Source organism: Centroberyx gerrardi, chromosome 21 (assembly GCF_048128805.1).
Source record: "Centroberyx gerrardi isolate f3 chromosome 21, fCenGer3.hap1.cur.20231027, whole genome shotgun sequence".
Lineage (NCBI taxonomy): Eukaryota > Metazoa > Chordata > Actinopteri > Beryciformes > Berycidae > Centroberyx > Centroberyx gerrardi.
Genome location: NC_136017.1, coordinates 9,133,740 through 9,267,806, shown reverse-complemented (window position 1 = coordinate 9,267,806; position 134,067 = coordinate 9,133,740). Strand labels below are relative to the sequence as shown.

Below are 134,067 nucleotides of genomic sequence, written 5' to 3'. Positions count from 1 at the left end.
TGGATAAGAGCATCAGATAAATGCCATAAATGTAAAATATTTTACCATCGCGACTTTGACACGGTCAGATTTTGACACCAGCTATCATGCAGCATGAGTCTGGTTTGCTGTTGACCTTCACAATCTGAATCCAGCTTCTGATTTGTTCTTTCTCACCATTTATGCTGCAGAAATAAATGCCACATCGGAGGGAAAAGAACATTTGCCTCTTCTTTTTGGGCAGTTCAGAGACTTGTTGTTAGCAGTGTTTTGTTTTGAGATTAAGTTCAACTTCCTTGTATTGCCACACAGGCCGGTGGAATTAATGAAAAACAACTCATGACAAACTTGAATGCAACAGAGAATGTAATCACAATGGGTCAACAAGGCAATGTGCAACGGTGCTACATATGGATTTTATTACATAGATCATACAGTCAAGTTTATAGAATCACATACATAAACATGAATACACCATTTACTCACCTTACATCAACAAGCACAATGCCCACAGTTTGCTGTGATTGGCTATTTTACAGTGACCATTCATCTCTATTTGATAGTTGTGACAGAAGGGACATGGTGTGTTTTTACTCAACCTGTTTTTAGTGATTTCCTAATTGATTTATGCATTTAACACAGATACTTGATAACATACAATACGGTGTGTTATAAGGAAGAGAAGTATTGGAAGAGGGTTCATGTGTCTTTGCATTCTCTCCCAATCTCCCTCTCTCTGTCACTTTCACTGTCACTCTTTAGTTCGGTCTATGGAAGATTAGTCCATGGGGAGGTGGTGTTGCTATGGATGATTGTGCTCTCTCTCTCTCTCTCTCTCTGTGTCTCTCTCTCTCTCTCTCTCTCTCTGTCTCTCTCTCTCTCTCTCTCTCTCGCTCTCTCAGCACTCTGTACAGCGGGAGAAGAGGGTCTGTCTGTCTGTCTGTATTTAAATGTCAATTGTACCTTTGAGGGCTGTTGTACTGTAAATATTGGTATTGTCACTTGTGTGTGTCGCTGTGTGTGTGTGTGTGTGTAAGTGTGTGTGTGTTGAAGAGTTTTTAAAATGACTTCAGTTACTTTCTACTCTGATTGCAGGATGTTTCATTAAAGAATATGAAGAAGTTTCTCTCTCTCTCTATCTCTTAGTCTGTGTCTCTCTCCCTCTGTCTCTCATCACGTTTCTCTTCTCTCTCTCTCTCTCTCTCTCTCTTTCCCTTTGTTTTACTGTCCAGTATTAACACAGAGGTCGCTCTGTGTGTGTGTGTGTGTGTGTGTGTGTGTGCGTACTGGTAGTTTTCCATGAGGGAAGGTTGTGAAGGCCCCGAGGGAAAGTCTTCACAGAGGGGAGGAGTCAGCAAAGGAATTCTGTGTGTGTGTGTATGTGTGTGTGTGACAACAGGATTATGATAATGAAGAGGAAGAGGGAATGCGGGGAGGCACAGGTGTGTGTGTGGTTATGTGTGTGTGTGTGTGTGTGTAAATGCACCTGCCTATTGGGCAATAACAGCAGTAGAGCGGAAAGCGGAAAACTCCAAAGTACGACGGGGTTGTGTGTGTGTGTGTGTGTGTGTGTGTGTGTGTGTGTGTGTGTGTGTGTGTGTGTTGGAGGGGTGTCAGGAAGTGAAGAGCCATTGCGCAATAACGAAGCCACTCATCTCTCTGCTGCCCAATCTGACAGACCAGCGGAAAGATCCTTCTGTCGCCTCGGCTTCTAACTTTTTTCAACAGCGAAACACACACACACGACTTCATGAAGTTTACACTGAGAGAGACAGAGAGAGAGAGAGAGAGAGAGAGAGAGAGAGAGAGAGAGAGAGAGAGAGGTGCAGACAGATTGGAGACAATGGACTCGTTTGTTCTGAGACGCCGGTGTCCTTCCCAAGGACGACCGGCCATGCCACTACCGTCATGTGAGGCGACTCCTCCTCCTCCTCCTCCTCCTCCTCCTCCTCCTCCTCCTTCTCCTCTATCTGTCCAGCTCCTCCCTCTCCGTCCTCCACTTGTCCCTTTTCCACCACCGTCCCCTCCATCCGGCTTTGTCCCTGCTCCTTCCTCTCCTAGTTTCTCTCCACTTGTTGCCTCTCTCTCTCTCTCTCTCTCTCTCTCTCTCTCTCTCTCTCTCTCTCTCTCTCTTCCCTTTAACTTATAAGAAGTGATGCAGCGGTGAATAAATGCTTGCTGATCATCATAAGGGGAAAAAAAAACAATCCACCAATATTAACAAAAAATCAGTTGTGTTTTCATAAAAGTAGTACAAAAGACCCTCAAAAGACCCCACCTTTAAATAACTTATATAAAGATTTGAAGTGAGTTTAGGTGGGTTTACCCTCCACTATGTCCATGATCCTACTCTATCTCTCTTTCTCTCTTTCCTTTGGTATTTTTCTTCCCTCCCCCAGACTAGATAAAAGTTTTCCATGACTCTCTCTCTCTCTATCTCCCCCCCCCTCTCTCTCCTCCACTCATCCTGTCGCTCCTACACATTATTACTCAGACTCCAGTTCAAAGCTGTTTATTTTATTCAACATAATTCAGTTCAATTCGCTGTAACTCAGTTCAGTTTAATTCAATTGAAACAGAACTTCTCAGACATTTTGTCGACTGTCTGGCCTCTCAGTCTGCCTCTGTCCTCTATCTATCTATCTCTCTCTCTCCCTCTCTTCCCTCCTGCCATCCACTGTAATTGTCATTTTCCACTCGTCTGAAATGTGACCCCTGACTGAATGACCTTTGACCCACATAGCGTGCTGAGGTCCTGCTGCCGTTATGTTCCAGGGGAGTGAAAAGTGCCTTCACATGTTTTCATGCGTAAACTCCAGGCATTTTTTTCAGTTTATATGGCAATTACCAGGAGGGCTTTTATTCTGAAATGTTCCCACATTCATTGACACAGCTATGACTCAAATAACACAAGCATTATATGAACAATGAAAGCTGACAGGGATTGAAGAAGTACTTGAATGTGTCATGTAGCTATTAATGGGCTCTTGCTTTTATGACTTTTATGAAGGTGTTTGTTATTGTTTATTTTATTATACTCTCACCAATAAGCTGGAACCCGAATGCTTTTTTTTATATGCAAAGCAAAGTTTGTCTCAGCAGGTTACAAGCTGAGAAGCGATGGTTGAGATAGTTATTTTATGTGTTTACATTTTATTATTATTCCTATGGATGTTTTCCTATTTACATAAACAATATGTAACATAGCCATTTATCATTCTGTATTTTGTTTTCTGCATTGTATGCGTTTGCTTTGGCAACATGTACTCCGGTATTTCATGCCAATAAAGATAATTTTGAATTGAATATATAGATAGTGATATGTATAGTCTAGTCTCTGCTTTTTTTCCATTAGGTCCCACAAATTCAATAGTTAAAATCTACCAGAATGCCAAGAACGCTGAGTAATTCCAATTACTGAACTGCTTACGCACCACATTTTTGATAAATGTATTACAGCTGTCACAGTTTAGATAATACTCTGTCTCAACATGCCCACTTTCACTGTATTTTCTTTCACCCATTGAAACACACAAGTCATGTTGTGTTGACATTGGGCTTTGTCTAGCTCCGCACTCTGTTGTGACGGCTATGGCTTTGTTAGTGTCAGAGGGAGTGTGTGTGTACACAACACGTTGTACACAGCGCTAAACTGGGGATTTGCAACCACTTTCAGCTTCAGCCAAGCTCTAACTGACTTGTAGTTTGTCTCTAACATAATCCACGTTTAGGACAAGAGTTAGAGTTTGCAGTAGCTGTAACTCACTCTAGGTAAAACCCGTCAGCTGAAAGCCTTAAATGTGGATATTGATTTTGTGATAGTTGTGTATCAGAGTAGAGGGAGGATTGTCACGCCCGGACAATTAAGCAACACCTCCCTCTTATCTTAGAGGCTGAGTTCATGACCCTGAAGAATTTGTGACATTCGGTGGTGATTTCAACACATCGACTCACAGGAGATGCCCGAGTTCTGACCTTTTGACCCCAGTCTGACTCCCACACAAACAGATGAAGTACAGCCTGGATTCATTTTGATACCTGCCATGAAAACTATCCTGCAGGGATGAATATTGAACTAAGTTGATTAATTGATTGTAGTTGAATCGAACCGAACAGATTTAGAACATTTTAGACAGAATTGAAGAAATCTCCAGGAGCGGTCTGACACCCAAGTAGTTGAAGAGACACAGCTTTCATGCTGATTTGGTTCTGCTTAACAACATTTGGAAAGTAGGTTGCGGCGGCTCTTGAGAGCGGCGCCCCGGTGTCCACGGGGCAGCTCTTTCAGCCAGCAGGGCTGAACAGATGCATGTGGGAAGTGCTGGTCGTGGCTCCTGCCGTTGCTAAGCGACTATTGAAAAACCCGTTGGAAGCACGTCGGTCTTTTGCTAAAAGTTGAAATATATTTAACTCGCAGCGCTCAGTGTGCGGAGCGTGAACGACTTGCTACGCTCCCTGTATTGTAGGGATGACGGGGAACTACAACCATGGCCACCTGTCCTGCGGCTGTAACTGTAAAACGGTCTGAGCAAGTGAATTTGCAGGCACTGTTAGAGTATTGAGAGGAATCGGGCACTCAGGTACACTTTTCCTAATAGCCACAGTGTTAAGATTACAACATAAAATAATACAAATTGCAAGTAAGTACTACAAATTCAATCTCACCCCGTTCTGACCCACATAACTTGGTGGCACTGTTCTTTCTTTCGACGCTCTTTGGTTTTTTATCAGATTTCACTCGTTTCTTTTTTCACCAGGGATCCCGACCCAGCATCTTCTCTCTGAACTACTGAAACTCGCTCCCTGCTGGGCTCCCAAATTACCTTCTTCAACCCCTACAACGCACTGAGGATGCTGCAACCCTCCTTGGTTTATCAAAACCCCTTAAATTCTCCCATGTCACCCCTCCATCCCCCCCTGCTATTGGCTCCCTGTGTTTGGTTGTATTGAATTCAAAGCCCTGGTACCTCCAGGTCACGGTCCAGTCCACCCAGCCTTGACTCTCCTTGCTCCCATTCTTACGGTTTGAAATGAAAAGTCACCTCTCCGAGAGTAACTTCACGTCTCTCTCCCCTATACCTTCATCTTCGAGCATCCGATCTTGCTCCTGTCTTGTAAAAGCAAAATAGAGCTTCTCTGGTACATGTAAATGTTCTAGGGACACAGCGTAATGTTGGTCCTGTAGGGAGTGAAGCTTATTCTACTGTTGCGCTCACTGTAAGTCGCTCTGGGTAAGACTGTAAGCTAAACGGCTTGCATTTGAATGTAAACTGAGCATTAGATGAGCTCTCTCATGCTAAATCTCCATTTCTGTCTTTTCCACCTCTTTTAATCCTTTCCTTCTGCACGATTTGTCCATCTTTAGAGAGTTTTGTTTCAACCAGGTTGGCCTGGCGAGAAGTAAATCAGTGTAACATAATTCCTTTCCGCTTAGGTGTGTGTCTGTGTGTGTGTGTGTGTGTGTGTGTGTGTGTGTGTGCATCCATCAGACAACTTGCTTGTGTCTGTACATGTGTGTATATACAGTGTGTGCGCTTGTATGCCTGTGCAAATGTGTGTGTGTGTGTGTGTGTGTGTGTGAGAGAGAGAGAGAGAGCAGAGACAGTAGCTCTTTGTTGCTGTTGCCAGGGTTTTGGATCAGCCAGGCTGGCAGTGCCCACAGAGACTCTCTTTCTTTCTTTTCTTCTCTCATTCACTCTTTCACTTGTTTTCTGTGTCGCTGTCCTCCTCTGCTGAGTATTGCTGGAGAATAAAAATTACAAACATGACATATACGCCATTTAGAAAACGTGACACCTAGTTTTTGGTACTTAAGACATATTGATCAGTGAGCTCGAGGTTACAATGTTTATCTGAAATGTTTTACATTCTCTCCTCCTTTCAGATGGTGTGACAGACTGGGAGGAGGCATCCTGCTTCTCTCTGTTTCACTCCCTCCCTCCCTCTGCTCTTCCATTTCTTTGAGGATAGCTTTAAAGTAAGAATAGAGGTGTGTGTGTGTCCATATGTGTGTGCTCGTGTGTGTGTGTGTGTGTGTGTGTGTGATTAGTAGTCCAGCCACAAAATGGCTTCCTACACAGATAGGCTAAGAATCAGATATACAGAGTTAGCAAATTGACACGAGCCATCGGCCACCAGCCAAAACTTTTTTAATGGCAATTAGAATGAAATATACATACAAATTTGTATGTACACAAATACACAAATTTCACCATAGAAATCACCATAAAAAAACAACTAATTTAGAGTCATTGAATTTAGCTGATTGAATTAAAGACATTTTTAGACTTTTTCAGGACCTGCAGACACATACCAGGAAAGGTCCTGGTCTAGGATTTGTCTCTTAATGAGAGTGTTGACTCTCTGGTTTCCAGGTTGTGGAAACCAGTTCATGTTCATGTTCACAAATGTCCAAGATCATAGGAACAATACATGGGATTTAAGTTTAAGGGTGTTTTCCCGTTTAATTAGATTACAGGTTGAGTTTTGGATGCTCCATCTACAGCTTTGACTGTGGATGAAAATGTTGGCTTCCCACCTCCATGCTGTACTAATACTACTACAATACTAATACTAGTCATACTAATACCAATAATCAGAAGTAGATCTACATTTCTCCCTCTCTCTTTCTGTCTCTCCATCTCTCTTTCTCATTCCTCTAATTGCAGCAGTAATCCGTAGCCAGATTACAGGGATGTGCAGTGTGTGTGTTTGTGGGTGTGCGTGTGTGTGTGTGGTCTGATCTGTACAATGCATGGATCTCTCTGAGATTACTCTATCCCTATCATCATCACCCGGGTTAAAACTGACAAGAATCCAAATCCAATTTACTCTCCGAGCACATTTACTGTTAGCAGGAATCTGATCCGGAAGCTTGTGCAGCAACTAATGGCTTCACTGCTAGTCTGGTTACAAGTTCATCTATCAGCTCTCGTATCTGTTGTGGTTACGATGGCTCTGATTTGAATACTTACACCAAAATATATTTACTGATTGTACTGCAGCTATCCTATATTAGAAAAGTCTAATTCAGAAGCACTGTATGTTCATTTTGAGACGTAGTTGCCATCAGTGACTGGGTTCTGGCTTTCCTTTAATAACCTGCTATCTCTTTAATACAGGTTGGCCTGGTAGGAGCGGGGACTTCTGGCAACTGTTTGAACCTAAAAATAGCAGCGCCTTCCCTCCCTTTCTCTCTCTCTCTCTCTTCCTCCCTGCTGCCCTATGGGACCTGGTTGTCATGTTCCTTCATTTGCATTTATTTCTGACTGATGGTTAACCGTAATTAACCAGGCTGTCTTTTGTTATGGCTTTAACAGGTGGACATAGCGCACCCGAACGTCATTAGTTACTAAATAAGAAAGCGGTCTTCCTCAAAGCTACTGCTATTTTGTAAGAAAAGGCCTTGGGTTGGTTAATAACGTCAGTGGTATTCCATACTGAGTTTCACTTGTCAGTGTTTTCAGCAGGGGAGAGCTCAGTTTGGAATGAACTCTTCATTTGTTTATTTTGGGTGAGCAGTAAGCCCAGAGGATGAATTGTCTTCGCCTTTACCTTTTCCTCGCAGTGGGGGAGCACAGCTGCTAAATACAGATAGGAGACACACTGCCAAATAAATGCAAGGATAGCCAAATAAATAACTGGAGCTTAAAGGGGAATACCTCTCCATTTGAACAATGGAGTGTGTCTTTGCTGTGGCCTAGTGGAGTAATTCTGTCTGCATTGGTCAACGTTGGAAAAAGAGAGAAGGGTTTGTATTAGAGAACATTAACTACTGTCTCCCAGAGCCAGAAACAATACAGACAGTTTCAGCCTCTTAATCTGTCACACTGATGCACAGTCCCATAGAGAAAAGATGGAACATTTTTGAAAAAGCTTTTATGATCCTGTGGGGAAATTGGGTCATTGAAGCCGAGTGTAAAATATAGATAAGAGTAAAACAAATAGAATGTGTTGAAGATGAAGATACATCATCAAGATAACACAGACAACTCCTATGGGCTTGGAAGAATTCCTGCTATGTTGACTGCAGACAGATTTGCACGTTAACAGATGCTTGCACTTTGCAGATTGACAGCATTTATGCAGGGTGTGCAAATGCGCATTGTTGGCTCTGCACAGCATGTACAGGAACGTATGGGCCCCGACGTGCAGATGTGCATTGTTAGCTATTCACATTATCAGATCATATTTGCAGGTTGGAGTAATATGGGCATAGAGATGGGTCCAGAAATACTGTATGTGCCAGCTCTTATACAGAGATATGTGGAGAAATATACAAGTCATGTGCATGAACACAGTAATCCAGAGTATAGCAGCAGAGATGTATGATTTTCTGGGGGTAAAGGCACATTTTCCAGTTTAGAGAAGATGCCACCGTAAAGCTCATTTGAGTGTAAAAGGCAGATGACCTTTCATTCATGGTTTCATTTGCTTTCAGTTGTAAACATCAAAGAAATTCTGACAATTCTACTTCCAAAGAATATACTTGAAGCTCGCCTGATTTTTGGGGGGCATTAGACTCTCTCGGTCGACTCGTCTGACGTTCAGATGAACAAGGTTGTGCTGTTATGTAGGTACATACCGTGCTTATGATGGGGTGGGTTGGAATCTGACTCAGGCATGTCGCCTCCCCTCTGCTGTCTCTCATGTCACTGTATGTTTTATGTACAGTTTATAACCAAAAAATAATCATCTTAAAAAGTTAAATCCACATGTAGGGGCAATGTTACTAGTTTGAAGCTAAGACAAGACTTTTATCCTGTCATCCCCTTCCTCTTCCCTCCTGTCCTGTTTCTCTCCACTGTGTGCTGCTGTCTAGTGTAGCTGTGATAACATAAAAATATAAATAAGAATGAGTTGTTCAGTTAGAGAAATACACTGGCTTAGCAGTCAAAATGTTGCGTTGGCTGCTGGCAAAGACCAAAATATCCTTTTTCCATCTTGTGATCAAAACCAAAGCACAATAGATCTTTGTCTATCCAAACTCCTCTGGAGGAGGAGGAGGAATGACTTTACAATACAAATTTTGGTAACACTTTCTATGACACCCATGTCTATAATGCATTATAAACATACTTATAATGCGTTATAATCTGCTTATAGCACTGTATAATTATAGTTATAAGCACTCATAAATATTCATAATGCTTTATAACAATAATCATAACATTATAAAGCATTTTATAATGACTTATAAGGTCAAGTATCATAATACTTCATACATTTCACAATTTTTTTTTAATTCTAAATTGGATTGAAATTAAATTGGTTTTGCATGTGTGTAGTACAGCCTAACACACTGATTGCCAAACGGGTAAATATTTGATATCCATTGGTGGTTAAATTGCTATCTTCCAATCGGAATTTAAGAGAGGCGGGACTTAGGCGCTGACTGCAAAAACTAGGTAGAGCGCGCAGGGGCGAACATGTGGAAGCAGCAGAGAAAGACTATCCTTCCTGAAAACACCATCATAATATTCCTAACTGGGTTGAGGACATGTTAGACCTGTGTGAATGCTGTTAAGGTAAAGCATGACTTTATTATTTTAAGTGTGGTATTGCAGCTAAATGTTATGGTTTAAACCTAAAGAAATGCTAATCGCGGCTAGCGTTATTAGCATAGCAATAGCTTTGGCCATTTGTTTATGTGAACGAGCTATCAGATAGCCTGTAAGATAATGATGGATTATGATACATTCTTGTGTTGTGTACTTGATTTTTAGCTGGATTTTATGCATATTGGAACTGGACTGTTGTACCGCATAGGGAGAGAAAGGAGCAGGAAATCCTCCGTGGGCCAGGAGTACAACACAACTGTTCAAGCCCTGTTTCCACATGCTCCGGGAGTACAGCGTTTTCCTGTGTTTGGATCCGCCTGCAGTCGGCCTCACTCGCCATTTTCCTGCATCGCCCTCATCAGGTCTACCCCATGGATGTGTTAAACTAGGTCTACCCATCACAAACTCTGTCATCAAGTCATGAGTACTGTCTATGCACTTGCACTGCGTTATTTTTGTTTTTGCCTTGCTAGGAGCAAGTGAAGTGGACGCAATATCATCTTCATCTTAAAGGCCTCTAACGTTAAGCACCCCCAGCAACGACTCAGGCCTGCAACGATTATTTAATTTGGACATTTTTATTTATTTTAGTAGATCTACTATTATTCCAAAGACTGTGTTGTTGAGTGTGTGTGTATCCACAATTGCTGTATTTCATTTTGAGAATAAGCTAAAGAAAGTAAAATTGGTCAGTTAATTTTAAGGCACACACTTTGCCTCTGTGGAATGTAAAAGATTGATATTGGAATATCTGGGTATTTGCTTTGATAATTGGAAGTTGTTTTTTTTTATTTTCTGTTTTTATATTTCACATCTTGCTAGTTGCATAACTAAAGGCAATTGGTTTGCATTTAAAGTATTTTTAATTTATTGTCAAATTGGAGTACTCAATTTCTGTTATGACCTGTTAAATAAATTAATTTTACAACGTTTTGTGTGTTGTTCTTGCATAGATTTAATGATATTTTTTCACTTTACTTAAAGCAAACAATGACCACTTATAGTGACTTATAACCAGCTTGTAATGTATTATATCTGCCTATACTTCAGGAATTTCATTACTTTACTTAAAGCACCCAATGACCACTTAGAGTAACTTATAATCACATTATAATGCATTATAACAGTGATTATAATGCATTATAAAATGATTATAATGTATTACAACTATGAGAATTATAATACACTATGATCCTTGCAAAAAAAATGTCAGTGAGTGACCAGCAATTATGAAGTATTATGATACTTGACCTTGTAAGTCATTATAAAATGCTTTATAATGTGTTATGATTATTGTTCTAAAGCATTATGAATATTTATGAGTGCTTATAAATATAATTATAAAGTGCTATAAGCAGATTATAACGCATTATAAGTATGTTTATAATGCATTATAGACATGGGCGTCATAGAAAGTGTTACCGAAATGTCCTCACGTGGATTCTAGTTTTTGAAGTGCCCAGCGCCACTGAAGTGGTGATAAAAACTAGCTTGACGTCTTAAAATGCCGTGACACAATGCAACCTCACTGTGGTCGTATCTGTCCTTCAGTAAACCACAGGTGCTTCTGAGGAGGTTTATCCCAAAATGAGATATCCAACATCTGAAAAAAGTGACACCTGCTCTTGCAAAATTATGAAAAACATAATATATATAGCACTATCTTAAAGGATAGTAACTTCAGCAATGTTTTTTACAAAATGCAAAGTGTTCACAGACTAAATCCTATTGAATTAGGAGCTTCTGGTAATATATTTTCCCCCAAAATGGATATATAGCATTTTGAACTCATTTAAGATGAACTCATCTTAAATACAACAAGATAAAGATAAATATTTGGACAACAACCTTGATGTTGCTGCATCATTCTCTTATTACATTGGGCGACTGGATGTTTTAATACTGCACTGTATACTGCACTGCCTTATGATTTGGGTCAGCAATAAGAGGGATTTTCAATAAGCAGGGACGCACCGTTCTCAGTAATAAATGGTTAAGACAGCCTGTCATATCAGAGAAGTTACATCTCAGCGAGTTATGTTGGAATGGACATTTATCTGTCTGGCTGGATAGACGGCTGACTGTCTCAGTGCTATGTACCTGTAATTTTGTCTGGCTGGCTGACCCCCCCCCCACCTCTCCCTCTCTCTCTCTCTCTCTCTCTCTCTCTCTCTCTCTCTCTCTCTCTCTCTCTCTCTCCCCTGCTCTCTGTCAATCAGTACTGGACTTCTATTAAATAGTAACAGCTATAAAAACAGAAGAGGTTTTGGATTGATTATTAAACATTTGAAAACGTCACACTCCTCCGGGAGCAAAGTGCAACTTTATATCGTAGTTGCGGACAGTTCAATGGGTAGAGAGTCACGTTCAGTTAGAGGTTACAGAGGGCGAGCTGCAGTACAGTCAAAAATTTACAGTGTCCCCCCACCGTAATGTATGCAAGGCTTTTGGTTTGATTTGTTGTGTGTTGCTTTTATGTTATTTCCTTGGTCCAGTTCCTTTATTTATTTTTTGTATTGATGTTTGTCTTGGTTATTACCATTGTGCCTTGGCTTTATTGTTGTTTTTTAGTTAATAATCCGCAACTTTTTCCTTTCACTCTCTATCGCCAATTGATTTTTCGACTCCCCAGTTCAAAACACTCTGTCTTTCATGGGAAAAATCCTCTGCTGCACAAGGTTTTCGCATTTTACATTCATGGAAGGAGCAACAGAAATGTAATCTAAATATATTATTTATATTATACTGGAATAAATATACAAACTGAGGAGTTAGCAGGAATACTGATATCTCTACTACTACTACCAGTACTACTAATAATTGTAACACTAATGCTAATACTAAAACTAATACACAAAAACTCATCCTGTTACTACTACTAATACTATAGTAATAACACAAATACTAATATTAAAGCTAACATGAATGCTAATGCTAATACTCCTCCTTCTACTACCAATACCAATGCTAATGCTAATCCTCCCCCTCCTCCCCCTACTACCACTAGTACCAAATACTGATACCAACAGACTACAGATACCAATACTAACAGCAGTACAGCCACTGCTCCCTCTAACATTACCACTACCGCAGTACCACTAGTACAGTGACATTCCAAAGGCCATGTTTTACGTGGTTATCTCCCACACTGTTTATGCGTAGCAGAGCGCTGTTTTGGGTTAAACAAGAAACTACGCTGCATTAATTACGGCGCTGTAACCCCCAACAGCGGCGGCAAAAGCCACCGAGAGACATTTAGGCTCAAACCCGGCTCGGTCTGGCTTTTACCGCTGCAGGACTGGCGTCAGCGCAGCGTGGGAGGTCGATTTCCCAGAGACTCCAGCCTCGCAAATGCTTCATTCACAAATGAGCATGTAAACACAAACTTGAAATGTGTGTGTGTGTGTGTGTGTGTGTGTGTGTGTGTGTGTTTGAATAGAAGGTGTGGCCTTTTGCAGATGTGAGGTTAAGAAACAGGTTGTGTGTATTGGATAAACATGGACAGGTTTCTCTTCTACACACACACACACACACACATACCGAAGGGTTTTCTCAACTCTTCTCCCTTTCTCCCTGTCATCACCCTCTTCCCCTCTCCTTCGTCCCCCCTTGAATTGAATTCAAATGAACTGTAATGGATTCAATTTGAATTTCACCGTGTGCTTTCTTGGCACGTCAGACCCTCTACATACTGCCAAAGCAGCGGCAAAATGACTTGCATTCATTATACAACAATTAGAGCAATCCCAGTAGAGATTTACTCCTGTCTCGCTTCCTCTCTCTGTCTCTCTTGCTGTCTGTTTTGTTTTTCCCTCTTCTCCTCATCTTTCTCTGTTGTTTTCACTTTATTCTTTTTCTCCAAACTCCAAATGTTTTCCCCTCTCTACCCCTTCCTCTTTTATAATCTTGCTCCACCCTCCCTTTTCTCTCTCTACCCCCTCTCTCCTCATCTTTGTATCTCCCCCCCCCCCCCCCCCCCCTCTCTCTCCCTCTCTCTGTCTCTGCACAGACTAGTGACCATAAACAGACAGACAGTTTACTACAAACACGCTTCAGCCAACCGCCCATCCAGCGAACAAGGACAACCCTTCCTCCCCAGAGTGTGATTGAACAGGAAGGTTGCACTTCCTGGTTGCATCACGGTCATGTGTTGTCCTTCGGCGCAGCTAAGATGGCTGCCATAGATCAGTGATAACATTGTGACTGAATTGAGCATTGTCTCATGTGCACAATGAGACTCACGGCTTTCTGCGTCTCCTGCACTAATGTTCCCACACTATATAACATTATCAAATATTCTCTGTATATGGAATTCACTTTTTGTGTAGCAGCCTAATGGCCAGTCACAAGTTTCAAACTGAATGGGTTTTCCCACTTTATCTGTTCAAGGGCATTCGGCCCACATTGCTCAACCATTCATTAAAATATCTGTTGATCTTTATTATTTTGCTTTAGTTCTGTTTCAAGCACGTAGGTTTCAGATTTTGGGGGCTATCCTGTTTCCTTTCAATTTGTCTTAAAGTATCAGTTGAACCAATCAGAGAAGTATTTCGGGTCCATTTCCTGTTTGAAGTGAAACCCAGATCTTCTGTGCATGGAGCATGCATGCTTAGGGGTCTTAAACCTTTCCAGCCCACATGGGGACTCAAATGGGAAAGTTCTGTCTCTCGGTCTGGGAGCCATGCTCATTAAAATGAATTACTCCAGTTGCCATGCAGGGACCAGCAGGCAGTACAGGCCCGGGACCCTTCTGAGGTCACACTGCTCTCTGCTGTAGAATGAGAGTCTGCTTCTGTCTCCAGCAATATGAATCCATGATAAACACACAATGATTTAATGTGAAACTTTGTGTATGTTCTGGTTCCCATGGCCACAGCTGCTGTCCTAGAGCTGCGAATGAAAACCAAACTATTGTACTGCACTTTTCCTGGCATACAGTCCTTTATGTTCTACTTTTTGCTTTCATTTCTCTCTCTCTCTCTCTCTCTCTCTCTCTCTGCACTTATAATGAAGCATGATTAGAACTAAAGACATTCCAGTCCTGCTCTTTTGACTTTTCCTGAGGTGGAAATACTTCAGAATCAATTACAAGGTGGTTTTTACAGAGTGTACAGGGTGGGCTGACCTGAGAGAGTGAGAGAGCGAGAGAGAGAGAGAGAGAGAGAGAGAGCTGCAAGCTCAGTGGATTCTTCCCATGCATTCCACACGTTATCTTTGCTATGAGCAACAGTTTTGTCCAATCTCTTTATCCCAAGCCCTCATGGGAAAAAGTCAGTCCCAGTTTTTATCGGCTTTTCGCCTTTTCTTTTTCGATCTTTGTTATGGAAATGACATGTTGAGCTCAAGGCAATCAGTCACCTGCAGAACTGGACTTTCACCTTTTTAACTCTGTCTTTATCTCTCTCTCTGTCTGTGTATCTGTCTCTCTCTCTCTCTCTCTCTCTCTCTCTCGCACTCCATTCACTATTCCACTATCTTGTCTTTTCCCGTTCCTCTCTGTTTGGACTGTAAACTACACACACACACACACACACACTTGGGGGGAGGGTTCGGTTGTCCATACGACCTACCTGCTGCGGGTGAAGGTTGAAGAGCTAAGTGAAGGAGAGGAAGGGAGGGAGGGAGGGAGGGGAGAGGGTAGGAAGAAAGAGGAAGAGGGGGAAAGTGAGTAAAAGTGAGAGGGAGGAGGGGAAGCGACGAGGAGAGCGGAACAGGGAAGTGAGCGAGACGGAGGCTCAGAAACCTTCGGCTCGGCACCTCCCCTCTCTCTCTCTCCCTCCCTCCCTCCCTCTATCCCCTCCCTCCCCTCCCCTCCCCCCTTCTCCCTCCACCACTCACCTGTCCCATTTCAGCCCCTAAGCTCCTCCTCGCAGGGCAGGTGAGCCGGTTTGGGGTATAAAGGTATGCTAATGTGAAGCGACCCATCTGCTCTGCTCCGGGGAGTGAGGAAGACACAGTGAGAGAGAGAGAGACAGAGAGCGAGAGAGAGACAGAGGCAGAGAGAGAGAGAGAGAGAGAGAGTGGGAGAGGCGGAGTAGAAAAGTTGCAATTTAAAAAGACAATTGGATTGACTGTTCTCCCCAGACTTGAACTGCAACCATGGGGCTGGGAGTAAGTATTGGCACTTTCTCCAGTGTTTTGGCTTGGTTCCTAAGGATATTTAGATCGGTATTTAAATCAAGATTAGACTAGTTTTAGTTTAGACCATGTTTTACGTCACAAGTTATTGGTTAAGCATGACAGTTGGGGATTGCCTGTAGTACTTTGTACCTTTATTTCGAAATCTGCTGTGCGAGTATAGCTTTTTTTCTACAGTGTTTGGTGCTTCAGGATTCTTCAAACTGTCAAAGAGGAGATTTTGATGAGTGGCACAAGAATCATTTTCGAGCAGTGACAGCAATGATTACAGTAGTTGTGCAGCTTATCTATAAATCAGAGTTTACAGTCTGTTTTCTGTCTTCACTCGTACAACAAAAGGGGAAGTTTCAGTGTCATCTCCCCACATTACCAAGTGTGCAGTCTTCTCCTGCAGAGGACAAACGGCTTATTTTGTCTCGCTCTCTCCAAACCAGAAAGGGAAAGATGATTACAAGCTGGCGGCGACCTCGGACGATGGAGACAAGAAGGGCAAGAAGGGGAAGAAGGACAAGAAGGATATGGATGAACTGAAAAAAGAAGTGGACCTGGTGAGTACACAAACAAAAAAAATGTCTTTACTGTTTGAATTGGGCAAGTTCAGTCTGACAAGATTTGACTTATCGACTCAAATATTACTTCCTGAACTGGAACTGTGCGTACACATTGCCTCATACTTAATGACAAACTTATTCCGTTACACTCTTGGTCACAGCAATGATAGAGTCACAGCAGGGACAAACAACTTTGACTTCACCGTTAGACACTTTAGAAATAACTGTCTGACCAGCACTTCATAAACACTGCTACTTATATCACTGCATGCACCGTCACATGTCATTAAGCAGCTCACAGTTATTATACTTCACTCCTAACTCCTACTTATCTAAATAGGTTTTCAGCTCTGAGATATTGGGTGAGACACAGTGGAGTCATTGCAGACTCCTCAGTTGTTGTTTATTCGAGGTCCTTTTACCTCATTTACCCCACTGAAGAAAGACTCCATGCTGTAGAAGTAGGTTAGTGACACAAATAGGGTTTGTAGTGTGGTTTCCAGACAAGGGCCTACACATATTAACATGTGCACTATTCTCTCACAGGCCTCTAATTTCCCTGAAATCGTTCCGATCACGCGTAGCTTAATGAGCGGGACAAGGCTGGTAGTTTATTTTCCCTCTGGCGACGATCACTCACAAACTAAAGTCACGTTATTGTGCTCAGACACTTTGGATTGTGCTCAGACACTTTGGAACTGTGAAGTCGGATGTGTGCAAGTTAAGTTGGGTTTGACAGATCCTGGTGGAAGAATGTCAGCAGTCCAGTTTCCGTTGGGATCTTTCTTTCTTGAATCTGGATGTGTAGCTGGCCAAGGTCATTTCACAAAGTCACTGAGGTGCTTTAGGTTCATCTCAAAGTCCAAGAAAAGGGCTAATAAAACTCTTCCACACCATCAACTCTTATCTTTAAATGTACTTTAATGGCGTTTTATACAGAAATAAATCTGTATTAAGTGGATACTTTGACACGTTGAGATCTGCCACTTCAATTCTCCGGGACCAAAAGTTATCTTTCTTTGACAAAACTTGTAAGAAAACAGTAACTACCCTGAAAATGGCTTGCTTTTATTGTTAAAATTCAAAATGCCATAGCTGCAGCTTTAAGTCACTTAAGATATGTACCGGTTAGTGTCCTTCACAAGGTCACTGAGTAAGATTCAGGTCTCATGCTCATCTTAAAGTCCAAATAAAACTTCAGTAACAACTCCATGATTAAATGCACAAATAAGTGTATTTTATATGGAATAACGCAGTATAAAGTTACATTAGATATACACCGGTCGCTGTCTTTCACAAGGTCATCAAGTACGGCTGTCAGCCTCCTGCAGACACCTTGTATATTCCACAAGGTTAACTTTTCAGAAACAGAGAAGTAAGATTTATTTCACAGTTTCAATGCACATGCATGAACGGCGTGGCTTGGTCGTAGTTTTTTTTAAACTTTAACGATGGTTTTCAGGAAACTGGCGACATTGCCTGGCCAATGTCATCCGCAAAGTCACAGAGCGAGGCTGCGGTCTCGTGTTCAGCCCGGCCCATTAGGTAATAAAATCAGGTCTAGGTGACATATTAATGATTATTGTCCCCCATACTACTTAACTATATCTCAAAGTCCTGCCGCCGCTGAAGGACATTCGTATAGCATAGCAACCGTATCATCAGCGTAATTAACAGCGGGCAATGTCTCCCGTGTGTGGAAAACATTATAATGAATCAAAGACCGAGCCAAACTGCTGAAAGTGTATTGTGAGTCTTTCTCAGTTGTTGACTTTTGGAAACACAAACTTTTTGCATGGCACCAATGATCTATTGCACGTGTATTGATGATCTAAAAGGTTCAGAATTTGATCATGGATAAAAATGACAGCATGTTGGTCAGTACTAAGGCAGTAGTAAGAGTATGGGCGGGTTTCTATGTGGCCCGTCTCGTTGACATGTTAATGATTATTGCACCATCGCACAATTTAAAGAGACATCAAAGTCCAGCCAAAGACAAAGGAAACGACTCCCATGGCAACAGCAAGCAGCTGGCGGCTTGTTAAAATGTAACAAAGTCCAAACAAAACCGCCATAATATAGAAACATATTCACTTTGAAGGAGTCGGGGAACAAGGGCGTGAGCATTCCCCTCAAGAAGAATTTCGTAAGCTGTGTTTCAGGAGTGTGTGTCCCTGGCCACATGATTAGAGTGTGTGTCAGCGAGCCTGGGTGTCACAGCCAGAGCCGACATTTCCTCTACACTGCAGAAGAAACTGCTGACTAAACAGTTAAAAAAAAGAACCAGGAGTTGGGGGCATGTGATAGCACATTATGCATGGCACATTTGGCGTGGCACATTTTGCCTGCATCATTATAATGCAAAGTTGTGGTAAGGCAAGCGGCACCTCGCAGTCACACCCAGTTTCTCCACCAACCGCTGGATAGAGAGAACACATCAGGCTCAAGAGACACACTTTATCCTTCGGCGGTCGAACTAAACTCCGAGAATTCAAATATAGTTCAAAGTGGCCAAATTAGTATTACATAATGTCTTTCATACACTCTTTACATACTGTATATTTCAAGCAGTGAAAGATGGAAGTAAAATTTCATGCTAGCACAAAGAAACATGAATCTTTAAGAGGTCAAAGGAGAGAAAATGCGTATTAGTGCATGCTAATAGTACATAATAGTAGGGATGTAAAACTAAGATGTATCATTCATTCATTCATTCATTCATTCATGTCTCTCATCATTTCTCATATGCACCAGCAATGGTTGAGGTGAAAGCTAAAATGTATACTAGTACAATAATATCGCAATTTACAAGGGGAAAAAATCATTTCTTTAACAATTCTATTCTCATAATAGTCCAAAGGAAAGTCATAATATAAAATGTCTCCAATAATACATAGTGCATACAAGCACGAAGGGGCACAAAGTGGCATACTGTCCAAGATCTAACAATTTTATTTAATGGAAAAGTAATTACTGCACATAAAAAATAATCATCTTAATGTATGTCATGGTACGCGATACTGAAAATGGAAAACAAATGCTTGCACACAGGAGTAATGTTCCTTTAGTGGTTTGTTCAGCATCAGTTCAACCACAGCCGGCATTTGTCACATATTTGAGGTCAAAACGTTGCAAAATAAACTACCAAGGAAGCCTGAACCAGCGGGTGGGAGGCTTTACTGTGGATGTATCAGGCATCTACTAAAGATTACACTACCGCCTTGCACAATGGCATAAAATAATGACAGATGATATTGCACCAAATTATGTTGCATGCATACAATTTCCCTACTCATTCTTCCACTGTGGGCGAAAACACAGTGTGGGCACACGAATGCGTCAGCCTCTCCGGTTTGATCATTTGCAGATCCACTTTTATTTTTGCATTTATTTTTTACATGAGATTGCTATTCGACGAGGCTTTGTTTGGGAAGTACACACTCTCTCATCCGAAAAAAAGCACGGTATAAGATCAAATGAGCGATGAGTTGGACGCTTTAGAGACAAATTCATGTTGATGATGACTTTAAAAGCTCAACCGTGAGTCTTAAAGAATCAGGACAGTCAGCTTAACTCTACATGAAATATAAGCAATATATTTTGGAGTAAAGATCAGTTGGGTTGCATTGATTCTGTTCGCTCGTGGCAAAGTGACTGCGTAGATGCGTCTATATGAGCTGCATGGCTTAGCTCTCATGTTTGGCTGAGAGTTTTCAATCTAGTATTACTCGAATGTCTGCTTTGACTTAATCTTAAATCACACTGTATGGACAGGCATCCATAATCCTCATCAGATTTCAGATTTTGCTGCGTCATCCTTCTATTCCCCGTATTCTTTCGGGGGGAAATGACAGGACACATTTTAATCCTCGCAGCCAAAGCAGATAATATCTGCAGTTTCAAAATGACAGGGATTTTGTCTTGTTTTACGCAATGTCTCCAATCTCTAACTCTCTCTCTCTCTCTCTCTCTCTCTCTCTCTCTCCATAGGATGATCACAAGTTAACCTTGGATGAACTTCACAGGAAATACGGAACCGACCTAACCAGGGTGAGTGAGTCTATGCGTACGCAAGTGTGTACGTGTTGGAGTGTGTATCTATCTGCGTCTGAATGTGTGACTGTATATGTTTTCTACCCATTTGTGTGTGTGTGTGTGTGTGTGTGTGTGTGTGTGTAAGGAAGCGTGTCCTCGGACTGAGGCTTGATAGTAAAGTTGTTCTACTGGTTGTCAGTGACAATAACATGGAAGATGATAAACCCAGAGGCTAAGATCTAGGAGTACAAACCGAGGTCACACACACACAAACACACACACACACACACACACACACACACACATTTCTTCATTTATTTATCCACCTATTCAAAATCATAGTGCAAAGCATAGCTTAAGTAGTACAGATGCAGAAGATTTAGCAGTCTGTAAACTGTATATTTACACACACACACACACACACACAGACATACACACACACACACACACACACATACATTCTCACGTGGGTAAACGGAGGCTGACGATTTCAAGGGTCAAGGCCGGTCACACCGTACAAATAGAGGACATACCCACCCACACACACACACACACACACACACACACACACACACACACACACACAGAATTCCATTACACAATACAATACAACCCCACACTGACCAAATGCTTGACTGATGATGATTATCTGTTGAAATCTGATCAGTCTGGGTTTGCCTCCAAAACAAGGACTTCATTCACACAGGAACACCGCTCCTATTTGCCTACCAACGGAAAAAAACTGCTGCTTTTCACTCCTGGTCCTCCTCCAAAGACGTTTCAGAGACGCTTTAGGTTACAGCTCCTTTTTCCCCAGTATTACAGCGTAATAACACTGGAACAACCTGTAAGGCAATACACTGACTGGTTTGGAAAACAAGGATTCATTGATAATGGAAAGAAGCCATTCCTCGGTCTCCTTCTCTCCTGTCAGTGTCGTAGTTTCTGTATCACAACTCACAACATAATTACCGCATACATCATTTACCACACACTGTATTTTTTTTACTGTCTAATTAGACTAAACTGCGGAAGTGCGGAAGCAGTGATTTAAAGATTACTCAGATCTCCGCTCCCGTGTATTTGCCGTCTTCTGTTTTGTCAGCCGAACTTTAATCCTGCACCTCCGGAGGTATCTGTGTGTGTGTGTGTGTGTGTGTGTGTCAGTCTGACTCACCTTTCATCCTGTTTCCCTCCAGTAAACGGGGACAAACTGAGTAGCTTGAGAGGGGGCAGTGAGAGTAGCGGGGCAAACTGGACATACAGGTTTTTCTTGTGTAATTCCTTAGATTACACACACACACACACACACACACACACACATTAGTGCTTACACATGTTTTCACAAGTAATCTTTAGATAGTTTCTGCCTTCAGGTGACATCACTTAACTCTCTCTTCTCTTTAATCTCCCATTTTTCCTTCAACCCCCCAGGCTGTTGCTGTAAAGAAGAATGTGTTTTTAGTCCACATGTTCAGTCAAACCTCCGTCCTAGTTCCTTTTCTCTCTAGTGAAGTGATACATAACTTTTTGGGGAAACCTGTATGGGGCAACTGTGCCTGAAGTGTGTATTGCCAATCTTGATTTATTTCATTTCCTTGTTCGTTCTCCATTGTTTCCTGCTCCTCTGACTGTCGTCCTAATTGCACCTCCTCCTCTCTCCTCCTCCCTCCTCCTCTCTGCAGGGTCTCTCCTCCTCCAGGGCGAAGGAGATCCTGGCCCGGGACGGCCCCAACGCCCTCACCCCTCCCCCCACCACGCCTGAATGGGTCAAGTTTTGTCGACAGGTAAATGCGACTCCTCATCTCTTTGGGATTTTACTGGAACTCATAGTCGGGAGTGTGACATTTTACATGCAAAACATTTTGCTTGTGAGCATTTTTTTGAATATTCAAATTTGGGAAACACAAATTCACTCTACTAAGGCACTTAGAGTCCTGTATAATAAGTTGTAGTCAACTGCAGTGGGTATCTACTGTATGTAGGAGCTACATGTATAGTTTCATTTGATGTCCAGAACACACTGAGACACAAACGCTTTCTGGCCAACTTGACGTGGCAATAAAGACTTGAATCTTGAATTTCTTTCATCTTGTTGTCAGTTGTTTGGTGGTTTCTCCATGCTGCTGTGGATCGGAGCCATCCTCTGCTTCCTGGCTTACGGTATCCAGGCTGCCTCAGAAGACGAACCGGCCAATGATAACGTAAGGAGAACTTTGCTAAATGGAAGAGCTGTCATTTACCTTAAAGCTGGTGAAATTCCCAAAAAGGAAGGACAATAAACAACTTCATTAACTGCCGCTTTAATTTTGTGCTCTGTTATATTTTAGAGACTTGGTCATTAAAAAGACTTTCCTTTTCCTCTCCCTGCAGCTGTACCTGGGCGTTGTGCTCTCTGCTGTCGTCATCATCACCGGCTGTTTCTCCTACTACCAAGAGGCTAAGAGCTCCAAGATCATGGACTCCTTCAAGAACCTGGTCCCACAGGTGAGATTTCCACATATCCCAGTGCTAGTTTGAGGTAATTGTGTGGCTAAAATAATTGGCCTAAATGGGGAAAAAGCATACTGATGGGCGTAAGTTCGTCATCGCTGTTATTCAAATAGCCGACCCTCACCAGATCTTGACAGGAGGTTTCCAGTCTCCAGTGGCTGCTTACAGATCATCATGTTGAAAGCAGTGATCCACAGGGGAACATTTTGTACCGTGCTGAGGGAGCTGTCTCAGCACTGTTGCACTGATTGCACATTTGACTATGGGTTGTTTTGTTTCCTACTGCTGGGAACATTGCCCATCTGTGTAGCCCCAAAACTCGTGGGTGTATCACCAAAATGTGGCAACATCTCCTGTCAAGAGAAACAAAAGAAGAATATTTATCCAACTTTCTGCTGAGTCAACTCTTAGAGCGATGCTGCAAACAAAAGTTACTCATGGTACATCTCAGTCCACAAAAGCAAAACTTACTCAGGAAATGTAACGCCTCTTGAAATGTCAGCTTTATAGCCAAAAATATGTTCAGAAATCACCTTTGAAATATAATCTTGTGTCTTTGGTGTGGTAGCAAGCCCTGGTCATCCGCGACGGTGAGAAGAAGAGCATCAACGCCGAGGAGGTGGTGGTGGGAGACCTGGTGGAGGTGAAAGGAGGAGACAGGATCCCTGCCGATCTGCGTGTCGTCTCTGCTCACGGCTGCAAGGTCCGTACCTCCGAGTCTTCCTTCATCTCTCCTGTCAGACATTCGTACGGACCAGTGGCTCCTGGGCAGCAAGGCCTCTGAAACAGCTTTTGGGTCATCTGGCTTTAAAATAATCCAATAAAACCAAACTTAATGATTGGCTTTAGATGGCAGCTCTTGTAGGGGAGGTGGCCCATTCTGGCCTTGGAAAGGGGAAACGATGATTTCCTCACATACTGACTGTCAGTAAATCACGGTTAAACTTGCTTAACATCCGATGATGTTAAGAATGAACATTACTTCCTTTATGTGAAGTTTACCTTTTGACCTTCTGCCTCCAAAGCCAAAATCACAATGCTTCAGTTCATAGGTTGTCTTGTTTGTTTCTTGGTTTAAATTCCTTTTGACCCAAATGTGTCATCTTCCACACTTCGGTTCTCAATACTGTCCGACATGCCAGTCATTGTTTTTTTTTTTACTTTTCTTTCTTCTTCTCCCTCGGCTGTAAAACCCTGAAGACTTCATGTCATTCTTTCCTCACTGTTCATCTGCAGCGTTTCATTCTCGCTGTGCTTCTCCCCCTCCCCAGGTGGACAACTCCTCTCTGACTGGTGAATCGGAGCCCCAGACTCGTACTCCAGACTTCTCCAACGACAACCCACTGGAGACCAGGAACATCGCTTTCTTCTCCACCAACTGTGTTGAAGGTAGAGAACAAACAGGGAGTGGAAGATAGAGAAATCAATGGCTCTGGGAAGGGGATTACGGGGTCAAGATTGATTTGTGATAAAACTGGATTAGATGAAATTTAACTTTAAAAATAGTGGGAATGGAAGCTTGAATGGATCCCGTAGCCATGCTCAACCTACTGGAGGCTGAAAAAAAGGAATAAATGTCTCTGCTGTGTTATTTTAGCCATGTTACCTACATGGTTGTTGGTAAATATTAGAAAAATTAATCTACTTATACATGGAGTGAGATGAGATAAAATAAGAGGAGATGAGATGAGGTGATGAAGAGTTTTATTGCTGTGTTTCTCACAAATTTTATTAAATCAGGAAATAAATGAGCTCATCAGTTTATAGGTGAACTAATCTGAAGGATCTGTGATTTCCAGTCTGTTATATTTGACCATGTTGTTTATTTGTTGTTTTGTAATTTTTTAGACATTTAAATGTCTGTAAATCTGTTATTTGTATCAACCATTTTGTCATCTTAAATGCTTTTATTTTGTCAGATGTTTTGTGATTTGAAGTCAGTTTTTTTAATCAACTATTTTGTGACTCAAAAAAATCTCTCGCTGTCCTCCAGGTACTGCAAGAGGAATCGTCATCAACACCGGAGACCGTACCGTCATGGGCCGCATCGCCACCCTGGCTTCCAGTCTGGAGGGCGGAAAGACTCCCATCGCCAAGGAGATCGAGCACTTCATCCACATCATCACCGGTGTGGCCGTCTTCCTGGGCGTGTCCTTCTTCGTCCTCTCCCTCATCCTCGGGTACGGCTGGCTGGAGGCCGTCATCTTCCTCATCGGAATCATCGTCGCCAACGTGCCAGAGGGTCTCCTGGCCACCGTCACTGTGAGTTACAGTGTACTTTGTGTCTCGACTGTTTCAACTGAATTTCATATTCTCCTCGTGTTTCTTCTTTAATAGCTTCAACGCTCAGATAAATAAAGGGGGGAGTAATTTTCACTATTCGTACATTTTTATATCATTACTTTGAGTCTAAGAAGCACACATACGAATTTGTTTCATGCAAAAATAGTTCATAAATATTTTTAGTAATTTATTCTCTCGTGTCCCGCTCTCACCTAAAGAGCTACAGGCTGTTTTGGTGGTGTTTCTAGCAGCCCCAAAAACACACTGCTCTGATTGGCTGGCAGTGCCAGAGGGTCCGCCCCCTCCCTGCCCTAAACATAAGATGATTGATTGACTCTAGTATAGTTAGCTTTCAACATAACAATCTGAAAATGTTTTAGTAGCAAAATTTTTTCTAAAGACAACCAATTTTTATTTTTTACAAGAACATTCAAAGTGTACAACCAATGAAAAACATGAAAAACTGTTCATTGGATTTATGATAGTATCATTACGTCACCTTTACAAATTATCATGTCCTCCATTATCCACATTTTCCCATTAGTTAACATGACATGTTGGATATCACTGGAAACCTTGGAGTTTCTGCGTCAATTTATGTTTGGCTGCTGTACTTATCACTTTATAATGCCTGACTTGTGCTGATAGAGATATATATTCAAAGTCAAAGTCACAATCTTTGTTCAAACATAAATAAACATGGACAAAAGGCCAAAACATGAGTGGAGGAGAGGAGACACTTTCATTAGACAATAGATACACAGAGTATTTGACGCAAACACTGAAGATAAGATAGCTAATCACTGGCTTTCCATCTCCAGGTGTGTCTGACCCTGACCGCCAAGCGCATGGCCAAGAAGAACTGCCTGGTGAAGAACCTGGAAGCCGTGGAGACTCTGGGCTCCACCTCCACCATCTGCTCCGACAAGACCGGCACCCTGACCCAGAACAGGATGACCGTGGCCCACATGTGGTTCGACAACCAGATCCACGAGGCCGACACCACCGAGAACCAGAGCGGGACGTCCTTCGACAGGAGCTCCGCCACCTGGGCCGGCTTGGCCCGGATCGCCGGACTCTGCAACCGCGCCGTCTTCCTGGCAGAGCAGAGCAACGTTCCCATCCTGAAGGTGCCAGTCTATCCTGCGCAGATCCTCCATTACAACTTCTAATTACCAAACAGTATCGTTTTGCTCTAGTTAACCCATTGAGACCACAACAAAAGGTTCTGAATTATTCAACATTGGAAGAAGATATCGATAACCTTGACATGTATAGAAGCTTTGGCTTTTGGTGTAACTCCATCTGTTAACCCTGATTGTAAAGGAGCACACAATATGTTATGACACCAAGCCGAGGGTATAATTTACCCTTATTACCTCTTGGAACTATTTTTCTTCCCTGGAACTTTTTGTTGAATTGGATACTAGAACTAGCTGATTTATTATTTAGTTGAATGATGAGATGCAGTTACTATGTGGGAAGTGATTGATCCTGGCTTGGCATGATGTCTTGGCACGGAGCAGTTGGGACCATACCAAACTACAAACCCAGCCAAATTGCACTGCAAATCTTGCAACAAAAAAACCCAAAACACTTCATATAATTGAAAGTAATATATAGCCAAAGCAAAAAGTGGCCAGACAGAAAAAAATACTTTTTTCTAAATGAATATAGGCAAGTATCCATGTTTTTCAGACTGCACAGTGTAAGCAGAGGGAAATGTGGCAGAAATGTAGCATAAGTAATACAACTGAAAGGTTTCATTGAAAAATGCTACATATTTATTTCAGAAAAATTTCAAAAACAGGTTACTCTCGGTCACACTCGTCATAAACATAGCTATTTTGTAAGCAAAGGACTTAAGATGACTCATAACTTTAATAGTACCCTGTAATATGCTTCGCTTTCAGGTTAACAGTCATTTTGTAGGAGATGGTGTCAATTTTTTTCAAATGATGGACATCTTATTTTGGAATGTAGCTCTTAAATTCAAACTGATCCAAATACTGTATTGTTGTACTGTGCATGTCCCTGTGTTGGCCCATTTATCCACCCAATCTGTTCCTCCTACACAGAGAGTTTTAGTTTGTGAGGCCCCAAACTATAACTCTAAAACTATTATGATGTATCATCCTGGCCAGTCTCAGTAACACAACTCTTAAAGCTAATCCTTCAAAGAAATAACTCATATTGTCAGTGTTCTGCAGAAAATCTTTAGAGAATGAGAAATTGAGGAAAAAAAAATCTCCATTTGAAATTAATGAATTGTCAGTGGTTTGGTTTCAACTGTTTGAATCATTTTTCTTAACTTTGCACACACTGTTGTTTGTCATGTACAATAAATAGTAGAAAAATGAAAGTAGAAGGCTTTAGCTGGACACTGATGCTGTGATGTATGATCTGGGCCAAACCCACTGATCCATATCTTTATATTTTGTATAATTCAACAGAGAGATGTGGCTGGTGACGCCTCAGAGTCTGCCCTGCTGAAGTGTATTGAATTGTGCTGCGGATCTGTCAAAGACATGAGAGAAAAATACTACAAGATTGCTGAGATCCCCTTCAACTCCACCAACAAATACCAGGTAACCAATCCAGCTCATTTAGGACTATTAGCTGACGGATAGACCACAAAATGGGATATTGTTTAATTCGAACATAGTTTAGCCTTATAATAGGTACCAACAATGTAAGACAATATTCGAAGCGGGCCCCATTTCTTCATCCACAAATGAAGTCCAATATTCATAATGGTCATCTGCTTTTGTTTGTCTGATTGTTCGTCTTAACTCCCAACAGTGTCTTTGACTGACAAATTCTATTTTGACTCCTACCTCCTGTCCCACAGCTCTCCATCCATAAGAACACGACTCCCGGAGAAACCAAGCACCTGCTGGTGATGAAAGGCGCCCCAGAGAGGATTCTGGACCGCTGCTCCACCATCCTGATCCAGGGCAAAGAGCAGCCTCTGGACGATGAGATGAAAGACGCTTTCCAGAATGCCTATGTCGAGTTGGGAGGGCTTGGAGAGAGAGTGCTGGGTAAGGTCCAGCTCAAATACATGGCTAAAACCTAATGTCTGGAATGTAAAGATGTTCTTCCTTTAAATGAAGACTGACGTGTATTTTTTTATCCTCCTATCCAGGTTTCTGCCATTACAGTCTCCCCGATGACCAGTTTGCGGAGGGCTTTGCCTTTGACACCGAGGAGGTGAACTTCCCCACTGAGAACCTGTGCTTCGTTGGTCTCATGTCCATGATCGACCCTCCTCGTGCCGCCGTGCCCGACGCTGTGGGCAAATGCAGGAGCGCTGGAATCAAGGTATGTCTCCGCTGTCTTTTCAGGCTTCTGCTCCATCCCAAAGTTTGTATCTATCTCTGCAAAACCACATCGCTAACTTATACACTTTCTGACTCACAGTCCAGGATAATGATTTTCAGCTCAAGATAATGTTCTTCAGTTCCTAAAACCTGCAACCAGCGCAGTATCTGTCAATCAAACTTCAAAGGAATGTGAACAGAGCTGCACTGATTCCCTGTCAGCCAAAACAAACCATTTGAAAATATATTGTAAAAATATAACATTGTCAAAATCCATGCGTGTAAACAGTTAAATCAGCCAGCTTTTCTCAATTCCTGATAAAGTAGACTTTTGGGCAAAAGTTTCTGCAAAACTTGGCACAACTTTCAGGTTGAGAGTCTTGTCTTATCTTGTCCCCTTCAGGTTATCATGGTAACAGGTGATCATCCAATCACAGCCAAGGCCATCGCTAAGGGTGTGGGTATCATCTCTGAAGGCAACGAGACCGTTGAGGACATCGCTGCTCGTCTGAACGTTCCAGTGTCAGAGGTCAACCCCAGGTTTGTACACTCACTGTCTTCTAGCAATTTAGAACGACATTGCACCAGTTCTGTCATTGTGCCATGTAAGACCTGCTCAAATGCAAATCAACATCATCTTCAATCAAGGGTCATCTTGATACGAGTAATAAAAGAAAATAAAACTGTCGAGAAGTTACAGTAACTTGGACTGGAATTGGTCCCATACACTCATAGCGCCCCCTGGTGGCTGAGCAGAACAAGACTGCGTGTCCACAAGGATCCTTTCTTCACAACGCTGCCTTTTTTTCCCTCATTTACAGTAGAAAGATAGATTTGCATAACCCTGACATAAGCGAGCCATTAGCATGTTTTTAGCACTCCAATGCTAAAAATGAATTTGTTTTAAGCAGAAGAGTGCTGTGCTTTAAACTGGATTTCAAGCAAGAGCAGTAGCTATGGCGAGCGATTCCCGTTGACAAATGACAAAACAGAAAGTAAATCTTCACTCTGAATGTACTTCTTCAGTGGCATCTCCACCATTTTGTGTAATATTTTATTCCATTCAGTCAATAATAAGCACTTAATGTAATAATTTAAATTAGTGACTGTCCCATTTCTGGTCACCAAATGTCCTGAGGTCCAATTATCTCTGAAAAAGTTTAGTTTGAGTGACTGGGCAACCAAAAGTTCATATGGGTGCTATCTGGAAGATTGGTAGCCAATTAATTAGTACTAATGGTGCCAAATTAAATTAGCATTGGCAAACAAGATCAGCAATCTGCTCAGCCAAAAAGGCTTTTACCATCGAGTCAGAGCAGACACATAGATCTACATATGCCTCTTCAGCCAGTTTAGTCTTCATTTTCAGATAACAGCTGCACTATCAAAATACAAAAGCTACTATCCAACCAAGCATAGAGCAATTTACATCTGAAATACTGTCAGTTAGAAAAAATAGAAGAATTTTTGTTTTGGCCTGAAAGACCCAAAGTAAAATGGATGTTTTCAGTGTCTTGCAGAAAGTTCCTATCTGTCATTTTAATATAATTGACAGGTGATGTCACCCGTTTGGGCAAAATGTATGTATATCAATGAAATCAATCAAATGTATGACTATCAATGGGAACACCGTCTAGTTTTTCTCAGTTCAAGAAATGTTGGCTTTTTTGAGATACAGGGTTTCAGCAGGACCTGAAGATGTAGAACCCTCTACTCTAAATCTGGCTTTTTGCTAACGACTCCACCGTTTTCCTCTCAAGGGACGCCAAGGCCGGCGCTGTCTGTTTTCTTATGGAATTTCCTGTTTTCCCTGCTCGCCTTTTCCTTTCATTATTTCCCCTTTGTGTGCCCGCGTTGCCCCCCGATCGCATCCCAGCCTCAGACGCGGGCTCTGAGATCAGAAGCGCCGTCCTAACGCCGCTGTGTTTTCCTCTCCAGGGATGCCAAGGCCTGCGTCGTCCACGGCGGGGAGCTGAAAGAAATGACCGCGGAGCACCTGGACAACATCCTGCAGCACCACACCGAGATCGTCTTTGCCAGAACCTCGCCTCAGCAGAAACTCATCATCGTGGAGGGCTGCCAGAGACAGGTCAGCACTGAAGGGCAACTGCAGCCGTTTTCACAGTCGTGGATGAGGATTCAGGGCTTTTGACCTTTTCCGGTCCGGGATCCAGAGACACTTTGTCTCTCGTACTTGTTTTTTTCCCCCCTAAAGAAATCAAATGTTAATCTGTTATTTTTCACATTTTAGAATAATAGTAAAGACTCTGAAATAATCAGGTGTGTCAAAACATTTGACTGGTAGTGTATATCCAAATATTGTTGACTTTTTTTTTTTAATGGGGAAATCACTCCCCACCTTGCAGTTATCATACATTATTACTGCTCAACTTTCAAACAATTTCTCTTGAGGGTGGAGCAGCAGTGCAGCGAGCAAAAAAGAAAGACCAGGACTGAAGACCAGGACTTCTCCAATGGCGACATCAGTCCACCTAAACTCTCTTCCCTCTCTCTGCAGGGAGCCATCGTGGCTGTGACAGGTGACGGTGTGAACGACTCTCCGGCTCTGAAGAAGGCCGACATCGGCGTCGCCATGGGGATCGCCGGATCTGACGTCTCCAAACAGGCCGCTGACATGATCCTGCTGGACGACAACTTTGCCTCCATCGTCACCGGAGTGGAAGAGGGTACGTTTTTTTACGCCCGAGGGATCAAGGGAAGGCTTCCGTTTGACTTTTAAAAGAGTCAAGGCTCAGAAAAGTTCAATTTTCGATGGATGACACACGTTCATCTTCATATATTGCATTTAAATAGTGAGAAACAAAGATGATATTGGTTGCTTTCTGGTGTATTGACTCATGTAAAAAATCCTAAAATGAATGGCAATCCACATAGGCGATGATGTTCAGTTAAAAAAGGCCTATACATTTTTCAAAGTGACAAACTAATTGTAATTGTAACCTTGTAGTTTGTGTCCGCTCAGCATTTGTTTACATTTTTATTTTTTACATTATGACTGCCAGATTGTCTCATCTCATCACTTTCTTCACAACATTCATTTCTTCTTCTTGTCTTAAATCACAGGCCGTCTGATTTTCGATAACTTGAAGAAGTCCATCGCCTACACCCTGACCAGTAACATCCCTGAGATCTCACCCTTCCTCCTCTTCATCATCGCCAACATTCCTCTGCCTCTGGGAACGGTCACCATCCTCTGTATCGACCTGGGAACTGACATGGTGAGCTTTTTGATTGATTAACTGATTGATTGATTGATTGATTGATTGATTGATGGAGTTTTCTCCTGTGTATCACGCTGATAGACCTACAAGGGCTCAGAAATGTGGGTAGAAGGTCGACCTAGTTTGAGAAACGACTATCAAAGATCGGATTTACTTGGGAACAGTGGGTCAAATTTCTAACTCTGTGGCACAACAGACAAACATCATATTCCTTGTGATCATGCAAGTTTTACATATTAAAACAACCACGATAAATTCTGATCTGTGCATATATGTGGATGTGGATCCATCAATCACTTGATCTACTCCCTGGCCTTCATCATGTGTTGATGCCCTTCTCGTTGCCTCCCAGGTTCCTGCCATCTCCCTGGCTTATGAAGAAGCTGAGAGCGACATCATGAAGAGGCAGCCCAGAAACCCCAAAACAGACAAACTGGTCAACGAGAGGCTCATCAGTATAGCCTACGGACAGATCGGTAAGAGGGGTCAACTCTTACTTCAGCATTTCCACATATAATAACACTATGTTATCCCTTTATTGTTTAACCACTGTGGTCTGAAATGAAATGTGTGCATTTTTGTGTTTGAGGTCAGTCAAGTAAGATATGGATCTGTTCAAACTCTTTCTCTATCTTTCATAATTTCATTGTCAGAAATGATTTTCCAGAAGATTTGCCAGGATTTTTTTCTGACTGGCAAACATCTCACTGTCCCCAAATAGATATGAATGACTCTTGGTGTCTTTTTAATCCTCGTCCCCTGCACAAACAACTAACACTGCCTGGGTATGGTTAAAAGTGTGCATAGAATATTTGATTTCTCTGTCGGGAAAAAAGAGTAGCTGCAAATAATCCTCAGCCTCTCTTGTTAGCTGCCTGAAGTGCCAGATGGGTTGGGTTTCCTGCATGACAACAAACTTTCCGGCACTACATGTGGTGAATCGGACCTGTACGGCCCTGGCAAACCACAAAACCAAAACAAACCATAAAATATCTGCAAATACTGTCTGACCCAAGTCTGCTGCTCTCTCTCCCTCTGTCAGGTATGATGCAGGCCACAGCAGGCTTCTTCACGTACTTTGTGATCCTGGCTGAGAATGGTTTTCTACCCATGGACCTGCTGGGGATCCGAGTACACTGGGACGACAAATTTGTAAATGACCTGGAAGACAGCTACGGACAGCAGTGGGTCAGTAATGCTGATTTTTACAACACTATGCTCAGTGGACAGTTTACCTCGCTGATGCTAATGCCACATGCTGCACCATGTCAGTGGAAAAGCAATCCATGGTTACGGTTACAGACAGCAGTGGAGAAAGGGATAAAGCGACATTTATGAACGTATTGTTGACGCCTTAAATGAACGGCATAGTTGTAATGTATTTCTACTCTCCCTCTATCTATCCACCAGACGTACGAGCGCAGAAAGATCGTAGAGTTCACCTGCCACACGGCGTTCTTCGCCAGCATCGTCGTCGTCCAGTGGGCCGATCTGATTATCTGTAAGACCAGGAGGAACTCCATCCTGCAGCAAGGAATGAAGTATGTATACACGGAGACATATACACACAGCAGTGGCTTTCAAACCTGCATTTTCCAAAGATTTTCTCATGCCATAAAGCTGTGTACTCTTGTAGTCAAGTTTTTTAGGGTTTATTCAGCCTCTACCTTACACTGCATAGTATAGGAAAGGCAATAACAGCATGAGATACTAGCTACTAGCTTCATAGTTGAATAGCTTGATTACAGTTACATACCCTCAGCTGTTGAATTCAGTTTCACCGTATTCTCACCATGCATTCTGGTCAGGCTAGAAAGCAAATAATAACTGCGGTTGAGTTTGATTTAGTTAAGTTTATTTATTCCCACATGAAAAAAAAAGGTAAAATGACAGATACCTGTAGTGCAGGTGAGATAAAACGGTGACATAAGGCACCTTGAAAACATCTCACCTCAAAAGAAACAAACATTTGCTATTGGTAAATTCAGCAAAGTAATCTGATTGGTCAAATATGGCTTTATGAAAAAAAAACTAACTAGTAGTAACCAGAGAGCTATTAAGCATCGGTCTTACTCTCCTATGTTTTTACTTTGATGAAAATGTGAATGGCGTACTCAGCTGTAATTATAGGTATTTTGGTGATCCTAATATTTCTTGGTGAAAGGTTTCTTGGTGTTAACTGGTTGTTGCTGTAACAATAATCACAGTATAGAACTTCCTTACATGAGTTACTGCAGTAATAATTACATAGATCTCAGTTGAATTGTTCTAATTGTATTTTTTTCACTTCACTCTTCTCTTCCTCAGGAACCGCATCCTGATCTTTGGACTGTTTGAGGAGACGGCGCTGGCTGCCTTCCTCTCCTACTGCCCCGGCATGGACGTCGCCCTCAGAATGTACCCCCTCAAGTGAGTAACACACACACACACACACACACGAGTGCACCCACACACACAAGTACACACACACACCTCTTTAAAGTAAGCAACTAAAACGAGCATCATTGCTGCGAAATGGAAGCTTCATATACCCAGCAAGTAAGCACTCCACGATATTGAGATTGAAATTATACAATAGGCTTTATTATTTGTGATTGCAGAGTATTAAGTTTTTAAACTGCTTCTGCTAAACATCCTAGTGTGTTAACAGTAATTCAGATATACCCAACTGAACCCAACAGGCAAATAGGATACATGCTAGTTAGGATATTATCTAGGATACTGAGGTGTGAATACAGCACATCGTTCCCTCTTCACTGTTGGGTTTTGTATGTATTTTGGCCTCATTTTCAATGTAAATACTGGGAATATTCTCTTTCTGTTCATGCATAATGGATATTCATGAGCAGAAATGGAAGATGCATAAACAATTTACCCCGAAAAAGTTGATGAAGTTTGAGTTTCTGTAGGTCTGTTCAGCCATGGTGGAAATGTGAAATGCATGACTTCCTGAGCTATTATCTGGAATACTATGAGCACGTAGAAGTACTCTATGAAAGTTTTTAAAGAGTCTTTTGAAGTCCTCATTCCTCGTAGTGTTCGCTGGATATTGTCTTGCAGATGGTAGAACGTCTCAGGTAATTTTCTCCTCAGAAGCAGAGCTGCTAATGAGATTCTCTGCCTCACAGAGGAGAACAGAAAGCGGCGTCAGACCTTTAAGGGCGCGTTAAGCTCATTAGCTCTGGAGTTTCACATCCAACTTAAACCTTCTCCTTCTCCTTCTCCTTCTCCTCGTTATTGTTTTTACCGCTTCTCCTCCTTCTCCGGCTTCCGCTTTTCTTCCCTGCCGCCTTTTCATCTGTTCCTGGTGTTTTCTGTCTCCTCACCCACCCACTCGCCTCTCTCTTCGGGTGACTGCTGATGTTTAACCAACCTTGGCTGCTGTCTCCCTTTCTCTATCTCTTTCTCTCTCTATCTATCCCTCCTCAACAGTCTCTCTCTTCCTGTCCCTATTTCTGTCTCGTTTGCTTTCTGTGTTTCTGTGTATATCTCTATATCTCTATTTCCCCTTTCCTCTCTCTCTCTCAATTAATATTCAGATATCTGCCTGAAATACAAAGGTACTTATTGCCAAAGGAAATTCAGGACATGCAAGCAATTAAGATAAGAATGGATCTCACTATGACCTGAATATTAAGAATAGCAGTGACAGCAAATATTAAACCAATCAAACACGAAATTAGGCATCATATCAGTCGCTTAGCCAATCAGTAAATTAACCTGTCAATCAAACAATGTGTCAGTGTTTTTCCCCAAGGATACACCATATTGTAGGGTTTCATTTCATCGTGATTTTCAATATGACTACATATTTTGACATTTGGAGAGGCAAAGTCAGAGATTTCTCTGCTGATTAACTTCTCATGTAGTTTTTTTCCTAACCACCTAAAGAAAAATGTGCGATGATGAGAAAAGATGAGATATACTTCATTAACTAAAAAGTCAGAAAAACACACTCAGTACCAGCATACACAAGCATAATAACCACCATTTAAAAGAGAAAACACTTTATGAGGGTCTGTTTGCGTGTTTGCATGTGTGTGTGAGTGTGTGTGTGTGTGAGTGTGTGTGTGCACATTCCGAGCTTTGTGTCATGGGGTTTGTAAGTGTGATCGCTGTAGGCAGAAAGGACTCGCAAACTGTTACCTCTTCAGCTCAGAATGCTCATATTCAACACATTTTGTGACTCATTTTGCTTTAGCTTCTCAATGAATTCTAATAGTTGGATAATACTCAAGAATGGGTGGCAAAAAGCTCAATGTTTGCTATTTGTGTGCTCATAAAGAACCTTCAGCCACCCATAATAGTATAAAACTCTCTGTACTAGTATTGCTTACTACCTCTGTCTCTCTAAAAGCCTGGGAAAATAGCTCTTATGGTCTTTGTAGTTGTCACATTTCATTTGTAACTCTATCTTTCTCTATCTATCCATCCATCCATCCATCTATCCATCCATCCATCCCAGGCCATGCTGGTGGTTCTGTGCCTTCCCCTACTCCCTCCTCATCTTCCTGTATGATGAAGCCAGAAGATACATCCTCCGACGGAACCCAGGCGGTAAGACCTTTTACCGGCTGTTTCTGCTTTACCTAGTTACCTTTACTGTGAAACAGCGCCTCTGTTCTCTGTATTTGGAGATAGATGTCAAGGATTGGATCATTTCAGTTAGGGCTGAAAGAAAATTGATTTTGTTAAACAAAAATAGATGTCAGTGTGCAGGATTTACTGAGTTTGAGTATGATGAAAGGTTTTCATCAATATTATACTTGATTCATGGACCAAAGATTACTTGGAGCTCTAAAACACCTTGATTAGAAATCAATTTTGGACGCTCTTCTCTCTTAAGAAATTAATTGCAGCCTCTGCGATTTGGAAATTGCAGATGTTCATATTGCGGATGTTCATATTGCGATTTAGATTTTTTCTCAATTCATTGTTCAGCTCTAATTTCAATGCAGTCAAAGGAGCAGATGTATAAAAAATTTGTCAAATTTAGAAAAATTATACCATCTATACCAACCTGCTGATTGCCATCCTTTGCCGTGCCGGTGTCATGTGAGATTTGGTAAATGATTCTACAAGATGATGTGATGCTTTTACAATATAAACCATCCATATACCATATACAATATAAATCTAATTTGTGGTAGGCGGTTTCATTTTTTGAACACTGGTTTCAGTAAATTGTGTAAAACATTTTCACACTATATCAGTGTTGCCACAGTACCAGATTTTTGACTTCACCTGATGCTGACATACGCTGCCAAATACAGAGAGCAGAGGCACTGGTAGATTAGGAAGAGAGAGGAAGGGTAGTGACAGATATGATGAGGCTGAATCACAGGTGTGTGTGTGCTTATATATATTGTATATACAGTATATGTATGAGGTTGTGTATGTGTTTCTGTGTGTGAGCATGTGTCTGTGGTCCTGTCTGTTATCACTGGCACCACTGAGTCTCCACACAGACCAGTGAAGCGTGACATATGGCACGACCCGCTGGGAAATGAACCCACAACCCTGCCATTGTCAACGCTGCGTTCCACCCACTGAGCTGTGCACAACCTGCATGCATGTTAGCTGTGACACAGCTGCGTGCGTGTGTGTGTGTTTGTTTGTCTGCTACATCTGAGTCTCGCAGCACAGATCAGTGAACATCCCATTGCCCATCCACGGTGAATAATGTGTTCTGTACCCCAGTTAAGATCAGAGAGGAAAAAACATATCCAAGTTGAATTGAAACACTTTCCCCAATTTCTATCTTTTTAAAGGAAAACAGAGAGTCCTCTACTTTTAAAAAAAAATCATAAAAATGTATTTAAAGTTATTTTTTATTAAAAAATAACTCAAGAAAAGGGTACAGACATTAGCTGTTAGCCCATATCTATCTGTATTATAGATTATTTTTACCCTACTTAACACACTTTCATCCTAAAGTGGTAACCAAGATTTTAGCCCAGTGATTTTATCCTCCTCTGGGCTCTAAATCACATAATTCAAGCTTTGAATCACACTCACTTTCTGCCCAGTTTTATCGAATATGCCATTTGATGGACACTTCTATCCAAAAGTGCATGCATCTAATGATATGGCTGGGAATCAAACCCCAATCCCTTGCCTTGTCAGAGCACTACCTATTGAGCCACAGGACCAGGTCAACGAGTCCAGCGTCCCCTTTTAGTCACACAGCCGAGTCATTTCTTCCCGGGCAGATTATGGATCCCTGCAAGCCGGCCCGCAGGATGATATCATCCTCTCATGACCCACGGCGAGACAAAAATGCCACAACCTCTCTGTCCGTACAGTCGGCCTGCCAGTCCCCCGCCGAGGGAGAAGCTCCAGGACGAGTCTCTTAATAGCATCATGTCTTGGCGTCCTTGTTTCTAAATTCAAGAAGTGACTCGCTCCTGCTCACATGCGACCCCGTCTTATTTCTCCGAGTCGGTGCATGGCTGGCAGCCGGCGTGAGGGATGATATCATCTCGCGGCCCGAACGCAACATGAAAATGTCACGACCTTTTTTCGGCCCTCTCCCGTTGTACCGCGAAGGGGAACGGCTCCGGGATTTGTCTGTGAAAGACGTGGAGGAGGAGGAGGAGAAATTTGCGAGACGAAAACGTCCTCCGAACTCTGTCCCTAATTCTGTCTCCTTTTGGTTTCTAGGTTGGGTGGAGCAGGAGACTTACTACTGAGTCAACGCGACCTTCGCGCCGTCACGGAGGGAGCGTTCAGTGTTTCATCGTTATCTTAACTGCCATGTTACATTTCTGTCCAAGCTGTTAGTCGGCACAAGGAAAACAAAGTATGGATGTATTAAGGACGTCTTGGTCATGAAAATGTCATTCACAATAAAAACTTTTCCGTATCACTGTACACTGAGGCTGCTTGGAAGTTTGTTCCTTTTGTACACGCTCTTCTTGTTCCATAAGAGTTGATTCTCACGGGGGTTTGTCTGTTTAAAGCGCGCGCGGGACGAAAACAACGTTTCAGAGTCACGATGCAGAACGAGGACGTTGTTTCAAGGTTTTCCTGCCGCCAACAGACGCCAGCAGCTACGCACAATGTTACACGATCAATGAGTCGGGTCTGTGGAATGTGATGACCCATTCATAGAGGGATCATCCACATCGATGCTTCCCAAACTTCGGTCCCTGGGGGGAGGCGGGGGGTGGAGGAACGAAGATTTCAAAGGGAGGGCACAGAAGAGAATTTAAAACAAAGATCGAGATAGACAGAAAACTCTGCACCCTCAGAGCAAACGAGCCTTATGAAATCCTGCTTTCACAGACGTTTACTGGAGTGACTAACTGAAAGAGAGACACACTTTATGAATATACCAACCGGTGGGATCACCTGCAATGCCTGCTGCGTAAAAAGCGAACAAGTCACTTGCAAGATGCAACACTTGTTAGCACTTCCAGCATTTGTCACATATGGGAAATTAAATCAAGCACTAGCTTTTTCTGTCTCTCCTTTAGATGCGTCCTCTTCGCTCTATGGCTCTATATTGCTGCGTCCTTTACTAGGTTGGATTTTACCTTTAAATGTGTGTGTGTGTGTGTGTGTGTGTGCATTTCATGTGTGTCTCCATTATCTCAAGGGCCAGTCTGCCACAATGGTGTTTGCAATGTATTGCTCTGTTGGCCGCTAATGCAAAGAGACCCTCAGTGAAAATTAACTGAGACCACTCTAGTGCTATCTGCTTTGTGTTTACCCTGGCTATTATACCCTCCATACACACACACCTTCTGTGTGTGTGTGTGTGTGTGTGTGGGGACCCCATTACACACACCTGATCACAGAGGGCCAGCTTCGCACACACTTGGGAGACACTCACCTACTAGTAAAAAGGTAAATGTGTCAGTGTGTGTGACAGAATATGCCAGCGTTCTCAGTGAAACGGCTGCACACGCTCTCTCCAATTCAGGACGCAAATCAATTCAATCGATCAATCAATGAACCAACCAATCAGTTTATTATCCACCTAACTTTACAGGTGATATCCTTTACACCAGAGGGTGCTAGAGTAAGACAGACAGCAGGGAAGCAAGGATGATAGGGGGAGTAATGGAGGATGTAGGGAGACAGAGAGAGAAAAAGGACAGAAAGAGAGAGAGGCAGAGAGAGGGAAACAGAAAAGGGGGGAGAGAGAGAAAGGGAGAGAGGAAAGATATAGATGTTTGTGATTGGTGGTTTCAACACAAATAATTCATCATCTCAATATGGTTCGAATGTATAAACGCTTGTTTGTGGGTTCTGAAAATTGTCGTTTTGTATACCGCCTCGGCAATATTGTTTCTGATAAATCGTCATGCCAATAAAGTAATTGAATTGAAATTAATTCAACTGAGTGGAGAGAAATAGAAAAGGAGAGAGAGGAGGAGATGCAAAGAGGGGAGGGAGAGAGAGAGAGAGAGAAGCAGACAGAGAGAGACTAACATTATCATGCCTTCATCCTTCGTTCACAAGCAGGGCCCCGGAACGTGCCTGTTGCTATGGCAACTCATTTGAGAGCTCTCTCTCTCTCTCTCTCTCTCTCTCTCTCTCTCTCTCTCTCTCTCTCTCTCTCTCTCTCTCTCTCACCCCCCAACATCTAAATAAAATCTGGGCTATTTATAGCGCGCACCGGCAGCACGCATGCTACGCTGCACACACACCGCATGGATGTGAATGCACTTTTCAACAAAAAAAAAAAATACATAGGCTACACATAGAAAACAGGCACATATATATAAACACACACACACACACACACACACACACACACACACACACACACACACACACACACACACACACTCACCCCCCACACACATACACACACACTCCTCCACAGTGCCGGAGCTTGCTGCTGTGTGTCCATCTGTGAATCAGGTCTATGTATACAGGTCAGAATTGCATGTGAAAAAGGTAGTGTGTGTGTGTGTGTGTGTGTGTGAGAGAGAGAGAGAGAGAGAGAGAGACAATTGGAGAGAGAGTGAGTGACAGATAAAGATGAAATGTCATCAGTCACGCCAAAGCCAGACAGTGACATGGGGCCTGTTGTTGTTTGATCTATCTCGGTTTTATCTTGTCAGTTGGTGCAGAGTGCTCTCCAGGCCGCTGATAAGGCCTATTAGAATGCACAGGGAGCCAGACGCAGAGAGACACAGTCTACCTATCAGGCTGCCATGGCGCTCCAAAGGCCGGCTCGGTCTGCTTCACGGCTGAGGAGGTCGCTGTTACAGCCGGATGATAAAACCCGGTTAAAGCTGTGGACGTCAACATAATCCAGGGAATCTGGTTTAGTAAAAACTGATAAGATACAACGATGAAAAACGCAGAAAGAAGAGGGGAGCAGTTGCTAATTTGTGCAGGCAAAACCCCCCAAGAGGCTTATAGAAAAAGATCTCACCTCAGTTCAAACTAAATAATTACAAATTCACTGGCATTTTCTAATTACTGATCTTTATTTACTAGTTATCTTGTCTTCAAAATCTATAAAACATGAAGTTCAAAAGCCCCTCCTGATGCATATAAGGTTAAAACTTGTGTACTCACATACAACAATGTCTAGGTCCAAGGATGAAAGACTAAATCCTGCATTTATGTCCTGGGATGAATAGCTAGCGTTTCGACTTGTCTCTTAATAATGCGGTACTTTATTGATCCCTGTAGGGAAATTCTTTTTTCTTTTTCCCTGCTCTCTCTCCACTGGGAGGTCAAAGGTCAGGGTCTGCTGCAGAGGGATTCAGTGTCTTGACACTTCAGCAGGGCTGACGCTTGACAACATGGGGGCTCGAACCTGGGCCGTCCCGTGGAAGGAGGGCGTCTCTAACAACTAGGCTGCCCCTCTTTGTGCCTGTTATTAGGTCTTATCATTTTACAGCCCAATTGACAGCGGAGACAGCCAAAATATGTTATGCAGAGGCTTCGCTACTGGGGAGGGGGGACAAGGGGGAATACTTTCAGGGGGCCCCAGGCAAGAGGGGGGCCTTCAGAAAGGAGAGGTGGGGGGACTGTGTCACATCTTGTCAGGGGTCGTGGAATCCCAAGGGGGCGTCCCTGGTTGGAACGGGAATGTGCTGGTGCTGTGTGGCAGTGTTAACACAGGGAGAGATGAATCTGCTTTTTAAGCCCTGGACTCAAAAGCAGAGGGTTCAGAAGTCGGGCGTCCGCTACATCAGCGCACAGCGATCTTGTCAAAACAGCAGGGAAGGTGTCTGCGCTCCTCGCTGTTAGCTGGGTGAGGTGTGCATGAATCAGGGGTGTGTGCGTGTGTCTGTGTGTGTGTCTGGGCGGGGGTGAGCCTCTTTTCACAGCAGACTTTACAGAATATAGACAGGTTGATATCGGGGTTTCGTCACACCGCCATACAGATTAACCCCCATGAAAGAAGCAAAAAATAAAGTGTCACAGCCTGAGATCGTTTCAAGTCGCAACACTAGGGATTAACAGGTGGGAGTCACGCAATGTGTGCAGAACACATTGTCTGTGTGTTTGTGTGTGAGTGCGTGTGTGCGCCTCACAGCTGTGCATGTACACGTGTGTGTGTGTGTGTGTGTGTGTGTGTGTGTGTTTGGTCTCCGCTACACCATAATAAAAAATCACTATAATATTTCTATAATTCTGTTATAGAGACTTAAAGTGTGTCTGTGGCTGCAATAGTGAGATTATATTATGATATTTTATCTCCTATGATATTATCATAATCTTCCTATAATATTCCTATAGTTTTGCTGTGATATCTGTATAGTATCCTTCTAAAAATACTATAGGATTACTATAGTTATTTTTTCAGTGAACATGCTATTGTGCATCCATGGTGAATAATGTGTGCTGTGTGTGTGTGTGTGTGTGTGTGTGTGTGTGTGTGTGTGTGTGTGTGTGTTGCATGGCGAACTGAAAAAAAGAAACGCAATAACGCCCAATAATGGTGGACGCCCCGCCCCCATCCGTGGGGTTACCATGGCAAACGGCGTCTACGTCACAATGGAAGGAACGCCGTCTATAAGTATTGGAGGGTCTGCCGCGGCGGCTCGCGAGCTCGGATGTGTGTCCTGGAGGAGTGACACGTGCGGAAGAAAAAAAAAACCCCGACAAAATAAGGGCACATCCAGGAGTGCTTTTATTTTTAAAAATTTTGTGTTTTTTTTTAAATTGTACATACTTTTAAGGTGGATTTTGTTTTCAATTTTTACTTGAACTGGGAAGATTTTTAAGTCTACACTCTAGCAAACATGGGAAGAGGAGTGAGTATTAAATTTCTCTTTCTCTGGTAAATGTTCCTAGGCAGACGCTTATTAGGATAGGTGGTCGGAATATGTGGAATAAAACTTTACCATTCAAACAAGTGGTTTACTAAATCGATGTTGTCGCCGGCGAGGGGGAGGGGGGGTCACATGTGTGTTAAGATAACCAGAAAGCCTCCTCTTTCTCTCAAAATGCCTGCTGTGTGAAAGTAGTTTGGGTACTTCCGCGTTTTAACCCCCAGGACACACTAACCTTTCTAATTTATTCAGGCTTTGGCAGAGAAAGTAACTCCTCAAAAATCATCTTCCATCGCTCGCAAAGATGCTTCTCGGTGCCTTTCAAACGGCTCGGTGTCCGGTTACATAACGGGATGTTTTCAAACGCTTCGACTGTCAAAGTTTGTAGTTTGTATAATGGTAGTTTTAGTTACATCGTTGCAGCTGTGCAAATAAAACCGTGTGAACGGCTGCGGGGGTTATTTCATGGTCTGAATCCCTTGTTAGTCTAATTTGAGTGGAAAACGAAGGGAGAAAATACACTCTTGACACGCATACAGTCCTGTTACTTTTGTTAAAACATGATACATATAAGAGGCTCTTCCACCATTGATGTTCCTTTGAGGAAGAGACGTTTTTATGGGTTGACTCTCCACTTTCCTCACTTTGTGTAGGGTTGATATTTTGAATATTTTATCTTTTAATGTAGTACTTTTTTGGGGGGGAAACTTTGTATATTGGCCACTGTGGGAGGGATATGTCAAAAAGTCCAACCCATTTTTTTTTTTCTTCTGTTGGGAGAATTTGAGCACTGCGACCAGTTCTCTTAGGCTAAGACAGGGATGTAGTGGAAGATAAACCCCATCTAAACTCAACAAACCCAGCTTTTTATTTGGGAAATAGAGTCTACCCACTTTCAAGGCAGACATAAGTGTGTATGATGCAAATTCAGAGTATACATCTTGGTAAAAATGACATCAAACTGACAAATATAGGCTGTTTTGAAGGTGGGAAAATCTTAAATTAATGCTCTTCTGAAAGTGATTTTTGTTTATATTGGTGGGTGTTCGCCTTATGGAGGCTCATAGCTTTGCCACCTTCTTATTTACCACGACATCTCTAGGCTTGGGTATTATACTGAGCATGAATAAGGAGATTTTGTGTAGGCTTACAGGCTTCTCTCTCTGTCTCTCTCTCTCTCTCTCTCTCTCTCTCTCTCTCTCTCTCTCTACCACTTTCCCTTTGCGGGCTATAGCTTGTATGCATTGACAGCTGTTGTATGGTCTTTATTTCATTCACATGTCCACTTTTCCTCCAATATTAATATAGACTACCATTATTTCCACTGAGCATATGACTCTATGGGATGATTCTGTATTATTCCGAGGCTGTCATGTCAAAATAAGAGTGATTTAGACTCTACTATTATTTTTAGAAATGACAGCCTTGTTATTTTTCGTAAACATGAATTGTATGGGATGATATTGAACCGTATTGTATGCAATATCAGAAGAGTCGCCACGCCCTGCCATGCTGCACAATAGAAACACTCATTATGGATTCAGCCTACAAGAGATGGAGGGATGGATAGAGAGAGAGAGAGAGAGGGATCTGGCGGGAGATGTGAAGCAGAATTGCTCATTCAGTCTCGCTTCCTTCCTCCTTTTCTTCATGACGCTCATGTACGATTGCCTTCTCGATCTTCTCTCTCTCTCTCTCTCTCAACTCCTTGGCTGCTGGTGTTTCTTTTTTCTTTTTTTTGCCATATGTGTTGAAAGCCATGCCCTGCCCCCATCCATCGCACCCCTCCATCTCCTCTCTCCTCTCTCCCTTCCTTTCCTAACCCCCCCATCCTCCTCTCCTCTCCTCTCCTCTTCTCTCCTTTTGCGCTCTTTGCGTCTTGTCCAATACATTTCACTCCTGGCACAGATGGATAGCTAGACTTGGAAGAGATAATCGCCACTACAGTGCTTTCTTGGAGTGAGAAGAGGAGAGAGAGATGAGGGGGAGGAGAGGAGGATGAGAGTTTTTTATTTTTTTATTCAGGAATCAGATTGAGAAGAAATGGGGGAAGCGCAGGTATGAGGAGAAGAGACTGGCAGTGATGGGATTTTCATTTTTTCCTCCCCCAGGTGTTTTTGGACATGCAGCTCCCATTCATTTCTAATCTTAACTGCTTCTCTGTGTTTCTCATCACATCTGTGGCACAGGGAAATAAACAGAGAAAATCAAATGAACGGAGAGGAGCGAGACGGGGGAGTGATAGGTGGAGAGAGCGAGAACGGGGGGAGAGGGGGGGATCGGAGAGGCACCAGTTGCCGCATTGCGAGAGGAGAGGGAGAGGGGTGATGGGAGGGAGGCGGGGGGTGGGGTGGGGCTGAAAACAGACAAATAAAGTTGTTGCTTTTTTTCAAATGCAGTATCCATCATTCATTGATACAATAGCATTCAAAGAAATTATCCTTTGGAAAGGATAGTGCATAACTTAGGTGCTCAGGTGCCAAAATGAAACACTTTTATACCCTGGATTCATCTAGAGCTGATGAATAATGATATTTGGGTAATGTTTTGTTTGTTTTTCCAAAATGGATATCGTTTAGGCATAGAGCTTATCAAATATATGACACATCAGCTGATTTGGAAGGCAAGATCGAGTGCAGTAATACTTCACTTATCCAAACCACAGTCAGAGATGTAGAGCAAGGTAAAGTCAACTGAGTATTTCGTAATCTTACCAGACTCATCCGTTTAAAACATATTTCAGAATCTTTCCCCTTTGACTGACAAAATTACAGAGGCTTCAGCCAACAGAAAAAGCTGTTATTGAATCCCAAAACTGAAGCATTGATAGTAAACTCAATTGTGAAGAAGTATTCTTAGACTAACCATAAATGCATCCTTCAGATAACGCCGTTAAGTCGACTTTTTCAGATGATGGCTGTTTTCAAATGTCATTATTTTAAGATTATGTGGTATATTTCTAGAAGATTGTGGAGGTTGTGATCATTCTGGTGATAAAGAGCAGTGGTTCCCAAAGTGGGGTCTGTGGACACCCAGGGGTCCTGGAGCAGGGGTCCAGGGGTCCTCAACAAAACAAGGAATAGTTTAATTTCACTAAAATGTAATACTTTAGAAATGACCATACTTGGAGGATGTACAAGGATGACTATTGAAACTGAGAATTTCAGTCTCACTAGTATTATCTCTTCACATACAGTTATGCAATTCAATACTAAACCAACAACAGAAACAAAAATACTCCAGTATGGGGATCCATGGGGCAAAATCTCATCAAATTGGAGGGTCTATTGAAGCTGTTGGTCGATCAAATAATTCCAAAGTTTACACAGTTCCTTGACTGAAGGCTTCAAGTGGTTCATTGACAGCTGTGGGAGAGTAAAAGCCAATACATAGACAACATTTTGAGGCAATGTTGATGGGCAGTTGAGACAATAAATGGCAACCAAGGTGTTTATTTTTTAAAGTTTTCAACTTAAAGGCCGCAGATGGTAACACTGTTGCTTTCAGACCATGTCTAACTTGAGAAATCAGCCGAAAAACCAAGCTTCTTCTCTCCAAGTGTGGACTCTACCGTGTTATTTTTCACTTTGTCATTCCCCACCTTAAACTACGCAGGGAGGCTTTTCTCTCTCTCTCTCTCTCTCTCTCTCTCTCTCTCTCTCCATCTTTTTTCCATCTCTGCTTCCCTTCCTCGCATCCATTCTTTCAAACCGTTTGTCTCTCTGCTTCCCTCTCTCATTCTTTCCCCAATCTCTTGTGCCTGTTTTTTCTCTCCCTCTCTTTCTCTGCTCCCCATCCCTCTCTCTCTCTCCCTCTCTCTCTCTCCCTCTCTCTCTCTCCCTCTCTCTCTCTGAGGATTTAACATTCTTTCCGCTTGGCAGTCATTGTGTATTAACCGGGGCTTTTGTCACACGCCACCCCATCCCTGTGACAGAACACAGCGTACTCTTTCTCTGTCTCTCTTTCTCTCTCTCTTTCACACACTCACTCCATCTCTGACTCCCTTTCTCTCATTGTTCCTCCCACCCTCTTGCCTCTCCGTGGGCTTTTCTCTCCATCTTTTTTCCTCTTATTTTTTTCCTGTCTCATGCTCTGTCGCTCTCTGCTATCCCTGCATCTCTTGGTATCTTTCTCTCTATCCTTCCCTCTCTTTCTCTTGCTTTCTCTCGTTCTTTCCCCCTCCCCTCCCTGCTTTTCTTTCTGACTCCCTCCCTTTCTCTCTCTTTCTCTCATTCGTTCACATGCCAACTCGCTCTCTCTCGCTCTCTGTCTTTGCCTCTGTTTGGTTAAGCAGCTTGAGCCGTGCGATTTGTTTTCTGTGGCGAGTCTTTGAACTTTCACTGCAAGCCTGTTGCTCAGCAAAAGTAGAGCGCCTGCATAAAAAAAACAAGCTCCAGTGTCCCCCTTTTCAGTGTTTTTCCTCTCCTCTTTGTCTCCGTCTTGCTCTCTGGCCCTGTCTGTCTAAAATGAGGAACTAATAAAAAATTTCCATTCCAAGAGACATGGCACAGTCCAGGCGAACTTCTTGTCCTGTCATTTTGCAATAATCCCTCCCTGAATTGAGTTTCCCAATATGACTCATGATAACTGAATGTAATATTTCAGAAAAGCGAGCCATGCCCACCTTGATGTCACAAAAGTGGAGTCAGTAGCACCTGGGGGGAACAGACGGCTTGAATATATTTTGAATACTTAGAAAAAGCACAAGGGCATTTAGTTGCTGTTCTCTGAAGCGCAGGGAAATTTTCAGTGATTTGATAATGTAACAAGAAACCACAAAGTGTTTTGAATATTTGCAAGAAATACATGTGAAACACGTCCAGTTTTTCCCCCCACTTGGGGAAATGATGCAACTTCTAGCAGCGTGTGTGTTGGAGGTGTGGCCAGGGCCAGGAAGTAAAAAAGAGCCATTGGTTGACTGATTCATTCATTCTAGTGCACAAAGTCAGACTCCCATTCACTGTCTTTAGAGCAGCTCCAGGCTGCCTGTTCAACTCTTAAGTGAGTTGTGTTTTTTTTCCTCACATAAAGGACAATGTGGAATTAAGAGTTTAGTTCCAAAATTAGTTTAGGTTTCAAGTTTATTTGTCATATATGTACAAATAAACTTGAAACTTGAGATATTCACCTTTTGAATAAAACTGACACTTTGGAATATGGTTGAAGACTTTTGCTAACAAAATAGTAACACTTTTATTTATGAAAAATGACTGAATTTCAGTTAGTTTTACCAAATGGATATGGGGTAATTTGGAATTAAACTCTTCCAATACCTGATAAAATTGATAATTTGTCCTTGCACAAGGCTTTTAAAAGAATTTGAATCCTGCCTGTTCTTTGCTGAGGGCTTCTGACTGGACTCAAGTTCATCTTTGTATTTGCTCATGAAAACTGTGCGTCTCGAAGGCCCCATCGCTGTGTGTTAGCAGCAGGGTGGCATATTAAGCAGGGAGACCATCCTTCAGGCAGGAAGGCCCACATTCAACCCTGTGACAACAAGCAACCGCCCTGCTGAAGTGTCCCTGGACAAGACGCTGGATCCCTTCCAGTTCCAGGATGCTGTTCTGTGGTTGACCCTGACCTTTGACCTCTCCTTGGAAAGGGAAAAGTGAAAAGAGAATTTTGCTATGGGGATCAGTATGTAAACAACCGCAACAGGAAATGCTTTCTTTGAAGGCTCTTAATAAAAACCCAAGGAAAATCCATAACACTATTGATTGAATTTTGTGAATTGTTCATTTGAGAGTTAGTTTTCTCTTGTAATCTGTTCAGCTAGGACAGTAAGACTGGACCATTCATTAGTTCAGTATGTCAAAGTGGGTGAAGATATTTCCATTGACTCCCATGTGTTTTTTTTTACATCTTACAGTGTATTGTCAATGATGTGGCTGTGTCTCGTGGTCAGTGAACAGTTTCCACACTCGAGTCATGATGACAACTTTCAATTATGGTAAAAGAATACATTTGGAGTTGCAAAGAGTCTTGGGGACAGTGACAGTTTGTGAATTCTTCATTTGAGTGGTGTTCCCCTTTAACCCAGCAGCGATGAAGTGCCTGCGACGTTTCAAACAAGGAAAGGCATTGATTCATTCATCGGCTTTTGTTCTGTTTCGGGAATGCTGAAAGTTGCTCAGGACGTGGTGGGAGTGTTAAACACGGCCCCATGTAAATTAACACACTGCTTTTCTCTCTTCAAACAGAAAGGGGTAGTTAGAGGAAATGAAGGAAGGAAGGAAGGAGGAGGGAGAGAAACGTGTGGGGGCAAGGAGGGAGAGGGAGGGAGAGTGTAAGGGAAGGAATGGAGAGAGAGAGAGAGGGGAAGGGACGGGAAGAAGGAGAGAAGGGAGGGGGAGGGGCTGAAACATGTGACTGTCCATTCACATATCTCAAGAGGTGTGGCAACGGTCGCCGGTAGCAACCGGCCAAAGTCCCAGGACTCTGCGAGAGTGAGTGAGTGAGTGTGTGTGTGTGTGTGTGTGTGTGTGTGTGTGTGTGTGTGTGTGTCAGCATGGTTGAATGGGCAGCTTGTGTATTTGGCAAAAGACCCAGGCACTGGGAATGACTGTTCATAGGAATTCAAGTCCGCCTGTGAAAAGTGTGTGTGTGTGCTTTAAAATATGCGGCCGCTTGACCGAACGCTCTCTTCTGATGTTTGTTTGAGCCTTAGGAGCCTTGTTCTCTCAGGCGAGAAAGAGAGAGAGAGAGAGAGAGAGAGAGAGGCCTCCTCTGTTCAGAAACTCTTGGTTGAGTTGCTTTTTTTTTCTTCTTTTTTATCATTATCTGTAGAAGCTCGCTTGTTCATTCAAAATTTGTTCACTCTCTCACTTGAACAGCTTCTCTCTCTCCTTCTCACACATGTCCTTGCTTCTCTTTCTCTCTCTCTCTCTCTCTCTCTCTGTTCTTCAAATGCACACACTAGCTCCCCCTCTCTCTCTCCTCCCATTCTCAACAAAAATCCAATTACCCGTCATTCAGTTTCCTGATCTCCTCTGAGCGTTGCCAGAGAAGCCATGTAGCCTCTGCTGCAGCCTGTAGAGAAGGTTCCCACACACTGTTCAGCTGCTCCAGGACCCATTCACTTACACTTAAATCTACCCAACATCACAGTTTAAACCGCTTCTCACTGGCTAATGTTTAAAGCCTTCATTCTTTAATTTCATCCATTTATTCTCATTCAAGATGGAGAGATGAGACACTAAGCCTTTTATGAAAAGTGTTTTTTAATTCTGCGACTTTGAAGAGGAGAACATACCTTCTGAATTGGTTGAACTGGGGTGGAAAATTCAAAGTGAATCAGTGACTCATTGGGGTTTGACTCCCAAAAAACGTGAGAGGAAAATACCATCAGGTGAATACGTTCTTTTAACACATAAGGGCCCCCTGTAGAAGGAATGTAGTGTCGGTAAGGTAAACTAACCAGAGTCACAATATTTTACACACCCTTTTCAGCTAATATGGGTCTCAATGATGGACACACATAGTTCACCTCATAAGTCAATGCTATCAAACCGATCTAAGTTACCTGGAAATATGGTGTTTTGGTGAAAGTTCAATATTACTCTCCTGAAAATACATGTTTTATCTTCCTTGTGGGTGTTTGTCTCATTGTAATTCAGTGGAGTTCATGGTTTGCCCACCTTATTTTCCCATTACATCACTGAATATGACGTTCCAGTCTGTAATCTGCATGCGATCAGTTTTAGCTAAGCTCTGTAGCTTTATTGAACATTTTGGCGCACAGATAAGCTATTTTGCAAACAAGAGGAGTTTTTACTTGGACTAAAAAAAAGTTGCCCACGTGTCGGTGGTCTTAACAGTCACATGAAACGATTTCTCAGCCTTTTCTCCTGTTGTTTGTGTGTTTTGATACAGACTTTGTGAGTGGTACAAAGGGCCATTGTTCTGGGCCCAGTAGTGTGTGTGTGTGTGTGTGTGTGGCAGTGAGAGATTCCACACCAGTTTGTTAGTCACTATGTTGTCTTGTTTGTTTTTCAGAGCAGCAAATGCCTCTCCACTTCTGACATTTTCTCTCTCTCCTCTAGTGCATCCTTCCATTTCTCCGTTCCACTTCTCTCGTCCTTTCTATCTTCCTTCCTATCTATTCCTCCTTACATCCATTTCTTCCTCGATCACTTTGTCTTTCTGTCCATTTCTCCTTCCTTATTTCCCAAATCATCACAGATTTTTTTGTTGTGATTGTGGCAAATTGCTGCTGGGGTGACGTTGTTGATCTTGAACACCAGTCTGAATAGTCTGATTGGAAATGTCACACAGTGCTGCCTGCTACACAGTGACAATATAGTGTAGGGTTACCTGCTGTTAGTCTGACGAGATGATGTCCCGATAATGTGATATTTTGATATTTAGCATTCAGCAAATCAAAGAGAAACTGCTTGCTAGTGTGGTTTGCTTTCATATTTCAGATAAATGGATACTGCTAACTGCAAGCTAACATGCTAGGCTGTAGCTAGCGGTAGAATGTAGTTTCAATAAGGAATACTATAATGACAACACACCTTTTTTCAGGGGGATTAAATGAAGTGACTGCACAGAGACTTTATCCCCACACAAAGACAAAGACAGAGATGACAAATAAGACTTGAATGTCACTTGAAGTCAGTAGAAACTCAAAGCTACTGCAGCCAATGCTGTGATTGGATCAACGGAGAAACAGAGAGAGAGAGAGTCGGATGAAGACAGAAAAGTTTGTCTCGGGTCTAAAGGGAGAAATCTCAGTCTGCCACGCTTTGAGACAGCTCAGTCGGACAACTTGACTTTCCAATTTGCTCAGTCTTTTTAAGGAAATGTCAAGTGCAGACACGAGGGACTGTGCTGCAGGTCAGGCCGGCTGTTTTAAAGCAGTAAGCCCCAAGAGGCCGTGGTTTACAGTGATTTTAGAACAGCTAGGGGCGTTGTTAGAACCCTAAAACCCCCTAAACACACAGCAACAAAAAAATGCAATAATTTATTGATAACAAATAATCATTCTTCCGCCAAGCAATGTAGTTCTTCAGCACATTTAGCAGAATGGTTGCCAAGCAACACGCAGACACAGACAATTTGTTTGGCGCAGTAATACTAATGTGATGCTGTCACAGGTGTGTGTTTATAGAGTATTTTAAAACGGCTTCAGCCAATCATAATCAAGGACCGGAACTATCCGGTTTTATAATCAGAAGTAAACAACTCCGTGGTGTAACATGGGAGCAGCCTTCCAGAACAGCAGTTTGTTTGACTGTTTGAATATGAACAGTTTGAGTCTGTAGCCGAGGATGATGAGCACTGAAATTGGTTAATGGTGTTTTTTTTCTTGGCCTCCATTGATTTTCAGTGTACTTGAAGTGGCATACTTAAAATGTGAGGTATTTGGATCTGGAGATACTGATTTTGTTGGTTGCTATGCAGTCTCTTCTGGTAACCAATGAGCTAGTAAGTGATCTCTCTCGTTTTCTTCTGTTTTGGTGTATCTTACTTAGGTAAAAACAGCCTTTTCAGTCAGTACATGTGTTGGTAACCTCTGTATAAAAGCCATAATACTAGGGATGCCGCGATCGATCGGCCAGCAATCGGAATCGGCCGATATTCAGTATAAATATGAGATCGGAGAATTCCGATAATGCTTTATAGTCGCAAAAACCGATCGATGACGCAAAACACGTGAGCCATTTCTCTTCTTGAACTTCTTGAATTCATATTTCTTTAGGCTACATGTTAATTAAAAACACAAATCTTCATGGACAACCAGTAACGTCACAGTCCGTCACGCCCGCTATTTCCCCTCATTTAATTCTCTGCTTATTTAGCATCAATTCATCGCATGCCATGTGCGTTTGTTTACATAATGGTTTGCACTCTGCACCGCTGTCCGCGTCGTACTGGACGACGGTCGAGAGCCTAACAGCAGAGAGGCAACTGAAAAGTCTCATTTCTCTCTCTCTTAAGAACATTCACTTATACAAAAACAAAGACAGAAACGGATATATATCTTCGGAGGGTGTCTCCATTTATTTAACTCGACTCAACAACACAGGCAAGTGGCAACAGTCTGAGTCTTGTGCTTCGGTTATCTCACTAAATCATGTTGCGCTACCTAGAACGCACATGGTTTTGTTTACATAATGATCAAGTAAATATTGAGGTAGAAAAAAAGAAAATGTGGATACTTTTTAACCAGGACTCAATTTGATGGATGAAATGTATGTAAAATGGAAACTGACCTATAATACTGCTATACCAGCTGCTATAACAAAACAAAAAAACGATCTATGGCCGATCGGTATCGGCAGATATGGCGACGATTGGCGATCGAGGTCAAAAAACGTTATCGGGGCATCCCTACATAATACCCTTGAAAACGTTCTTTCCTGTGGTAATGGGTACTTCAGGGGTGTTGATGATCTGCAGGTCTTGTAAAAGTCTTAAAATGTCTTTTATTATATTATCTAAACTCAAGGCCTTCTTAAAGGTGTTGAATTACAATCAATAACAAATTCATCCTGTACTGTTTTCACTTAAGTTTCTCATAAATTAATCATGTCCTGTTTGTTTTGTTTTCTTTTAAGTTGAATGTCATTTTTACTTAATTCTTTTTATTCCATCCCTGCAAACAGATGATAGCTTATCAGTTCTGTTCACCTCTGCGTCGATATTAACCCTCCCTGCACCTTCACAATGTTACAGATACCTGCGGAAATTGTAGATTAGGTACTCAAGGCTCTAATGTTTCATTTTTCAGCCAGTATCACCACCACTGAATCTTTTTTAAATACTCTTCACACATATATTCATTACTGTTAACTGTGGATCCTCTACATGAAAACACCATCGCCCAAAATCCAACCCTAGGGTTCATTAGTTCATAACTTATTGTTTTTATGTGTCTAAATATCGATAGATATAAATATGTATGACTTTGCGTCACTTGCTTTTTGGTTGGGAACTTGGGGAAAAAATGCACCAAGACCTGAAATCACTTTAGAGAGTGTGTGTCCAGAATTGGATAAGATGTCTGGAACTGAAAAATTGGTGTTAGATTTCATTCTAACTGGCTGTACAAAGGACCCAAAGTCTTGAATTTAACTTGATACTCAGCCCTGCCATCACCGTTGTAATCAGTAAAGAACGGCCTCCCATTTCAGTGATATGCTATATGTAGCTACATTTCAGCAGGACAAAAATCAGTGAATGTAGTCTCGTCTTGGTATCAAGACTCAATAAAACAGACTGGTACTGTTATCGCTATGTGAGGACCTACCAGAAACAAGCCCACAGCCCCCACACCCTCTTTTATACAACTTCTAAAGTGTTTGCATGAAGCCAAAAAAATCCCAGGGGCCCTCAGGGGTCCAGAAGACAAGATCTGGCCTCGCTGATCCAGAACCAGGCTGGGTGTTTTCCCAGCTTAGCCAGCCAGGGGGCCGGAGCAACAACAACAACATGTGCTGGGATCACACACACTGCTCTGCTAACTCCCTGGGAATCTTTAAAGGGCTAATTCACTTCAAATACAATATTGGTTTTCATATTTTCATGACCAGGGATATGTGCAACAGAAGGAATCATGTTGATGTGTGTGTGACCTCCACTTGGGTCATTCTGTGTCCAAATTTTGCCTTCTAAAAGGGATTCAAAATGGCTGCTACACCGTTTGGTGTTGCGTGCGGACAAGTAGCTCATTAGTAATCATTTGGTGATTGTGTGGCCCCTCTCTCTCGCTCTCTCTCTCTCTCTCTCTCTCTCTCTCTCTCTCTCTCTGTTTGTCTTTCTCTTTCTCCCTCTGTCTCTGCTAACATGCTAACACCTCTGATCCCTGTACATGCTGAATTATAGATGAGAGCTAACCGCTAATCGATGTTGGCTTCTAGTGTTGCACTCTCCTGTTACCGCCCAGCACACTTTCTCTATGTCTCGCTCACACACACACACACACACACACACACACACACACACACTCTCTTTTAACACACAAACACACTCTCTCTTTCACACACCTGGTCCTGCTCTCTGATTAGCACACACTAAGTGCACACTTTTCTTCTTTTGCAGAAACATATTCACATTTTCAGGCTTTCCCTAGCAAACCCTCCCTCCCTCCATCTCTCTTTCTCTCTCTCTCTCTTTCTCACTTTCCCTCTGTCACTCTCTCTCACACACCCTCTGGGTTACAGCCGTCTAGGAGACACAATCTTTGCCCGGGCCTTTGTTGCTCTGTCAGCTACAGTGGCAGAGCTGATAATGAGAGGGGTGTGTGTGGATGGACGAGAGAGGGAGGCAGAAAAAGAGAGATGGAGAGAGAGACTGACACTCTCTCTGCCAAAGTGTCTGACGATATGATAGGGGACGTCAAGCCAGAGGAGAGAGAAAGAGTCAGACGAAGAGAGAGGCGAAATTGAGAAGATGTTTCTGTAGCTGCTGGAGTGTGTGTGTGTGTTGCTTTGTCAGGACTTCTTTTTTATCACTTAAATTATCTCATTAGGACACAGTGGAGAGACTTAACATGTGTGTGTGTGTTTCTGTGTGTTTCAGGTCTAAACTCTAAATATTCTCAGTTCATTTAAAATCTTTTTCGCCCCACGAAGGGAAGGTTTGTTTTGAAAATCAGGGTTGGACAGTTAAAGTTAACAAAATGTCCCCAAAATGTGATTACCAGAAAATGACCAGTTTATTAGTCCACACAATGGAACAAGCTTCTTTTATGGCGGAGGTATTTATTGGGTAAGGTTAAGTTTGGAGAAGGGGTTAGGGCATGAATGAAACTCTGTGTGTTTTTGCCTGAGACAGACGTCCTGTACTGCGAAAGTCGTGTGTGTCATTCAGCTCAATTTTGTTTTGCCCAACGCCCCTGAAATTGCCTTACCATGCAAGAAATGTGCTTAAGTCCCCATTTACCCAAAACCACACACACGCATACACACGCTCTCCTCCCCTGGGTGTCATTATTGACACAGACAGCCAAAGTGTCATTCTTTAACTTGATTGATCCCTTGAGCACTTTTTATTTCAATGGCTAAATGTCTTGTAGATTTCCATCGATTGGAAAAATATTCTGCTGATCTGTGAAAACTTAGTTTGCGGTTAATGAGCGATGAGCATCATGAGGTGAAAAGATTAACAGTTCAGTTGTGGATGTGAATTTTATTATCCTATCTGCGGCTGCATAATGCTCTTGTTCTAGACTTTTGCTTGTAGATTGAATACCGAATATTCAAAATACCAATGAACACCAAAATGGGGGTTTGGGGCCAGGCTTGGTGTAAATAATAGTTGTAAATATAAGAGTGTAGCATGAAACTATTGCTCTTTATAGGGTCACACACACAAACCTAGGGGTAAAAAACAAAAAAAGACCCTGAGATGGAAGAAAATGGGAAGAGGAAAAAAAAAAAAAAATGGGTCCAGGAACAAAAACAGTGTGAGAGAAAGACTTTCTTTTTTTTTTTTTTTTTTTTGGTAGTAGTCTAGTCTTGTAGTCAATATTGTTACCCTGAAATAATAAACCAGTCTACTGGTCAAGTGAAGCAATATCAAGGTGGAGTGAAAGATGGAAGGTAAAAGGTGTATAAAAAGATATCCTCACAACATCTCCACATCCTCCCCAGAAGTGGTTCCCATTCCAGCGCTGTGTGCAGTGACAGATGGGATCGGTGTCCGCAAACCCCCAAACTGTTTGACAGGCCTCTCAATACCAAAACGTAACAGCATGTGACAAGTTAAGAGGTGATTCCTTTTTTATGTACCGTCTCAGTTTAGGTTTATGGCAGTTTGTCTCCCCAATTTAGGCCACGGTTTTCCTGGTTTACGCTAGCCGTGTTTACTCCGTTCTAAAGTGCAATGACCCAGATGGGGTCCTAAAAAGATGCACGATGACAAAATGTCTTCTGGCATTTTGAGTCATCGTCAGACACGCTCACGTTGCACCAGGCACACCTCAACGTTAGTCAGCGCGTTACTTATGCATGGTCTCGTTTGTTCCCACTCAGAGAAAGTTCCACAACTCGACTTAAAAGTTTCGGCTCGAGGCCGGGGGTGGATGGGAGGCTTTGAATATGATTCACATTTGTATTGCAGTTTACGTTTTTGCAAATTGTTAAAACAATGGTTCACAACGTTGTTTCATGGCCGGGGGGAGACTGGGAGCTTCAGTCTTATTTTGTCCTGCACATCTTTTTAAAATAGCACTTTTTTACAAAAAAGAAGTCCGTTCATAGGATTGTCTGTATGCTGTTTTCCAGAACAGTCTTATCACACAATTTTGTCTCCTTTTTTACGGCTATGATGCACAGGCCCGACTTTTTGGACAGTTCTGGTGGACAACATTACTGCTTTAATCACACATAGATCTTTGACCCCGTGTCTCACTTTGGTACGCGTTGCTGCGAGTATTGCCCGTTTAAATTGCTTTCAGAGCTGCCAAGTATCCCAGCCCCCCCAAAGGCCATGACACATGAGCAACGTTTAGAGGTAATGGAGAAGTGCAATTCTGCCAGCGATTACGGCCAACATTATATTGTCATTATACTCAAATGTAGCGATAACCCAGGACCTTAGAGGACGGCCGAGGACCGTCGGCAGCACCGGAGTTCCCATAATCACAGTTAAGAATATCCCCATGTGTATCGTGGCTTTTATACAAAGGTTACCAATGTGTATAGGCTGAAACGTTTGCTCTAAAGCAGTACATAAGAATCAGAAACGAGAGAAAACGAGAAAGATTGCTAACTAGCTCCTTGGTTGCCACAGGAGTCGGCATAGCAACAAATAAAGAACAACTTTGACCAATCGGATTGCCTGGTTGAAAGCACCTGTGGTATAATTCTTCATCGGCCATCTTTTTGTCTCAGTTGCCAGTCTCCATCTCTGCTGAAGGCAATATTGCTCGTCTCTAATATCATCCACATATCGCCACCTTTAAAGATAATGGTAGGTTAGTGTGAGTTGTAAGTATGGGAGAGATATTCACAGCTAATCTGTTAAATGGTTTTTATATGGGTCACTAAACAATGTTTCTGTCTCTCTTCTTTCATTCACCTTCACCTTCTTTTATTTTTGTTTCATTCTCCTTTCTCTCTTCACACTTTCCTTTGTTCTCTCTCTTGTTTTTATTTTTCTTTCTTCTCCCGTCTTTCCCTCCCTTGTGTTTCCAGGAAGGACGTGAGCAGTATGAGCTGGCTGCGACCTCGGAGCAGGGAGGCAAGAAGAAAGGGAAGGGGAAGAAGAAAGAAAAGGATATGGATGAACTGAAGAAGGAAGTGGATATGGTGAGTCTCTCTCTTACCTACTCTTTTCTTTTGTTTTCACTCTGGATGTCTTTCTCTGATTGTCCAATACCTGAATTTGACTCATTCCTTTTCAAGTTCTGCCCTTCTCCAGTTGTCCCTTTCTTTCTGTTCTGTACTGTAAGGTCTTTTCTCCTCCCACTCCTCTCTTAATCCTCCTCTCCCTGTCACCTCTCCCTCTTTCATAAGACCAAAATCTGTAATCAAAACGAGAACTCAAGGCCATAAGCCTGAAAAAGTATTAATGTCTTGAATACAGCAGTTTGAGGCCTATGCAGGGTTATTTTCCAATTAAGCGATATTTAGGGCTAAAACAATATGCCAAACACATTTTGGTTTCATCACCTCTGCTTTAATAAACACAGTTGGGCATCATATATCTAATACTGCTCATTTAGAACTTCAGAACTTTAATTAGCTCATGTTCAATTGGAACTAGGCTGTTTTTGTCAGCTGGTCTTAAATTCACTTCCAGGTAGCATTACAAAGGTTTTGTGTCCACCCATCTCCTCATCTTTCTCTTCCTCCTCCTCCTCCTTGTTCTTCCTGTCTTCTTCTCCCTCCCCTTTTTACTTATTCTCTTTCTGTCTTTCTCCTCCCCTCCCTCTCCATTCTGTCTATTGTGTGTTCTTTCTTTCTCCAGCCCCTGTGGCTGTTTCTCGCTCTGTGTGACAGTGTGGTAGTTTCACCCCGTGAAAGGTAGTCATTTTAAAATTGAAAGGTCAGAGCACAATGTGCCGTGAATGTCACTGGCTTTTGACATATGGAACACACACACACACACACACACAGAGGACTGATACCACCTTCTTTTCTCTGTGTCCTAATAGGATGATCACAAGCTGACCCTGGATGAGCTCAATCGCAAATATGGAACAGACCTCAGCAGGGTAAGTTAGAGAGAGAGAGAGAGATCTACTGTACTGTTTGTGCTTGTGTGTCTACGTATGTGTGTGTGTGTCCACTTGTGAGTGTGTGTGAGGTGCGTCTCACCTGCTGCTGCCTGCCTTCTGAAAATCGGACTGAGATGAGATTTCGTCATTTTGACGTCCTTCTCTAGAACATGGATGACCAGACACAGGCGTTTTTAACATATTTTTGAAGACTGTTTCAATCAAACTGTCCACTAACAGCACCTTAGATCATAAGAGTGGATTTTATTAGCCATGCACCTTCACTGTCCGCAGTCGATTGGCTGAATTGAAGTGATGCTGCATTGCGTTGATAACATAGACGGCCATTAGAGAGATTTCATGGCATGACATGATAGACAGTGTTTCAGGAGCTTAGTTTTTTTAGCAGTTTGTAAGTAGCAATATCTCACAGATGACTTAGAAGTTTGAATTTTTATGAAGATCGTTTTTAATAGAATTGGTACATTTTCTCTGCTGTGACCAGTCTAGTCACTACTGAGGAATGAGAGCTCTCCCATTTAAAAAGAATCCCCTTTTTGTTTCAACACAATTAATTATCCCACGCATTCAGTATTAGTAAGACTAACATGGTCTTAAGTGACTGTTATTGTAAGTCCTGCGTTGCTCAGTGGGTGGAGCGCTGCCAGCTCATACTGATATCAAATGTTTTCACTCATGGTCCTGTGAGGTGATTTGGATTAAACGCTCCATTTTACGGCATATATGAATCCTGATTGTGTCCCAAACCTTCTCTGTCATTGGAGGAAATATCAGTAGCTGTTTGCTGTTAACTTCCATTTTAGTGTTTTTTATTATTCAGCTCTGTCTCTGATAGTTGATGTTCAGTTCGACTGAAAATTCATTATCTCAGTTTCAAGTCAATGAATGATTAATGAGGCTTAGATGAAATAATCAGAGGACTTGGTTTGTTGCGTCTTAAAAGAGAAAAGAAATTTCCTTCACATCATCAAGGAAGAGTTATTGATTGTGTGATCAGCTGCTACAGGCTCGGCTATCCCAGGGTTTATTAAAGAGCGTCCATCGATCAGAGGGAGGAGGAGGAGGAGGAAGGTGGCAGGGAAATGGAGGTGGATGGAGATGAGAGGAGGGAAAGCGATGGATGATTTTTTTTCTCGTCCCACTATTCGTTTCTCGCTTACTGTCTTTCTAACACGCCCCTCCCTGCTAGCCTCTCTCCTCATGCAAATGTGCTCTTGGTCATGCAGGAGAGATCAAGGAGAATGGTTAATCAGTGCCTCCAAACTCGGGTCTCCAAGCTCTGTATGTGTCCGTCCGTGTGTGTGTGTGTGTGTGTGTGTGTGCGTGTGTGCGTGTGTGTGTGTGTGTGTGTGTGTGTGCGTGTGTGTGCGTGCGTGCGTGAGCAAGCAGCACTACTGAATAATTTAGCGGCTCCAGAAGCCCCTCTGCCCTGATTTCATAGATCCTCCTCGCCTCCTTTTTTTTCTCCTCTCCTTTCCTCCCGTCTTTTACTTCCTCTCTTTTAATCTTCTTCTTCGTTTTCGTCCCACCCCTCCCTCCTCCCCCGTTTTCCTCCTCCTACCTTCTGATGGAGGAGATGGCCCTGTTTTTCTGTTGACGCCCTGTTGCTAGGCAACTAGGAGCACCTAGAGTCCCTCCAGAACTTGCATGCGTGTTAGTGATAGGCTTGTGTGTGTGTGTGTGTGTGTGTGTGTGTGTGGCTGGCTCGCTGGCAGGCAGTGTGGTTAAAACTTGGTTGAAAGTTCTGCATCGATGAGGTCTCGGATATTTATTATAAAAAAAAGACGTGGCAGACTATTAAGATGTTATCCTGCTTCCCCAAAGAGGCATTTTGTTAATTAAAATGCAGAAGAGGGATTTGTTGAGTAATTTGATGAATAAGCCAAGTCAAAAATTTCTTTCCAATGATGCTTCCTGCCTATGATGTGGCTCTCCATCTGGCCAAATAATCTCTTAGTTTTCACTGCGGCACTGCTTTCAAAAGATATTTCGCCCGTTTGCCATTGGATGATTATAGAATGAAGTTCCCGCACACTGCTGTGGCAATGCAGATGATTATTTACCTTCATCAGAGCAAGAATAATTATACAAGCCTTGTTGTTTATTCCTAAGCAGCTATACTAAGAGGATTGCTTATGTAACCTATCTGCCATTGATTGAACACATCTTGGAACATCTGGGAAAGAATCAGAAGAGTTTATTGCCAAGTAAAAGTGAATCTCTCTCTCTCTCTCTCTCTCTCTCCCTCTCTCTCTCTCTCCCCTACTTTAGGGTCTGACTAGTGCGAAGGCAGCAGAGATCCTGGCCCGTGACGGACCCAATGCCCTCACCCCTCCTCCCACCACCCCAGAGTGGGTCAAGTTCTGCAAACAGGTAAAATCAAAATCTTTGTTTTGAATTTGCCATTTTTGGCAGGAGTTGAATGTTTTACGGTAAAATGTTTGAGCCCGACCATAAAGGGAAAAAACTGTCAAATCTTAGTAGTTTCTTTGACACAGAGGTTCACTCTCCTTTCTCTCTTGTACAGTAAGTAAGCGAGTGCCTTTAAGGGTTTTCGCCTCCTGTGTAACCCTTAAGCTAATGAGAAGGTATTCGATCAAATCTCAGAGACAGAAGGTCACTCCTCTTTCTCTCTCATTCAGATGTTTGGCGGTTTCTCCATGCTTCTGTGGACCGGAGCCATTCTCTGTTTCCTGGCCTATGGAATCCAGGCTGCCATGGAGGACGAACCAGCCAATGACAACGTAAGAAAAGACCCTTAAAATATACTGTATATGTAATGTCTTGATATGACAATATGTCACACGTCATAAGTTAATGTAAAAGTATTTATTGTGATTATTTTGTCATATGTTGATATTTCAAGAGGTCCTTTGTATCTATTTGTCCATCTGTGTGTCTGATTAATGTATTAATATGTTGAAATTATAAAACTCTCTCAGAATGACAGTTACCAATAATGATGTAATGAAGACCAAAAATATCACAGTTCATAGCGAAGTAATTATGTTTCAAGATTGGACAGCTAAAGATTTTCAGCTCATGCTTGAGGCTGGCTACAAGTTGAAATGTTGCATTAATATTTTGCAATATGCAAACAGAGGAGAAAGCGTCCATATCATTCCCCAAGTTAATTTTAAACTCATCATGCCTTGAGTGCAAATCCTGTTATTTTTTGACTTCCACAGTTGTACCTGGGTGTTGTGCTCTCTGCTGTCGTCATCATCACTGGCTGCTTCTCCTACTACCAAGAGGCTAAGAGCTCCAAGATCATGGACTCCTTCAAGAACCTGGTCCCACAGGTATTACCCCATGCATTTCAAAAGGGCAACATCATTTATCCATCCATGTATTTTCATTTGTTCCTTTCAGTAAGGTGAGCCGCACTGAGACCCAGGTTTCTCTGACAAGAGATCCCCATTGACTATTTGTACATAATAAATACGAAATGTATATATAATGCTTTCAAAAACTAAGATGCAAACTGTTTCACACATAAGAAATGACAAACTGTAGATGAAGCAACACTGTACAACACTACTACACTAAAGCCAAAACATTTCAGTATCATCATCTTGTCAAATCCTAATGAAAATACATGAATACAAAGTAACATCTTACCTGTACTGAGTTACAAAAACAAGAGTCGTCTTGACACGCGAGTCTCATTAGCCCTGTTGAATGATTTGGAGATTAATAATGACAACTGCTTTAATGGTAATAAGAAATAAGGCATTACACACCGGAACTGGAACCAATTAAAACACAAAAAATAGAGCTGTGAGTGTCACTTTTTCCATTGTCGTACAAAAGTGTTGCTAATCTTGCCGTCGTCGCTGTCTCGTAGCAAGCCCTGGTCGTCCGCGACGGTGAGAAGAAGAACCTCAACGCCGAGGAAGTGGTGGTGGGGGACCTGGTGGAGGTGAAAGGAGGAGACAGGATCCCTGCCGATCTGCGTATCATCTCTGCTCACGGCTGCAAGGTGGGTGCTTCCAGCCCGGGACCCATATTTAAGAAATTTAGTCTCAAAACGTTCCTCATCAAAACATTAAAGGGATACCCAGGGATCTTCCTGAATTTCAGTATTCGCTCTGTACTCGAAAAAAGTTTCTATATTTGTTCTACAGCTACTTTGTCCTCTTAAAATTTTCCATCAAAGACCCAATTTTAGTCATTTGAGTCATGCCTTGTCACGTGAGGTCATGACTAGTAGTCCAATATGGGGACAGAAACAAGTCTGTGACCCATTTTGGGTCCTGAACTAAACTCAGAGACCCAAGAGCAACACTTGACCCAATTATGCCCAGTGCCTTTTCATCAACCACTGCATCATTCATTGTTATCTTGCCACCCACCTCTGCATCATTCAGCGCTGCTGTCTCTCCATTATGGACCCAAAGAGTGCCACTTGACCCAAATCTGCCACACGCCTTGTCAGCCATCTGCCCCTCAGTTGTTTTAACCATAGAGAGAAGGCAGTAACAGTGGAGGAGACAGTAGCTAAAGTTTCCCTAGTCTGGAAGGGAACTTTGCGGCAGCCATCTTGCTCGGTTTTTCCACCTTTTTAACACTTTTCTTTCTTTCTTTCCCGCTAAAGTGGACAAAGCCACATTGTTTCTTTGTTTTTCATTGATCATCTTCAATGTGTCATTTGTTGGTCCTTTCACTTTTCCCATTTCCCAGGTGGACAACTCCTCTCTGACTGGTGAATCGGAGCCCCAGACTCGTACTCCAGACTTCTCCAATGAAAACCCACTGGAGACCAGGAACATCGCTTTCTTCTCCACCAACTGTGTTGAAGGTATGATTACAGGCTGCATCAAAACAATGTTTTTCCATTATTCATTGCCAAGGCTACATTTTTTTTGGATGTTGGGAGGCTCGGCAGTGGGGTTAGAGTTGTTTTTGCTGGAACAAGCTAACTGGGAGTTATTTAAACATCACCAGAGTAGAACAGAAAGAATGATGAAGAATGACTCGTGAATTTCGAATCTTTTGATTGTACTCATAGGAACTGCAAGTGTTAAATACAAGTATAGCTGCTGTTGTTTCTAATGATCTAAGGGTTTAACCTTAAATGTAATCCAATGTTTGCTGTCCTCATTGTTTTTTAACCTTTGTCATCTTTGCCACAGGAACCGCCCGTGGCATCGTGATCAGCACCGGAGACCGTACCGTCATGGGCCGCATCGCCACCCTGGCTTCCGGACTCGAGGTCGGACGCACCCCCATCTCCATCGAGATCGAGCACTTCATCCACATCATCACCGGTGTGGCCGTCTTCCTGGGCGTGTCCTTCTTCGTCCTCTCCCTCATCCTCGGATACTCCTGGCTGGAGGCCGTCATCTTCCTCATCGGCATCATTGTCGCCAACGTGCCAGAGGGTCTCCTGGCCACCGTCACTGTGAGTCCTGGTGTGCCGTGTGTCTTAAAGGTCCAATCCTGGATCCAAAAGAAGAACAAACGTCATGCTTCACCAATACAGCACACTGATATTTGCCTGTACTATTTGTCTGAGTACAAACACCCTTTGTCCTGATGAAAAACTTATGGTCCAAACATACTGGCTCCAAGCCATGACAATAAAGGCTTTTTAGGTTTAAAGCTTTAAGGCTCTTCCCTCCTTATTGGATTTAGAGCGCCTTGGACATTGTACAGCTTAAAAGTACTTAGTTCTCACTGGAGGTTCTCATTCTTAGAGCTAGTATCTCTTTTGTTGATTTCTACAAATCTGGTTCCTGTTTCGATTAAGCACCTATGAACTTAAGGACTTTACTTTTTTCTTAATCCAAAAGAGCACCATATGTTGCTTCTGTCACCCTTTGTTTGCCTTTCAAAATGGCCCAGTGGTGATGTGATGGAATGCTGATTGATTTTTAACCCTAAAACAAATCAAATAAACCATAAAGTCTGAGGTAGATTTTGGCTTGTTGGGTTTACCTGTACTTTACAGACCCGAGGAAACTACTGAGGAAATGTCTTTCCTTTGACATTTACCAGCCCCTTTAACTGACCCAAGCCCTCCTGTCTCCAGGTGTGTCTGACCCTGACCGCCAAGCGCATGGCCAAGAAGAACTGCCTGGTGAAGAACCTGGAAGCCGTGGAGACTCTGGGCTCCACCTCCACCATCTGCTCCGACAAGACCGGCACCCTGACCCAGAACAGGATGACCGTGGCCCACATGTGGTTCGACAACCAGATCCACGAGGCCGACACCACCGAGAACCAGAGCGGGACGTCCTTCGACAGGAGCTCCGCCACCTGGGCCGGCTTGGCCCGGATCGCCGGACTCTGCAACCGCGCCGTCTTCCTGGCAGAGCAGAGCAACATTCCCATCCTGAAGGTAAGTTGCAACTGAATTTTTTCTCCTGTTTATTTGAATTAGTAAGTGAAATACTAAGACCCTTCTAAGACAATAAGTGTCAAAACTTATTCTACTATTGAACTCTATTAAACTAATATTCCAAATAGCGGTATGTTGCAATGTGACTGTCAGTTTTGAGGGGGAAAGATTTCATAGGTCTGTATTGTCTATGAGGCTTTGTTCAACAAGAAAACAAAATAACAAAAAAAAATTACCAACCGTCTTACTCATTTTCTACTCTTAGTGTGCCCTTTTTCAGAAGAATTTCAAATTACAGAGCAACAAAATGATTTGGTTTTTGGATCTTGGCTATTTCGTAAAAAGCCGACCTCAGACATACAGTAGACTTTGCCAATTTTGAAATGTCTGGGCTACTGAGTGCACCTTCATATCAACAATGTCAAATTCTGCCGAGACAAAATGACCCAATGCTGTAATTACGATTTTATTTAGTTTCACTTCTACTGCGATGTTTACCACTCCAGCAGGATTGTTTTCCAGCTCATACCACTCTCCCTTGAGTGTACACACACACAAGTTTTAACCACATCATTATTCCTAACCAGCCCCTCAAACACACACACACACACACACACACACACACACACACACACACACACACACGTCTCTTGGCTCTTAGAATTTCCTTGGAGCCTCGTCTCTGGTTTCCACCCTGCATTAATCACCTGTAAACGTGTGCGTGTGTGCACGTGGGTGTGTGCGTGCACGTATCTCTGTGTGTGTGTGTGTGTGTGTTAATCACCTGTAAATGTCTGGCTGGCATCATGGCTCTAATTACCACCTATTCTCTCACTGCTCATTATTTTCCCCGAGTCACTGTTACAAGAACGAGAGGAGGGTAAACACGGGTTTTGTGCTTATAAAGGCCAGTAATTATGTAGAAAAAAATCTATAAAAGTCGCATTTTTCTTTTTAGGGCCAACTTCCCAAACAGACCACGCTCACTTGCTATTTCTGTCCAAATACAGATTTGTTGCATTGTAGGTGGATACAGAAAGGCATGTAATATGCTGCACCAAGACATACATTTTGTGATGCAAATAGGATCATCCAGTGGATTAAAGGCTAGGGAAACGGTTTGTGATGGACTGCTGAGTAAATCAAGTCTGGCACATTAGCTTCTTAGAATGTTAGTTATTCAGTTCACTCTTCCAAGTAATTCCAATTGGTGAACAATATGTCATCCATATCAATCTATATCAATGTGTTCAACTAGTTATCTTCTTTTTGAAATATCATCTTGCAGCCCCTTACACAGCATGGTTTTCATGACAGTTTGATTTATGTCTGGTGAACTTTGTGCCTGCAATTTTTAAACGATCGATGTTCTCCCCTCCTGTCCATCTTCCGTTACCAGAGAGACGTGGCTGGTGACGCCTCCGAGTCCGCTCTGCTGAAGTGTATTGAATTGTGCTGCGGATCAGTTGCTGAAATGAGAGACAAAAACAACAAGATTGCTGAGATCCCATTCAACTCCACCAACAAGTACCAGGTAATGGCAACTGGTTAGCTTGCAGCTAGTGGGTTTTCTTTGAATCAGTAGGGAATGCTAAGAAGCCATTTTTGGGGTCATTAAGGTACAAGTGCAAGCAGCTTGGCTTTTAAATGATTGTACTTTTGTTTTTCTATCTGTTTTTATTTTTTCTCTGTAAAGCACTTTGTAAACTCTTGAAACTTTTGAAAAGTGCTATATACATGTATTATTATTATTATTATTATTATTAGTATTATTATCAGTTTAATCCATTAATTCATTTTTTCTGCATCCCCCAGCTCTCTATTCACAAGAATGGCACACCTGAAGAAGAGTCCAAGCACCTGCTGGTGATGAAAGGCGCCCCAGAGAGGATTCTGGACCGCTGCTCCACCATCCTGATCCAGGGCAAAGAGCAGCCTCTGGACGACGAGATGAAAGACGCTTTCCAGAACGCCTACCTGGAACTGGGAGGCCTGGGAGAGAGAGTACTGGGTAAGGAAGGAAGGAAGGATGGATGGCTGGCTGGGTGGGTGGGCAATTGGAGAGGCGGGTGAGGAGATAAAAGGGAACATCTGAGCTGGGATTAAAATTGCCTTCCAGAGCACCTACTACCCATAAATGGGTGGCCTGGGAGAGTGTGTGCTGGTTAAGGAGTCAGGGATTGAGATGGATTACCTGTGTGCAATGTGATCAGTAGAAATGAACCGATGGAGTAGAAATGTCAAATAGCCACACAGGAAATCAAATGTATTGCCTCTTCTGTACCTCAACTGCTTCTCGTCTTGCCTCCTATCCAGGTTTCTGCCATTTCAGTCTCCCCGATGACCAGTTTGCGGAGGGCTTTGCCTTTGACACCGAGGAGGTGAACTTCCCCACTGAGAACCTGTGCTTCGTTGGCCTCATGTCCATGATCGACCCTCCTCGTGCCGCCGTGCCCGACGCTGTCGGCAAATGCAGGAGCGCTGGAATCAAGGTACGCCCTGAAGCGCATACTTCTTATACCTAGAGCCATTTCTTTCTTTCTGTATATTGTTATTTGCCTTTTGTCTCACCAAGGGCAAACAAACAAATTGTACAAATGACAGCGCAACACCAGAATATCAATATGATATTCAGGCTTAACTCAAGTGCCCTCTTTTGATTCCTCAAACTCAGCAGCACAAACGCTTGATCTCTCTCCTTCCCTCATAGGTGATCATGGTAACAGGTGATCATCCAATCACGGCCAAGGCCATCGCTAAGGGCGTGGGCATCATCTCCGAAGGCAACGAGACCGTTGAGGACATCGCCGCTCGTCTGAACATTCCAATCAACGAAGTCAACCCAAGGTACCGACTCTACTGAAAAGCATGCATGCACAAGTACAAGTACAACACCAGGCCAAACGTGTGTTCCAGTTATCATGATCTCAACAAAAATCAATACAGCTTCTTGTCTTTGGCTGCTCTACATCTTCCACAGTTTGTCAGTGGAGTACCCCAAGGTTCTGTTCTGAGCCCCATTTTGTTGTGTGCTAAGAAAGCAGAGTTATTGTCTAATTCAGTGATGTCCAATCTAATGCTCTTCCAATCGACCACTACACCAGGTGATTTCACTAATTAGTTGCTCCCTCTCTGCTTGAAGGTGTGCTAATTGGTGAAATCGACTGATGTATTGTTTGGTTGGAAGGAAAACCTGCAGACTCTCATGACACCTGATTGGACACCACTGGTCTAACCTAAGAGTAGCACTTTTACCTACTCCATATTCCTAACCCAAGGTTATAGCTATTTCTAATTCTGGCAGATGCTTCTGGGCATTTTCGTTCCATCCGTGCTCTTGTAAGGAATTTGGGTTCAGTGCCAAAGTCCGTTTCTGGTTTAGAGAGGTGTTTTCATAGCGTGACTCCCTTTCAGGAATGCTGAGGTCTGTAGTATGTCAGATGTGTGTATGAGAGAGTGTCCTCATGGCACTGTATTCTCCTCTCCAGAGATGCCAAGGCCTGTGTGGTCCACGGCGGAGACCTGAAGGATCTGTCCGCAGAGCAGCTTGACGACATCCTGAAGCACCACACTGAGATCGTCTTCGCCAGAACCTCTCCTCAGCAGAAACTGATCATTGTGGAGGGCTGCCAGAGACAGGTAGAAACACCAGTGAGGGTGTATGTGTCATGAAAAAGAGTTTACTGCTGTTATGAGCCTTCGCAATGATTGTACTTGTGTTTTTAGTTTGGCGCTGCGTGTGTCCGAGCCATAATGTGTAAATTAATTCAGTGAATATTTGATATTCCCTATCCCCCGTCGCTTAATTATGATTATCAGTTTGGTCTGATGACTAACTTCATGGACGAATCAAGCATAGCACCTGTCATGCTGTGAGCCCACCCCTACACATGAATATTCATGAGAATATCATTAGGCTGAGCAGTCATTTTAATGTTGTGTGGACCTAACCTCTTTTCCCACTTAGTATCTAGTTTCTTGCTTTCTGAGATCACTTGTGGTGATTGAAGTAGACGTGCAAGTACTGAAAGAACAGTATTTCTTCTGAAGAAAACTTGCAGATCAAATAAACTTGATGTATTCCAGTGTTTCCCACAGGTTGTAAGTTTACTTTGCCAGCAGCAGGAGGGGCGTTATTGATGACTTGTTATTGACATTTCATTTATTGAGCCCAGCAACTCATATTTTTTTCAGGCACTAAAGTCTTGCAACATTAGATGCTTCTATTGGATTATTGAGGCTACATTTCAAACACACTGTGACTCTAAGGAGCACAGATGCACTGTGTCATAGGTGCAATGAATTATGGTCATTGTAGTTCGTTAACACGCTTTTGGCACTTGGCAGCATTAAATCTTGATTGTTTGCAAACTACACCGGCAAGAACCGCCAGCTTCATACATCATGGCACACAAAATGAATCCAAAACAAAAATGGAACAGAATATTATTCTGTGTGAAGAAGTGTGAATCAAGAAATGGGAAATGTCACTCAAAACCAAGAATTGACTCTCAAAGGAAGAAGCACTTGTTACCCCCATGGAATAAGATTTTTATACACTCCTCTCTTCATCCAGATGGCTTTGTCATCTCAACTCAAACATTTGTTATGCTAAGAAAAGACATTCTTTTCCCCTCGTTTTCACTTTCTTCAAAAATAGATTTTATAAAAGCTTCTCTCTGTCCTTTCAGCATGGCTTTCCCACCTCCATCAAATCATTTTTAGTGCTGCCAGCCCTCAGTAGATAGTGAATGTTTCAGTCAATATTGGCAGCTGAGCCAGCTGGCGAGCAAGCTAACATTACAACTTTCTGTGGTCCTAAATCAATACACAATTACAAAAATAATTCTATTCATACACATGCTTCCTACAGTTACCTTTCATCTTGATTGATGGGGGGAATGATATACATTTTTTTCTCTCTTCCTCTGTCTAATTTGCACACAAACATTTTTTTTTTCCTCATAACCCCTTTCTCTTCCCTCTCTCTGCAGGGAGCCATCGTGGCTGTGACAGGTGACGGTGTGAACGACTCTCCGGCTCTGAAGAAGGCCGACATCGGCGTTGCCATGGGGATCGCCGGATCTGACGTCTCCAAACAGGCCGCTGACATGATCCTGCTGGACGACAACTTTGCCTCCATCGTCACCGGAGTGGAAGAGGGTAAGAGAGCCATACTTACAGGATGAGACAAAAGACTTTCAATTGGGGAAAAAATTAAAGATTAGTGTTTACCTTATTTAGGTTGGGAAAGTCCAGACCAGCTTTCCAAACCTGAATGAAACGATGAATTGTGTGTACTTGTATTATAACGCATCATATTCTTGTCAGGCCGTCTGATCTTCGATAACTTGAAAAAATCCATCGCCTACACCCTGACCAGTAACATTCCTGAGATCACCCCCTTCCTCCTCTTCATCATCGCCAACATTCCTCTGCCTCTGGGCACCGTCACCATCCTCTGTATCGACCTGGGAACTGACATGGTGAGGACCAACAAATGTCCTGTTGTTGCATTTCTAAAATACTGTAGTGTAACATTTTAAGTGAGTTATTAAAAATCAAGACAGTATTCCTGTAGTCTTCCTATGATATTATCCTCTGGCAACATTGAGTAGTATAGAGTATAGAGTATAATAGCTTAGGTTTTATGAATTTTAGCCTTAGGTTGTTTGGTTTCAAGACAAAGAAGTTCATCTTCAAAAGTGTCTTGTGCACCACACCGATCCTGCAGTGTGTGTTTCTGAAACCAATCCCTGATGTTTACAAGAGCCAGAAAGATGGACTGGTGATGAGATGATGTCCGACCACGATACCTAAAATTCAGATTTCTCTGGAACATATTTGCACATTAACATGGAGTTTGTTTCACATCACTTGTGTCAATGATGTCAATTTATGTCTTCTCGTTACCTCCCAGGTTCCTGCCATCTCCCTGGCTTACGAAGCAGCTGAGAGCGACATCATGAAGAGGCAGCCCAGAAACCCCAAAACAGACAAACTGGTCAACGAGAGGCTCATCAGTATAGCCTACGGACAGATCGGTAAACACTTCTTTAAGTTCTTTGAACCTTGAAACGGTGGCAGTTGGTCTTTTTTTAAATTCAAGGCCCAAATTCACCAAGGGCCCTGCTGAGAACTAACCAGAACTTATTTCTGTTTTCATTTGTTCACCATTTATGTTTAAGACATTTAGCTGAATCTGTTCATTCAGCATTCAGCTAGGGTCCATTTTCTTTTTTTTAATAAAACGTTTAATGCCATTTAAGTTGCTTGGAGTTGGCCTCCAAGCCTTTGTGCCTTGGAGGATTTTTCCAGAAAGGCAGGTCAGTATCTGGGTGGTCCTGAGATAACTGGAAGAGAGGCATGCACTAGAAATAGGCTCCCACTGATAGAGAACTGGGTCTTGTGTGTGTGTGTGTGTGTGTGTGTGTGTGTGTGTGTTTGCGTGTGTGTGTTTGAGTGATGATAGGCCAGTGCCTCTGGCTTTTGATTTTTCCCTCTTCGGTAATGAAGCCAAGAATAGGTTTGACCTTTACACTTCCTGAACCGCCTTATAAGAGCCTGCTCCACTGGCTTAATACCCTGAAAAGAAATCGCCATCTTTAACAAGTGATTTAATCTTGTGTTCAGAACTTAACTCTTTTTTTCCCCCCACTCAACACAAGTGATAAAAACATCAGCTGGAATGAGACAATTTTACATTTCCATGCAATGTATTTTGTCATGAATTTACTTGGAAAACGAGAAGGTCACTCTAGTTGTTTTAATAAAATCATGCCACTTGTTGTAAAAGTCCTTCCCTTGTTTTCATGACATGAATTGAAGATTGAACACAAGTTGAAGTGGTTCAGATGGAAATGTTTTTGCAGCCTACCCAGAGGGACTGGTTGTGAGAGGAGGCTAGGGGAGCTTAAATAGCTCAGCATGGCGCCTGGTTTGGTAATCAACAGGGGATCCAGCTGATTGTCTGTGTGTTTTTAGAAACAAGCGCTGTTTGGCAAAGTGACAACATTTTGACCGGTCTACACTTTTGAAAAAAGGGTATTTTGGGGTTTGTGCATCTAAGGCAGGGATACTGAAATATCTATATACCCAAGGGCCAGGTGTCCCTTGTTAAAATTGTCTGTTTTTGACTGACTATCTGTAGACCGTTCTTATTGTGCATCTTGCTAGCCAAGCAGGTAGCGTGATCTAACTCCAGCTTTAGGGGTTATCCATTCGAATCCATTCCAATAAAATTCTATTCATTTATTTATTCATTCTGATTAAGCCTCAAATTCCTCAAAAGACAAAGTAATCTCATACATTTATTTACTCAGTTATTCATCCACTGATAAATGATTCAGTCCCCAAAATTCCCAAAAAAGACTAATCAAATATACTGATCCCTCTTAATTTCCCCGAAAGACCAGAAGGCCAATTTTCTCTTAATTTGTTTATTCAATCATTTATTGATCCCTAATTTGATCTCAAAATTGCAAACGGACTAATTAATTGCATTCATTCAGTCTAAAAAAAATCCCAAAAGACAAACTAATCTAACAATCATTCATCAAAAGCTCATACAATATAAAATTTGATTCCGTCAGTCATTCATGCCACACTATTTCCCAAAAGACAACTCAGTCACAATTAATTACAGAATGAATCACAAATGAATTGATTTATTCCATCAACTGAGAAATATTTTGCCATCATCTGCTCATGCGTCTCTCCCGCAGGCATGATCCAGGCGCTGGCCGGGTTCTTTACCTACTTTGTGATCCTGGCCGAGAACGGCTTCCTGCCCTCCACCCTGCTGGGCATCAGAGTGTCCTGGGACAATAAACACTGCAACGACCTGGAAGACAGCTACGGACAGCAGTGGGTCAGTAGTGCTCATGTTAATGCTCAGATTGACGCTCGAGCGTTTACAAATGCCAGTGTTACTACTTATGCTACAAACAGGAGTGGGTGAGTTGGGCGAGAATGCGAACACGTGCATTCTGTAATGTGCCACCTTAATTAGTCATATGTGTAAAACCAGCAGATGTGTAGAAACTTCTCAGTGGATATCAAGAGCTGAATCTTAAGAACCCAGTAAGCATTTCATGGATGTGAAAAAAATGATATTAAAACAGCTTTAGAAACTGTTTTGAACTGATATCAGACCTTCAATAATTTTTGCAAACCCCAGGAACAATTCCTTACAATGCTTCATTTTTTCCCCCCAACAAATATTGTCAACCTTCTGTTTTCAAACGAACATTGGTATCTGGTTTGTCCATCACCGCCTGGTTTAACTGTGCTGACGTGCGTCTTCCACCTCAGACCTATGAGCAGAGAAAGATCGTGGAGTTCACCTGCCACACGGCGTTCTTCGCCAGCATCGTCGTCGTCCAGTGGGCCGATCTGATTATCTGTAAGACCAGGAGGAACTCTGTCTTCCAGCAGGGCATGAAGTGAGTACAGCTGCACCTGTCCAGTTTTTTAAGCACGTCTTAGTGTATTTCTAGTTAAAACACCCTCATGAATGCATTACATACATCAGTGTGGTGTCACAACTCTTTGGTTTGCTCTGTGAATTCTGGTTGGAAAGTGTTGAAGCTCAGAGCTGCGCCTGCAAATTAGTTTTCATCATAAAATACTATTTTCGGCGACTGAGGCGAACACAGCTGCCATTTTGTATGTCACGCCTCCTTTCCCGAATGTAGTTCTTCTTCTGCTTTCCTGGGAAGAACTCCAGCTAACCTTTCTATATTTAATTTGGGCTCGAAACAAGATGAATTGTATTTAAAAAAAAAAACCCACTTCACACTGTGTTTTCTGTGTCTGGGCTCAGTGTCAAGAATATAAAATCCAGAGGTTGACTCCCTGAATTAGTACCAAGGAGGTTCCCGGAAAAATGAGGAATAGTTCAATTTCATACCTGCTTTCGAACACACACAAGACTGGTCTCAGGTTTCAATTTCTCCACTGTTATCTCCCAAATTACAGTGTAGACACCTGAAATTGAACTGAAATCGTTTCTAGCAACTGAAATTGTCTCAGATTTGGACTGCTGGGACAATCAAATCGGAAAAAATGGGGGTCCGAGGCCTATTGGCTATGTATTTAGCGGTCTTTGACAGAAAGTATGGGAAGCCCTATATCCGATATAAGGAAAACTAAGTGCTCTCCTCTCTGCTATAGGAACAAGATCCTGATCTTTGGACTGTTTGAGGAGACTGCCCTGGCTGCCTTCCTCTCCTACTGCCCCGGCATGGACGTCGCCCTCAGAATGTACCCTCTCAAGTGAGTAACACACACACACACCTCAGAATGTACCTACTTAACTAAGTCAAGTGCATATCGGGGCGTTGGATCAGTTCTGGACTGTGATTTCTCATCTCTCTTGTGTGTGTGTGTTTGTGTTTTCCAGACCCAACTGGTGGTTCTGCGCCTTCCCCTACTCCCTGCTCATCTTTATCTATGATGAAATCCGTAAGCTGATCCTCAGACGCAGCCCAGGAGGTAAGACCAGAATCCATGCTTTCGTTACACTCCCTTCTTCCTCCTCCCTCCCTTCTCTTGTTGTGCTTTCTCCACTCTTGCTTTCCTCTCATCCAGTTTTCTCCTCATCTTGCTTTCTCCTGTTTTTCTCCTGTTATCCTCCTCCCTTGCCTTTTTCCCTCTGCTCCCCCATACTCTCATTTCCCCTTTCTACCTCCCTTCCCTTCCCTTCACCTGCAATATTTCTGATCACTTAATAGAAACACCCATTGTCACTTGAGTGCAATAAGTTGACGCTAAATCCTGTTTGTGTTTGTTTTCTCTCCCTGTGTGTCCAGGTTGGGTGGAGAGAGAGACCTACTATTAAGACCCGTCAGCCTGTCAGTCAAGTCAGCCCGCATCTTCTCCTCCACTCCCGTCTTTGCATGAATATTGTCTTGCTGCTCGGATTAAAATTTTAACCTCTGTGAAAAAATTGGAACGTGTTTTTATATTAGGGAATGCTTGATACTACTATTAGACAAACACTGAGATGGAACGTGCTGATGATGCTGATGATAAATGATAAATGCTAATAATGACATGAACTATGAACATTGACATGACTATGCGTGCCTTGTTTCTGAAACAGGACCAATTTTATACATGTTTTTAACAGTTATAAACGTTCAATAAAAATGCGCTCGAGTCAGGTCCCACAAACGTTTCCTTTGCTGGTTTTTGTGTGTGTGTGTATGTGAGTAAAATTTGGCATCTATTGCACACACACAAGTTGGTGTGCCCTTGTTCTGTAACTGAATGATCACAGGTTCAATTACCCCCAGCCAAAGAGTGTCAAACATGTATCAGATCATTTTTTTTCTTGATTTATTTTCCGTTATTATTTTCCATTACTGGCTTGATGTCTCAGGCTGATACTGACTAAGGTAATGAGACACACACTTTAATGTTTAACTTTAACTTCCATTTAATGTTGATTTTCATGGTCTGCATTTGCCTTTTCATGGTGATATCAGGAATATTTTCTTTATTCATGTGTATGAAGATGCATAGCTTACCCTGAATAAGGCTATTAAGACATGTAGGATTGCCTCTATATCTTTTTTCTGTGTTTGTGTTAATATTTAGAGATTCATTCAAGACCAGTGGTGCTACACTGCATGTTCGTTCAGAGCTGCTTTTGATGCCGTGTTTCATTGCGTCCCTTCCCAGCTGCTTTGATACATAATTTAACAGTCTGAGGGAAGGAGTTTCATCGATTTACTGGGAGTCAAACCCTGCAACTCCTGAGCTGAAGTAGAAAATTAATGTAATTTCACTGCGATGAGAAGATCCAACATGCAGCATCTTGAGATGAGATGGGAGTTTTTATCCTCAGCGCTGGATGTGTTCACTCATTGATTTTCATCAATAAGGCGGCTTAGGTTGGATAAACACCACAATGCTGCTGCCTGTTACCTTGAACTAAGTGAGCAAGAAACCATGCAAACTCTCCAATGTCTGTGTGTGTTGAGGATGTGAAAAAAAACAGTCGTGATGTGTGTTTTTCACCCCATCTTCTAAGTGTGTGGGACGGCCCTAATGAGAGTTGAACACAGTGGAAATCCATGTTTTGACCCAATTAAACAGTCCTACACAGATTCAGAGGATTAGGGGCCCACATCCTACTTTTTCCTCAGATGTCCCTTCTCAGCTTTTCCTCATGAAACACAGTTGGGATGGCAACTTTGTGCTCAATTCCTTCAAGAAATCTTTCGTCCATGCTTTAGGCAAAATCTTGTATCTGAAAATGTGACATTGAGGGGTGTGAAACCTTTTTAAGTCTTAAGCGATTCAGGTTTTACTTCCTGGATCTAAACTGTGTTCCCAAAACTCAGTTTCCTGGCTGGACTTGGGATTTGTTCCCTGCTAACATTAGCTCACCTCCTTCCTAACATTAGCTCACCTCCCTGCTAACATTAGCTTACCTCCCTGCTAACATTAGCTTACTTCCCTGCTAACATTAGCTTACTTCCCTGCTAACATTAGCTTATTAGCTTACCTCCCTGCTAACATTAGCTTATTAGCTTACCTCCCTGCTAACATTAGCTTACTTCCCTGCTAACATTAGCTTATTAGCTTACCTCCCTGCTAACATTAGCTTATTAGCTTACCTCCCTGCTAACATTAGCTTATTAGCTTACCTCCCTGCTAACATTAGCTTACTTCCCTGCTAACATTAGCTTATTAGCTTACCTCCCTGCTAACATTATCTTACCTCCCTGCTAACATTAGCTTAACTTCCCTGCTAACATTAACTTACTCTCCATTCTATCTGGATGTGTTTGAGCACTGGAGCCTTCAGCGATTTCTTTTCTAGATAAATGGCTCTCAATCTATATTTCCACTGTCATTGTAGAAACATAGGCCTGTTACGTATCACTCGATTATGAATTCCTGCAGCTTAATAGTCTACTGTAGTGATTAAATTACTCTCCTTCAAAAAGTAATTGACCTCATAGCAAACCTCATAGAGTAACCTGTTCCCATTCAGACTAATAAACTGATAATATTTGCTCTTATCCAAACTGATCTGACCACATGAACACCTCATCAGTACCACACTAACTGAACTGTGCTGATATGCAGTCGGTTAATCTATAATTAGGCTACAAATGCCCTTAGATAAATTTCTTGTTTGTCTACCTCCTGTAGCTAACAGCCGACATCAAAACCGTGCCGCCATCTTGGCGAGATCGACTCGCTGGTCAGACTGGGCTGCTATCTGTGTGTGTATGTGTGTGTGTGTGCGCGCGTGCTTTTTATCAACAGAACAAGGGCAAGTCTTATCAGCCAGCCCCTCTCAGTCGAGTGCTACTGGTTGATAGCATTCCTGTGGTAGATACAGTGTGTGTGTGTGTGTGTTGCTATATAAGCTAAAGTGTTTCTTCAACTGTGGGTCGGTAGCCAAAATGTGGCAAAGTCCTGTTTCTCCCATGGGATCACAGCACTGTGATGTTTTAATGAGCCAGAGTCCCGGAGCGAGACTAAATGTGATGCGTTTGGGCTGCGGACTGAAAAAAAGAATGGAACTGATGCCTACGCTCACTGGCATGAAAGCCAAGCACATAATGGCCGACTATTTCATTTTAAATCATATGACTTGCTTTCAAGATAGTTAAGTTTTCAAAGACAGAATCATCCGTGTCTTTGAAATATTGACACATTAATTCCCGGTAGTAATTTGGGATATATTGCACTTTTGGAATGAAACCCTTCAATTTCTCCTTAATGCTCTAAACCACTTAAAGAACTTCTCAAATTTAATTACAAAGCATCAGTGATTCAACACTTCAGCATTTGCCCTTTCTACACAGAGGGAACAGAAAGAAGAACAAATAGTTGAGAATAAGCACCCTGAACACAAAAAATAACGCAATAACAAGCCCTTGAAAGCGCTTAAATGGCACCTAAGGGTGCGATTACATCACACCTACAATTCACTTTCTTTGGCCTGAACCATAGTGGAAAACTTTACTTTTTCTCACACTTTTCATTCATATATTCAATCTACAGTAACTATTGTTAAAATGATCATTCGTTTAAATTTACCATTCGCTATATTTATATATTCATTTTCTGTTTTTATTCTATTCTATTTCCAAAGTAATGTAAACAGAGCGCCAAAAAGTCAGCTGGTCAGGCATTGAGGAAGAATTGTCTGATTAAATGGATTTTGAATGGGAACTTACTAAAACTTTAAATTCAACAAGTACTGTAGATAGAAAGATAGATAGATAGATAGATAGATAGATAGATAGATAGACAGATAGATGATTCATAACCTTGTGTGAACTTTGTAGAAGCAGTGCGATGTCTGTGTTGTGGTGGGTGTTTTGGTTTCCTAAGAGGCACTGGAATGCCTAATCCAATATCCAATACGCTTACAGCTGGGTGTTTAGAGCTGCCATGTGGTCTCTATCCTCCCACACACTGCTCGCTGAGTCTTGAGACACACACACACACACACACACACAGAAAAGGAGATGAAGTGCGAGACTTTAAGAATAAGGGGGAAAAACGCTACAGCTCAGCACACTCCCACCTCTGAACGCACTCTTTGAGACAAAGAGAGAGAAAGATTTAACATTAAAAAAATCTGTATCTTATTTATGAGGCATATTCCCACCTTTTGATCTCGCTGCTGGAGAGAAAGAGAGAGCGAGAGATGATTGGGCCATAAGTAATGACTGAGTAGGATCATTTTTGGATGAGTTTGTGCTATTTCAAGGAAGGGGAAAATCCTGCTCAATTTATTTTGGCGTTTGTTCGGTGCTAAGCCGCCATCCCGGTAGATAAACAAGCAGCTGTCGACACCTGTCTCTCATCCCAGTGTAACACCCTCATATAGCATCCTCCTGTGTATCCTGGGACCTCATTAGAAGAAAGATCTGATGATGTATTTGATGTCTAAATGTAGGTCTAGTGACGCACAGGCACACAGCAAGGTGATATGTCATCGCTGTCGGGTGAAAGCCTAAAATGTCAACTTTTCAGGAACTGGGAAAAACAGCCTTGGTTTCAGCTTGGTGGTGATGCATTTTTGAGATTATCCAATAGGGTTTTGAAAGGGTTTCATAAGCCGAAAAGGTGAGAAAATGGTCTTAACCCATACAGCAGCATGTAAACTTTAATTGAAGTGAAAACATGAAAATCACTACAATTGGAGTTACAAGGTTTTTACAAGACAACCGCGATATGAAATAAATTATAAAAAAAAAACTTGAATTTCATGTTAAAGCCATTTTTCTAATAATTCTATTTTTCTGATAATTACAACTGAAGAAAGCAGCACCAACTCTTCTTCTCTGCCTACAAATCCAACACACGTCCACCCTTTGAGTACAAGCACCAAACACATCATGAAGTCTGTCATCATCACTGATTAAAGTGCTTGTTGTTTGGTTTATTCAGTAGTCATGCTGCATGTTAAATATTGTATTGGCTTTCATCTAAATATGTAGCCTTCTGAAGCACAGGACTTGGACTGGCTGAGCTGGGAGCTTCTTTACCATCCCAGATTCATAAATAATGACACTGAAGTGAATTTCTTAGATCAAATTTGACTGTTTCAATTCATGCATGCTTTAATTTATTTCAGTTATTTTAGAATAGACAGCCAAAACTTGATATGTAAGTTTACATTACTAACAAAATGAGGACATAAAGCTCATTTACTTGATGTTATTTAATAGATCAGCCTTAGGGTTAAGGTTAGTTAATGCATAATAAATCAGACTAATATGAAGTGTTTTTAGTATTTTTACATTTACATTTCAAGCTTTTAACTAATGTTCTTATCCAATAAGCGCAACAGTAGAGCGCACTTTAAATCCTAGATCACCAACATTACAAGCAACCAATAGTAAGGAGGTCAGAGGTCAAAGGTTTGAGCGCCTTGACAATATTCCTGTAACTTTAAAATGATCATGTGAGAGAGAAGTGATGGGGAAAAAAGAGAGAGAGGTAGTATGGATTTTTTCATGGAGTTTAATTCTCCTTTGGGCAACTGTATAGGTAAGAGCAGCTTCTTAACAGATTCATAAAGAATTGTCGTAATGCATTATAACACATGTAACTTTCTAATGTGATTATAGTGTAACAGGAATGCCTATAATAACCCATTTATAATACACTTATGATGCCTCAAAATGCACTTCAACTAAAGTGTTACCAAATGTTCTATTAAAGGCAGACATCACTTCAAGTGGAAAGGACACATATAGTCTTTACATACACACACACACACACACACACACACACACACACAGGGACAGGGACAGACTGCGAGGCTCTGCGTGTGTTTCTGTGTCAGTGAACACTTCAGCTCTGTCAAGATATCACACATCTCCCAGCTGACCCGAGTGACAGCTCCGGCACTCTGTCTGTGTGTGTGTGTGTGTGTGTGTGTGTGTGTGTGCATGAACCTAGTGCTCCAGAGAGCATGCGTTTGCGTGCCGACAACGCCCTGCTAACTTCGCTCACATCTCTCTCTCTCTCTCTCTCTTTCCCTCCCTCCTTCCTCTCTGCATCTCTGAGGATATACTTTGTTCTGAGACGGTTAGTTTATGGTGACAGATGCTGTATGAGCTGGCGAGGAAGCACCTTATGGAGGGAGAGATAAAGAGACAGAGAGAGAGAGAGAGAGAGAAAGAAAGAGAGAGACAGACAATAAGGCATAGCTTACTAGCATTTCTTCTCTGTCTCTGTCTGCGTTTGCTTCTGGCTGAAACCCAGTGACTTAAAGGAACACACCAAGTTTTTGGCCCGTTGGTCAACTTATCTGTTAAGTAATGAGAACATAGACACCAAATTCACCCATGTGTCCCCAGTAGGTCATTGGCTCTGGTGCTACATGCTAACACTTTAGTATACACTACATTGAGTGAAAGTGGGCAACTAGCATTATCAAAACGAAGAAGACCTTTTAGTAATAACAGTCAGCCTCACTTGTATAAAAGCATGTCAATGTTTTCTCCCATCAGTGTAAGTCTAGCGATGACTGAAATCCATTGTAAATGACTGAAAATCTGAAATCCTTTGTAAAGCTTTAGCTTTTACAACGCTGTGACCTAACGCTTTACGTTTGTACGTCGTCGTTTTACGTTTTACGTTTTACGTTTTAAGTTGAGCGGGAATTCAGACCTAACGAGGAAGCTGAGAGACGAATGGAAGGACCTTGTGCTGCGCAAGTTCAGCACCTCCAGTCGCAGACTACAGCTCTTCTAATGGTAATGCATTTTCTACTTAAGTGAACTTTTATGTAAGCCTGTGTAAGCCTAAATAACATTGAGAACACAGTGAGATTATTTGGATATTTTGTCTGTGTTGTCAATTTGCTGTGACCTCGTTATGTGTTACCTTATGTGTGTTTTGAGTAAAACATTTTGGTCAATGTAAAACGTGCGTGTCCTTGCATTTATTTACACTTAAGTGATTTCTCCTTGTGTTTTTAGTCAGATTATTAGGAAAGCGACGAGAATGCACTATTTTTGTGATTTTTTCTTAAAATTTTCTCCTGGGGAGCATACCACCGAATGGTTTTACTTTCACTATGCACGACTACGTTGCCACTTGCCAGTAATTTGGTGCCCCCACCGCTATAAGCCTCTTGCCCCCCCTGGATATTTGTTCTAGCGCTGACACTGAGTAATAAATAGCTGTTGATTGGCTGCCTGTTATGCTGGCTCTAATTGGTAGCATCTAAACTTGAATTACAAACTTGATCCATGGTATAAATGAGTGAACAAGTTTTAAATTAACACACAAAATAGCATTGAAAGGAGGTAGGATGACATAGCCTTATTAAAACCTTTTTTTCGAAAAACCGTTTATTTTGGAAACTAAGGCAAGGAATAACCTGCTTGCCAATTATGCTAGTGTTAAATTGTGACACTAACCCTGTCCTAGTTTAATTCAACTTAACATGATGTCTTATCCTTTCTGTAGCAAATGTCCTTTCATGAGACAAGCCTAATCCTGACTATATAATAAATAATTCCTCCAGTGACTTGTAGGCCCTCAGCTGTTGTGAAGTGTGTGATACTGTATTCACAAGGTACACTGCATCTGGATTGGTGATTGCCAGTAATATTGACCTGTCTTGACTTAGAATAACATTATAGGGACCCAGACGTCCAATTAAACCAATAGTTCTTCATAACTGCTCTTTGATGAATCCACTAAATGTCAGATGGGTTTTGTGAACCGTATGGATCTGCGTCTGCCTCCTTTGTTACATGTCACTCCTCTCTGTCTCTCCCTGATCCTTCCTGTCGCTCTCTGCTGCATAATATCTTTACTAATATCATAAAGATAATCTCATAATAAGAAAACTTATCCTTGCTGAGGCCTGAAATTCAATATCCTCGTCCCACATTAATATCATCACAGCCATTACCATCCATATTCCTTTTTGGCGCGGTTAGGCTGTGTGTCCTCAAAGACAAAAGAAAAAGAAAGTTCAGCTTGTAGATTAGACAAAAATACACTTTATGTACAAAACATTAGGGACATCTCATTGAAATTGAGTTGCAGCCCCTTTTGTACAATCCACATCTCAATTGTCTCAAAGCTTAAAAATCCTTCTTAAACTCATCTGCTTCTCTTTATCTACATCTCCTCCTTTGTGACTGCTATAGATTTAATAAGAGAAATCAATAAGGGATGATGGCTTTTACCTGGATTCACCTCATCAGTGGAGTTCATGAAAAGAGTAAAGGTAATATTTTGTACGTTTGGGAAATTAGAATGTAAACAAATCTGAGTTTGTACTCTTAAATACTCTTTAACGTAGATCATTGTGCTGCCCCTGCCCTGTCCTTGTTAAAGGGCTGGTCGCGTACCTTCAGCAGCACTTCTCCCATCCTCATTGTGAAGCTGTAACTCTTCTGTCAGTGACTGAATGGAAAAGGACCGTGTGACTCCATAATGTCAGAGGCATCTATCTGAAAGATTTGTGATGTTGACGGCGGTCGGGCATTTTTATTTTAAGCCTCTAGCGATCCATTTCTTATGTCCTGGAACTGAATGCTGTAGCCAAGCAAAGTGAAAACTCTGCTTACTGGCTGAAACTGTGTTTGGAGGACTTTACTGCAAAAATTTTAGAGGAAAAATTACCTGATGTGCAGTACTCAGGACTTAAAGGCGCACTAGGCAAGATTTTTCGGTAATAATACACCGTCTGTTTTATCAGCCACGTGATTTTATTTCATGTCACATTGTATGATTTCTGGGTAGTGAAGGTATTGAAGTCAAACTTCAAACAGCTTCCTCTCGCTTCTATCTTGGGTTGCCAACGTGCGAAATTGCCCAAAATGAAAAATGACTTTTTCGCCTACACCCATTTGACAATTTATGCCAAAAAAAATTCTAGTATTTTTATATAAAAATCTCATTACTTTTACTAACTGGAAAAGGGAAAATATTTAGTGGTGATGTCATGCTGTACCAGGGGGCATACATATAAATTCCAACAATAAAACCATCATAGATTTTTGAACAGTCCCGCCCCTCCCATCAAATAAATCTGCCTTTCTCTCCTTAACTGACATCCCATTGGTTTAGACTTTTGAATGATCCCTCCCTGCGTTATGTCCCACCCCAACATCCTGTTTCAACAGGAAATACATCACATTAAGGAAGCAAGATGCTCTCAAAATTCTGGATTTACATCAGAATAAAGGATCTCAGTTTAACTTCTTGGTGGTCCACATCTGATCTTCTGACTCTTTTAAAATAGAGAAAACTTGTGTAATCAATTTTTTTTTCTGTTGACATGGCTATGAGAAAATAAGATCTTTGCCTTCCAGACAGTCTGTACTCTCCTTCTGTTCTTGGCGGTGGCTGAGATAAACCGTCTCCACTCCTTATAAAGCCATGATGCTGCATTGCCACAACACAAACACACACACACACACACACACACAAAGAGTGTAAGAGAGATACTGTACACAAACAAGACACACACATACAAACACACATAAGAACACACCATGCATCGAGCCTCAGTGTGTGAGAGACGATACACACACACACACACACACACACACACACACAAATCACACATCATGTCGCACATGCATATTCATTCCATGATGAGGTGAGTCACTAATGGAGACACTTTGTCTTTTCAATGGCCATGTGTTTTGTTTTGTTAACTGTGTGTCAGCTACTGTATGTGTTTCATTGTAAACACACTTCATGCCAGTCATGTGTACCATACTTCTCTGCTAATCATTTATGTTCACTGACACTTTGCATAATTAATCCACAGCGTCTTGCTGAAACCTGACTCAGCGTCTCCAAAAGTCAACTTTTCAGAAATGGACAAAACTGGTTGATTAATGGCCACATATTTTTTCACATTTTACACTATATTTCAAAGGTTTGGCTTGATCCATGATATCGTGAAATATTTTCTGCACCTAGAAAACAGCTCAGCTCTCAATCACATTCAGAAAAGAAGACAAATGGGAGATGTAAGGATTTTGCCGGACAACAGATTAAGTCTTATTGTAGACTGGCAACAAAACAGTGAGCAAATCTTTCAAAATTAATGCGATATATGAATACTCTGCAGTGTTTCTTCTACAGAATCTAGACCATTATGCTTTCAATTTTTGTGATGAACACCCTTTTCTTATAAAATAATGAATTCCTCTTCTAGTAAGTAATCATCACTTGGTGACAAAGTCCTCCATTCTGTGTGGTGCACTTGCAACAGTGAGGTCGAGAGGAGCCATTGCTTCAATTATGGGGATCAACAATCCAAAAAGCTTGAGAAACACTGAACCGCAAGAGTCAAGATTTGTGCAAATCCCTTTTCATTAGCGGGGAAGCCCTGTGCAGGCTGGAACTGCCTCATACTGTAAGTCTGTCCAGGCGTGAGAGAGGGACGAAGCCATAAAGCAGTAAACAGCTCCGTATATTTAGCTGAATAGGCTCGTAGCTGCATATCACACTTCAATGAAGCAGACGACGAGGGTCACAAATGAACCCGTGTAAACGCCTCTCAGCATCTGTGTCCCAAAGAAACCTCGTATCTCCAGTTAAATGTTACACGACCCCTGGAGAAACCGAGCCACCGCAGATGTATTTAAAAAATCGCAAAATACGCAAGGGAGTCGATGGGAAAATCAACAAATGTTTCCTCAGCTCCTGTGGAAAGCGGAGCTACTGGAGATACAGGGATTTTCCGGGACACAAAGCACAGGGTTATATGAAGCGTGAACGGACACGGGCCAAAGAAAATGCGACAATAAATAGACTTTTATGAGTTTATGGGTCTCATCGTTGCTCTAGCTACAGGCAGACCCTTGTAACGGCTGCTGCCTGCCATTTCTAAAAGGACGCAATGAGGCAGAAAATATGTCCAAGAGCCAGAGAGGAGCCACTTGTCCGTGTGTGTGTGTGTGTGTGTGTGTGTGTGTGTGTGTGTGTGTTTCAGAGGGGATGGGTTTCTGTGTTCTGTCTCCTGAGAGGTAAACCAAGTAGCAGAAATGTTTTCCCTCTTTCCATTTTATTTTTCTCTTACACTCTTTCTTCCCCCATTCACATCTCTCTCTCTCTCTCTCTCTCTCTCTCTCTCTCTCTCTCTCTCTCTCTCTCTCTCTCACACACTCTCTCTCTCTCACTCAGAGGCAGAAGGCAACCCTCAGGCAGAAGATATTTCTTAGGCTACTGCAGCTCAGTGCAACACACACACACACACACACACACATGCTGAAACTTTTACAGACGAATAAACCATGTCACCGCGGTAGAAATAATAACAACAGGAACTGCAGCAGCATGAAAAATCTCTCTAATGATGAAACTGTTGGCTGTGAGAGTGTAAGAGCTTAGAATTTAGCTCTGAATTACAACATACTGACAGGACATAGATGTGTAGATCTGTTGTTAATGCTACAGTGTCAGTACAGAGTCTTGTTTTTACCTCAACTTTGTTGTATTGGCCTGTATCTCAGCTGTGTGATTTTAATTAGGTTATTTCCTCTTCAAAGTTGTGCATGTTACAATGTTACAATGTTTCATTGTTGATGTCATGGTGTTTCATTGTTGATGTCATGGTGTTTCATTGTTGATGTTATGGTGTTGCTTGCATTGTTGATGTCATGGTGTTGCATTGTTGATGTCACTGTGTTTCATTGTTGATGTCATGGTATTTCATTGTTTGATGTCATGGTGTTTCATTGTTGATGTCACTGTGTTTCATTGTTTGATGTCACTGTGTTTCATTGTTGATGTCACTGTGTTTCATTGTTGATGTCACTGTGTTTCATTGTTGATGTCACTGTGTTTCATTGTTGATGTCACTGTGTTTCATTGTTGATGTCACGGTGTTTCATTGTTGATGTCACTGTGTTTCATTGTTGGTGTCATGGTGTTTCATTGTTTGATGTCACGGTGTTTCATTGTTGATGTCACTGTGTTTCATTGTTGGTGTCATGGTGTTTCATTGTTTGATGTCACGGTGTTTCATTGTTGATGTCACTGTGTTTCATTGTTGATGTCACTGTGTTTCATTGTTGATGTCACTGTGTTTCATTGTTGGTGTCATGGTGTTTCATTGTTTGATGTCACGGTGTTTCATTGTTGATGTCACTGTGTTTCATTGTTGATGTCACTGTGTTTCATTGTTGATGTCATGGTGTTGCATGGTGTTGCATTGTTGATGTCATGGTGTTGCATTGTTGGTGTTATGGTGTTGCATGGTATTGCATTGTTGATGTCATGGTGTTGCATTGTTGATGTCATGGTGTTGCATTGTTGATGTCATGGTGTTGCATGGTGTTGCATTGTTGATGTCATGGTGTTGCATTGTTGGTGTCATGGGGCCTATACTACGAAGCAAGTTCAACAAAGTCAGGGTATGTTTGAGTTAGCCAGCTTCACTAAACCTAACATTGGCGATCCAGATAACCGGTCTCACGTAGCTGGTTATCAACTGGCTCTGTCAACCCAGGATTTACCTATCCAGCTATGAGCGCGTTCACATGAAAGAGGCGGGGTTTGTAAGAAATAGCCAATCACATGCAACATGGACAGATCCAGATCAGACAATTCGGATAAGATAAGATGAAACTACTGATCCCCGTGGGGAAATTAGATAGTTGTGCAGCAAAAGTAATATGATTCAGTGGGGAAAAGAAATAGAAAAAGATAAAAATAAGTAATAGCCTAAAAATAGGCGAAAATAATAAAATAGGCTAATCAAACAATAAAAGCCATAAACAATAGACCTAATTATAGGATGATATAAGCCCTAATATTTCCTGCTGACATTTTCAACATGGGTATCGGAAAGAAATGGATAGCTACTAACATTGGGTTCTTCTCTCAAGAAGAACAAATTCTTATAATGAATAACTGTCAGCATTACAAAACATAACCGCGAAAAGTAAAAGTTGTTTCTGCTTCCAAGGCTAGAGAGGATTACTGGAGGAACTGCCCCGTCATTAGGACACAGTGGGCATATTTTTCATTGATAAAATAGTTTGTGGACACATTGAGGCTGTAAAAAGATTTTCTATTCATAAAGTCGGTCTCTTGTTCTTCAGGGCTGCGGTAATGGAAAATGAATAGCCGACATTGAACCAAACACTGTTGGAAATCCAATTAAATAAAGTCAGCGCAATTAATATATGCAACAGTAACTTTAATCCATTAATAATATGGTCAATTAAGTAGCCTACCTGCTATATCTCCGATATAATAAGTTATCATGGAAAACAACGTGATTCTACTGGTCTGTAAACACGTCGCCCTGCGAACAGCACTTCTTACTGTCTGTTAATTCAAAAATAACAGTTTTCAGTTTTTTATTGGGATTTTCATTTGTATATTTGTCCATATCGGGATCCTGTAGGAATGGTGATTCCCTGTTTCCAGAGAGTTGATTGGTCAGAAGGTGGGCTTTTCATACGTTTTGATCCGATACCCTGAACTTAACCTGCTCCGGAGCAGGTTAGCCGTCCAGCATAAGTTACCATGGTGATCTACCCCGGTTAAAGGTGAACCACCTTCGTGAGACCGAAAAGCCAGGGTTAAACCCAAAGCTAGCTCGCTAACCCCAAATCCTGCTTCGTAGTATAGGCCCATGGTGTTGCATTGTTGGTGTCATGGTGTTGCATTGTTGATGTCATGGTGTTGCATTGTTGGTGTCATGGTGTTGCATTGTTGATGTCATGGTGTTGCATTGTTGGTGTCATGGTGTTGCATTGTTGATGTCATGGTGTTGCATTTTTGGTGTTGGTGTTGCATGGTATTGCATTGTTGATGTCATGGTGTTGCATTGTTGGTGTTATGGTGTTGCATGGTATTGCATTGTTGATGTCATGGTGTTGCATTGTTGGTGTTATGGTGTTGCATGGTATTGCATTGTTGATGTCATGGTGTTGCATTGTTGATGTCATGGTGTTGCATTGTTGGTATCATGGTGTTGCATTGTTGATGTCATGGTGTTGCATTGTTGGTGTCATGGTGTTGCATGGTATTGCATTGTTGATGTCATGGTGTTGCATTGTTGGTGTTATGGTGTTGCATGGTATTGCATTGTTGATGTCATGGTGTTGCATTGTTGATGTCATGGTGTTGCATTGTTGGTATCATGGTGTTGCATTGTTGATGTCATGGTGTTGCATTGTTGGTGTCATGGTGTTGCATGGTATTTCATTGTTGATGTCCTGGTGTTGCATTGTTGGTGTCATGGTGTTGCATGGTATTTCATTGTTGATGTCATGGTGTTGCATTGTTGATGTCATGGTGTTGTATTGTTGATGTCACGGTGTTGTATTGTTGATGTCACGGTGTTGTATTGTTGATGTCACGGTGTTGTATTGTTGATGTCATGGTGTTGTATTGTTGATGTCACGGTGTTGCATTGTTGATGTCACGGTGTTGTATTGTTGATGTCACGGTGTTGTATTGTTGATGTCATGGTGTTGTATTGTTGATGTCATGGTGTTGTATTGTTGATGTCACGGTGTTGTATTGTTGATGTCATGGTGTTGTATTGTTGATGTCACGGTGTTGTATTGTTGATGTCATGGTGTTGTATTGTTGATGTCATGGTGTTGCATTGTTGGTTCGGGCTTAAGTGAACTGAAGCCTGTGCTCGCCTCCTATAATATTGATGGGAAAAAAAAGAAGAGACATTTACATGATTACATGAATATATTTTTGTACCACCATAACGCAGTAGAGTTTGAATAGACTGGAGGATGACTGAATTGCTGTCAGGAAAATAGTAATGTCATATGATAGCTATAAGCACTGGCAGTGGGGTATAGCGCATATGGCAAATATATAGTGAAAAAAAAACTGCCTAGGCCTACCCATTTGGTCACAGGCCAACCAAAATGTATTTCTGCCTACTCCACTGATCATGCTGCTGTTGTTTATGTGATTGGTTAATTTTAGCATCAAGTTGCACAGCATTGGTATTTTACTTTGCCAATGTCTGATAGGTATTTTGTCAATCAGACCTAAGATGGCTTTTTCATTATAATGATGCTAGTGGAAAATGTTCCAATAAAACAATTGTCAGATTCAGTATATTTTAACAGCAGGTTATAGTACATGCATGGTAGACGATTTGGACAGGCCCACTGCCTGCTACTTTACCCAATTTCCCCACGGGGATCATTAAGGTTTGATTTAATAGAATCTGCTCTGGCATAGTGTGACATGCAGGTTAGGTACAGAGGTAAACCCACCCGCAAAAATAGCTGACTAGAGTTTGAAGTTACACCTATGACACCCAGCCAGGTTTGGTCAAAGCGCAGCATGAGATGTGAAGAGCATGACTGGTGACTTCATTTTTGTCACCTCAGAATTCTTATTAAGCCGACTGTTCTGCACTCAAAAAGACTTGGAAAACCCTGAAGTTGAATTCTGGACTGTTTCACTTGGCGGTACGCATCAGTCTGAGTTTACAGAACAGTGAGCATGAATGAACTTGACTTTTCTGCAACTTGAAAAGACTGACGGGGAACGCCAGGAGCCCATGGGGTTCAGTACGTCTCTGTGAAGAGACTCAAAGCTATTGAAAGTCATGGAGCCTTTGGGTCATAATTGTTTCCATCAAAGATATGGAGGCAGCAGAGTTTTTGCAGGCTTGTCGTGGTGTTTAGCAGGCAAATGAACTGCTAGTCAAAGTTACAGTACCTCTTGAGTTTATCTAAAAGGTTTTTTGATTGCCTAAGTACCAAGTTGCACTCATACTGGGCCTGTTATAGATATGGCACAGAATCAGCACTGTTCGGTGACATTTGTAAATCTTAAATCTGTCTAGTCAACATCGCAAGAATTCTTTCTAGCCAATAGGAACTCTGTACTAACATGATAAAGATGTAATCTTTATGTTTATGTTAAATTATTCTATTTACTTATCTCTATCCTCTTCTATGCTTCCCTGTCAGAGATCAATGCAGTTATTTTCATCTAATTTTACCAGTATGATTTCAACATATCTGAACTGGACAAACTGCACAAAACACTGTGGAAGACAATACCATCCTGCACCAGTGTGAGCTACTGTATAGACTCAAAACATACTAGAGGTTTTGGGTGGCTAAACCAATAAAGTGCAATTAATAGTCTCACCAGTTGTCAGGGCAGGGAGGAACAGATTACATCTACTGGGATTACAATCATCGGATTACAGAGGAAAAATGGTAGCTGTGATCTGTAATAGTTCATGAAAATATGCAGATTATCAGATCATGGATTATTTGGAAAAATAGGTGTTGATTTACTTAGAAACATGTGAAGGATAAAAAGGCTTTTTGATTGTGAGATTACAGATGTAAACGTCATTTAAACAAATTGAAATGAAGGAAAATGCAGGTACTGGTGGAAAATAGCGAGTGACTGATGAAGGGAACGAGGAAGGAAAGGAGTGTGCTGGATGAAAGATAAAAAAGGAAAGTGTATCTTTGTGTGTGTGTGTGTGTGTGTGTGTGTGTGTATTATTCTGTGTGCAAACCCATCGGGGGAATAGAAGCTGGGTGGTCTGATTAGATTAACGCTAGCTTAGATCTACAGACTGTTAATTACCTGACCTAGTGTGTGTGTGTGTGTGTGTGTGTGTGTGTGTGTGTGGTGCTGCAGGGCTGACCAGAATTACTAAATCCTGAGTGGGGGGAGCATCTGGTTTGGAAAGGATGGAAGATTATAGCAGCATGCAAACGATAAGCATGCGTATTATGTGCATCTGTGTGTTTGTGCGTGTTTGTGTGTGAGTGTGTGTGTGTGAGTGTGTGTCCTTGCAGCATGAACATAATGTCTTTGTGATAGCTCAGAGGAGGGAAAGAGAGAGAGAGGGAGAGACAGGCAGTTTCTACTTGCGTATTCATCTTGTGACAATTTTGTGTTTTGTTTCTTTTTTGTCATAAAACATCTTGTCTCATCTTCAAATCATAATCCGCAATTTCCTCATTTTTATGATTTTGGCGACATCTTTTTGCTGTGGTGTTTGAAAATGTTGCAGATTATTGCTTTAAATTCATCGTCCTTTGGCCGTTGGAGAGCAAGAGTCAAGAAGAGAAATAAAAATGAGGGATGCAGAAGCAGAGACAGATAGAGAGAGAGGCTGCGTTTAAATAAGAACAGCTAACTTGATTTTTAACCCTTTGTCACGCGATTAGGATCTTTTCATTGCTGTCAAATCGAGGGGAAATCTCGTATCTTCTGATTTGTCCCAGTTTAGACAAACATGTGGACCGCAATGAGTTAATAACAGAAAGTCTCAGCCAGCGAGAATGAAAGAGAGAGAGAGAGGAGAGAGAGGAGAGAAAGAGAACATCTACTGGAGAGTGTTTAGTCGAAGTGGTGAATAGGTTTTCAGGAAGTAGTTTGTTCTTCTCCGCTCTGCCAACGTCATCGTCTCTGGCTCGCACATTTTCCACTGGCTTGGCCAACACTCTGTCTCTCTCACACACACACTCACACTCACACTCACACACACACACACACACATTCAACCAGCCACACATATACAGACAAACTAACACAGCTATACACGTGTGGACCCACACACAGCCACAGCTACAAGTTGGCACTTTGCTATAATCGGAAGCTTCGGATCTGCGTGCCTGTGAATGTGTGTGTGTGTGTGTGTGTGTGTGTGTGTGTGTGTGTGTGTGAGTGTGTGAGTGTGAGTGAGCAAGCAGAGCCTATTTAGCTACCAGTGATGCCGGTGGCACCAAAACAATGCAGCCATTATGGAACTCTGTACAAAGACAGGAGAAGAAGAAGAGCAGGGAAAACATAGAAACAGAACTCATAGACTATATACAGTAGATGAACCTGCCATGTTGAAACGGTGCACAAAATAAGACTTTCCTAATATTAGGATGCACCCACGCTGGCACAGGTCATGTCACAATTGTCTCAAGGCTTAAAATCACATTACCTGTTAAGTGATGAAAATAGAGTCACCAAAATCATCCATATGTCCCCGGTCGATCATTAGCTCCTGTGCTCCGTGCTAACACTTTAGCATACACTGTGTTGAGTGATAGGAAGCGACTAGCATTATCTCAAAAGTGAGAAAATGACAACTTTTAGCAGCTGTAAAGCTAAATGGTGAGTAATCTTATCTGATATGTGGCCAAGTCTGGCGGTTTTGTGTAGCAGATTGGTAAAACTTACACAAAATATGATACAAAAGTAACATACTGTTTTGAACTAGCAGGGACTACTTTCCGTGTTTCAGTTAAGAAGTGAAGGTGGTGGGTGATGGGAGGCTGTGTACAACTGAAAGTCACTGCACAGTGGATGAATACATGGTTACACACCTGAAATAGTTCCAAAAATAAATCTGACTACATCAGCTGTATTGAGTTAATGACAATTCATTTGTAAAATTGATGAATCTACAGGCCATATAATAAAAACGAACACATTTTTATGACTAAAAGGTCAGTCTTCTTACTGTGTATAATGCTAGTCGCCTACTAACACTCAACATAGTGTATGCTAAAGTGTTAGCATGAAGCACCCGAGCAAATGATCTACTGGGTGTATATGGATGATTTTGGTGTCTATGTTCTCTAATAGGTAAGTTACCAATGGGCCAATCTCTCAAAATTTGGTGTGTTCCGTTAAAAATCCTTAGCTAACCTGTCTCCTCCTCCTTTGTGTACATCAAAACAGACAGTGGTACTTGAGGAGGTGGGAGTATGGCTGATGGGAGGAAGGTGCAGTCTGATCCCACTTTCCAATTGAAGTCAATGGTAAATGTGCTGAGGATACGTCTGTATACTCTATTAGGCGTCCACAGAAAATAGTGGATACACTCTCTATACCTTCACTACTGAGGTTATGGTCTATTCTGTGCAGTGTAGCTCTGTGAGGGTGACTGGGTTCAGCAGCCAGAGGAAACAGTTTATTATCCCTGTCTGATTTCTCACCCGCTCTCACCCTCCAACTCTATCTCTCCACTCTCCATACTCTCTTCCTCTCCCCTCATTCTTTCATTCTCTCTCTCTTTCTCTGTCTCTGTGTGGTCTTTGTACTTCGGGGTTCCCCTCAGTAATTATTAAACCGAGTGGCCCCGACAACAACAACACATCCACTGTGGCTGCGTGTCAAGGCAGGAAACTAACCTTTTTGCTCGGTGGCCACAGCGGCAGGCAGAGACAAAGACGGCTCTGTTTAATCAACTATTTCCCTGTCAGTATTTTTGTTAGTGTTTACTCAATCAAATCCAGAAAAATGGCGCAGCTTAATAGTATTTTCCATATTGTGATGGTGGAAAAAAAACACTAAGCCATTTTCAGATGCACTATCCTGAAGTGAGGCAGCCTAGTAGCCACTCAACAGAACAGTACATTACTCTTGTGTGCTGTTCCACTCTTAGTGGTGGTTATAGGCCTGCAGAGAAGACTTTGACAGCAGCGTTATAAAATTCAGCCACAAAATTTATTAATTTTATCTTAAACAAAAGAAAATATCACTGGACAAAAGGAATCTACAAAAATGGCAAAAAGAGGAATAAAAATGACTGGGATTAAGAATAAAATCTACCAAATTAAGGAAATATTAACAGAAATTGTCTTAATAGGGCAGTGGACCACTAGAAAACAACTGAAGAGCTTCAGAGTACCTCAGCATTGAGTTTACCAAGTGTAATGTCTTTTGAGTACTACCTACTATCTGTATCTATGTATATCTGCAGTATATCTATAGCTATATCCATATACGTGTTTAATTTTTTATATGAGTGCACTGCTCCAGGGCAAATATATATGTGGGTGTTTCAGTGTGTGTGCATGGATATGCGCATGTATGTGTTTGTGTGTGTGTGTGTGTATGTGCAAGTGTAGCCTATGTGTGTTTGCATGTGTGTGTATGAAGCTGACATGAGCCATAATTTTCTCTCCGTCTCTTATTCTGGGCATTCCTCTTGTGGTTCCTGGCGATGGTGAAGCCAGTTAGTCTTGGCTCCAACATAAGCCAAGCTAGAGTTCAGAGGCTGATCAGTGACCCTGTCTGAGTCCAACCATACCAAGAAGTCCTGTTAGAGGAGGAGAATACAATAGAATACAATAGAATACAATAGAAAACAATAGAATACAACAGAACTCTGTGCCAGTGATGGCAGAACACTGCTGTGTCTTTCCAGGAACCCTCCAAGTGCTTCCTGGAAGAGACAAACCCAGTTATCGTCATGCAGGGCGGGTAAAATAAGATTTGAGAACCATTTCTAAATATGGCCGAAGGGGAAAGAGCCACTGCGTCAGGACGTGATAATGTATCACCTGTGTGTATCACATGTATCTCCAGTTAAGCCCTTTCTGTGGTGATTCACACTGATTGGTATCTAATACAGCATTGTAAAATGTCCTTTTTTGTTTCAAATTGTAATATTTTGTTATTTTTTGAGGACTTTCCTCAGCACACAGACAATATTAAAAAGATGCTTCAGAACCTAAACTCTCCAAAAGGTTTACATTTTCAGAACATGAGGCAACTTGTTGATTTTACCATTGAAGCTCATGCATTTTTTTGAATTTTACAATGCCGTATGAATGTTTTGGCTTGATCTCAGCATCATGAAACATGGACAATGTCAACTGTTAATGACAATCAAAGGAAATGTAAATAAAGTGACATTTGTGAAACACCAGTGATATATTGATGTACATTATGCTTTGGTTTCAATGCTCGTTGTTTGCAGCTGTTCTGCAACTGGCTTCAGGGTTAAAGTTTTGGAAAACCCTCCTCCTTGTTCCTGGTAGTAGGCTAAACTCGTTTAGAGCCCGCCAGGGGACCAGAAAATAAGATTTGATGGCCATTTGAGCCTGGGTGAGCCCGGATGAAATAAGATTTGAGGGTCATTTCTTGATATCAACCCCCGGGCCAATTGCAGATAACATATCAAAGATGATAAGCAGCAGGAAACATCACTGAGAAGATGATAGAGGAGAAAGAACAGTAGAGGAGATTGCTAGATGCCATTTTGTGAACTCGCAGTGCCGTGAGTGGAAAGCAGATTGGAGTCAAAGAACCACAGTTTTTCTGGCTAAGTAGGCTAATATCAGACTGAAGCCCAGTGGTAAAGGCAAGAGTTAAGAGGGGGGAAGCTAATATGAAGCCTGAACGCTCCTGCCACTAACCGAAAAATGCTAACCTTACCAAGTTATCTAGGTTAGCTAGTTAGCCTAGCTAACCTTCCAAGTTCAAACTAGCCTCTAGCTATCTAGGGAAGCTAGTTAATTCGCTCACCTGCTAACCTTCCTATGGTCATGAATGAGTGAAAAAAACCAAGTAATTGCCATTCATATTTTTTCATATTTATAGTTTGACCAGAGTTCCTTCTTTGCCTTACCAGTTAGCTAACTTGCGCTCACATTTTGAGTGGCACATTACATTAGGACCACACAAAACAGATGAAAGCTAAAGGGAATGATGCTGCATTAGGCCTTGCAGTAAGCAAACAGATTCTTTCAGCTAATTGATCGTTTTCTTTACTTGTGTGTGGGTTTAAATGCTCTCTCTCTCTCTCGCTCTCTCTCTCTCTCTCTCACACACACACACACACACACACACACACAGTGAGAGAGACGTAATAGATGTTTTCCTTGTTTGTGTGGTGGTGTGCTCGACTCTCTCTCTCTCTCTCTCTCTCCCTATGTCACACGTGTACGCACACATGCTCCCATTAGTTAGGTGATGCAGTGCGGGGCATTGTGTGTATGCGTGTGTGTATTGTAATAAATGGGTGTGTATATGAATAGAAAGAATTATATCAATGGATTTATAGGCCAGACAGCCTTTGGCAAAACAAGCCCCTGGGGACCACACACACACACACACACACACACTATGCTCATTCTTGTCCTGTAATGAAGGATGTTAGTGGTGTGTTTCATGCGGACAGGGGGAGGGGAGACACAAACCCACCTTGGGACTGACACATAAAGGAATCATTATTTTTGTTGTGATTATGAAATATAGCCTCACAGCCTTAGGTGATGGGAGGAGCGGAGAGGATGGGGAAGAGGGGGGGATGGGCGATGATGGGAGTTGGAGAGGAAAACATGGAGAGCACAGGAGGTGGGTGGAGGGGAGAAGAGAGGAGGCAAATAGGAGAAGAAGAGGTGAGAGGAGAGGAGAGGAGAGGAGAGGAGAGGAGGGGAGGATGGTAGACAAAGCCACACCTGGAGGCAGAGACAAATATGAGCATTATATTTGCCCTAGTTATGACATGAAGCGCCGGTACATAGGAGAGAGAGTGTTTGTGACAAGACTATTCAACCAAAACCAGAGGTGTCACTTCAAATATGTCCACAGAGAAGCCATTAAAAAACCATCTTTTCTCTCGTTTCGCTCTGTGGGACCTTCATTAAACATACGAGAGCAGAGAAGACAGGAGAGGAGATGATGCGTTATTTCTGTCTTAATTATGAAATATGGCCTCATTATTAATTACGACCAGCTTTAGGAGAGCAGAGAGGGAAAAAAAGAACGGGAGCAGAGAGGAGGGAGAATATGAGAGAAGCAGAAGAGAAGGGAGGCAAAAAAAACAAAAAAACAGGAGCAGGTGAAGAACGTCTGAAATATGAACTAGGAGACGGATTCGCACCTTGAGGCTGACAGCAGCCATTATTTATGTTGCGATGATGATGTAGAGCGTCTCCCGTCTTGAGGGCGAAGGCAGGTTTGTGCTTTGTCGACCGAGGCAGAGGGCGCTAGCGGCACCCGGCTTCTTTCAAGCAATCCACACAAAACAGGGAGAAAATGATTCCCCCAGAAATGTTTTCTTAGCGGGGAGGAAAGAAACAAACCAGGCGGCACTAAAACTCTCCACTGCAACGCTGTTTTAATGAACGTCATTTAGACAGGCAGTTCCCTCCAGCCTCAGTACCTCAGTATTACAGTAAAAACCTCCCTTTTCCTTTATTATACAACAAGCGGTCTCGGCCAGCCAAACTGACCGGTCAAATACACGCTCCAACTGTGCTGATACTTCCCAGAAGGCATTATCAGTTGCTATGCCAGCTCTTGTGGTGACCAGGGAGCAAATAACTAGGCTTTCTTCTTTTGTACTCTTGGGTTTGTATACTATTTAGAAGAAAACTTTTCCGTACACAAGTTGGTAACCATTATATAAAAGCTCTTGTACCCTTGAGGACTTTCTTAACTGTGATAATGGATACTTTTAACTTTTACCTATTGCATAAGCACTTTATGCACTTCATACTGTTTTTATACTCGCTTAACTGTTTACATGATTGAATGTCTGTCTCCTTTTAAGCCTTTTTAACCTATTGCCTCGTACTCTCAGGAGCCGAAAACTCACTTTTCATTGTACTTGTACAATGACAATAAAGTTGAATTGAATTGCATTGCCATCTTGCCTATAATACCCATAACCCATAATGCCTTCTCAGGTATTATTGCTGTAATATGACAATACAGATATCACAATAAAGCACATCTCAAGCCACAAAAAGCATTTTCCTCCAAAAGTTAAACCTTCACAGTTCTGCTCATCATAGGAATTTCATTAGATTCATGCTGTACTTTCTGCAAGAGGGGAGGAGAGGAGGAAAGAGGAGGAGGAGAGGAAGAAGGGAGAAAAGAAGGGAGGAGAATATATTTTGTATTGGTGGTTAAGGAGGCGCAGGATGTAGCCCCAAAACCACCTTTTTATTGGGATGCTTTATTCTAATGAAGGGATTAATTAAAAACATTGGCTATATTATTGTTTGGATGCTTTGGGCGCAGATTTGCTGCTGCACTGTGATTATGCAAGAGATATAACATATCTCTCATCTCTGTCTTTCTCTCTCTGAGTGTGTGTGTGTGTGTGTGTGTGTGTGTGTGTGTGTGTGTGTGTGTGTGTGTGCATGTTTCCAACCTTAATAACCCTGCCTAAGCAGCCGAGTGCAGAAATCAAGTCTGAGATTTCTGTCTCTCTCTCTCCTGGAAAGAGCTGTCAGACTGTCAAAGATAGCAAGAGCATATGTGAGATATGGAAAGAGAGAGAGAGAGTGAGAGAGAGAGAGAGAAATGCATATGTGAGATATTTAGAGGGAGGGGGACAGACAGAGAAAGAGAGAGAGTGTGAGATATCGTGAGAGAGAGAAAGAGAGAGAGAGAGAGGGTCCCACCGAGAGTTTCTCATTTGCTTGGTGTTTGGTAATTATCACATCCACCATCTGTTACAGAGCATATGATAAGGAGGAGAAGGAGGAGTGCTGCCAGGGAGAGAGAGGGAGAAAGAGAGAGAGAGAGAGAGAGAGAGAGAGAGAGAGAGAGAGAGAGAGAGAGAGAGAGAGAGAGGAAAGCATGTGTCCATACGTTAACGTGTGTGTGTCCACTTGCATTGGTTTATGTATGAGTGTGTCTGCTTGCATGCATGTGCCACTGCATACATTTATGTATGAGTGTGTGTGGGTGGGTGGGTGGGTGGGTGTGGTGGGTACAGCAAGAGCTATTTATAGCAGTGGCCTCACCTAGCTGGTTGCAGTGTGTTTACAGCGAAACGAGAGGCATCATGGGAGTGCAAGCAGACAGAATCCTGCCTCACACCACGTTGTCACAACTCCCTCTCTCTCTCTCTCTCTCTCTCTCTCTCTCTCTCTCTCTCTCTTCCTCTCTGCTTCCTCAATCTGGGCAAAAATCTTTCAAAAACAGCTTCAAATTTTGCAAGCTCCTCTACAGTCAGCGCCACAACAACTCAAGTGTTTCCTGCCAAATTGAAAATCATTCTACCATTTGAAGAAGCTGACTATAGGGAACATTTATAGCCTGGTTTATTAGTATGATTTACAGATAATGAATGACGAACTTCAGATTATTATCTTTCTTTTTTCAATATTGGATATATAGCGTTTTGGTGCTGAATTTCCAAACAAGCCATTTTAGCGAATCCTTGGATTCGAGAGCAGAATAGGACTGATAACTGGTTTCACTGTGTCAGTTAAAACAGACACAGTTATACTTCTTGATTCCCCTTCTACACACTTCCACTTCATTTACACTGGGATTGGGGCTGCTGAAGATAGAGAGATGGGCAGTTTTCAGAGAAGCTGGAAGGAAATTTGAATGTAAATTGAATGTAAACGAGACATCCGTTTCTTTCTCATCTGCATCAAGTAGTATTTGCATCTCTTCTTTCCGTGCTTTTTTTGTGTGTTTTATTGCTTTGCTTCATTCGTCACGTCGCTTCTATATAGCTCTGTGCAAATAAACCAAACTAAACTAAATTAGTTGAGGTATGCTGGATTTAGCGTGCACACCTAAATCAGGGTTAAGGTGAATTCCCTTTGAATTCAGCTAATTCAGGAAGTGGATTTCATTCAAAAGAGAATTTGTTCATGTATGCTATTGTTCAGACTCACTGAGAATGAATCCTCTATTTTTAGCCGCTGAATGGCAGTTTCATGTTGAATGGATTGAATTTAAAGGGATCGGAGCCCCTTTGAAGCTGCTTCAAACAGCCTCAAGAGTGGACACAATACTTAAAAGGTAGGATAAAGCAAGCGCCCCTCGTGTGTGTTTTGAGGTAAAAGGTAACTGCGGGACGCGGCGGTGTATGACAGAATCAATGTGTTGACACACACACTGACAGCTGGACAAATGGTTCCATTGGGCAACATCGATTTATTCAAATTAAAACTAAATTATCCCAGAAGAAAGAATTGAAAGCCTTTTACTCAGTATTGCTGAAACAGTGAAAACTCTGAAAGAAGCAGAACTTTTGATAAATGAAGCGTTCCTGCCAAGTGTGTCTGAAGTACTCCCAGCTCCACTTCATCTGCAGACAAAATGGTTTTTAATCATATTGATTAAAAAGGCTCTCCATGCAAATGCTATTGGCAAATGGTTTATTGCTTGATGAATAAGTGACGGTGAAATAGCAGTTGGAGCCTTCTGTGTGTGTGTGTGTGTGTGTGTGTGTGTAGGTGTCAGTTTGTATTACCAGTGACAAGAACAGCCTTGGACACAACAGGATACAGCTGAGGTAAGTGTGTTTGTTTTTAAATTTATAGGTATAGGTATGGTCATTTTTTAATACTTACCTCTAATCTCACAAGCGATCAATTGCACCTTTCACTTGCTTCTCTGTCGTTCCAAACAGTTTGTACGAAACTTCAGAGGACAAACTTCGGGAAACGAAGGACGTGTTTTAATAGCTTTGTGGGTTTTGGCTGTTGGAGATCGCTTTGGCCCTTGAGTGTGTTTTGGACAGCAGCGCTCCCGGCAAACTGGAGATACATCATGTTAAGCAAGTGATGAAATTCAATCATCATGATGGAAAAAAACTAGGAAAAAGAGGCCCACATTGAAAATAACCAGGCATGATGTAACCCAACTTCTCCAATGGCGATTCTCGAAAAATACCTACTGGGCTGTGTTCATGTGACTGAGTCTGAAGGTTTATGTTCATATTGTTGTGTGGAGTTAGATCCATTTTCACAGCCGCTGTACATCCTGAATCTAATGCAGAGGCTCTGGAAGAACTGATATTTTTCTTTGGTTTATTCTGACATGAAGTTGCAGCATAGTAACTTACTTGACTCTCCTAAATAAATGTTAACAACATGTAAACTGGGAGATGCAGTCACCCAAACAACCAGTCGGCCAGTTTGTCAGTCAGTCAGACAGACGGTCAGACACATATGGAGGTAGACAGACAGAAATGCTGGGTATTACTGTAAACCAGCTGTTGTAGGAATGGGCAGGACTCTCTCTTACAACAGCTTATTGTCACCAACTTGTCATCTCACCAACACATTAACATTTCATGCACAACTTCCTCTGTATAATGCTCAATTTAACACAAAATATACTGTATTTGGAGGGTTTTATATCATATCGAAAAGTGAAAGAACATATTTTTCACATTCAACCTGTATTTGTTTCACAAACCAATCAGACAAACAGCCAGCGGCCGGCCAGTCAGCCAACAGCAAAGACAGGAAATCGGTCTGGAGCTGCTTCACTGCGCCACTGCAGAGACCAACAGTAGCCAGACACACATGCACACGCACACACACACACACACACACACACACACACACACACACACAGAAGCACACACACACACACACATACAGAAGCACACACACACACACACACACACACAGAAGCACACGCTGGCACAGGGGTCCTCTTGAAGCGGCAGATACATCTTTATTCTTTTTCTCTCTGAACCAGATTCATGAATAATAAATAACAACCGGTGGAAAGATGGATAGATAAAGCGAGAGAGCGAGACAGACAGAGGGAGGAGTTGAGAGAGAGAGAAAGAGAGAGAGAGAAGAGAGGAAAAGAGAGAGAGTACCATTAAGACGGTCAGTGACACCATGGCAAACTACACCGCTGGGGGAAGAAGAGCTGAAGAAGAAGAGATGGAGAGAGAGGAAGCGAGGCGTGAAAACAAGAGCAGGACCAGCAATATATGCTGGGGGGGGGGGGGGGGGGGGGGGGGGGGAACGACAGCGTGTGGCGGAGGGAGAGAAATGAAAGTGCGAGGGAGAGGGGGATGGGGGTGGACAGAAAGATGGAGAGGTTTTAGGAGAGGGATGGGGAGGAGGGGGAGGAAGAGGAGAAGAAGAAGAAGAAGAAGAGGAAGACGAATCAATGGGAGATGAGAGTCAGAAATGAACGAAAACGTTTCGCTGATTCGTATTTCTTCACTCCGCCTCTGATGTAATGACACAGAGATTTTGGTTTCATAATTGCCCCAAAATTGAGAAAGAATAGCTGTTGAAAAATTAAAATCCCCTTTCTCACTTTCACAGTCCACTGCGATGATCCTCCCTCCCTCTCTCTCTCTCTCTCTCTCTCGCTCTCTCTCTCTCTCTTACCCCACTTTTCTCCTCATCCCCTCCTCCTCTCTCTCTACTTCATCATTACCTCATCTAATATCCAGCAGAGGAGGAGGCAGGAACATTAAGTGCCATGTAGCATCTTTAGCACTCGCTCTAATGGTCGTTAATGTGATCACACACACACACACAGACACACACACACACACACACCTATTAGGGACAGCGAGATCGGACGGGAGAATGAGAGAGAGGTGAGGAGGATGCCACCATCATCGATTTATAGAGGGAAGGTGGGAAGGGAGGGAGGAGAGTGAGAAGGAAAGGAGGTGAGGAGAGGAAGAGGGGCAAAGTATAGGATGGAGGAACAGAGGGAGGGAGGTTGGGAGAGGAAGGAGGAAAGGTAGGTAGGAAGGAAGGAAAGAAGGTGGGAGCGAAGGGAAAATGAGGAAAGAAAGATATTCTCAAAAGGCCAGAGGGAGAGAGAGAGAGGACGGGAACAAGCGAGGGAGGAAGAGAGAGAGGAAGGGAAGAAGGGAGGGGATAAGAGAAGTCAGATGCCACTAATGGATAAGCTAATTCACCTCAATAATAAATAGGAATATGAATAAAATACTTGGTAAGGTATTAGTCAAAAATAAATCACTACGGGCTAAAAAAGATTGTTTTTTTTTGTCTTTGCACATTTTTAAATGGTTAATTATGGTTCTAGATGATGATTTCACTTTTCAAATTTCAGTATGCAAATTAGAAATAAGTGCTCATTAAACTGCATATTCCATAGATTTTGGAGGCAAACTCATTATGCCACTGATTAGATAATTATGTAGGCAAAAGTCACCCGCCTGACCCGTAAAGCTGATATGACGACGACAACATCATACAGTATTCTGCCTTCCTGGCTCTCGCTCCATTCAAACAAACAGCACAAGAGAGAGAGGATGCAAGACACACACACACACACACACACACACAGAAATAAACAAGACAGGCACACCAATATGCGTACCTGCAGATTGAAAGGAACACATCACACACACACAGCTTTTGGAGGAGAATGAAAGCTTTTCCATATAATGAAGTTAATTAATTCCCTTGTGGTGCAACGCTTAGAGACAGACTGCAACATCTAACAAACACAGACAACAGACCCCACCCCTCCGCACACACACACACACACACACACACACACACACACACACACACACACACACACCCATTCCCACCCTCCTCTCTTTCACTCTCTCTCTTCATCTTCCAGCTGTCGGGAGCCAAAAAAGGGGAAATGAGTGCAGCAAGTAGATCCTGTGAGAAAAATGGATTGACAATTGTTGCGTTTTTTTTTTCCCAAGTCTTGTGTGATTTAGTGTCAACTTCCCGGAACTGAAAAGGCTGCCAAGCACTATTCTTTCCAACAAGGACACCAGATATTAAACTGTAGGGCAGTAGGGGAGTGTGTGAGCCGCGTCTGCTCCGCCTGTGCTCCATCACAATGAGTCCTTCACCTCCTCCTCTTCCTCCTCTCGTCTGTCCTCTCCTCTCTGCTCCTCATCCTCCTCTCCCGCCTCTTCCCTCGCTCTCGCCATAAATCACGGCGAACGCGCTCGCGCCCACGCAAAATCAATTCATAATTTACGACCGCTGGGCTGGCTGCACGTGACGCTGATGAGCAGTAAAAATGAGAAACGGCGCAAATATTGTCCCAGAGATTTAGAGATGAGCAAGGAGGAGTGGGAGGATGGATGAATGGAAAGAATGACAAGAGAAGGGAAGAAAAACAACTTGAGGATCTTTCACTTTACTGAAGAGGATAAACATGTTGGAACTGATCTTTCCATCGGCCTTTCAGTCATTCTACCATCTGTAGTGAGAAACTCTGAAATCCTTAGCTTTGTTTGTGCTGGAAAAACAGCGACCTCTTCCTATTTTGTGCCGTAAAGCAATCCAGCAGTTTTTCCCCGTTTACCGTAATTACAGTAATGTCTCAAAATGAATGTGATAATGATTTATTGATGTTAAAATGCTACATGCGGCACCTTTATGGGGAAAAAAAAGTACCGTTTTGCATATTTTTTGGTGCTAACGCAGCGGGTCAGGGTTGTGTACAGTGGACTGGATTTGAGAGAGTAGGGATGTAACATGGATGTGACTCAGGAGGAGAATGAGGAAGTGGTGGGACATGACTGAAAGGCAACTGAACTGAGCTGGGGGAGGGGGGGGGTGGGGGGGGTGGGAGGGGTGCGTACTGGGTGATGTACCCATACAGGCAGCAGGACTGGACGAAAGGATGATTGGATAAGGGGTCATGACCAACATTCCCATTAGGAGAGAAATAAATCCGGGGATCCGAGCGTACCACTGTAAGGAAATTAGATTAGTAGAATGTGTGAATCTCTCTTCCTGAATCTTCGTCATGAATTACACAGTGTCTGAGTGTCTGCAAGTGTCATCGAGTTCAATTTCAGACTGTTAATGACATTTTTAATACCAGCTGGGATGTGATATCAAAGGTGAAAATAAAAACAGCTCAAAGAACTGTAAGAATGTTAGGTCTCCCTGACTGGACTGATTGAAAACATTTTTAAGACCTCTAAAATTGAATTTAAGGGTTAAAATGCTTTATTTAACTTTATTCAAGACGTTACATTTGGCTAATATGATTAAAGACATTTTAAGACTTTCAGAACCTGCAGACTCCCTGACAAATTTGATTTTAGTGCGTCTAGTTTTGTTTGCAGTTTTAGTTCAAGTCTAGGTTGCAGCACTAAGAGGTTTAGGGCTAGACTTATTATCATAAGGGCACAACTTATGCATATTTGAAAAAAAAAAGATTTTACCTTTGATAGTTTTCTGTGTTCCTGCTGTTTCACCATCACTACTGAATAAATACAGGAGAGAAACTGCTTCCCTTCTCCCCATGGCGGAGGTATCTAGCTGCATGTGGGCTGCATTACAGATGGATGAGAAATCTAATGGAAAGTGATGAGTGCAGTTGAGTCACACACACACACACACACACACATACACAAATACACATACATGCACACATGGCTGCATACACACAAATGCGTAAATCTTGCTCACATGCATGCACACACTCGTACCCATACAGTATGTACACAACTGAACTACAAAACAACAACCTCATCGCCCCAGGAAATGCAGGAGACTGTGTGTGTGTGTGTGTGTGTGTGTGCACCTGCTGTTAGAGCATGCATGCGTGCTGCACATACAGTACATTTATTGCTCCAGATGGTTCCTGGAGTGTGTGTGTGTTTGTGTGTATGTGTGTGTGTGTGTGTATGTGTGTGTGTGTGTGTAGGTGTGTATGTGTATGTGTATGTGTGTGTGTGTGTGTAGGCGTTTTATAGAGCTGATCAATATGCTGTTGATTGATTCTCTGACAGATAAATCACCCTGATTACCTGCCGCACACACAGACACACACACACACACACACACACACACACACACACACACACACACATAACACATTGAGGAACATGCACACAGGCATGCACACAAACACACATATACACACATACAAATACATGTGTGCACACATAAACAGACACACCACAAAGACACACACAGACATATACATATACTTATACTTATACGCATACACACACACACACACACACAATAAAGATGCAGACATGTCTCATAGCAGCTATATAGCATTTAGCTAGTGAGAATGATGGATTTGAGTAAAGAGTGCTTCACACCACTTAGATACTGTTCATTCATTATGTTGGAGTCTGTCTGTTCAGTTGTGCAAAAAAAAATCATTTATTTAAAGTTAAATAAAATGGGACAGAAGATGGTAAGTCCACTTATAAGATACGATACGATATGAAATAAGATACGATGTGAAGCAAACAATTTGGGTTACTGTGCAACAGCAACAGTCACTTCTTTTGACAGCTTATTAGTGATTTACACTTAACTGACAGCGATGACATAATCAGAAAATCCTACATGTACAAATGGCATCTTTAGTATGAGTTACTGTAAAAAAAAAAAAAAAGTAGGATAAAAATACACCAATTATTATTATCAGCACTGATTACTGTTTGAGAGCAGGGCTAGAAATGACAATATGTGTGTCTGTGTGTGTCTGTGTGTGTGTTTGACATGATTTGAGTGTGTGAATATCTGTTTGTACATGTTCCTCTGTGTGTGTACAATTTGAGCAGCCTATCTGTATGCAAGTTTCGCTGCATCTGTGTGTATGTGTGGGTGTGTGCTTCTCGTGTGTACAGTGTGTGTGTGTGTGTGTGTGTGTGTGTGTCTAGCTGACATAATACCAGTAGGATTTATTGAGACAGCAAGTTGACTGTGGGCGTGTTAGAAGACAAAACACCAGTTCTCTGGCTTTCTGTCTGTCTCCCTCTGTCTGTGTGACTGACTGACTGTAAACTAACAATCCACAACACTTTTATATAAACAAATGTGTTTTACTACTCTATCACAGATTGATATAACACAATAGTGATTCAACCTATAGCCTATATAGTATGTTTTCTGGGGGAAAATCCTCTGGTGCACAGAGAGTGATGCAACAGTTTATTTAGAATAAACAGAAGAAGAACTGTCCAGTCACAGTACTGGACACACTGTTTGATTGACAGGTGATCTCTGGGAAGAGCAGTGCAGAAACACCGCAGCAAAACGAGGAACTCGTGGATTACCGCTTTAACTGTAACACCTCCAAGCGCCTCTCACTCTGAGTAACTCTCCTCCTTCTTCGAGAGGAGCTGAACAGACAGAAATGGAAAGTACTGAAGGACTACAGCTGTTAATCACAGAGGAGCAATAAAAAAAACGACAACATCCGTCAAGGCAGCGGTCGCTAAACGGCAGCGTTCAGCAGTTTGGATCGGTGGACTAATGGTTTCTATTTCCATAAAAGCCTTTCACTGTTGTGGCGCAAGTGGACACACACCGCATATAGTGCACAGTCACAGACACACACACACACACACACACAAACACACTGCAGCAACAGTCTAATCGGCAGTCTGGGAGTTTTCCTGCTGATGATGGACTATTCTCCTGTTTTCTAATCAAGCGCCCCCCTCCTTCATCTCTCTATCGCTCCCCCTCCCCTCCCCTCTTCTCTCCCTCCACAGCAACACACACTCTTTCATATCCACTTGCAAGATTCACTTTCATACACACGCACTCATTCATTTACTCACTCATACAAATGCTGACTCACTCTCTCTCTTCATTGCTCTATCTCTCCCCTCCTCTTCTCTCTCTTTCTCCCTCTTTCCATCCCTTTGTCTCTCTCAATCTGTACCGCAGGGCGTTGTGTTGTATGGGTGTGTCTCTCCCCGTCTCTGTCTGCAGTGGAGGGAAATTTCCCATGAGGCTCACAGATGCAGACACGGGCTGGAGAGCGGTGCGGCGCGGTAGCTGTAAGGCGACGATGTATTAGGCCGTTTTTTGAGGCGGTTTAGGTGAGGAACGCTGGCAGCAACAGGCAGTATCACAAATCTACAATCAAAAATCTTTTCACAATTTCTGGTGATCCTACAATCACTTCTCATGCCAACTACCCAGTTCTTCTTCTTCTGTTTATAACACAAAAACTGCTGCATCATGTTGAAGAAAAGTCAGGAACGAGAGAGTTGTGAAACAGTCGATAAACAAGAAAGTTGATAAAGTTGATACACAAGAAAGAAAGAAAGAAATACAAAGAGGTGTGTGTGTGTGTGTGTGTGTGTGTGTGTGTGTGTCTGAAGTCAGACCACTACAGAGAGAAGAGGGGAGGAGGAACGACAGAGAGATGAAGGACGAGAGTGGTTGATTCGAAAAAAGAAGAAAAGTCTGTCATCAGCAGGAAAACTTCCAGACTGTCGATTAGACTGTTGCTGCAGTGTGTGTGTGTGTGTGTGTGTGTGTGTGTGTGTGTGTGTGTGATGCATTGGGAGGCACTACCCAGGCCAACAGAGCTATAAGCTGTCTGGTCGGGGAAGTTGCCTTCCAATTGTAATCCATTTGCGGATGGCTAATGACCTGCTGTAAATGGAAGAGTTTTCCTCCAAAACAAGATATCCACCATTAGAAAAAAAACACACACACCACCCACTCTAACTAAACGATCGCTGGCATGAAAGCAAAGCACATTATGGACTATATAGCATTAAAGTTAGGAGACTTCTTCAGACTTCTGCTGACAAAACAGTTCGGCTTTTGAGGGTGGAATCATATTAACTGATGAATTTCAGGTTGTCTGCAGTGCTTTTGTTGTTTAGTAGTGCTGAAGTGTATTTTTAACAGGTTTCTCAACACATAAACAAAAATATCAATGTTTACAGCCTTTTTCTCTGACTTAAAATATCTTGATAAATCTGAATACAAGATAGAAAAAAACTTCAATCCTTGATTTTTGCTGTGTAAGAAGTGCTGTATATTGCACATTTCTTGTTATAAATCAATATATTGATTATTAACAAAGGGAATACTGATTCCTGCTGCCTGCTTTCGACTCCCTTTAAGAATCTAACCTAACCCAGCCCAGTACTGAATTAATCTACCAGTCACACACACACACACACACACACACACACACACACACACACACACACACACACACACACACACGCCTTTCTCCTCTTGTCCTGCTTTTCCCAGCATCGTCTCTTCTGTAACTGGGAGACTTGGGAAGCAGACTGGAGGCATCACAGATACTCAGAAGATAATGCTACTTTGTTCTATGTGATGTCTCAGTCTTTCAGGGTCTTTTAGCCGGCGCTGATTGATGACATCATAAATTACTTATAATTAGGGCAGCACGGTGGTTCAGTGGTTAGTACTGTTGCATGTAGTATGTATATGAAGTATGTAACCTATATGATGTGTATGTAAATATATGATGTAGTATGTATATGACATATACTGTATATGATGCTATGTAAAGCCCTTTGAGACATGCTTGTGATAAGGGGCTATACAAATAAACAAGACTAGACTAGAGAGCTGCCATAAAACCCAGACTAGACTGCTGAGGCGGAGAGAAATGACTTGAGTCTGACCACAATTTAGTCAACACAAAACAACTGAATCAGTTGAGTTATAATGACCAGAACTTCTCCTCCTTGCAGTGTTGAAATGAAATAAGAATAAGTAAATTACATGAGTATATAAACATATAGGTATATATGCAGGGATGCAGTGGAGGTAAACCCACCTGAACTCAGCTTACCCAGCTTTGAATAGAGTTTATCCACCTTTTAAGGCTGACATAAATCTTTATGACATAAATTCATAGTATATATATCGTAGTATGGAACCATCTTCCTATAACATACATCAATTTGATACTCAAATGGATCAAAGTTATAGGAAGATTGGATTTTTCAAAAACGCTTATATAGAGAATACGATATAGAGCTTTATATTATTTTTCCTGCTGTAGCCTCTTTCCCTGAGGTACATGAGGAGTAGGATTTGTGGTCTTTGAAAGGATCAGTTCCATTGCCTCAGACAAGTTGAATCAATCACAGAAAAGGATTTGTAATTATTACTGGAGCCATTAAAACGCTCAAGGCGTGCTGCATTTTCCTGTGCCTTCGCTCTCTTCGACCTCTTTGAGCTCAATGTCTATGAGAAGTGAACAACTGTGTGTGCGTGGCATGATGGGATAGGTGGCGATGTGAACCAGGCCTGCGATGTGATGAGAAAAGCTGAAAAATTTTTACTATTATGCAAATGAGCATGGCAGACACAGCGTGAGAACCAATCACACTGGGGCAAAAATCCGGCACTCAAATTATCCCTGTCATTGCATTTTTCTTCCACTTTGTCTATGAATTCCCAAATTCTATGACCCATCTCTGTCAGTTTATAAAGATCTTGACAATGAAATAATGTCTGGAGGAAAGTGACAGATTGTTGTTGGTCTTCCTCGTTTTTAACGCTGAAGTAGCCTCAAATATTCTAGCAGCTAAGTTTAGCTCTAGTAGGCTGAACAAGTACTGTTAGCTCGCTAGCCCGCCTGTCCCATCACATCCAAATAGCTGTAGACACGTAGCTAGCTAGCTTGCTAGTAAAGCATCATTTCAAGATTACATTTTCCAGACACGAGTAGGAATTTTATTTGGGAATAATAGATCGACATAAACAAATACTGTTAAACAAACTTGATGCTTGACCCAAGAGCACACCCAATGAAAACGCCCACAAGTGACGACTTTTGATATGCAAAGCTAACTGGTTGTGTGTTACTGTTAGCGGTCGTGTCTGTGGTGGTTTTCAGACATCTTCAGCCAGCAGAATGTCTTCAGCAGAATGTTAATGGCCCCATTTTGTCTCTCTTCTCCCTGCTGAGCTCATCAATAATGATCCATGCATAAAACCATGTGGCTCCTATAGGCTACACTGTGTGTGTGTGTGTGTGTGTGTGTGTGTGTGGGGTTGAATCCATACCTCGACTGTCTTTATGTGTGCATATGTATGTGTGTGTGCATGAATCAGTGCCAGCGGGGGTGTGTGTCTGTGTGTGTGCATGTGTGTGTGTTTTCATGTGTGTGTGCATGTGAATCAGGCCCATAGAGTGTGTTAAAGCCTCGTAGCTCTTCTCCCTGCGTGGTTAAAATGCTGATCAGGCATCATATGGCTGTTACAGTAAGAGCTCTCTTTCTCACACACACGCGCACACACCCACACACACACACAGAGATATGCATGCTACTGCAAGACCATAAAGCAAAGTAGTTCGCCAAGAAGAAGTCTTCCTACGCATTGGCCCGATAAGGAGGGAAGGAATAAAGGATAAGAGCATGGGAAGGAGGGAAGGGAGGAATGAAAAATCAAATGAAGGAAAGAAGGAAGCAAGGAATGAAGGGGAAAGAAGCATGAAAGGGATATGAATCTGACAAATTCTCTGGGAATATCAGAGAATTTAACAAATGGGTCACTTTACAATATATCATACACAGAATGTATTTCCACACATGAGCTGGTGGTTCTCAGCTGGTTTTCTCAGCCCATCTGTGTGTGTGTGTGTGTGTGTGTGTCTGTGTGTGTGTGTGTGTGTGTGTGTGTGTCGTTCCTGTAAATATAGAGGGTCATTCCTATGCTGGAATGCGTAAAATCACATTTGTAGAGGTTCGTTCCTATACTGGAGTATGATAAAAGAATATTAACACATTGAATTTGTCCTGTGTATGAAATGTGCTATATAAATAAAGTTTGCCTTGCCTTGGCCATCTGTAGCAGATACCAGAAAACCACATAAACAAACCAGGAAGGGATGAAATGTTTATATAGAAGCGCTCCGACTTTAGTTATGGAAAGTCATGGAAAAGTCAGGGAATTTTACATCAGGGCCACGGTGGGAACTGTGGGACAGAGAGAAAGAAAGAAAGAAAGAAAGAAAGAAAGTTCAACAGTGTTTCCTACAGTATGTGTCCACTCTTTTGAAGCTTCACAGTAGCGTGGAGGAAGCCATGTTTGTTGATATGAGACTCCACACAATCTGCTTGATGCCAACACCTTTTTTGGCAAAAGTCGAGGTGTTTCCAAACTTTTAATCACCCACTGCATCGAGCTCAGCTGCTCACTTCTTGATGCAGTCAGAAATGAAAACAGTGAGATTTGGGATTCTTTTTCATTCTTTTAACTTTCGCTCATCACATTTCTCTCATTGTCTCCGTCTCTCTCTGTTTCTGTCTCTCCATCTTTCTGTCCGCGGCGCAGAGCAAAGCCCCCGGTGTATCCTGCAAAGCTCTCAGCCTCGCGGGCTGTATCGACCATTAAAGTTTAATTATTAATAGACAAAGTGGTCTGATACTGCTGCTTCTAACCCAAGGCTGCACACACACACACACACACACACTCAGAACCTTCCATAAGAAACCATTACACACCGCTCTATGGGGAAATTAGTGATAGCTCAACTGTCTTTTTTATTTAGTTTCAGCTCTTGTTTTCTCATCTTCTTCTCTTTCGTCTTTCTGTTCTGCATCTTGGGAGTTTTGAAGTGTACAGCAAGAGTTGAAAAGTCAGCGTACCGACTGCAGACTCACAGTGCGAGAGTTTGAAGTGGTGTTCAGATGCTAGTGTGATATCTTTCAGCCTGATGCTGAGGTTTCAACACTCTTAACTGTGACAGCAGGGGCGCCGCTTGGAATTATGGGCTATTTGGATGATCACACGTGACAATGTTGGATAGTAAAAAAAAGTGATTAGAGTGTTTAGCAAAAGAGAAAACCTTTGACACAACAAGATCGTCTTTGTGACAGGCAGCAACAGGGTTTATGGGAAATGTAGTCTTAATTTTGAGAGACACTAGCACTAACAATACAACAGATAGAGATAGAGATAGAGGCGACCAATCGTCTCATTTGTTTACAGTAGTTATATCAAGGTATCACAATTAATTTGACAATGATATATTGATGTTTAAAAGTTATACCAACTTTAAATATGCTTTGTCAGTCTTTCCTGGGTGACTGATGGTGAATGATGTGACTTGTATGCCATCTTGCACTTGACACTTTTTCCTGTTATCCTTGATCTTTATTTCCGTGTCTTATGTGTTCTGAATTTCAATTTCAGGAAAGAAAAAAAGAAAAACAAAGAAAGGAAGAAAAGACAAAGAGCTGAAGATCGAAGTTAATTGACTGAGGACTAATATAATAATAATATAATATGATGTTCGACTGTCTCTCTCTCTCTCTCTCTCTCTCTCTCTCTCTCTCCATCTACCTTCTGGCCCCATGTTGTCGTTCCTGTGCGTTTGAACTCTGACCTTGTGTCACATGGTCTCCAACAACAGGCTCTCTCTCTCTCTCTCTCTCTCTCTCTCTCTCTCTCTCTTTCTCTCTCTCTCTCACATGGTTGTGAACAATAGGACTTCTTTCTCAGATTCCTGCAGTCTAATCGCATTATGCAATCTATCCACAGACCACAGTTGGCAGACCCTGGGACAGGCCCCAGACAGACACACACACACACACACACACACACACGCACATGCACACACACACACACACACACACACACTCTCTCTCTCTCTCTCTCTCTCTCTCTTTCTCACACTCTCTCTCTCCAAAACCAACTACTGACTAGGAAAACGTGAGGGAAATACAAAGTGTATGTGTGTGTGTGTGTGTGTGTGTGTGTGTGTGTGTGCGAGTGTGTGTGTGTGTGTGTGTGTGTGTGTGTGTGTGATTGTGAGCTCACTGGTGCCAATGGGAGAAAAGATCTTTTGTTTCAAAAGCCAAGTTTCAGCAGCAAGGCGGGGCGGAGGTACAGTGAGTGCAGACAGTGCAGCAAGTGCATTCTGATTGGGAGAAGCCCCATCTTGGAATACTGCTGGGCCATTTCAGTAGTTAATCTGTAAACAGTAATAAACTGGGCAGTATTCATATTGTACAGATTTTGGGAGCTAAGCAATCCAAAGTATTTGCAAGTGATCAGATTATGTTACTGAATTTGAACAGCATTGTTCAAATTCCTCCAATGCTAAATTATTTTATCCCCCTCTGAATGGAACAAAGTGCAAGATAAATGAATGTATTACTGTAATTGTAGTTCCACCCATGTTATATATCTGCTTTATACTGCTCTATACACTCTATACAGACATACTGTATATATACAGGATGTGTGAATGTACGTCTACAAATGGTCATACAAATGCACATAAAGGACATCTAGGCATGTAGATGTGTGTTGTAAAAGTCTATTAACCTATCAATATGTTCAATATTCAAAATATCAAATAACATTTTTTTTTCCTAATTGGGGTTTTCATTCATGTCAGCAAACACAGTCATCACGTGTGGAGGATATCTCATCATGGATGGATGATAGGAATATGAATATTAAATAGTACTTTATCTCTAAGAGAATGCTGAGGGTGAATTTTTGTACAAATCTCTCTCTCTCTCCCTCTCCCTCTCTCTCTCTCTCTCACACACACACACATGCAGGGAGGCAGGGGGAAAAAATCGAAGCATAATTCTCTTTGCGGGATAATAAAAAATGGTACATGTCTAATGACCCATTAATCCGGGTTTACATTTCCACGCCCTGCAGGGGAGGGAGGATCATTTTAACGCTCCTCACAAAGCAAACTGTCATGCATCAGCGGAGCCGACAGGACCAGCACTCTGAGGACAGGTTGCTGGTTCGAATCCTTCGTCCCAAACCACATCACCTTGTGCGTGCTCATGTGGTCTCTGGAGGTTTTTGTACAGTCCATTACATAAGCTTGTTATTTTTACAGCAAAATGCCTGCATGCAGGTCTTAGGGACTGAAGCCACTGACGTTGGTGATGTTGATAACAGCGAAGCTACAGAGAGCCGGGCTGTCAATCTGTCTGTCTGAATGAGGATTCAGCTTCTGTCACTCTCCCAAACCAAACCAGACCAAACCAGACCAAACCAGACCAAACCAAACCAAACCAAACCAGACCAGACCAGACCAAACCAAACCAAACCAAACCAGACCAAACCAGACCAAACCAAACCAAACCAAACCAAACCAGACCAAACCAAACCAGACCAGACCAAACCAACCCAAACCAAACCAGACCAGACCAAACCAGACCAAACCAAACCAGACCAAACCAAACCAGACCAAACCAGACCCCGCCTCTCTATCGGTTTTAATGTTTTTTTCCCCCTCTTTACAGATGATGATTTGAATATTACTGCCAAGGATAGTTTAATGCTTTGTGTTCTGTGACCGAATGACTGACTGACTGACTGAATGAATGAATGACTGAATGAATGACTGACTGGCTCAATGAATGGCTGAATGAATCACTAACTAACTGAATGATTGACTGAATGAATGAATGACTGACTGACTGAATGACTGAAAGAATGAATGAATGAATGAAAGACTGCTGAATGACTGAATGAATGACTGACTGAATGAATTAATGAATGACTGACTGAATGAATGAATGGCTGAATGAATCACTAACTGAATGATTGACTGAATGAATGAATGACTGACTGACTGAATGACTGAAAGAATGAATGAATGAATGAATGAATGAAAGACTGACTGAATGACTGAATGAATGACTGACTGAATGAATGAATGAAAGAATGACTGAATGAAGGAATGAATGAATGAATGACTGAATGACTGACTGAATGATTGACTGACTAATTGACTGAATGGATGAATGAATGACTGAATGAATGACTGACTGACTGAATGAATGAATGAATGAATGAATGACTAGCTGACTGACTGACTGACTGAATGAATGAATGACTGCCTGCCTGAATGACTGACTGAGTGACTAAATGAATAAGGGATGACTTGGTTGGAAACAGCCAGCCAGTTCTCAGTAATATACGGTGATAAAACTGCCAGTCTTAATTCAATGCTGCTGATTTTTTTTTTCTTCTTCTTCTTCCATTTGCCTGCAAGTCAATAATACTCAGGAGTCAAAAGGCATTAATCAGCTGCTGGATGGTTTTAGCAGCAGACGCCTCATGCAAACCGAGGCTTTGGCTTTTCAAATCGCCGCTGAGAGCATCACTGCTGGGATTGCGTGACAAAACACTAAAAACAGCTTTTGCATCAGCTCACAGCTGATCAGGAACAACATGACTGAGCTGTTTGCTGGCAGCTACAGAGATGGCACAGATCACTGAGGGCCCCTGGTGGTGGATATTAGAATTTAATCCATTTAATCCTCTCTCTCTCTCTCTCTCTCTCTCTCTCTCTCTCTCTCTCTCTCTCTCTCTCTCCCTCCATATAATAATCTGATTACAAAGAATGGTAACTGTAATCTGTTTAAATTTCTGGAAAATACGCTAATCAGATTAGATGGAAGCGTCTGAACAGATAAAGGCATGCAGATAGTGAGATCATGGCGATGTGAATGACACAGTTTGAGAGCATGGCTGATAATGGCTGCGATAACGATCATGATGCTATTACAATTTCAGGCTGTGAATTGGAATAAATGGTCTGTTTAACTTCATTCTCTACAGATTAATGGGATAATTAAATCAAAAATGAACAAAGTAATCAGATTATATTGCCAAATTAAAGTAAGCACTTTGTCACTGGTGAATAAGATCATCAGTTATGTATAAAATTGCATTTTAAGGGCAGTTTAACCGACCCTGCAAATGATGTTCTCATCAGCAACAGAATATGATGATGGTCTGTGAGGACACCTGGTGGACGATGTGAGAAATGCAGACAGAAATATAAAACTGTACATGTGCAGCAGTTTGCCTCAGTGTTAAAAAGTGGAGCAAATAAAAAGAGCAAAACAATTACATCACTAAACTTATAAGTTAAGAAATTGAAGAATTATTGCTGGCTCCATGGCCTGATCAGCAGAACATAAACTTGAATATTTTTTAATTACAAAATAAATTTCTGTTCAAAACAAAATGATCTTAAAAATTCATTCAGCTGTTCATTGACTGCTAGGTAGACAATCAAATTGAAGCCAAAGGGACAACTAAGCTGCTGGTCACCTTGAAACAAATCAACAATACTACTAAAGGCCTATATGGTATAATGAGAGCAATAACAACTTAACAGTCAAATGCAGGTTTATAAGACAGATTTTTAACTTGTGTCATAAAAGACACAAGTTACAAAGCACACAAATACAGACTTTGTGTTTTCCTCAGATCCTCAGACAGGTTATTCCCAGGTTCATGGGTCCTGATGATGAAAGCTTTTGTCTTGATCTTGTCTTTGAAACAGTAAAAGGAGTTTTAGATCTAAAGCTATAGTTCTGTACAGGAAGTTCAAAGCTCTGAGATTTAAGCTGGAGCAAAGCCACCAACCACTCAACTATTGAAAACAATTATGGGAGCCAATGTAAGGTGGCTCAGAATATTATCCAGACCTACGATATTAGAAAACAATGTGAACAAATAGAAAATATTTGAAATACTATGCTTTCATGCAAGCAACCTTGAGGGAAACAAAGCCAGAATGGCAGCCTGAAAGAAAACTTTGAACTGGATTTAAATGGAAAACCTACCACATGCACTGCAGATGGTCCACCATTTTGCACAATGGAATAAAATTGACTTCTATCTCACATAAGAAACCTCTCATCCTTCACCACTTATTAAACCAAGCCATGTGATGGAGTTACCACTTTCCTCTCAGTGTTACTGTACTCATGTCACTTTCAACAGGTCAGAAGTTGAAAGCCTGACGTAGAGCACCATCTTGTGGCCAAAGACTTATCCATCATCATCATCATCATCATCATCATCATCATCATCAACATCATCAACATCAAGAATAAAAGAGTCACTTTCATTCTTTTATCCTCAGGCAGCCTCAAAAATACATCAATATTTAAATTTCTACCCATTACAAATACTCATTAATAAATAAATGATTTTCCAACAATTTTCCATAATTTTCATGAATGCCACAGCTTATCCTGCTGCTGGTCAATCTTCTTACACTCAAATCAAATCAGGACATATTTGTAAGACACAATCTCTTTATCAGTAGACAGAGAGAGTGGAGGGGAAGCTGTCTCTCCCCCCCTGCACTGCCCTCTTTACCTCTAGAGGGCGCCCTTGCTTTTGAAATAGGAGTTGGTTCACAGCAACAGGGCATGTAAGGTCAAGGACGGGGCCAGTTCCCTTTCAAGTCAGTTAATGAATGGAAACTTAATGAATTGTGGAGACAGATCTTTCTGAATAGATGTGTTTGTGCCAGTTATTAAACTGCAGCCTTAGTTTAATTTTTCAATTCAAGTTGAAAGTAAAATGTCTTTATATGGTGGCCGTGCCGGTGTCGTGTGGTTCTTTGTTCCTCCCCGATGGTTAACGAGCCACACCTGGTCTGTCAGGTGTGGCTTGTTAACCATCGGGGAGGAACAAAAACCTGCAGGACACCGAACCTCGAGGACCAGAATTGAGTACATAAAGGTAGAGGAGAACATTTGGAAGAGTTTTGAATCAGAATATGAATGACTCGTTCCAACCAGAGATTACAGCAGGTGATTTCACTGATTAGCCCTCCTTGAACCGGAGAGGAGGAACTAATCAGTGAAATCAGCCGGTGTGCGTGGAATTGGTGGGTGAATAAATGCGGGAAAAATACTCTTAAAGACAGTCGAGTGTCCACAAAGTGTTGGGAACCAAAATAAACTACAGGTTTTTTACTTCAAACAGTGGTGTAGTCAGAGTTGATTAAATGATATACATGTGATTGATCTATAGATCTTGGGTGTAGGTCTAGGAATGAGATCTTTCTTGGCTGAAATATTGAACAAATTCTTCATACTTTTTGGTTTATTGCAGTTTTTTTATATACACTGTAGGTCATAATTTATTAAAAATTTGCCCAAAACAAGGTGGCACACTATAGAAGGCACTTGTCCTGTATATAAATTGCTGTAAAATAAAATAAAATATATGATTATCTCTCAGGTAGACAGCAGAAAACAAAACAGGGAATGAATTGTATAAACTTTGTAATGTAATCAATAATTTTCAGTTACTTTTGGGTTTCTCTTACAGAATGACCGTTCATTAGAAAATACATTTCCCTTTGGAATATCATTTGCCATGCAGCATCATATACAACATATACAGCTAAACAAGCAATTTACGCCCGGTAATTTGATTAGTGCTACTGTCATTACCTGCAATCAGTGTTAACCGTCACTGATGTATAAAATGATGAGTGTGTTAGGAGGATGAGAGAAGCTGATGAAGCCTGGAGGCAAAACATGTTCGCTCCAGTGTTGCTTTCTATCTGCCCTGAAGAAAGATGAAAGATATGAACATGTGAAGCTGATGTGAAGCCTTTCAGTGAAATGCTTTCATCATTGTATGTGCAGAATTATGCAAAAATGAAACACCTTTTCCCTTCTGACATGTTTTTGAGTGATATTTCTTTAGCAAATCTAATCTCAAATGCTGTTTTTTTTTTACTGTAACAGCAAAGAATTACATCCCCTTAGATGTTGTCACCCTGATGCCCCACCCTGATGCCCCACCCTGATACCACCCCAACCCTGAGGCGGGTGTCATCACTATCATCACTATCTTCTTCTTCACTATATTCAAAAAACCCTTTCTCTCCATGTTGCACCCCTGCTTCTCATCCTCCATCCATCCATCCCCCCATCCCTCAAATATACTGTATTTCATTTTTCATCATACTTACCCCCACCCCCCCCCCCCCCCACCCCCCCGCTCCGTCCCAGATGAAGATTTGCCTCTCGCTCATCCAACTCGGCCCCCGCGTGACCGCCGTAATTCAATTTTTCCAATCTTTCTAATCTAAAGATTTAGTTTTCATTTTTCTAATACTATCAAGGCAAAGGGGTGGGGTGGTGTGTGTGTGTGTGTGTGTGTGTGTGTGTTGGGGGGGGCGCACAGCGTGGGCACCATTTGTGAATATTACAACGTCGTTTTATTCCTCGTCTTGATTAATAAGAGACTTCTTTGAACCCGTCCCTCCCCCCTCCTCCCTCTCATCTCTCCTCGTCTCTGTTCTCCCTCTCTCTCTCATCTCTCTCTTCATCATCCTGTCACTCTTCCCCTTCATCTATCCCCCCTTTCTTTCTTTCTTTCTTTTTCTTTCTTTCTTTCTCATCTCTCTCCTCTCCATCCCCCTTGAGTCAGGTCCCAAGTCCTAAATCATTATGATTATTTTGCTTCTGGAGGGGCGGGGCGGGCCGGGCGTATGGGGAAATCGTTAAATCCGTGATGGATTACGACGTCCAGATTGTCCTTTTGAATTAAAGAAAATGATAAGGAAAATATGAAAAAGAAATAAAAAACAATCATAAGTAGATTTAGTTCTCAAGGAGAGGCTGTGTTATAATGACAAGGGGGTGAAGGGGGGTGGGGGGGGTGGTGGAGGGAGGGCATTCAATCAGCGCGTATCGGCTCGGTCCGTCCCCTTAAAACCTTCCCCTGGCAAAAAGCACAGCCGGGCTTAACCGGGACCTGCGTCCACTCAATTTAGGCTCTCATCAGGAGAGCACTCGGCGGCCATCTTGTTTGTCAGTTTGTGTTATTACTCTCCTCCTTCAACCCTCTGAAGAACTGAGGCACTCTGTAACCGATCGGCTGTGTGTGTGTGTGTGTGTGTGTGAGTGAGAGAGAGAGATAATGGATGATTGTGCACTTTATCTTCAGTATGTTCTGTTTGTTGTATTTTTCTTCAATTTCTGCCATATTATCTTCAATCTGTTTTATTTCTTCTGTATCCTGTTCTTTTGTTGCTGCAATGAACCAATTTCCCCACGTGGATCATTAAAGTTTCTTTGTATCTTATTACAATACAGCAGCTTGAGTTCTGGACATAAGAAGTGATGACTTTTAGGAAGTGAAGCTATTTTTTTTTATGCTTGTCCTTTTTAAATAGGAGACATTTTCAAGTTTAGGGTTAGAATTAGGGTTAGGGTTGGAAGTAGGGGTTAAGGTTTGGGTTAGGGGCAGGGAATGAGGGTAATCCACGGAGTGTGCGTGTGTGTGTGCACTTTTGGCAGCCTTGGACGTGCTCACAAGCCACTTCAGCTCCTATAAGTTGCAGGCCTATTTAAAAGTGCTACATGCAGCATTTTAACATCAATAAATCATTACCAGATTCATTTTGAGATGTTGATATGATGACCGTAAACAAATTAGACCGCTGACAAGAAGACTGGCAGCTTCTACCGGCCTCTACACTGCATTTTGTGCGCTGGAAGAGGAAGAGGAAGAGTTTCTCGCAATGGCTATTTCAAGATCATTCATAACGAATAAGTGTCAGGCAAGAGGAAAGTGGCTGTGTGCTTGTTTCGACATTTGTGTGAATGATCCTTCCTCCTGGAGACGGACCTCAGCGATTGATAAATTGGAAGAGCCTGTGGTGTCTGCGTGTGTGTGTGTAAGATGGAGCCGGAGGTCTGAAGATGAAGGGGGGAGGAGGAGAGGGGGTTGAGGATGAGGAAGAGTAGGATTAGGAGGAGGAAGATGAGGATTGAGTGGTCTTTGGGGAGATTATACCCTCAGGTCACCAAGGGCTCAAACTCTGAGATTATGTTTATGAAACATCTTTTTTTTTTTAATAATAATTCCTGGCATGTGCCTTTACTTTTGGTTCACCTAGTGCCTGCTGTCTTGAAATTACATCATAACCTTAGTCTAGTATGGATGTTAGGATTTTGACTGTTTTAGTGGTCTCATGTCTGCCTCTCTGCCACTTCAACCAATTCGTGGAGGATTAATTCGTCATATTGTACCAGATCATATTGTATCATCCAATGCTGATAATCAACTTACTATCAAGGGTCTGTAAGGTGTCACTAAAAAGTCTACTGAGTTTCAGGTGATACAATAGTGTGAAAAGTAGTCTAGATATTCAGTGTCTGGGTTAGGGTTGATGTCAGGGTTAGGGTTACTAATTCTGTAGAGATGCAACAAATCGTCAAGTGACTCTTCCTTTTGTCACCTGATAGTTGAATATCACCACTGGACTATCCAACTACAGCGCTACAGTGTCTTGTATCGAGTCATGTCATATTGTATTGTGTGAGGCCTGGTCCACACTGATGATTGTCATGTGATCTCAGGCGTATCACTGTCATGTGATCTATCCAGGCTGCGTCGGCTGTTTCAATCAGGTTTCAATGCCTCAAGGAATGGCGGTTGTGGCTGGAGAGCCGCCCCAAAAAAGGAAAATAACCACACACTCATGCCGATGCCATATAGGATATTTAATCTGTTGAGAGCCGCCCCAAACAGAGAAGAACAACTCTACCGTGACACTTCTTCATTTTTTGATTTAGGCATTTTTCGGGAAACTTCACATGCTAACGGACTTCGTTCTTAATGATCGCTCTGTAAATTTTTAAAAATGCCGGTGGCAGAAAGCCGGTGGAAATGGCATAAAGCGGCAGCCCAAGTGGCCTGCACATGCCCATGGACGAAATTATGTGTTTTTGGCAGTTCACTGTGGACAGGGGACTTTTCGAAAATGCTACTGTGGACAGAAAACCTTTGACACGAAAACTGTGTTTTCAAATTTACCCAGATTAGTGTGGACTAGGCCTGAAACCCATAATTAGAACAGCTATTCTTCTTCATACATTCTCTGACTGAGATCATTTGTAGTAAATTAAATGAATTCAACTAATCCTGGCTTTATTGGAGTCTCCATGGTTCCCCCTCAAGGACCCTGGGTGTCCCTGCACCCCACTTTGAGAAAGGAGCTATTAGAGCGTCCTTGGACTTGTTTTTTAAGTGTTTTTTTTTTTATCCTCAAAATTTTTTAGTAACCAAACTGAAGAGAGAATTTTCCAGAGAACCCCAAACATTTATTTATTTATGTTTTTTTGCATACGTTTTTACAACTTTTTAACTGCAAGGCAGCCTACAACTTAATCCAACCTAACATTCAATTTCACTCTCCTCTCTGATATACTGTAGTAAGGTGATTAGGAGAAGCTGGCTGGTCTGATCCTTAAAGCCATAGCCGCGTAATCTTCCAAACAAACATTTCCTAAAACATATTCCATTATCATCATACATTTCATCCACATTATCTTTTCTCAGAGGCTCAGATTCTCTGCCTGCAACACTGCCTTCTCTTGTCATCTTTCTTTTCTCTCCCCGTCTCACTCTCTTTCTGCCTTAGTCTCAACTCTTTTTCTCCATCTTTCTTTCTCTATCTCTCTCTTTCCGGTGCATCTTTGTGCGTTCTTACCAATCTCATATGGCCTTTCGTTAGGAGGCAGGGGGCAGTAAAAGAGCATTACATGGTAATACTCTGAACTGTGCCCTGCTGTATTGTACAGCAAGATGCCCTGGTGATGTAAGAGGCTTTGAGTACAAAAACCCCTGGAACATATTGTCACGGATAAACAATGTCTGATTGATTAATGTCTGTTTTCATTTCAAAGGAGAGCGAACATCCTTCTTTAGCAATTGTATTAGTTGTAGGGTGTTTTGTGAGACATTTGGTGGAAAGAGATGAGAAAAAGTATAGAAAAGGATCCAGTAGCATGGCATGTACTGGGTTTTAATGCTAGAAAGGCCAGTCTTTTGAGTCCAGACAGACTCAAAGTGCCACAGTCTTACAGCAGATGTCTGCATCCACATCAGTCTAATAACCTCATATGCCAAAGCAATAAAACCTCATGCTGTAAAACTATTTTTGGAATAAAACCAAAACAAGCAAAGTCGGCTGCAATGTGTTTATTTCTAAAATCTGACAAAAAAGAGAAAAAAAAATACCCAAGAGGCCCAAAAATCTGTCCAAACCTTAACTGAACCTGGCGGAATATTTTGTTTTTTGCCTATTTTGCCAATAAAGATATTTTTCACCAATATGTTTTGATCTGAGCTCAACCAAAACCTAATTCAGTCCAACCTACCTTGACTATCATTCCAAGCCCATGTGGGTCAAGTCAGGTTTCTGTGACTCCACAACATGCAGTAATGATGATTGAATGTGCTCATTTGCATAGCACATCTTAACATATGCATCATTAATGGGATTTTTGTGCATTCAGCAGCATGCACACACCTTTTCTGTGACCCCGGTGTGTACATACATATTAAAGTGGATCTTAGAGTCGTGGCAGGTGAACCTATTGGAAATGATCAAAGGTTGGATTAAGTGTTAAAGACTGCACCTCACCTCTCCCTCTCTCATCTCTCTCTTTTCTTTCTCTCTCACTTTCTGTTGCTCGCTATGAGATGTGTTATTGTTCTGCCTGTTCGATTGACGGGTCGCCCTTGGAAAAAAAAAAAAGATCCTTGCGCTCAACAGCATTGTAGTAATTGTAGCAGTCTGCAGTTGGGGAAGAAAGAAAATTATGATGGAGCTTTACAAACACACTGGGAGTTTTGTTTGTTTTTGTTAATAAATTGCTGAGATGACAGCTAGAAGAATGACTGACTGAGTGTTAAATGTTATTTAAAGGATAAGGCTGGTGTTTTTTAATGCATTGCTTACCGTCAACAGATCCTATGAAAATAACAAAATCAACAATGCGTTTGCTCTACTCCCGTTACTTTCTGACTTCCCACGTACCGTTTTTAGCCGTCAACTCGGAAGTCATTGGCTCCAATTGTAAGCTAAAAACCTTGAAATACAGCTCACAAAGACATAGTTTCAATTTTAAAAATCGCTAACTGTTACCACGAAAGTCAGACTGTTGTAGTTATTACCAAATCAAATTCAAATGGGAACAAATTCTTCATTACACCGGGGACTATTTTCGGTGCTACGGAACTACTTTCCTGAGATTGCAAACGTCTTTACAGCCGGCTTATTAAGTTGTTTGAGGAAAAGGTCAGCTGGCCCGGTGCATCGTGATGATGAAATATGTTGCCCAGAGCAGCAGCATGGCTCTTTGATGTGTTTTTAATCGTCTTTTTAATACAATGGAGTTCTATGGCTGCTGGGACATGGCTTCATTGGGCACCGGCTACATGGACGAGACTTGTTGGCAAAACAAAATCATTGCTGATTTTGTTATTTTCATAGGATTTATTGACGGTAAGCAATGCATTAAAAAAACGCCGGCCTTATCCTTTAACTCTCAGTAATTCTACTACTGGTGATAATGTTCCAAAAATGTATTAATTCTTTACACTAACCCTCATCAAGGCATCTGATCTGAATGAATGGCTGTTCACAATAGAGGATGGTACTTCATAGAAAGTAATATAAAATCAGCGTCCATGGCAACACCAAAGTAGTACTGCTTGTTGGCTACTAATGAGGAACTTAACCATGACCAAAGTCTGGCCTCAATCTAAACACATTCTTGCCTGAAGTCAGTAGTTGTTAACTCTCTGTAAAAGTTTTGTTGTTGCCTAAATGTAAAGCAAGAAAATTTGCCAGTGCATTGTCAATTTCACCTCATTTGCCACTGTTTTTTTTTTTTTTTTTTTTTTTTTTTTTTTCAATATTAACCTTTATTTATCCAGGGAAAGTCGACTGATCATACTTTACTCTTTTCTAGCGATGCCCTGCTTCACATTCACACAGTTCAACACATTGACACCTGAGAGCTGCCCAGTACAACCAGTGTTGGAGGTCTTAAGGTCACCTGACCACTTCTCATTCAGTGCAACAAAATCAAATGCGCCCTTTAACCGAGCTCTACTCAGGTGTACTAATTACCTGCTCTACTGCCCCACACTTCATTCGTTTGTGTCCCCTGTTGAGGAGGTTTCTTTGTTCTTGTCTCTCTGAGTGCAATTAAATGAGTACTTTATTCATTTCATCAATCTATCAGTATTCTTGATTTGTTGTCTTTACCTGCCTATAGTGAATTGTATGAACTTTACTGTGATTGAATGACTGGTTCAATGACAGGAATGATTGGTTATGATAATGATTTATTTGACCACACTTCAATGTATCCCATTTGTGAAGTGATTGATTTAGGTTATTTAAGCGATGTATTTGAGTTATGATAAGTAATGTTTGAGCTTTAGCTACTTTATTTACTTAAGTGCAAAGTAGGCTACAACCACTCATGGAAACCACCCATCAACTTTACAATAGTGCCTTGGTTTTGATTCAATCTCATTTTAATTTTGGGGTGAACTTTTCCTTTAAGTATCCCACAAATAGAATAATGAGATAATATTCTTTCCATAATGACATACTGTTTCTGCACCTCAAGAGGAATAGTTTGGAAAACCTGCAGTGCGTGGAGGTAAGAGATGGGAAGTCCACAGTCCCTGACAATGTATACAGTACTGTATACAGGATAGATGAAGGATGTGTGCACACACATGCACACAGACACACACACACACACACACACACACACACACACACACACACACACACACACACAAGATTCCTGGCATATCCCATACTGTATGGTCATCATACATGACAACCTAAAGGCTTAACCTTGTTTTAACCCCAATGAAACTCTTCGCTGTTCTCCTTCACCCCCATTGTTCTACTTCAGACCTGCTTAGCTGCCAACTGACAGCTGCCCACAAGTGTCTTTGTGTGTGTGTGTGTGTGTGTGTGTTATTTTCCATGTCCTCTTCACCCACTGCCTCAGCTGACCTACCAGTGAACCTTGACCGTTGCATGTTCAAACAAACCGCATGGCATGAGCTTATTTGTAGTCTGTGTGTGTGTGTGTGTGTGTGTGAACTGACAAGCATGGGAGGCCTGAGATTCTTCCCCTCCGTCGCTTCTGTTTCATGCCAGCTTTTAAACACTTGCTCATCTCTCTCTTCGTGTTTCTCTCTCTCGCTCATCCAGCTTCCACTTTTCTCTATTTCTCTCTTTCTCTGCATCTCATGCCTTTCCTCAGTGCTTACTCACCCTTTTTTCCTTTTTCTACCTACCCTCCTCCTCTCTCCCTCTACCCCCTCCCTCTCCTTTGTGTCTAATATCAAGCATTTCCTCTGTGACAATGGCCAGTGTGCCGTGTAGTTATTTATAGAGTATTTGTGTGTGTGTGTGTGTGTGTGTGTGTGTGTGTGTGTGTGTTTGTCTCTGAAGAGGGCTCTTCTAGGAGCCCTATCCATTTCACGATAAATGAAATTCCTTGGCCCACTCTGGGTCTTAACAATAGGACAACACAATCACTGAGCTTAAAAGGGACTCAAAACATTCATGCATACACACACACACACACACACACACACACACACACTCACATACTTACACAGCTGCTTCACTTGTCAAGTCTTCAGTCACGCATTTTAGACACACACTAAAGACTAAAGATTTTCTCTCTACTCAAGGTTGCAATCAGCCAAAATGACAACGTGAAGAGAACTATGGAGGATGCCGATAGCTAAAGTGGGTTTCAGTCCCCATACTGTTCCAGCCGTGTAACACACACACTCTCAAACCAAGGCCACTAATCTAAAATCAGGCTGCGAGGAACCCGAGGCACTCGTCTACCAAAAACTCAACTTTGAATCAAAGGACCAAGTGAGTCGTTTTTTTCCCTGGAGTATTCAGATGAACCATGTTTTCAAAATGTCCTTATCTACAGAGTGTATGTTTGAGTGTTGTGTTCATTTTTAGCTCGCTTATACAGTAGTAGAGGTTGTGTACTTGCAGCTGCACAACTGCAACAATCAAAATGGACTCACGCCGCCTGGTGTATGTATGAGAAGTCCGCCTCTTTAGGATGTGTTGCTTGTAGCTGTATCTTAGTTCCTTGATTGGCTTCTGGGTGTTTGGTTGCTTGGGTGCTGAAGTTTAGCCAACGCTACTTTCCTGCTAGCTTAGCCCAGCTGCTTGCTTAGCACAACCTGTTAGCGGTTAGGCCAAGAGCGCACACCAGTAATTTGCCCCAATATACAAGTGAAATGTGAGTAATGTTTTGCCTCACATTTTGGATGTGCTACCTCACTCTTTTTGGAGTAGCTATGTTGTATTTGATGTTTTTTTTGGCTCAGCATTCCTTTTCAAGAGATTTGAAGAGATTTTGAGATTTGAAAACACCTTTATATTATTACTGTTATAGAAGAGTACCACGGTTTTAATTCAATGTGGTTTTGAATTCAGTATCCCTTTCACTATTGATGTGATTTATTGATCCCTGTAGCAAAATTCTCTTTTCTTTTTCCACATGGAGGTCAGAGGTCAGAGGTCAGGGCCAGCTACAGAACAGCAGCCCTGGATTGGATTCAGTGTCTTGCTCGAGGACACTTCAGCAGGTCGGGTGCTTAACAACACAGGTTTTGAACTCGGTAGGCCAGTTCACTTACTGTCTAAGGCAGGCAGCCCTTAAGCCATTTATCCAAGGCCAGAATCTGTCTGCTGTTCACTTGACAGACTGCCGACCGGATGACTCATTCAGACAAAAACGGCTTTATATAGCTTCTCATTTGTGTAATACCTCCCTTGAAGTGTTATTAGTACAAGTAGTATTAGTGTAAGTATTATTAGGCTGCACCCGGTATGTAGACACACACACACACACACACACACACGCACACACACACACACACGGACTGATTTCCATGTTCACACATACCAATACTCTGTTGATCAAAGCGTATTTAATGAAAAGTGACATTCCTTAAACTAGGATATGAACTGAAATACCATGAAGCTTTTTGGCTTTTCACATCGATGGACTTCTACAAGCATGTTGAAATGAATCTCTTTTTCTCTGTCTTTATCTCTCTTCTTTCTTTTCATCCTTTCTCTCTCTCACAACCAAACACAATTTTGCCCTCTATACACTCTACCCACATTATCACACACACAACCCCTGTTTTACGTATAAACAAGGCAACAGTGAACATTTTGTCCCCCCCACGAATGATGAAGTCGCCCCCTGGGCCAGCCAGTAACAGAGATATCACCTTGTTTTAACCTGCAATTGTAGCGTCCCCCTTGGGCCAATCAGTGTAATTGCTGTAAAATGCTGGAACGCAGTGGTGAGATGCATCATTTACCCAAATTTCGCCAAAATCCAATCAGTGGCGTGTGAGATATTGCGTGTGTCGAATGAATGGTTTCATCATGGGAGACAGTCAGTGACAGAGAGAGAAGAAAGAGAGAAAGAAAGAGACACCGAGTGAGAGGGAGAAGGTGAAGAAGATGACAGAAAGAGAGGAGAAAAAAGGTGTGTGTGTGTGTGTGTGTGTGGGGGGGGGGGTTAGGGTAGGGGTGGGTGATGTGGATTAAAATGGAACGGCCTCAGGCTTCTCTCTAGTGTTGTCTGGTTAAAGGACAAAGTGTGTGAGGAAGTTAGACTGTGTGTATGTGTGTGTGTGATTGAGAGACAAAAAGAGCGAGTGTGGATGAGGGTATTTTCTGTATTCATATGTGTGTGTGTGTGTGTGTGTCAGTTGATAGAACCCCTGGTAGTCTTGAAAGGCTCTTATTGACAGACTTAATGCCCTTATTGGACATGAGGCACGTGGCTGACACACTCCCTCAAGTGTGTGTGTGTGTGTGGGCACGCGCTGGGAGTGTGTATGTCTGTAAGTGTGTAGGGACGTGTGTGTACATACATACGTGTGTGTGTGTGTGTGCGTGTGTGCCCCCTGTATCTACCCTGTGTGAGCCTGTATTGATTTCCACGCCAGAAGTCTTCTCTCTCGGCTGGTTGAGTTTTACCATCACAGGGCGTCCAGCCGCTGCCGCGGGACGCCTGGTCATACACAGTGGAGGAAGAAAAAACATCCAATGCAATCTTTGTCTAACAAAAGTTTAAAAGCTTTTATTTTACTGGCTAATGCAGGGCTCCCCAAATTTTTTCATGTCAAAGACCCTCAGAAATATATAGATTTTTACCATGGACCCCATTTGATAACCATGTGAGCAACTTGGTTTCTGACCAATTGTAAGTGAGAGATGATTGCATCTATGTAGTGTTCTGCAGCTACAAAGTTTTGAACAGGAAAATGGTAAAATTTTTCTTTCTTTGGTATTGCCTTTCACAATGTTACATTGTTTTAATGACCTTACATAGCTAGCTAGCAAGCACTTACTGAAAATAAACAAAAAACTAGCTTACCATCAACCCCAATCTAAGGATGCAGGCATTCTCCAACCATCGTTTTTGAGTCGTTTATTCCTGTAGTGTTTCAAAGAAAGAGATCCGAGAAGCTTTCGAGAATCCATTTTGCACTTGCCGGGTGGAACTAAGGAAATGTGGAAATCTGATTGGCTGTTGACGGCTGCAGGTGCTTGTTGACCGTCCACACATCAGCTGAATGTCTCTAGTCCTTCAGATCTATAGGAAATGAATGGACTAACATACATACAACATAGTGAATGCTAAAGTGTTAGCATATAGAGAACCAGAGTGAATGATCTACCGGGGACACATGGATGATTTTGGTGCCTGTGTTCTCATCACTTAAAGGGTAAATTGACCAGCGGGACAATCTCCAAAAAACGTGGTGTATTCATTTAACCACAACATGTTTCTCTGGGTCACTGGATGTTTGCATGCCACAGTGTCATGCTTAGCAAACCATTTGTCCTCCACATCTGTTTGCCATCAGCAGCACAGCAGCATCCAGCAGGGAAGTCTAGTGAGGTGTTAGGTTAGTTAGGTTCTTTAAGAAAAAATAGATAGATAGATAGATAGATAGATAGATAGATAGATAGATAGATATTCCCATTAATGAGTTATTAGGCTGCATGTAAATATACAAACTTCTTTTCCCCACTAGGTGGCATGATAAGGCATTATTATCTACCTGAGGCACCTGCTTGCTCCACTGCTCCTGCTTTTGCTAATTATGTGATGTTGGGTTAAGCCATTTTGTCTCCATATCACATATACTCTCTCTCTCTCAGTATCACTTGTCTCTCTCTCTCGTTCTCTCCCTCTCTTTCTGTCTTTCTTTCCCTCTTTTTCCTTCTGTCTGTCTGATTTTATCCTCTTTCTGTGTCTCTGTGTCTCTCAATCTTTTTACCGCCTCTCTTTTTAAAGTTTTTCTGTACTCCTGTCTCTTTAGCGCTCTCTGCCTTCCTCCCCTTCTTTCTGTCCCTTTCTTTCTTTCTTTCTTTCTTTCTTTGCCTTCCTCTCTCTCTTTTCCCCCCCTCTCTCACCCCTTTTCCTTCCCCTTTGTGTGATGAAAAGTGCAGTCTAGGCGTTTTAGACTCATATCAAATGCTCATATGCGTAAAGGGAGAGAGAGACAAAGATGCCAGCCAGTGCTGTTAACTCTGTGTGTGTGTGTGTGTGTGTGTGTGTGTGTGTGTGTGTGTGTGTGTGTGTCTTTGCCAGCAGAACATTGCATTGAAGCACCAGTGAACATCTGGCCTATGTGCCAATGATTGGTTGGGGAAGTTTCTCAGGATATAACACTTGAAAATGTCTTGGCATGTTCACGGCAACAGCAGTGCAGTTTGTGTGTGTGTGTTTGTGTGTGTGTGTGTGTTTGATGACTGTATTGTGTGTGTGTGCACGTGCATTGGAAGGTGATTATAGTCTTCTGCTTGTGATGTGAGCGTGTGTGTGTGGGACGATTGTATTATTATGTATGTGTGTGTGAGTGTAAGATGATTGTATTTGTGTGTGAGGGATGGTTGTATTTGTGTGTGCCTGTGTGAGACAATTGTATTCCTCTGTGTGTGTGTGTGTGTGTGTGTGTGTGTGTGTGTTGGGAGCTTTTACTTCCCGCCATTAGCTCTAAACCCTTTTTTTGAGCAGGCGGCTGATTCTTCCCCTGATTACTATTTAGACTTGCACTCGTTTACCGAGCGCCATCTCTCCTTTGCTTTATCACTCCGTTTATACCTTCTGCTAGCTCGTTATTCCTCTTTTTCTGGAATAATTTGTCGTTCTTTTTTTTTTCTTCGCCTGTGGTTCATGATGGTGCTACTGAGGTTCAACAAAAGGCCAGTAGAAGTTTCTTTCTTTTCTCTATACTTTCCTTCTTCCTCCATCCATCCTTCCTTCCTTCTTTTCTTGCTTTCTTACATCTTCCTCCTCCTTTCTCTTTTTCTTCTTCTCTACTCCTTCGTTCTTCTTCTATGCCTTTTTTTCCCCCTCCTCTTCTCTCCTCTGTGACACTTAAAACTGTCGGTCCGGTGAACACTTTGCTCATCAAGGCAGGGCAATTAATACTTCAGCAAGGTTGTCATACACTCTTCCAGCCTTGTAATAGCTCAGACACACACACACACACACACACACACACACACACACACATGCACACACACCCTGAACACCCAGTATTCTTGTCACAGTAAATTTATGTACGCGTGCATCCGTGCGTTTGCATGTGTGTGCGTGCACGGCTTTGATTGCACATGTGTGTATTGTGTGTGTGTGTGTGTGTGTGTGCCCGTAAAGGAGGCGGTGGCCCTCGTCGGCGGCGTCCGCCCGGTGGTGGCGGCGGGCGGCGGCGGGCGGCGGGCCGTGGAAGATGCGGCAGGGTTGTTAAAAGTGTTGTTAAGAGAGCGGCTGGCAGCTGTTCCTGACAGGTTGGGGATGGAAGGACAGATGGTGTTTGATTAGTGAACAGACCGCTGATGGAAGGAGAGAGAGAGAGAGAGATGGAGGGAGGTGGAGGAAAGTGAGGGAGGGTTGTGGATGGATGGAAGGATGGATGGATGGATGGATGGAGGGGCGGGGGAATGGATTTCAGCTAGGAGGGAGCTGGAGGAAACGATGGAGGGATGGAGCGAGGGATGGATGGATGGGGAGAACGAATGATGGATGGACAAAATGGACGGTTGATGGATGGGTGGATGGAAGGATGGATGAAGGGATGATGGAAAAATAGGTGGATGGATGGAAAATTGGATTGACCAATGGATGAACAGACAGGACGGATGAATGGATGGGTGAATTAGACAAAGGACGAAACTAGATGGAGAAAAGAAGGGATGAAAAGAGTGATGGGAGGAAGAGCTGAAAACATAAAACTGGGTCTTGTACGGCTGCTATCAAGGCAGCTATTCTACACAACACAATCCACAACACAATTAGCTCGATCCACCTGGGTGCCATCTTAAAGAAGTGATGCAGACAGACCTGCAGCGCTGGCTGATTGAAGTCTGTTCAACAAGCAAACCAGCGACTGTTAGAAGACTTTAGTGTGCCATGCCAAGTGTTTCAGCTGGTGATGGGTCGCTCCACGCATCACTCATTCATTTGAACCGTGCTTTATAGTGAATAGGTTGAAATAAACAGAAGTGAATCTACATTTCAAATGGGTCAGTGTGTCTGGTTGGACTGTGCTACAGTTACCTGAGTCACATGCTTGCAAAAAACAAATGGACAAGATGTAAAGCTGACAGTGGCTGCAGAATCGGGCAAAATCATATTCTGCCAAAATGTTGAGTTTGTACAGCTGTGAATTATAGACCAATTTCATGGCGGTACACATAGTTTAAAACCAGAAAAAGCTCCCGCGCACTGTCAAATGAACTTTACACTTATTAGAGCATCTTTATTGAACATGTGTCAGGTTGAAAAGATAATCTTATTAAAGTGTTAAAATGTCAAATTAAAATGTTCTCAGTGACTTCATAAAGTTTAAATGAATCCCCTATTAATCATTGGTAATTCCAATAAAGTAGTGAGATTATTCTCTTGCTCATTCCAATAGAGTAATCTCACTGCTTAGTTTAGATGTATTTTAGCTTTCTCACCACAGTGTGACATGAGGATATCCTGACTGTGTGTTGCTTGGTAATAATACAGTTAGTACTATAGGATTGATAATGTGCTTTTGAAGGCCGATGCTGATCCTGATACTTTTGGATTGAAGCTGCTGATAGACGATATTTGGTGGCAGTATTCTATATCTTTATGTTTTACTATTTTCATGCCGAAAAATAAAAAAGGCCAGGATTCAGTGTTTTTGTTAGGGTGGAAAAGCCTTTGAATTTAGGTCTTCATGTGACACTAAAACTCTCCATTGAAAGCCATAATAATTAAATTCTCCACTTGTTAGTGAATTAAGGATGAGTCACTCC

General features: G+C 42.1%; 2 protein-coding genes across 2 annotated transcripts; both read left to right on the top strand.

The window, feature by feature from the left end:
- The first annotated feature begins 15,482 nt into the window (after positions 1 to 15,482).
- On the top strand, positions 15,483 to 38,477 carry LOC139926207 (sodium/potassium-transporting ATPase subunit alpha-1). The gene is made up of 23 exons (XM_071917833.2): positions 15,483 to 15,650; positions 16,112 to 16,225; positions 20,219 to 20,278; positions 21,949 to 22,050; positions 22,366 to 22,467; positions 22,637 to 22,750; positions 23,325 to 23,459; positions 24,028 to 24,145; positions 24,750 to 25,018; positions 25,861 to 26,169; positions 27,493 to 27,627; positions 27,891 to 28,083; positions 28,188 to 28,363; positions 28,766 to 28,902; positions 30,301 to 30,451; positions 30,881 to 31,049; positions 31,447 to 31,601; positions 31,957 to 32,080; positions 32,647 to 32,792; positions 33,015 to 33,145; positions 33,912 to 34,013; positions 36,070 to 36,161; positions 38,268 to 38,477. The coding sequence occupies exons 1-23, from the start codon at positions 15,639 to 15,641 to the stop codon at positions 38,294 to 38,296; spliced, it is 3,075 nt and encodes a 1,024-aa protein (XP_071773934.1). The 5' UTR covers positions 15,483 to 15,638; the 3' UTR covers positions 38,297 to 38,477.
- Positions 38,478 to 42,612: 4,135 nt separating this feature from the next.
- LOC139926196 (sodium/potassium-transporting ATPase subunit alpha-1) lies at positions 42,613 to 75,576 on the top strand. The gene is made up of 23 exons (XM_071917821.2): positions 42,613 to 42,835; positions 57,997 to 58,110; positions 58,959 to 59,018; positions 61,314 to 61,415; positions 61,685 to 61,786; positions 62,231 to 62,344; positions 62,890 to 63,024; positions 63,726 to 63,843; positions 64,178 to 64,446; positions 65,077 to 65,385; positions 66,785 to 66,919; positions 67,201 to 67,396; positions 67,702 to 67,877; positions 68,096 to 68,232; positions 68,874 to 69,024; positions 70,380 to 70,548; positions 70,717 to 70,871; positions 71,306 to 71,429; positions 73,110 to 73,255; positions 73,699 to 73,829; positions 74,560 to 74,661; positions 74,789 to 74,880; positions 75,198 to 75,576. Exons 1-23 carry the CDS (start codon positions 42,824 to 42,826, stop codon positions 75,224 to 75,226), a joined length of 3,078 nt encoding a protein of 1,025 aa, XP_071773922.1. The 5' UTR covers positions 42,613 to 42,823; the 3' UTR covers positions 75,227 to 75,576.
- The last annotated feature ends 58,491 nt before the right edge of the window (positions 75,577 to 134,067 follow it).

What these genes read in the sequence shown, in the direction of transcription:
- LOC139926207 (XM_071917833.2), top strand. An exon ending in GGGTCAAGTTTTGTCGACAG is followed by an intron (nt 22,051 to 22,365) that starts GTAAATGCGACT and finishes TCTTGTTGTCAG; the next exon opens with TTGTTTGGTGGTTTCTCCAT. An exon ending in CTCAGAATGTACCCCCTCAA is followed by an intron (nt 34,014 to 36,069) that starts GTGAGTAACACA and finishes CATCCATCCCAG; the next exon opens with GCCATGCTGGTGGTTCTGTG.
- LOC139926196 (XM_071917821.2), top strand. An exon ending in TGAAGAAGGAAGTGGATATG is followed by an intron (nt 58,111 to 58,958) that starts GTGAGTCTCTCT and finishes GTGTCCTAATAG; the next exon opens with GATGATCACAAGCTGACCCT. An exon ending in CCTCAGACGCAGCCCAGGAG is followed by an intron (nt 74,881 to 75,197) that starts GTAAGACCAGAA and finishes CTGTGTGTCCAG; the next exon opens with GTTGGGTGGAGAGAGAGACC.